This window comes from Chiroxiphia lanceolata, chromosome 15 (genome assembly GCF_009829145.1).
Source record: "Chiroxiphia lanceolata isolate bChiLan1 chromosome 15, bChiLan1.pri, whole genome shotgun sequence".
Taxonomy (NCBI): Eukaryota; Metazoa; Chordata; class Aves; order Passeriformes; family Pipridae; genus Chiroxiphia; species Chiroxiphia lanceolata.
In genome coordinates, this window is record NC_045651.1 from 1,915,935 (window position 1) to 2,035,473 (window position 119,539).

General features: G+C 49.0%; 2 protein-coding genes and 2 long non-coding RNA genes across 6 annotated transcripts; 2 read left to right on the top strand and 2 right to left on the bottom strand.

Moving 5' to 3' along the window:
• The first annotated feature begins 737 nt into the window (after positions 1-737).
• On the top strand, positions 738-11,281 carry PCDH12 (protocadherin 12). Its single transcript, XM_032702806.1, has 4 exons — positions 738-3,614; positions 4,092-4,186; positions 5,346-5,497; positions 10,436-11,281. Exons 1-4 carry the CDS (start codon positions 747-749, stop codon positions 10,798-10,800), a joined length of 3,480 nt encoding a protein of 1,159 aa, XP_032558697.1. The 5' UTR covers positions 738-746; the 3' UTR covers positions 10,801-11,281.
• DELE1 (DAP3 binding cell death enhancer 1) lies at positions 8,454-31,026 on the bottom strand. The gene is made up of 12 exons (XM_032702805.1): positions 30,847-31,026; positions 30,669-30,765; positions 30,405-30,525; positions 29,933-30,076; positions 23,224-23,279; positions 21,409-21,502; positions 20,572-20,714; positions 19,529-19,687; positions 18,473-18,565; positions 14,955-15,111; positions 14,285-14,546; positions 8,454-10,813 (listed from the first exon to the last, which is right to left on the bottom strand). The coding sequence occupies exons 1-11, from the start codon at positions 30,951-30,953 to the stop codon at positions 14,293-14,295; spliced, it is 1,425 nt and encodes a 474-aa protein (XP_032558696.1). The 5' UTR covers positions 30,954-31,026; the 3' UTR covers positions 8,454-10,813; positions 14,285-14,292.
• LOC116794259 lies at positions 29,899-71,954 on the top strand. The gene is made up of 4 exons (XR_004359737.1): positions 29,899-30,195; positions 44,096-44,210; positions 46,070-46,159; positions 71,672-71,954. It is a non-coding gene; the product is annotated as an uncharacterized LOC116794259 (long non-coding RNA).
• LOC116794260 lies at positions 35,914-54,572 on the bottom strand. 3 transcript variants are annotated; one of them, XR_004359739.1, is made up of 4 exons: positions 54,432-54,572; positions 40,798-40,893; positions 38,949-39,023; positions 35,914-38,090 (listed from the first exon to the last, which is right to left on the bottom strand). It is a non-coding gene; the product is annotated as an uncharacterized LOC116794260 (long non-coding RNA). The 3 variants fall into 3 exon arrangements; XR_004359740.1 differs by lacking the exon at positions 38,949-39,023; XR_004359738.1 differs by having other exon boundaries at positions 35,914-39,023.
• Positions 71,955-119,539: the final 47,585 nt, after the last annotated feature.

Genomic DNA, 119,539 nt, shown 5'->3' on the forward strand with positions numbered 1-119,539 from the left:
GGCCACACTCCCAGTGATTCATCAGCTCAATTTGGTGTGTCCAGCTGAAACTGAAGCTGTGACATCATCCAAAGCTGTGTGCTGGGAAAGGTGATGTGGGCCCTCAACAGGCAGAGCAAGGAGCAGGGATTGCACTCTGGATTTGGACAGAATGAGAGCAAATCCAAGTCAGAAATGTAACAGCGTGGGGAGCAAGGCTTTGGGGCAATGCAGGAGCCTTGTCCATCACAGCTGGTACTTGCAGACCTCTTCCCAAAGCACAGGAGGTTTGTGGGAGGTCAGGGACTGTCTGCAGGAGTCACACCTTCAGTGCAGTGCGTTTTGCAGGTGGCAGCAGGCAGGTGATGGTCCCTGCAGGTTGGGAATGGAGGGCACTTCCACACCCCTCTCCCAGCTGGGCCGTGTGCTGCCCCATGAGCCCCCACCCCGCCCCAGCATTGTACCAGCCCGGTCCTCCCTTTTCCTGTAGGAGTGGTTTCCATAGGAAGGTCGGCTGGTCCAGCTCCCGGCTCCCAGCCGGCCGGACGCTGCCGGTGGCGGTTCCTCCGCTCCGGGCTGAGCATTCCAGCCTGGGGAGCACCTTGGGTTGGGAGCACCCCACTGCCTGCTGGTGATGGCAGAGAGGGGGAAAACCACCAGACTGGCTTGTGATTTCTTCTCCTTTCCAACCACTGAGCGGTGCCCGTGGGACTTGGGGATGGGAGAGGATGCCGAGGGCTCGCGGTCGCCGTGAGGACTCCGTGGCCATGCGGCGGAGGGCGGGCAGGCCCCTGGCAGTGCCCCGGGGCAGGGGGACACTGGGCTTTGCCAGCAGCATCCTCCTGCTGGGCCGTTCTGCTCTGCAGCTCCCGGCACTCTGGTGGTACCTGTTCCTCTGCGCCGACGCCCAGGAGGTTGCCACGTTCACGGTGCAGTACCGGGTGTTCGAGGAGGTGCCACCGGGGACGGTCATTGGGACACTGGCTGAGCACTTCGAGGGGGGCGAGAGCGGCGACACAGCGGAGACCTTCCAGCTGATGGAGACCCCCGGGAGGTTCCCTCTGCGCGTGGGCAGCGGGGACGGGGCGCTCAGCACGGCTGGGCGGGTGGACAGGGAGCAGCTGTGCCGGCACAGTGATCCCTGCTGGGTCTCGTTCGACGTGCTGGCTGCCCAAAACCTGGCGCTGATCCACGTGGAGGTTCAAGTGCTGGATGTCAACGACAACGCGCCGCGGTTCCCCACGCCCGAGCTGGAGCTGGAGATTTCGGAGAGCGCGTCCCTGCAGACACGGATCCCGCTGGATCGAGCCCTGGATGCTGATGCTGGCCCCAATGCCCTCTGCTCCTATGCCCTCTCCCCCAGTGAGCACTTTGCTCTGGAGGTCATCTCCAGCTCCGATGGGACGAGGCACGCGGAGCTCGTCGTGGTTAAAGAAGTGGACCGGGAGCTGCACTCCTCCTTTGACCTCGAGCTGACGGCCACTGACCACGGGGAGCCACCAAAATCAGGTACTGCTTTAATTAAAGTCATTGTCCTCGACTCCAATGACAACAGCCCCATCTTTGCAGAGAGCTCCTTGACAGTGGAGGTTCGGGAGGATGCTCTGCCCGGGACCCTCCTTGTGACAGTCACGGCCACCGACCCCGACCAGGGTCCCAACGGGGAGATCGAGTACAGCCTGAGCAAACACGCGCCCCCCGAGGTGCTGAGCACCTTCAGCGTTGACGCCCGCACGGGCAGCATCATCCTGAAGCACCCTCTGGACTACGAGGAAACCCACACCTACGAGCTGGATGTGCAGGCCCGGGACCTGGGTGCCAACCCCATCCCAGCACACTGCAAGGTCCTGGTCAAAGTCCTGGATGTCAACGACAACGCTCCCGACGTCCACGTCACCTGGGCCGCGCGGGTGCCCGTGCTGTCTGAAGCCCTTCCCAAGGACAGCTTCGTGGCTCTGGTGACAGCCAGTGACCCTGACTCAGGAAGCAATGGGCAAGTGCTTTGCTCCCTCAGCCAAGGGGACGAGCACTTCAGGCTGAAGAGGACCAACAGCCACAGCTACGTGCTGATGACCAACGCTGCACTGGACAGGGAGCTGCGCGCCGAGTACAACCTGACGCTGGTGGTGCGGGACCTGGGGGACCTGTCCCTGGCCGTGCTCAAACACCTCACCATCTGCATCAGTGATGTCAACGACAACGCCCCGGCCTTTGACAAGGCCACCTATGAGGCTGCTGTTGCTGAGAACAGTGAAGCACCTGCTTTCCTGCTCACCGTCCGTGCCACTGACCCCGACCTGGGCTTCAACGGGAAAATCACCTACAGCATCCCGGACTCCTCTGCTTCGGGTTTGGTCTCAGTCGACCCCACCACTGGGGATGTTTTTGCCCTCCAGGCTTTTGATTACGAGCAGGTGAGGAGCCTGGAGTTCCTGGTGACTGCGGAGGACGGAGGTCACCCCAAGCTGGCATCCAACATCTCCATCAGGCTGGCCGTGCTCGACCGCAACGACAACGCGCCCGTCATCACCATGCCAGCGCTGGTGGGAGGTGCAGCCACGCTCTCTGTCCTGGTCAGTGTGGAGACAGGGTGCTTCTGGGTGGTCCCTGGGAACAGGAGCACCCAAGGGGCTGCAGCAGAGACCAACACAACACTCGCATCGTGTGCTGGCACTCCCTTCCTCTTCACCATCGTGGCCAGGGACGTGGACTCTGGCAGCAACGGGGCTCTCCGGTACGATCTGGTGGGGGGGGATGATGCTGGGCTCTTCATCCTGGACCCTCTCTCTGGGCAGGTCTTCCTCAATGCCAGCAATGCCAGCAGCCTGGCCGGCAGCGAGCGGGAGCTGCTGGTCCGGGTGAGCGATGAGGGAGACACCCCCCTGCACACCCTGGCCCAGCTCCGCTTGGTTTTCCGGCATCACGGGGCGTTCTCCAAAATCTCAGCCCAGGACCCCGGGTGGCTGAGCCTCCCCGTGGTGGTGGTTATCTGTCTTGCTGCTCTCCTGGGCGGGTGCCTTCTCCTCCTGGCTCTGACCCTGTCTCTGCGGAAGAAGGAGAAGAAGGATGGCATGGCCTACAACTGCAGGGAGGCAGAGGATGCCCGCAGGCAGCAGCAGCTCAAGAAGCCGCCCAGGCAGATCCAGAAGACTGACATCCACCTCATCCCGCTGCTCCGGGGCCGCCCCCGGGAGGTTGAGCCCCCCCAGCCCTGCCAGGAGGATCCACCCGGCACAGCCCCCCCTGTGCCAGGGGGCTACCCACAACCTCCCCTCCACCTCACCCCCACTCTCTACAGGACCCTGAGAAATCAGAGGACCCAAAAAGACTCAGAGGAGCAGCAGGAGACCTTCGAGCTGCCCATCCTGCAGCGCCGGCCCTGCCAGCCCCACAGACCCAAACATTTGGGGAAAGAGGCCGCGAGCCCCCCGGAAGCACCAAAGCACAGCAAGAGCCTGGTGAAGCCACCCATGGGACAGCCCCAGCTGCCACCCGAGCAGCCCGTGGGTGCTGGAGGGCCCGGGCAGCCCCAGCCCCACCAGCAGATCCTCCGGAGCCTGGTGCGGCTGTCGCTGGTGGCCCTGGCAGAGCAGAGCCCCACCGGGGAGTTCGCCATGGAGTCACCCCCAGTGCAGGTGAGAGCTGCCCTGGGCATTCCCAGAGCTGTGCACCCCTCCAGTCCTTCCTTTCATGAGCCTTGCCCACCCTGGGGTGGTGGGAATGTGCACCATGATGGCCGTTGGTTGGTCTCCTTCCCCGGCCCTGGGCAGAGGTGCTGGGTGGGATGAACATCCACCCCACCACGGGCAGGGTCTCCCCACGCTCACCAGAACACCCTGGGAGCTGGGAGGGAGGGTGTCTGTCCCAGGGAGAAGGGGACAGTCCCGTGCTCTCGTTCCCAGGGGAGTGTGTGGGCAGGGAAAGGCAGGCAGATGGCGCAGGGGGGCCAGGTGGGCTCCCGGCCGCTTGTTTTTCCCCCTGCCCGGGGCTGCCGAACCATCTGCAGGAGGAGGAAACGCTATAAAAAGGTCGGGGGGTCCGCGGGGACGTCCTGGCAGGAAGCAGCTTGAGTGGCGACCGCCGGGGCTCAACAGGCTTTTCCTGCCTTACAGCAAATCTCCCAGCTGCTCTCCCTGCTGCACCAGGGCCAGTTCCAGCCCAAAACAAACTACAGGGGAAACAAGTACACGGCCAAGAACGGCAGCAGGTAAGGCTGCATCCCGGCCCTTCCCTCTCCCACGCCCCCTTCCCTCGTGTCTCTGCTGCCTCTGCTTCAGCCTCACCAGCCCCAACAGCCTCCGAGGGCAGCACTGGGGCAGCAAAGCTTCACGCCCTGAGATTGGGCAGGTAGCTCCTCCCTGCAGGGGATGGCCGTGCTCCTGTTGGTATTCCACTGCCCTTGGCCTCCTTCCTGGGGCACCTTTGGCAGTTCCATCCTGTCCTTGCCAGGGGTTCCAGTGTAATGGGCAATGTAAGGGAACCAGTGGGTTCCAGTGTAATGGACAAGGACACTCAGGAGCACAGAGGGTCCCAGCTCTGGAGGCAGCAGCACAAGGATGAGTTTTCCCATGGTTTTGGGCACTTTCTTAGAGATGCTGCTGACTGTTGACATGAATTTGGGGCACCTCTCCCTGTGCCAGGAGACAAGAGAGGGAGACAATGCCAGTGGGTCTGGAAGAACTGAGATATGCCAGCTGTGTGCCAAAGATGTTCCCAGAGCCAAACTTCATGGTGTTCCCGTTAAATTATGCTGTTGACATCTCTGGGTGAACACTCCCGAAGATACCAGAAGTCCTCCCATCCACACCTGCCCAAGCCATGGGCAGACACAACTTTTTCCACCTTTCTCATCTGCATCTTCTGAGGATGGAGAGGGAGGGACAGTGGGTCTGGGGCTGCTGGGTCAGAGCTGTGATGTTCCTCACCTGGTCCTGCAGGTGGGAAGCTCCTCTGAATTTATAGGGAGGAGCCAGCTCCCTGTTTGCTGTGGCTATGCCCTGGAAGTGCTCATGACCAGGTTGGACAGGACTTGGAGCAACCTGGTCTAGTGGAAGGTGTCTCTGCCCACGGCAGAAGGTCACTATGATGAGCTATAAGGTTGGTTCCAACCCAAACCATTCTGTGATTCTGTGATCTCCTTGAAGAAGGACAAAACCCCATCTCGGGGAAGAAATGTATAGCAGCCCCTTGTGTAACCCAAACAACCCCCAAATGGATTTTTTAGTGGGGACTGAAATCACTGTGTCTTCGGTTCTGAGAGGGTGCCCACACCCCCTCCTTGGGTCATTTTGTGGGGGACTGACACAAACACCTTCAAGGGGCTGTGGTGGGAGCTGAAGTGACTCGGGTGCTGTGTCCCCTGGCAGGGCTGCAGGGCTGGACACTGACTGCCAGAGCACGAAGGACAGCGGGCACGGCGAGAGCGAGGCCGAGGACCGCGACTCCGACAGCGGCTTCGAGCTCTCGGTGCCACAGCTGGTGGGAGAGGAGCTGGAGACCCTCCTGGAGCCACAGGCAGGTGAGGTGGCCTCGCCACTGGGAGCACGCTGGGGCTGGTGGGGGTTACGGCACTGGGGTCTCCTCAGATAACACACTAACCCCATTCAGGAGGTCAAACTGGCTGGCCTGGGGACATCTCATCTCCTGGAGTGGCTCTGACAGTGGCAGATGCTTGGGACAGCATGGCTGGACCATCCCAGGCTTTCAGTACCAGGCAGTGCCCAGCAAAAAGGCACTTGCTGAGCTTCACGTTGGATTTGTTCCTGTGTTTATGGATGATCTCCTTTCCTGTGGATGTCTCTGCTGTTGTTTAGCTGGTGTGTGAGGCTGAGCTCTGTTGTTGTGTAGGGGTGAAGTCCAGTTTAACATTGCACTTGGTGATCTGCTTCCCACCCTGACCCGAGCCCCTCCTTTTCATGGTTTCCTAGTCCATGCAGAGTGAGAAAGGTGGAGAGTTGTCCTTGTCAAGCCCCATCAGGCTCCCCTTTCCTCTAATCCAGTCTCATCTCCGGTGACCAACCTGCTGCTAATTTTAGTGTCTCTTTACTGAGATGTGGTGACCAGAATTGTGTCCAGTGTTTAGGAGCCACTGGGGGTATAAGGAGGTTTTCTGGTTTGTTCTTCATTCCTGTACTGCCCAAGCTCCCCATGAGCTCTGTCACCAGGCTGTTGGGGTGACTCCCAAACCTCTCCTCTGCACGGTGGGAGAGTCATCAGTACATATGTTATTCCCTGGGACAACTGTCCAACAGTTGGTGACACAGAAATCCACCAGGCACGTGTTACTCACGGCTCTCAGCATTATTAGGTCCTTCACAACCCTCTGCTTTTGGGTGTTTCAGTAGAGTCAACACCAACACCGTCCCCTTCTCCACGTCATTTATCACTGTGATGAGCAGATACTCTGGGACTCTGCTAATGACCTCCCTTGGTGGGGAAGATTAATTATTCCCACCCTCACTTCCCAGCTTTAACACACATTAGTCCCTGGCTGTTGATTCAGGGACAGCTCAGGTCCCTGAGAGCCTGGCTGGTGCTTTTCCACCAGCTCAGGTGTCCTCTGTCATCATAGAATTGAATCATGGAATGGTTTGGGTTGGGAGATCATCTCATTCCAACCCCATGCCACGGGCAGGGACACCTCCCACCAGCCCAGGTTGCTCCAAGCCCTGTCCAACCTGGCCTTGGACACTTCCAGGGATCCAGGGGCAGCCACAGCTTCTCTGGGCAACCTGTGCCAGGGCCTCCCCACCCTCCCAGGGAAGAATTTCTTCCTAAAATCCAGTCTACCCCTGCCCTCTGGCAGTTTGAAGCCATTCCCCCTTGTCCTGTCACTCCATGCCCTTGTCCAAAGTCACCCAGGACTCTTCATCCAGCCCTTCCAAAGACTCCAACAAATTTGCAAAACACAATTCCCCGCCTTGACAGTGTCACGTTGGTTCCCTTTGGAACAGCACCTCCTTGTCCCTGTGCTGAGCCAGGCACAGGAGGATTTCTATGAATCTGCCTGCACCAGATTCACCTTCACACACTTAAAAACTCCTGTCACAATTTCTCCTTCCCTTCCTCTGATCCCTGTTCATTTGAAGCAGTAGTTAACCAACAGCAGCTAATAAACCAGGCAATTTCATATCTGAGTTCCTCTGGCTCTCTGGGGTGAATACCATCTGGGCCTGACATTTTCTACATGTTCCTTTTATTGATTTGTTCTAAAAATCTCCTCTACTGGCATTTCAATTTGAAAGAGTTGGGCTGACTCATGTCCTGTAGCAGAAATTTCATTGTGGAAGAAGAGGAACTCGTTGAGGTTTGCTGCTGGGGTGGTTTTAATTCCAGAGTTGGGCATTTTTGGTGCTCTTCCTTAGGGGGAGAACCTGCTGCTTCTCCCCATTTGCCTTCCTGCTGTTTTGTTCTGGTAAGGAGTAAATGAAGGAAAGGCTGGGTGAAATGAGAGCTGAAAGGTTTTTGGATTTAAAGGTCCTGCAGCCAAGGGCAGGGAGTGAACAGGAGCCCACGTGCATCTCATGGCGCACTGACAGGCACCAATCCCATTAAAGGGATCTCTGTCTGGATCCAGTCCTGCCCACAAGGAGCATCCTAGAAAATCCATGCTGTGGTGGGGCAGATCCATGAAATACCATCTCACATCACTCTTGGATCTGGTAGGAAAAAACCCTTTTGCCAAAGTACTGGAACTTCACAGAATCATTAAGGCTGGCAAAGCCCTCTCAGACCATTGAATCCATCAACCCAGCACTGCCAGGTCCACCACTAACCCCTGTCCCCAGGTGCCACATCCATATGTTTTTTGAACGCTTCCAGGGATGATGATTCCACCACTTCCCTGGGCAGTGCCCCACCACCCTCACAGGGAAGAATTTCTTCCCAATATCCCATCTAACCCTGCTGTCTGTCTGTGTGTTCTCCCTTGTTCTATCACTCCATGCCCTTGTCCAAAGTTATCCAGGACTCTCCATCCAGCCCTTCCAAAGACCCTGACAAGTTTGCAGAGCACGATTCCCCATCACGACAATGTCAAGTTGGTTCTTTTTGGGAAGGAACCGTGTTCCATTTCTCAGTGAATGCCAGCAGGGAATGCTGAGGCTGTGCCCATGTGGCGTCCTGCTGGCCATTCCCAAGGAGGCTGCCCTGTTCCAGTGGTGGAAAACCCTCACCATGAGCCCAGAGCTTCCCGAGAAGGCGACAGGGCACAGACACCAGAGCTGCCGGGCTCCTTCCTCCTCTCCCAAACACAAACAGAGAAGTGGACTTGCATCCTGAGAGGGAGGAAGGAAGCTTTGCTTGTGCTCAGGAGTATCCTAACAGCTGGCTGAGGCTGTCTGGGCCTTTGTGCTGTTCCCAGCAGGAGGAACTGTGGGATTAATCAGTCCCAGGCAGCTCTGGGGTTGTTTATGCTGCGGGATGAACTTGGCCCCCTCTGTTAACGCCGACCCCCACCAGCCAAGCACAGCCTCTCCCAGCAGCAGATGATAGAACTTTATTGATGATAAAAACAACCCCTGCTCTCAAAGCACCATTAAAACAAAGCAGTAAAGAGTTATTAGTCAAATTAAACAAACCTAATCAAAATCTTTCATGGCCACAGGACCATCAGCCCAAGGAGCTGTGGCTCTCCCGGCAGGGAGCAGACTGGTTGTGTCCTGCTCCAGAGCTGAGGCATCCAAATATTCAGGGAATGCAGTGGCTTCTTGCAGACTGGGAGGAGAAAACTGGGTGTTTTAGAGCAAAACCATGGGGCTGCAGCACTCTTGGGTGATGTGTTAAGGAACAGTCACTGTGACTGAAAGAATACTGAGATTGCAGAAAGAAATCCTGGAAGTGAAGCAACGCAAAAGAATTTTGGGGCTTCATCTGAAACAAAAACCTAAGTGAGGTACTTGCCCTTCTCTCCTTACCAGGTTTGAGTCCCAGCTCTCACCCCTATTCCACGCAAGGAAAGCAGTTTTTCAGAGAAAAAGGACTGGTTGGCTGAGGAAGGAGCCTTGTCTCAGTCACTGAGGGGGGACCCTGTGTCCCGGGCTGGGAGAGGATACTGATTATCCTCTGGAAGCAGCAAGATAACTGCATCAGAATGGAGACCCTCCTTCCAGAGGTCACTGTACAAGTCAGAGCCACACCATTATTAGTGACACCAGCTCTGGCCACCCTGGCATTGCTGTATTTTGTTACCAGACACCTGTGACTTGTTTTACTGCTCTCAAAGTGTTTCACAAACCAGGTGGTCGCTTCCAACCCCCAGGGGCTCTGGGATATGCTTTGGGAAGGAACAACGTGGGGCTGGAAGGCAGCTCTGTGCTCCTCAGCACGGACTCTTGTTTACCAACTACCTCAAAAAACAAGAACCCCCGTTTCCTTTCCTGCCGTCTGACGGGGAAGCTATTCCAGGCTCTCCCTGCTATGGGGTCCTTCCTTTCTTTTCCAGGAGATGTTTATTCATGGACAGTTGTAATCACTTCTTCTTTTGCCAGCACTATTTTAAGCCTAAAGATTTCCTTTGCCGGTGCTTGTCTCCTCAAAATAGTGGCAGGTTGCAGCAGGGCCCTGGGGAGCACTTGCTTCCTTAGGAGCAGTAACCCCCACTCTTGGAGTGTCCATCATGTCGTCCTGGCTCACTCCTGCTTTCATCCCCAGAGTTTTCCCTGCACTGGTGTCATTCCAGCTCCTCTCTCCTCTGGATGGATAATCAGATTTGTGTGTAATTCTCCTAATCATGTCTCGCCAGACCCGGTAACAATACCATGGATATGCCTTCATACCTTGACCAACACACTGGATGATTCCATTTCTGGGACAAAATCACATTACTGGTGCACTAAGGAGCCTGCCCCAACCCCCAGCCCAGGCTCCCACTGCTCCTCAGCTGTTTCCAATCGAGGAACAACCACTTTATAGCTCAATTGTTTGTTACTAGTGCTCAACCACCCAGCTGTGCATTTTATAATCCAGAATTTCATTCTGCTATTATTGTTTTCACAATAACCCATTTCTTCTCAGTCTCAATCTGCCTGCTTAGCAGCAAATTCCCCCCCTGGAGTGACCCTGAAGGGAAGTCCACTATCTTTGTGTCCAATACTTCCCCCTTGCAAGCTTTCCATTGTCAGCTCCCCTTTAGCCAGTCCTAAACCCTCCCTCTCTCTGGCTTTGCTAACAATTTAGTGAAGTGCCACTCCAGGCTGCAACAAATGAGGAAGCAAAGTGATTCTAATGGTTATTACAATAACACAAAACAAAAAAACCCCAGTAGTTTTAAACCAGTTCTATTTTGCTTGGTTTTACTAAGCTGCTGGGTTGTATGATTTGGTAGTTTCTCTCTAGACCTGTTTACAATTACTTCTCTCAGTGATTTCAGATCTTCTCATTAATCAATAATTTTATTTATTTGATTTTTTTCCCTCTCTTCTCTCCTGTGGTCTCCTCTGCTCCCTGTCTCCCTCAGAGCTGGCCCTCAAGAGGCTCACAGCTGCAGACCCAGCGTGGATGGCCCGGCTCTCCTTCCCCCTCACCAGCAGCTACAAGGACAACGTCTTCTCCCCCGACAACCCCCACTCCTCTCAGGAGGAGGAGGCTGCAAGGCAGGAGAAACCAAGGACCTTTGAGACCTTTGGCAAAGGTGCTGGGGCTGACTCCAGCGCTGCTGGGACGAGGCTGACCAGCACCTTCCTCTCGGAGATGAGCACCCTCTTTGAAATGATTCTGTCCCAGAAGGTCCAAGTGCACAGCGAGACGGGCGCGGGGCTCCTGCGGCAGCTGTCGGCACGTGGGAAGGGCCTGGGGCTGGAGGACAGTGCTGCTGTTCTGTAGGTTCTGCTGGTGCCTGTGAGAAGGAGATGGGAGTCAGACAGAGCTTTGGGTGCACACGTGGACTCCAGCAGGGTCACTGTATTGCCCGTGTCTAGACAATCACAACAGGCATGGTCCTTCCTTTGCCTCACCCCATCAACTTTCTCCATCACTGATTTCACCTTGTTTAGTTGCCCTCTACCTGCCTGTCCTTGCCTTCCTCCCCTTCCAGCCTCCCAGCACACTCAGGTCACCCCTTCCTCCCAGGACAGGCTATGAGGGGATGGGGGTTGTTGGAACAACAGCACAGCAAGAAACTTCCACATGATCAGACTGTGCACCACGGACGTTCAAACACCTGTCATGGACTCTGACATGTGCTGCAGAGTTGGGCTCCAGGATTTCAGTTATTTAAATAAAACTCTTTTTTTCTAACATTATCCTCTCTGGAACAAGGTGCAGTGTAGCTGAAAAATGTGCAGGAAGCTTGGAATGGCAGCTGGGAAAGGCGAGGATGTGCCTGTTGTCTCCCACTGATCCTTCCAGCTTTTGTGGTTCTACCGCTGTGAATTTGCATTTTGTTAAACACCCCAAAATCAGCACTGGCATCTCTCCTATGGCTGCACCAGGTGCCTACAAATTCCTTCTCCATAACAAATGGACATGGCACTCGGTGCTCTGGTCTGGTTGACAAGGTGGTGACAAAGGTTGGACTCAGTCTTGGAGGTCTTTTCCAACCTTAATGATTCTGTTCTATTCGATTCTCTTTGGAGGCCATTGGATTTTGGAGCATAGTCCTTATCCAGAAGCAGACAACAGATGGCTGGAGTCTGCCAAAGGTAACCTGGGAAAAGGGAAGCGTGAAAACACTGTTTTGAAATATTCAGTCTCTAGCTTCACCCTTATTATGGGTTTTCACTTTGATCTGTCTGTGTGTGAGCTGTAAGACAGTTTTGGGATAATTGCATGGGTGGGAAAACTAAGATATTGGTAACAAAGGAGGAAGCACACAGGTGTTTGTGCTTCCCCAGGGCGGATCTGCACTCACAGAGAATGGGAAGGCAGCTGCAGTACATCCACAGGCTCCCCAGCAGTGTGTGGATGGCAGGGAAGGGATTTTGGATCCTGCACACACGGGGGACTCTTCTCTGTACCAGAGTTTGGGCCTTCCAGCTATGGTATAAAACACCAGAAAAGATTTGGGGCATGCTGGAGAAGGGGCTGTGTAGGTGGGAGGGGGGTCAAAGATGGGAATGAGGGTGAGCATCACCTCCCTGCCAGCACTGCAGTGTCACTGGTGACACAGGGCACTGCTCTCACCACTTTGCCTGCTTCCCTTCACATCTTCACAGCAAAAACACTGCTCTGACTTCACCACAGACACCCCAGCTCACAATGTGTTCAGGGCCAAAGCAGATTTGCTCATTTGCTGTCACATCAGGGGTCTTTGGGTGATATTTCTGGCTTGCATTTTGCTGTTAAGTTGAAAAAGAACAGGCACCACAATCCTCGACCATCTCAACAGTGTCCAACCCGTGTTCTTCTCCCTGCACCTGGAGGTGACAGTTCCCAGCTTTAGGTGTATACATAACACCAGACAATCATACAGATCATTTAAAGCAGAGTAAATGAGAAATTATCCCTTTCTCTTGCTCTTGGAACCAAATGACAAGAGCAACAGAATAAGATTTCCCCCAGGTGGACTGTTTAACACCCAAAATATCCACTGTTGTGTTTGGAGCCTCCGAAATGCTTGCACAGATGAGCCCATCTCTGGCGTCTATACACGGATGGGTTCGTCCTGGGTTTGCTAACAGAAATCTCTTGCTGGTTTGTTTTACAAACAAAACAGGTTCCTGCACCAAAACAATGACAGGGAGCCAAATTCCAACTGAGCTGCAGCTGTGCAAACCACAAGGGAAGCATTCTGGGACTGAGGAGATGCAGCCCTGTGGGAGCATCTCAGGAGCACACGCAGAGGACAAACCTCACACCTTCCTCTGCAGAGTTGCTTCGATGTGCCTGTTAAAGGACAATCTTTACACCAAAATACCTTATAATAAGCAAATTAAAAAGGAGACAAATTCCTCCCTCTTGGCTCAATTTCCTGATCCTGCTTTCAACCCCCCAGCCCCTGCCCCGAGCTGCCCAGTGCGTAAGCACGCTGTGGGTTATCACAGCATAGGAAATCCACCCCAGGAACTTCCTGCTAATTGTATCCTGCTTGATAAAGGAAATGGTTGAAGAAAGCTTGGTCTGAGCAGAAAGAGAGACCAGACTAGAAGAACAATCAGATGTGCTGAGGGCTAGCTGTGCCCCTCCCTTGCTGAATGGAGACCACAGCAAGTTCAGGATGGGGCCATTGCCTTTGTTTTCCAGAGCCTCATCCATACAAAGCACCAAGCACCACGGCCACAGGAAGCTGGGCAGTTTGCACAGATGCCCTTGAACCAGTTTAAACTGGTGTGGACAAATGCCTTTTTCCGGATCCAGCTGCCCCAGTGGAAGGAATTATCCCAGCAGCTGCCTGCTGCTGCCTGCCAGTGGTGCCTTCCCGCTGGGAGCATCCCTTATCCACTGACTGGAAACGAGCTGGCGTGCTCAGCAAACAAGTCCAGTATAAATTTTGAAGCAAACCTTGCTCACTGTGACTCAGAGGGTGGTACCCATGGGAGCAGCTCACTGCCAGGGCTGAAGGAATGACAACTGGGGACTGAAGGTCACGGTGCAGGATGGCTGAGGGCAGCTGTCACTCTCACTGGTACAGGTCATATCCCAAAAAACCTGTGTCCTAATAATGAGAATTCACTCTCTTGCTTGCACAGGTTTGGAAGCAGATTAAACTGCCACAATGGCAATGTAGAGCTGAGCTCAGACTGTGCTGGTAGCAGAACCACTGTGGGAACTTGCCTTCAAGAGACAGCAAATTGCCTCAGAGAGTGTGAGCCAGACCCATCACAGGGTTAGTTGCCAACATCACCATATGGTGGCTTGTAAACCTCACTGGGGGACTGTGCAGGACATGCAGGGCTACTGGAATTATAACCCCAAATCACATCACAGTGAATGGTCACTGGCAGAGAATGGTTTGGGCTGGAGGAGATCTTAAAGCTCATCTCATTCACCCCCCTGCCATGGGCAGGGACACATCCCACTATCCCAGATTGCTCCAAGCCCTGTCCAGCCTGGCCTTGGACACTTCAGGGATGGGGCAGCCACAGCTTCTCTGGGCAACCTGTGCCATGAGTCTATACATTGCTCTATACAGAAATGTAGGTGCATAAAGCAACATCCTTGTATTGGAAGGTAAGAGGACCAGATGATATGGTGGTGTAGGAATATCACAAAGTTTATTCTCAAACCCCTGAGACTTAAAAATGGCTCCTGTTCATGAACAGGAAGCTTTCCCTTTCCAATCCCTGCCAGTCTGCTTCCTGCCCCACACAGACTAAGGGTTTCCAGCCCCACACAAAGGGTTGCCTTCTCCTGTGCTGGTGTCACTTACTGCCTGCTCTAGGAACAGCAGCCGTGGGGCTCCCAGAACTGCCTTTCCAGTGGCACTGTCCTGTGTCCGAAGGCACGGCTCCATCCTGCACTGCTCAGCAGCATCACATGGAGTCTGTCTGTGCTCCAAGAGTGGGGCAGGGTCAGGGCACATCCTGGCTGGGTGCTGTGGAGATCTGCAGACACAGGCTCCAGAGCCCAGAAACTGGGGCTCGAGGAAGAGGCTCGTATTCCTGAAGGGAATGGATGCTTTGCTGGCACATCTGAAAGGACAGAAAAATGAGATATTAATCACAGAATGGGTTGGGTTGGAAGGGTTCTTGGAGATCATCCCATTCCAACCCCACTGCCATGGGCACGGACACCTTCCATTACACCAGGTTGCTCAGGGCCCCATCCAACCTGTGAAAGGTTGGACTCAATGATCTCAGAGGTCTTTTCCACCCTAAATGATTCTGTGACACATCAGACTATGGGAATGGCTTCTCCACTTCAGCTGGACTGGAAAGAGCTGGTCAGAAGTGGAAATAACTGAAAAGTAGTCCCTTCCCTTCAGTCAAAAGAACTCCTTAGTGCCATAGCCCTATGTGACCCTTCCTCTGGCAATACAGGCCCCACTATTATGGGGTCAGTCCCCCTGCAGGCCCACACCCTCCACCACCCCGTGGTACCTTCCAGCTCCTCTTCCCACAGCTTCAGTCTCTCCTGGGCATGCCTGTTCCCAGCAGCAGCTGCCTCCCTGTAGTGTCTCAGTGCCTCTGCCAGGTTCTGCTGCACCCCAAGGCCCTGCTCGTAGCAAACACCCACGTGGTACCTGCTTTGGGCATCCTGGCACAGGAGAGAGCACAGGGAGAAGTGACAACAGCACAGGAAAGGAGAGCACAGAGTCTTTAACACTTTCTTTAAAGTTTACTGCTCTATCTTTGGTCACCCTCTTAAGTTTACCCCTCTATCCCTCAGTAATTTAGTATTTTAGTCCCTCCTCTGAGCACACAGCAAAGCAGAATTTCCCCCCAGCTATCTCTGGCTCTGCTCCTTCCCATCCCTTTCCAATTAATTTCACCGATTTCCCTTCAACACCCAGGTCTGTGTCAGGGGAACAAAGGAACAGCTGGGTCTGCAGAGCATCCTGATTGTCTCAGGGGTCAGAGCTGAGAGGATCTGGGCAGCCCTGGCTGCACCCACATCCTGATCCCACCCAGACTCTGAGCACGCCCCGGGACTGCCCTGCAACAGTACACTGCAATCTTGTAAAAACTAACAAATGCCACAGAGGTACTTGCTGCCAAGGGTTGGAAGATTCCCCCTGGCAGCCCTTAACACACCAGTGCTGCACTGTCCTGCTCAGCCCCACCTGATGCTACTGCAGAAGAAATCTCGAGCAGCAGAAATGAAATCAAGCAAGTAAACACTGAGAGAGAAAGCACCTGAACCACTCCGACATGGGTAAGTGCTGAGATGGAACTAGAAACTAAAGGGTGTCGCTGCAGATGGGTCAGTGAAGCCAAATCCAAACCTGTGCCATGTTTATGTGTTGACTGTGCACTTCATCTTTGAGATCCAATGGGAAGAAAAGGGTCTCAGGTGGCAGGAAATCAAGACATTAAAAAGATGATGACATTAAAAAGACTGCATGGGCTAGTGGTCACACAGACCTTTCCAGCCGCACAACCTGAAGAGTATGACTGCCAGGAACATGATCTAAACAAGGCTTTAAAAAAAAAAAAAAAAAAAAAAGAAAGAAAAGGAGAGGATAAGAAAAGAAGGGGAAAAATCAAGTAGCAAGTTTTTTAATAAAGCCACGAGAAAAGAACATATTGCAAGTGTTGCTGTCTGGGACGTAGCTGGTAGAGGCAAGTGAAGAACTCAGTGAGTGGGTGCTTTGCAAAATGTTGCAAGTCTCAGTTTATGACAGCAATAAACTCCTTTAGAGATGAGATAAACTTGTTGAAGGATTGGCACTTCAGCTGTGACAAGAGACAGGGTTCAATCAGAAGTGCTGCACCAACCACCTCTCCCCGGATGAGCACCTCAGACACAAGGCTGCCAGGAGAGGAGATCCCCAAATTAGCACGGCAGAAGAGACTGAGATATCCCTGGAAATGTGGAGGTCAGGCTCAGTTCTCCACAGCGCTCTTTACCACGGGTTTGATATTCTATGGCTGCATGTATGAAATAAGGGAGGATAAAAAGTGGGAACCAAAGTAGAAAAGAGCTCTCTGCAGAGCAGTGTTTGGAAGGACACTTGTCAGAATTCCCTGCTCGGCTGCAGCACCCAGGAACAACCAGGGACACACTGAATCCAGGACTTCCTGTGCCTTTCTCTGGAGTTGTACTAAACGGGGCTGTCCTTGTTTCACCCATACCCAGCATCCTTTTAACAAACTAAACACCAATTCATACTCCAGGGCAGTGGGAAAGGACCCTTCTCACAGGGGAACGTGTGGGGTTCCACCCCAGGGAGCCCAGGCCCTGAAAGCTGAGGCTCTGGGACATCCACAGCCAGCATCCACTGGGAACCAGAGATGGGGAGGGGTGGATGGGGTCTGAGAACTGCCATGGCTGTGACCAAAACATGCCAAACACTGATCTCCTGGGGGGTACCTGACAGATTTTGTGTTGCTAAGGGCTTACCAGTAAATGACAATCATCTGTTTAATAATTCAGTGTGATATTGTGCAGCACACACATCTGACTCCAGGCTGGAAGAAAGGAGCCAGTGATGCAGCTTCTGAGAGATCTTTGGCAGATTTAGAACTAAATACTGTGTACCAGGATGTCTGAGCTGCTGTGGTTGGTCAGGCCTAGTCCCACCAGTGATCTGACAGTGTCTGCACTCTGAAAAGAGGGTGAAAACCCAAGTGGCAAAGTTTGCAAGTGATGTAGTGTTGTTCAGAGTGGTCAAACTTACTATACAGAATTAACTAGAGAAGATCTCACAAGACTAAGAGTGGGCAACAGAGTCACAAAAGAAACAGTATTGCCAAATGCAAAGTAGTGCTTATAGAAAGAAATCTGTGATATCACACTGTGATAGTTCCCTGAGACCATCTAATCACTGCTCAGTGTCAGGCAAAAGGGCAAAGAGTATTAGGAATTATTAGAAGGGAATACAGAACAAAGCAGAGGATCTCATTATGTGAGATCCATGGCATACCTCCATCCTGAGTCCAATTTTAGTCCAAGCATCTTAAAATGGTCAAAGGAGAATTAGAAAAATAGAGAGAAGGCTGACAAGGAAAGTAAAATAGCATAACTGCATGGGGAGACAAACTAAACCAGAGCTGTGCAGCCTGCAAAAGAAATGACTCAGAGAGGACACACTAAAGGGCACCACAACCAGAACTATTAGCCAGCAGAACAGGGAATGGCTATTCATTATTTTCCATTGCACAAAAGCCATGGGAACTGAAGTTAAAATGAGCAAGTTCTTCAGAAAAAAACTTGCTCTCACAATGCAGCTGAAAACAAGGGGACAGTGTGGCAGTGCTGTAAAGAAACAGAACTGTGGGATGCAGAAACCTGGCTGCAAGACGTGGGATAGCACACTTGTGCTCCTCTGAGTGCTGCTGAGGGTTCAGGAGCAGCATTGTGCCCACACTGTGGCACTGCCCTTCAAAGAAAACAAGCCTGGGTCGCTTGGAGAAAGTGGAAGCAAGATAATTGTTGGAGATTTAGACAACATGACCTGTGAGGAGAAACTGCAATAATGGGAGAGGGTGAAAGGAGAGTCAAGTATTTAAGTATGTTAAAGGTCCCTGAAGAAAAAAATGAATCCAGAAATAGTCCTTTCATCCTCTCTACAGAAGGCAAGAAACAATGGGCCAATTTTGAAGAACAGATTTGAGACAAACACAACGAAGTTCTAAAAATGATGAAGTAATGAAAGATTTTGACTGAAGAGGGTGCAGATGCTCCATAATGGGAAACATGTCCCATTCTGCTGGATGGATACAAGCAGGTGCTTTAAGAACTCCAACAGGGCTGTCTTTACCTTCATGCTTTGTAGGGTCTGTGCCTGGGGCCTGTTTCCTCTCCAAGATGCACCAAGACTCCCCTCTGTCCTTTCACACTGTGCAGTAAAATCCTGACACTCGCTCCCATTTCCAAGAAGCCCTGGAATCTGCCACCTGTAACCTGAAACAATCCCAAACTGAGGACAATCAGAGTTTACAGAGGGATTACTTACACCACTGTTTGCTGCCAGCAGCAGGTACTTCAGACCCCTCTTTTCCTGGGGCTGCAGCCCCCTCATGTAGAACACTCCAAGATAAGCCTGTGCCTGCAACAAAACCACACAGGGTACAGATCAGCCAGCTTTTTTCCCCTTAATTACTCCAGTTCCGTTGCTGATTTTGCAAGTTGCTCAAATGCTGTGGCAAGACAAGTGTCCCAAGCACCCTGCTTGCTGCAGAGCCTGTTGGAAGAAGGGGGGCTGTCCTAGGAAAAATCAGTCACATGGTAAACGCACAAAGAAATCCCATTTATCTATCAAGTCCACCACACACACAGTTCTCATCACCATCCCAACACTGTAAAAACCAGAATATCCTTTCAAACTGCACTGTGGGAGGCAGAGCCAGGGAATGGCTCCGACTCGTGAGCTGTCCATGAGATCCAGCAGATGCACTTCCTGGAACAGGGTGGCACAGGAGGCACAGGCACTGCCAGCACGACTGGCACTCCCAGCAGAAGATGGCACATGGGCCTAAATGCATCTCCTGGAGAGAGGGAAAGGAGGGCAGGGTACACAGATCCACAGGGATGAGTCATTGCCAAAGTCACAGCTACAAAATGAGGATCTGTTCTCACTTCAAGCATTTCGTGGAAGTTCCTCCAGCAAAGCAACACTTGGAATTGAGAGGAGATGGAACACTGAGCTATGTTTTCAACTGTAGGTCAGTTCTCTTAAGCCAGGGCTCTGAGCTAAGAGCCACATTAAAAACAGACATTCAGTGTGCTGATACAGCTGATTCCCAGTTCCCATGTGCACGCAGGGCTGTCTCCCAGACACTGTCAGGAATACAAATATATAATCAGAGAATCACAGAATGGTTTGGGTTAGATGGGACCTTAAAGATCACCTAGTTCCAGCCCCCCTGCTGTGAGCAGGGATAAGCACGTTGGAAGAATTTTGCTTCTAGTCCCACAAACGATACTTTCTAGGATGTCCTGTGGCTCAAGCCCTTCAGTCAGGGTTCTCTGCTGGCTCTCTCCTGTGACCCCCCAGGCTGCAGACACTGACCTCTGTGATCCCAGCCGTTGCTGCTCCCTCCAGGAATGTCAGGGCCCTCTGGAGCCTGTCCCACTGCTGGCCAGGGCTGTGCTGCAGGAGGTACCTCCCATAGCGGTACTGGGCCATGGGGTGGCAGCTGCTGGCAGCGTGGCAGTAATAAAGAGCTGCCTGCAAAGAGAGAAACACACCCGTGGGAGCCAGGTAATACATGCCCTGCAACATGATGTGACCCCTCTCTGGGCAGGTCAAGCTTAACTCCTGTTTAGATCCATCATAAGCTGCACATGGTTCCCCCCCCACAGCTCTCCCACCCCTCCCTGCTGAGGAACGGCAGCTTGGTTAAACCAGACAGGGGGCTGTGACTGCCCCAGAGCCCTGGAACCACCCTGCCTGCTCTACTCAAACCTCCCCAACTTGAAGGGGGTGGCACTGGGCCAACAATTACTCAAAAGAAGCTGCTTCTGCAGCTCTTCCCAGCTCCAGCAGCTGCTGGCTGCAGCCAGCCTGCACTAGGTGGCAGGCTGTAGTTACCATTCCCAAACTGGAGATTTAGGAAGCCCTCGGATGTGCAGTGGTGTCTTAAATACAGTAACATGACAGGTTTCTCCTTGGTGCCCTCCTGGGTGCTGGTGGCACAGCCTGTGCACCTGGAGAAGCCCTCAGAAGCTGTGGGAAAGGGGATCTCAGAGCACATCCCTGAGGAGATCGATGGCACTGAAGTCAGTTCTGCAAACCCACAATTTATATTATTTCCAGCAGTTTCTACTAAGTCTTCAGAGCCTGGGCACTGGAACGGGCTCCCCAGAGTCATGGTCATGGCCCCAGGGCTGAGAGAGCTCAAGGAGTGTTTGGACAACGCTGTCAGGGACAGGGTGGGATTGTTGGGGTGTCCATGCAGGGCCAGGGGTTGGACTTGATCCTTGTGGGTTCCTTCCAGCTCAGGATATTCCATGACTGTCACACCCATTCAAAGGAAAAAGCTCCTGAGCACCCAACAGAGACCACTCTCCTGATCTGTGCCGCACACACACAACCCCACAAGCCATGGATACCTTTTCCAGGTCTTTCTCTGTGCCTCTGCCATGCTCATAGCACAGGCCCACGTTGAACTGGGCTTTGCTGTAGCCTCGATCAGCAGCCAGTTTGAAGCAGGTGAAGCCTGTCCTGCAGTGCCCTGCCCTCATGCTCTCGATCCCTGAGGAGAACACAACGTCACAACAGGGCAAACGCAACGGCCACAACTTAGCCCCGAAGGCAGCAACCTCCCCCTCAGCCACTGAGCCTTCCTTGGCTCGTGCCAAGGGCTCTGGGCCACTTCCAGCTGGCTCAAGAATCCTCACTCCACAATTTCCACAAGAAAAACAGCAACACTGCATTTTAGGGATTTTTCCAGCCTCGTTCCAAAGAGGGATCATGGGCTAACACAGCGTATGGCTCACACTGCTCTTCAGGGCTGCAACTAGTGCTGTATATAGGGACAGGGACTTAGATCACTGCATCTCCCCTCAGCCTTTCTTAAGAGTTGCAATTCTGCAATTGCTTTTCCAGCTTGCCAGAAAGACCATGAGCTCATACAATAAAAAAAGGATACGAGGATGTGACATCTTGTGTTGCAAAAAAGACAGAGATGGCTTAATTTCCCACTACAGATGTCAGGACAAGAGTGCAGGCTTCAACCAAGCCTGGATTGAAATATGCTGATATAAATCTGGTGGCAGGATGGGACATAGGGCAGTAAATCTCTTGGAGCACAGTTAAAATTGCTGAAAGGAGGCTTCAGCTTGGGTATATGCCATCTCTGCCTTCACACAAGACCTGCAACGCTTTGGAGGTCCTCCAAAATGAGAAACCTGTGGTTTAAGGGCAAAACAAACCCAAGTCCACATTACCGAGGATATTCAAGGCAATGGAAATATCAATCCGGAAAATCTGCTGCAATTGGAAAGCGGCTTCCTCTAAATGCCCTCGCTGAGCTGGGTCACCCTGAGGAGTCAAAGAAGAGAGCTGTTAAGGCACCAATATCATATCAACCCTACAGGAGATTCTTGCTTGGAAACAGAGCAGTGAGAGCTGTTTGTGCTGTATTACAGTTACCAGGGGGGTGATGTCATCTGGTGTCATGTGTCCACAAAAGACATCTCCCTGTCCTACACAGCCATCTACCTAGGGAAGCTGTATGGACACTGCTCACCTCCCCTCTGGCCAGGGAGCTTGGTGCAGCCTCACGGACATCATCAGATCTTTCAGAATTCAGCAAATACCTGATCCTACTCATTGCAGTCTGCAGCTTCCTCAGGAGGGGCAGCTCCGATCTCTGCTCTGTGTGAGCAGGGACAGGATGGAGGGAACGGCTGGAGCTGTGTCAGGGCAGGATTAGGTTGGATCTCAGCAAAAGGTTTTTCCCCCAGAGGCTGGTTGGGCACTGACCAGGCTCCCCAGGGCAGCCCCAAGGCTGCCAGAGGTCCAGGAGCATTTGGACGCTCTCAGGGACAGGGTGGGATTGTTGGGGTGTCTGTGCAGGGCCAGGTTTTGGACTCCATGATCCTTGTGGATCCCTTCCAACTCAGGACATTTGTTCTGTGATAACTTCCCCCTCCAAAATTAACCTTACCCCTTGTTCCCTCTCCCACATCATGCCCACAGCACAGTCCCTGCCAACACACGCTCACAATACCTGTCCGTGCTTTCCCCAGTTCCAGCCGAGCCCAGCCCTCCTGAACACTGCACAGGGATGCAACCCTGCTCGGCAGAGACAATGAACAGCGTGTTTCCCTCCAGCACGGCCCCGGGAGGTGGGAGGAGGCTCAGCCGGGCCCGCAGCTCGCACACCCCGAGTGCCATCGAGTGGCAGCAGCGCTCACTGCACAGGAACTGCCCCTCAGCACCACAGCCCCTCTGCTGAGCCAGCACTCGGGGCTCCCCTCCCTGCTCCAGGCCCTTCCTGCAGCCCTGCACCACTGGCACCTCCCAGCACGGGCACATCCACCCTCACCCCCTCAGCAGATCAAGGAAAAGCCTTTTTGGTGCCTTTTTCAGGAACCTACTCTGCTAAATGCTAAATTTACCTCTGCTCTGCTCCCAGTGTCCTTGAGCAATTGTTCAGCTGACTGATTAAAACAGGGAATTATCTGCATCTAAGACTGTGAATTGCAAGGAATTAGCAGGTTTAATCACAAGAACAATAACATAATCTATGGCCTTGTGATCTCAAGATGATGCACACTCTTCAAGCCCCTCTACAACAGACAAGAGCCGGCCCTGATTTGCAGTGTTTGGAATGACACCACCTTCTCCAGTCCTGGGTTGTCTGGTAAAAACCAAAATAGGAACAGCACAGGAACACCTAGTGAAAGATTGCATCAAAATGCAAATACACGAGCACAGACTGGTGCTGCTGAATTAGTTTTTTTTGGGGGTGTTTTTTTTTTTATTTGTTTGTTTGTTTGTTTGGTGGTTTTCTCCAATTTCCTTCAGTGGTTCACCACCAGCAGCCCTTTTACACAGATACTTGAAAGGATGGGGATGCCAGAGTGCAGTTCCTGGAACTTTGCTCTGGCTGAAGCAGAGGGCAGCATATCACATCTCCCTTTCTTTTTCCAGAAAACAGTCATGTTTGTGAGTGTATTGCTCAGGCTGTGCTTGGGGTGGCCTTGGGATTTTTTCCTGCAGGAAGGGTGCAGAGGGTGTGAACAATGAAACAATACCTTTGCACTGTGGAGTAGCGGCCCCACACTGGAGCTTGCAGGGATTTGGAACTCCCCTACATAAAAAAAACAAATACAGGATAAAAAAAGCAAGGTTAAGCAGTGCTGCATCTTTGCCTCTTCTCATCCTCTCTATTCCATAGGTCTTTCCTGAAGAACTGATCTCCCATCAGTCAGGGACATTAAAAAAGAGAGAACACCAACCGATCTGACCTTTGGAGCAAAGCAACCACGTGCCACAGGAATCCAGCCCTGTGGCTGCAGCTGGTTACAGAGCTCCTCCAGAAAGGCCCTGGCTTTGGTCTGAAGACACCAAAAGGTTGAGGATCTCCCCTTTCTTCTAAAAGTGTGTTCCACTAACTTCCAATTGCTGCTTCAAACCTCTGTGCTTCCTTTCAAATTAAAATACAACTGGTTTCTGCTCCCAGGCACTGGCTCTTCTAGGTTTTTTTCTCCTCTTTACTAAAAAGCCAATTCCTCCTTTTGAAAGCCCTGACACGACTAATCAACCCCTCTTGATTCCTGTCTGTGATTCTAAACAGTCTGTGCAGTTCATGTCTTTTAACTGCAGTACTTTTCTGCCAGAGTTGATTAATTTTATGACTTTCTGCCGCTATTCCTGAATTTTGAGCATTGTTACTGAAGTACAGACCCTCTCACTAGTGTCACAGGGGGACATGCAAATTCCTAGCTGCCTGGTTTGCACGGATCAGAACTGTGCTCCAATCCCCACTGGAACCCCATTGTGATGCCCAGGGCATCTCAGCTGAGGTTCCTGCCTCCTTACCTCCTTTCCCAGGTAATTTCTTCCCAGGGGATGCAGGGGGATGATCAGACACATTATCTGGCTGCATCAGATGCAGGCTCTGGTTATCACCCCCCTATCCCCCCCCAGCTCAGGGCTCTATCAGTTCAGATACACTGGTACAACCACGTGTCCAGCCACTGTCTGCCCAGTTTCAATCAGAATTATCTAACAGAGGCATCTCCAGCACAAGCTAAGCCACCTTGTTGGGCACAGAATTGTGCTGGCAGTGATTACACAGGCATTTACTCCAGCTCCTCTCAGAGGACAGTGACCTCCACACAGAGCACGGGCAAGGCCAAGTATTTTTAACCTGAATCCCCAACCCCCCTGGATCCCACTGGACATTTAACACCAGGTGCTGGACCCTGGATCACTCTGAGCCAGAGCTGCTCACACGAGCTGTGCCCTCCCCACACCCTCCTGTCCCCTCTCAAACTGTGCAGCTGCAGAGCAGGGAGCCAACACAAGCAAAAAAAATGTCCTTTTAGGGCCTGATTCCTTAATTCCTGGCACTATTTGGCTACTCAAGCACTTGTGCCAGCACAGCAGCAGGAATGAGGGGTGCAACAGGCAGGACTGCTCCCTGCAGTGCCTGGACCATGTCACAATGTGCAGGAAGCTGTGGCCTCTGTGCCAGCTGCAGCCTCATTATTCTCAGACAAACAATTCCCCTCTGGCTGTATTAAAATGTATTTTATCTGAACAAGCCCCACTCACCCAACAGGCAACATCGCTCTGGCAAACACGATTTCTATGCATCATTCCACCAAAAGTAGCATAATCTGTGAATTTATTAGTTGTGCTTTCCATTTATTTTCAGATCAGGCACCAAATTATCTGATCTTCCTCACTGCAAGGCTCTATCTCTTGTGCAGGTATCTCCCTCGTGATGTAATTTGGGTTTTTGCCACATATACAACTGCAAATCCCATGAAAAAAAATCTGTCTGTTTAAGAATTCTCCCAGTACTTGTTTAAACAACATTAGTACCTCCATGCTTTTAGGAAACCTTACATTTTGCACAGATATCTACTCCTAAATCAGAGGAAAGCATGCTGTAATTTGGACAAACCATTAAACCATGAAAAATAAACAGCCACTAATTCTGAATTCTGTCAGCTTGCAGAACCACCTTGTTCCCCTCTCCCACTGGAAACCACTCCTCACTCAAACCCCAGTGATCTCCCCAGAGCAGGGTCACCCCTCCCAGAGAGCATTTGGAAGAAAACACAGGAACCAACTGATCCTGACACCCAGCCCCATCTCCTGAAGGATCCCAGACTGGTTTGGGTTGGAAGGGACTTGAAATATCATCTCGTTCCACCCCCTGCCATGGGCAGGGACACCTTCCACTAGCCCAGATGGCTCCAAGCCCCGTCCAACCTGGCCTTGGACACTTCCAGGGATGGGGCAGCCACAGCTTCTCTGGGCAACCTGTGCCTGAATTCCCTCAGGACTCACCTCTGAGGCTGGGCAAGCCTCAAATCAAAACTCTTCAAGAACACCCCCAGCAGCAAAGAATCCCTTCAGCAGAATGAGACAACCAGCTGAATTAAACTTCAACCTGGCAATAGTTAATACAAGTTCACCCAACTGTTTCTTATTTCTCAAGCTTCCAGCAGAACTTCCCAGCCTTTGAACAAACCCACTGCTATACTGTTCACACAGGACCACGCTAAATTATTCTTCAGGTTGGAGGTGCAAAAGCTGGGAATTCAACAGCTGGAATTTTCTGTGCAACTTGATTTCTACTTCTACAAACATATGCTATGATGTAACACATCCTGTTTTTAGTGTTCTGGATGCCCAACGCTCACACATTCAACAGTTAATAAATATTTTTGTCTTTCCCCACTGTTCATCCTGGACTAATGAAATGTTGCTCACATCTAGCTCCAAATGAGGAATTAATAATCTTCTCAGAGACAGTTCTAGATTGCTCATCCCAAAACATCCAAAGGCTTCATGAGAATGAAGTCACAACAAGAGCTGGACAAAATCCAGCATTTCTGCCTCATGGAAAATTTCAGTGTTTCCAATTGGTTTCATTGTGCTTTGAAATGAAAACACACTTTTGCAATGTCTGTAATCTCGGAATTGAAATAACGAATTTTACAGTTCTGCCAGGGGTAAAATACAACTCCCCAGGGCAGCATTCAGCTGCTCTAACACTGAGACTGGCTGTAATCACCTGCTTGCTCACTCTGTGCCTTTAACTTCCAGCAAAAAGGCTTCAAGTGAGGCAGGAATTGCATGAAAAAAAAAAAGGATGTAAACATACAGCTGAGGACTTGCTGATAGCAATAGCCAGACTGTTATTTAAAGCAACTTTTAAGTTAATTTCCCAAAGTTTTCTTTTAAAACACACTGAAGCAATAAATTCTATGGCACTTTGTTACATTAAAACTGGAATGGCTCATCTGCAAGGCTGGAATGTTGGGATCCAACCCCAGATCTTTGCTCCTGGAGGTAGTGACAGCAACAGCAGATTGTCTCTGCACATGGAGAGCAGCACCAGCAGGTCTGGAAATGAACTGAAACCCTGAGAGAAAGGGGAAGGACATGGAATTCTCTGCAGAAGATCCTTTGCCATTGCTGGCAACAGCAAACTGGGGCAAGGAAGGTACATTCTGCTCCACTGAGAGTTCTGAGGTCTGTTCTCTCATGGCAAGGCTCTGCCACCAGATTCCTCTGCGTCATCTGCCAGGCGTCTGTCCTTCCCCTCCTTCTGCTCTCCCCAGCTTCCTGCCACACTCTGGCTTTGCCAGCCTCATCCTTTTCAGGAGCTAAACACCAGGAAAAAAAAAATCCTATACCTTGGTTACATTTTCCTGTAGAAAGCAAAACATATTCTGAGAGAAAGGGATCGCTTTGCATGGAAAGACTCACAGGACTTCTCACATGACAAAACTATGCAATTTTTCAGGCTCTTCAGTGCAAATTACAAAATCTCTTCACCCTGACTTCTCTCAATAAATTCCCACAAAATGGGTGCACAGCATAATGTGCAATGGAACCTGAGGACTTATGTATTGAGCAAAATCAAATTATTTCTGACATATATTATCTCTGACAACTGACAGTTGGAGCTGCTTGGGCAGAAAGGGTAAGGAACAGGGATTATAAAGTCACGCTCTCCCTGGCAGAACTTTCCAGCAATCAGCTGTTCTGTGATCTGAGCAGGAGGTTTGGCTGGACCAATTAAGTCTAATTTGAAGGTGCAATTTTACCTAATCACTTCTTGGAACCCACTTGTATTTTGGCCTGTAGCAATGACTTCCACAATTTACCTGTGCACTGGCCTTTTGCTTTTTTCCAACTTGCTAGCTGTCCACTTCTGTGCTGCTATTACTGTGTGGATTATGAAAAATATTGTTCCCATTCACTTTCTCTCAATGCTTTTAGTTTCACAGAGCACCAGCAAACACACCCTTTGCCACTTCTTTTTTTTAAGCTGAAGAGTCAGTCTCTATTTGGATGTAATTGTCTCCTTGTCACTCTTTTCTCTGCCAATTTTGTCCCTGTTTTTCAGTGTCTTTTCTTTAAGTGTTCAAGACGTGGCTGTATCACACAAACCCACGACACTGCCTTGTCCTCAGCTCCTTCCTTTACCATAATTAACATTTAATTGGCCTCACTGCTGCCGAGCACTGACTTAACCTTATCAAAAGCACATCTTCAAATGTTCCCTCTGCAACACAATTATTAATTTGACACTCCTCATTCTGCACGTGTATTTACAGCACACTCCCCTGTGTACACTCATTTAATCTCCCTTGGGATTACCCTGGGTTTAGTTCTAGTGCAGTCTTTTGCTGTGACTTTCACATTTGACTGTGCTGAATAATTCTGTACCAGTTGCTGCTTCTGTCGCCTCACTTGTCACCTCCTTTTTCCAAATCACTGCTGACTGTGCTGAACAGAACAGGTTTCAACAAAGGACTGTGGGGAATCCACCAGGAACAGCTCTGCATGGTGAAAACTATTCCTTGTGCTTTTAGGAGTTACAAGCTCAAGAGCAGCCCCTCTGTGTTCCCATACATCAGCTTGAATTCTCCAGGTAGTTTTGGTTTAGGTCCTGTCTGAAACATTTTCAGAAAGCTAAAAGCTGGATAATCTTGCTCCACATGCCTGTTGACTTCTCCAAAGAACTCTTAATAGATTTACAACTCTCTTAAGTCTCTGCAGTGAAACAAGTTGGCCTGAGAAATGGCTTCCTAAATCCTTCCAAAATCTTTGATTCAGCACATCATAGGTATCTATCTCATCCTGGTATCTGACACCTCTACTCCCTATCAGATTTTCCATCAAATTAGAATTACCTTTTCTGCAGTTCTGTGGCTCAAACAAACACACACCCACCTCTTTTTAAAAGCCCGAGTCCAATCTGTCAGTGCTCATTCCTCTGCTCATGGAGCAGATTTGAGCACAGGATTACAGATCATCATTGGAGGCTCAGCCATTTCACAGCTTCTGAAGAACATCTGAACAAAGACCACGTGGCCTTAGTGACTTGTCACTGTTCAATTTATCAGTTTGCCTAAAAGCTCTTCCTATTGACTCTCAGCAGGAAACTGTTTGTCAGACACACATTCACTCTGGAATGTTCAGCTGTGCCAAGCGAGGGCATTGCTGTCTCCACTTCTTCCCACCACTCCTCCCAGAGGTCCGTGTCCAGTCACCTGGCAGTGTCTGAGTGCTTCTTAATCTGCTCCAGGCAAAAGCAGATGGGTTAAACAGCCTAATTGGCAGTTTAGGTAAATTAACCTGGCTGTTTTCCTGGAGTTAATTAGGAGACATGGAAACAAAATGCTCCATTTGCCAACTGATGGGAATGGTAACCTCTGGCAGGTGAAAGGTTTGATAAGCAGAGATGGGCAAGAGCTTAAATGAGCACAGAAGAAAGCCAAAATTATGAAAGAAAACAAAAAAATGGGGAACACCTCTGACCTTTTCTGCAGCACCTTCATTATTTAAATTCCTCCTTCTGAGGGTGGGGAGGCCCTGGCACAGGTTGCCCAGAGAAGCCCTGGATCCCTGGAAGTGTCCAAGGCCAGGCTGGATGGGGCTTGGAGCAACCTGGGCTAGTGGGAGGTGTCCCTGCCCATGGCAGGGGGATGGAATGAGATGGTCTTTCAGGTCCCTTCCAACCCAAACCCTTCTGTGATTCTACGATTTAGCCAACATTCCTGGCTGGTTTTCTTATGTGCCTCTTCTACACCATGATCATGTGTTGTCCCCGTTTTTACCTGCTCCAGCAGCCTTCCTGCTTCTAACAACTTTCCTGAGGCCATCATTAGTATTTATATATCTAGTGAGTAGCCCTACTGTAGGTCTCATCTGATCTCCCTTGGTGTGACTTTGAATTTCCTATGTAGGACACACTTCAATTTTGTTGGGAGTATATCTTTCTATTTTTATAAAACTCATTTTAATAATGTCTTTGATACCGCCTTCCACTGTCTTATCTACAGCATAAGCACTCAGAGATACATCCTCATCTTGCAGGAAGGAAATAATTCCTTTAGTTTCACACCATGTACACAAGTCTCCCAGATCAGTGGTGCAGTATCCTCCTGAATCCTTCTGGCTGCAGACATCTGTCCACAATAATAAGTGGACAGAACTGGAGCTAAAATCAGGCCACTAAGGCAGAGCAGTGTAGGTAAAGCCGTTGTCACCTGCAGCTACAGCACAGGCTTGTCACTGCCTTCAGGAGAACTTTTTCTTCCTGTCTCTGGACTCCTGAATCATCTCTCTGAAATTCTGTGTTCCCACTCTCACCTATCTCCTCAAGGGTCAATAAGTGGCTACACACTCCTTTGGCTTCGAGCTTTGCCTTGGGGAAACTCCAAAATCCTCCTGCCACAAGTACCCTGCCCTGCAGCACATTGCACATACCTACTTCTGCCCACGGCTGGCTCTCTCCTTGCCCTGAGGGGATGCCTGAGGATGAATTCTCTGCTGTGGCCTCTGGAACTGCTTTCTGCAGGAACTGGGACCCCGACTGCTCACTGGGACAGCTGGTTGAGGCTTCAGTCACCACTGTAACACAGAGCACAAAACCTGTCCGTTTTAGGCGACAACACCGATCTACTTAGTGTCCTTCTCACAGCCAAGCAGGAGGAGAGTTCATGGAGAGGAATTCAGGGCGGAAAACAAAGGTAAGGGATTAACAAAAGGATAAACAAAGTGGGATTGCATCAAATCGTTAAGAAGCAGAGGTTCCCCCGGCAGATACCAGCCCTCACTCCTCCCAGAGAGCCTGAAATCTGTCAGCCTCTCCCGGCTCCCTCCGAGCCTTAGTTAACACACCACGAGGCACAAGCCCTACCCCACCCTGCCTCCCACGACCCCCCGGGCCGGAGCTGACCTGTGTGCTGGGGGGGCAGCGGGGACAGCCAGGGACACCTCCGCTCCCTCCGGGTGTCCGGCAGCGACCTCAGCCACGCCACCTGCCTGACGAGCTGCAGGAGCAGCGCGCCCAGCGCTCCCTGCACAGAACCACACACAGAATCACGGAAAACAGCCCCGATCCCTCTTCCCGGCCCGCTTCCACCCAGCCCCTCGTTCCCGGCTCTGTTTCGGGGCTCCCACCCCCGGGGTGTCCCCGGCAGGGACAGGGCGCGCTCCTCACCCAGGTGACAGCCTCCAGCACGGAGTAGCGGGGCACCAGGCGGGGCAGCGGCTGCCGCCTCTCTCCTCGCTCCGGGCCATCCTCACACGCGGGCGCCCTGGAACAACCACAAACACGGGCCCCGTGAGGCCGGGCTGCGGCGCGGGGCCCCCCAGCCGCGGGCAGGGCGCGCACTCACCGCTCGGGGCTGTGCCCGCGGCCCTGGCCCAGCCCGGGGGCGCAGGCGGGCCGGGCGGGGGTCGGCCCGCAGCGGCCCCAGCTTCGGCCCAGCAGCAGCCGCCACATCGCGCCCGCCGCCCCGCCGAGGGCATAGAGACCGGGGAGCGGCCGGGGGGACGGCGCGGGGGGCTACAGGGAGCGCGGGGGCCGCGCGGGGCCGGCGCCGAGCGGCGGGTGAGGGCGGCGGGGCCGCGGCGGGGCCATGGGCGGCGGGCGGGCACAGAGCGGGGCCAGAGCGGCCCCGCCGCCATGGCGGGCACACAGCGCCCCCCGCCCCCGGGAGGCCCGCGCTGAGGGGCCGTGAGGGCGCGGCCGGAGCGGGCCCCGAGGGCGGCTGTCGTGGTCTTGCAAAATGCGGACTATTAAAAAGAAATTCTTAAGAAATTGTGTTCTTTCGTGTTTGGTCTTTGTTTGCTTTCAAGCCTGCTGAGCAAGAAGGGAGATTTAACCCGTGAAACGGCAGCCAGCAAGCTCTAAGAGATGCCCAGGTGTTCGAAAAACAAATTACTTGTTGGTAGAGTTGCCTTGTGAACAGTGCTGGCATCTCAAAAGTCAGAAATAGTTAACAATTTGCCCAGAGTGTTACAGGGGGTCAGAAAGGGGTTTGTGAAACAGGGTCTTGCCATATTGTTGCAAAATGTGGAATGTTAAAAAATTTTCTTAAGAAGGGCTGGGCTGTTCTTTGGTGTTTGATCTTGGTGTACTTTCAAGCCTTATCAAGAAGGGACATTTAGTCTGCGAAACACAGAGCAGCTCACAAGCTCGAAGTGATGTCCAAGTGTTAGAAGTACAAATTACTTGATGGTGGAATTGCCCTGTGAAGGTTTGGGGTTTGACACGTTTCAATGGTCTCAGGCCTAAGGGAGGTTAACAAAGCCTGGGAAGAAGGATGTACCACTGAGAGTGGACACAGAGGATGCAGAATTTGCAGGCTACAAGGACATCCGTCAGAACCTCCAAGATAAGGAAGAAATTAATAGAGACAACTCAGTGATTGTGCTGAATCAGCTCTGACTGCGTTAGAGGTAATTCTGGGGGGGAGATTGTGACCACCATCTCATGGCCACCAACCCCAAGAAACCCACCCAAACAAAAGAAAAGGAAGACTGAGCATGTGGACTAATTACAATGAGAAGTGAGAGAATTATTAACCAATAAAAAATAGAACACTTAATTAATAAGAGAACTACACAACTTGCAGCCAATAAACACGAATGCCTGTGTTTGCTAAAATATATAAATAGTGAAAAGTTTTGGTAGGGGTGCTGCTGACTTTGTGGATTTGCCACTCAGCCCCTCTTTGCTTTGCAGAATTGTAAATAAATCAAATACCTCCACTCTGTGTGTGGATCAGCCTCTTGCACACTGAGGGAAAGAGGCTGTTTTGGGACAACAGCAGGGAAGGTCCCTGGTGACCTCCTGTAGCTCAGGGTGGGGGGATAACACCCCATGGAAAGCACAAGCAGGGGGACACAGCCCTTCCAGCCAGCTGGACCCAGGTTGTACCTGCAGCTTTGGGGTGTCTCTGAAGACAATCTGAGCCCAGAGATGAGCCCTGCCTTAAATATAGGGACCACATTAGTAGTGTGAAGTGCTGAAGGATTTCTGAACCTGTGATTATAAACCGAATAAACTGTGCCTTTTCCTACAAAGTTGATCGAGGGACTGGAGCAGCTCTGGGAGCAGCAAAGGCTGAGGGAGCTGGGGCTGTTCAGCCTCCAGAGCAGAGCCTGAGAGGGGCCCTCCCCAGGCTGTGTCAGGGGCTGCAGGGAGGGGGCAGAGGCTGGAGCAGGCTCTGCTCGGGGGGCCCAGCAATGGCCCAAGAGGAACGGGCAGGAACTGATGCCCAGGAAGTTGCAGCTGGACAGGAGGAAGAACTTCTTTGCTGGGCAGTGACCCAGCCCTGGAGAGAGAGCAGAGAGGGTGTGGAGTCTCCTCACTGAGGATATTTGAGACCTGTCTGGACATAATCCTGTGCCGTGTGCTCTGGGATGGCCCTGCTGGAGCAGGGAGGTGGGACCAGATGAGCCACTGTGGTCCCTTCCACCCTGACCCAGTCTGTGACTCCTCACCCACTGTGCACCTGCAGAGCAGGGGGGTGTTTGGGTGCTCCACCTGAGTTGGACAAGGGGAGATTGCAACACAAGAAAGTCATTTCAGGTGTGATCAGAACTCCATCAGTTGCTCATCCTGTAATCAGTGACATGATTAATTATATTTGGGACATGGGTATAAATGCAAAACATTTGTTTCAGTTGTGAATGGAAAAGTGCAATAAATGCATTAAGGTGTGGGTATGGTTTGGGTTGTGTGTGGATCTCCCCCCACTTCTGGTCCCATTCAGCCTGGCTTTGTGGCTGATGGTGCTCACAGGGGCTCCCTTGATTTATATTTGCTGTGTTTGTTCCAGCAGTGTTGCAACAGGAGATGGCAGAGTTCCCAACGGAGACCGTGCCATGGCAGCGGGAGGAAAAATCAGCTTTATGTCCTCCTTCCCTGGTGGTTTCCTTCAGCAGTAGGAATATTGCCGTGCTCATTCCAGCTGAACACTCCACTTTCTTGTTTATTTCTTTGTTCCAGAGGCACAGAAATTCTTGGTCTTTCTCTTTTCAAACCATCTGTGCTGGTAATTCCTGTTATGAACTCAGGGTTCTTGTTTAGTTTTATCTGTGGTTTATGCTTCAATAGCTGCAAGTTTAGCTTCAAGTGTGGCTTTCCCAGAGATTCATAATCACTTTCCTTCATCAGCCTAAACACCTGCTTTAGACTACCAAGTTTCTCTAGGTTTTCCACAGCTTTTAATTTTTTTTGGTAATGTTATATGGGACACAAATCCTTTATCCTTTTCACCCCAGATTTGGCTTAATAGTGTAATTACAAAGTAATTTAGTTGCCTGTTTTACTAAATGTGTCTGTAATTGTCTCATGTTAGTAGGCCAGTGTTTGCTAAGCTACTACAGTTTGTTTGGGGATGAAAATTACATGCAAAATAGAAATATCAGCATCTCCACTATATAATCTTGCCTTAATTTTCTCGCTCATCAGGTTGATACCATTAATTAATGCTCCAAAATCTGAACCTGCATTTGTTGGTATTGGTTCTTCCAAGGTCTTCTCAGCTAATCACTGTATTTTTAAGGCTGTTAGTCCTAGTTTCCTTTCAAGTCCCCAGCCAGTTGATGAGTGATGCTCTCTATCTTTTCTGCAACTGGCGAGGCAACAACAGAGCTGATCTGCTTGGATTTACATTGTGAGGATTCCACAGGAGCTGCACAGTGTCTGTGGTGCAGTGGTGTGTTTGTGTCTGACACTGCAGAAGGGAAAATCTTTAGATGAAGATGATATGGGGATGCTGAGGGATGAGGAAGCAGCTCTGCAGAGAAGGACTTGTGGGTCCTGGGGGCCAAGGAGGCCAATGGGATCCTGGAGGCATCAGGAAGAGCCTTGGAGCAGGGCAGGGAGGGGATCCTGCCCCTCTGCCCAGCCCTGGGCAGGCACATCTGCAGGGCTGGCCCAGCTCGGGCTCCTCAGCACAGCAGGGCCAGGGAGCTCCTGCAGCGGGGCCAGCGCAGGCTGCGGAGATGCCCAAGGGATGGAGCAGCTCTGGGAGCAGCAAAGGCTGAGGGAGCTGGGGCTGTTCAGCCTCCAGAGCAGAGCCTGAGAGGGGCCCTCCCCAGGCTGTGTCAGGGGCTGCAGGGAGGGGGCAGAGGCTGGAGCAGGCTCTGCTCGGGGGGCCCAGCAATGGCCCAGGAGGAACGGGCAGGAACTGATGCCCAGGAAGTTGCAGCTGGACAGGAGGAAGAACTTCTTTGCTGTGACGTGACTGAGCCCTGAAGAGAGAGCAGAGAGGGTGTGGAGTCTCCTCACTGGGGATATTCGAGACCTGTCTGGACACAATCCTGTGCTGTGTGCTCTGGGACTGAGCAGGGAGGTGGGACCAGATGAGCCACTGTGGGCCCTTCCAGCTTGAGCCATTCTAGAATCCTGTGATTCTGTGAAGGGAACTGTCACAGCAAGACAAAGCTGAGATGGCAAAGCCCAGAGGTATCAGCTGCTGTGGAGTAACGTGGATAAAGGAGTAAATGTTGAAGAGAGAGTGGCTAAAGCAAGGGGATGGTCAGCGAGGGCTGCTGTGGGGTCTGACCAGCTCAGCTGGTTTGTGTCCTTGCAGAGTGGGAAGGACACTGAGAAGGAAGAGGTGACAAGCCATGAGGAATTGCTGCAGGTGCAGAGTGTGTCAGTGCAGCTTTTCTGGGTGCTGATGGTGGGATTTTGTTCCATGCACCCAAGGGTGCTGGAGGAAGTGGCTGATGCCACAATAATCGGGAGAGGATTCTGCTGACTGAAAGAGGGCAAACACCAGACACTTATTCAAGAATTCTTCCCTGTGAGGGTGGTGAGGCCCTGGCACAGGTTGCCCAGAGAAGCTGTGGTTGTCCTATTGCTGGAAGTGTCCAAGGCCAGGTTGGAGCTACCTGGGCTAGTGGAAGATGTCCCTGCCCATGGCAGGGGGATGGGACTGGATGATCTTTAAGGTCCCTTCCAACCCAAACCATTCTGGGATTCTATAAGAAGGGTAAGAAGAAAGATTGGGCAACTCTATGCCACTTGATTTAGCCTGGCTCTTTGGAAGGTGATGGTGCATCTTCTCCTGGAAACTATTTCAAGCAAGAGGTAATTTGGAACAGCCACAATGGATTCGACAAGGACAATCTGCCTAAACAACCTGATGATGGGACTGGCTCAGAGAACAAGGGGAGACATGTGAATGGTGCTTACCTTGAATCTACCAAGACTTTGACATGGGCACTCATAGTGTCATCTTACCAACCTGGTGGGTGAGGTATGGATTGGGTAAATGGGCTATAAATTGGATGGAAAATGGCCTGGATTGTTGGACTCAGATGGTGGTGATCCATGGCTGAGCACAGTGAGTGTACCAGAGGAGGCTGAGAAAACTCTATTTGTTACCACGGTAATCTTAGGGAAATAAATACTTTGCTCCTTAGGGAAATAAGTACTGTGCTCCTTAAGAAATATGTTTATTTTGGTTGGAAGAGGAAACCAGGCTTGTAGAAAGCAAGTTAAAAATAGACATTAAGGTTCTAGAAGGTTGTATACCTTCTATGGTCTTCTAAAAACCTTGCAATTGAAAGCACTCTTTCAGTCACTGGTTTAAACACTCATTAAGGCCCATTCCCCCTTAAAGGTCAGACAAAATGAACATATCTCCAAGTCCTTCATTGTTTCTTCCAGACACATTTGCCACTGGAACTTTATTCTCTGGGTGCTGGTTCCTCTGATCTCATAGAGGTCTTCTGCTAACTTAGGTTTTCATCAACATTTTTATTTTTCTGCATCTTGAGCAAAGCAGTTTTGTGCAACATGTAACCCTTGATAAACAATAGTTGTTCTTTAATCTCAAACCAGAAATATACGGCCAAAAATCTCACCATACCCCTTTGACCAAGTATGCTTCAAACATTGTAATTACAGGGATCTTGTTTCACAGCTCACAAACAAAGCAAATGTGTTTGTTTTACTTTATTAGATTTCTTATAATACGTTCATACAAACCCAAATGTGCATATACACACTCTGTCAATATTGCCTACTGCAATTTATTAAGTTTTATAAATTTTTTCCACTAGGTCACTGTGTTGTTAAACAGAGAGTGAAGGCAGGATCAATGCTAAAGATGGGAAGGCTAAATTTCTAAGTAAACAATCTCAGCTTTCCCTTAATAAGTTTATAAGGGATGGTGTTGAGGAAGCTTAATTAATCATTAGCCTGAAACCTCTCTTAAAGCAGTTGTATTTTTCTAACAAGAGAATAAGAAAACAAAGGTATTTGGGCATGAGCTGCAGCTCGTGCTGCTGTTTCACTCTTCCCTGAGTGCTGCAAAGCCCCTCAGTCAGTCACTGTAATCCAGAGCTGGAACTGGGAGCGCATTTTAGGGATAGATCTTGTTGCTTTGTGATGAACTCAGAGGCCCTGGGAGAATCTCTTGGTGTTGACAGCCCCTGACAGTAAATGTCGCATGGACTGGGAGGGAGCTCAGAGCCTTCTGGTGACTGCGATGAGAAGAGACACGGTGACAGAGGCCCTGATTGATGAGCCGTGCCACGAGGAGAGGGAGCTGGGTGTGAGTGTCTGTAATTGAACGGCCACGGAAGGTATTCCTGGCTTTCCTAGGACGGTGACACACACTGCAGAAGAGTTTTCACAGGGGAGGCCTGTAAACCTGAGCCCTGGTGCTCGGCAGCTCCCTGTTAACGCAGCGTTAAAACTTAACAGGCTGGTTCAGCTTCATGCCCAGAGTGATAATGAAGCAAACGACAAGAGGAGATGGTCAGTCCCGCAATTACCTTCAAGAACGTTCCTTTGTCGGCTTTTGCCTCCTCCTTTTAGTGCTCTCTCCCTGTGGCTCTGTGATCTGACACCGTGGAGACGTTGATTACCGAGGTTCCCTGGCTCTGACACTGCGCTGCTGTGACACGGGCTTGTCACAGCCATGTTGAGGACAGGGCTGATGCTCCTGGCGTTAACCAGGGCTGTGAGACCTCGTAGCCCACTCACCCAGCAAAGCATCTGCTCGCACTGACCAATTAAATTGGCTTCTCTCTCATTAAAACCCTTGTGCAGGCTCTGGTGTGTCACAGATCTTTAAAATCTCCATTATGAATTCCATTTTTTTTCTGGGTATTTTTAGCTTATACTTGAAGAAATGATTATTGTCTCTTGCACTTAAACATATCAATTTCGGCTCCACAGACGTCTCCTCTGGGCCATATTCAAAGACCTGATCTGACTTGAACTGCTGAGTCCGTAGGGAGGATTTCAACACTGCTCCAAGCACTCGGACATTGGAGCTGTGCAGGGAGGAAGAGGGAGAGAAATTCAAGCCCTCCCCCATTTCCTTTGGTAAGCCAGGAGCACATCCCTTCCAGATTTACTTGGTTGTGCCAATTTAATGTGATTTCTTCTGAGGGCCTGGAACCACTCAAGGGAGGCTGACAGGTTTTATCAACAGAATGGAAACTGAAGTGATAAGGTGAGAGTTGTTGACATGATAACTAACAAACAGAAAACTTCAGTGTCCCTCCAGCTAAATATTGCACTCTGCAGGTAAGGAAACGATGGCAACAGCTGTGGTCTTGTCACTGAGCAAGAGTGTTTTAGTGCAGAGGAGCAGGAGGTGAACTGTGAAAACAAACACATTCAGTTTGCTACAGACTATTTCCCTCTATTACTTTTAATGAGAGCTAAACTCCAAAATGCACAATGGGACAATAATATTGTGGATAGAAGGAAGTCTGTGCACAGCTCCTAAATTCCAGACACCCGGTTGCAATTAAAATGATTGCTCTGTATTATTAATGGCTCGCCAGGAGTTTAAGGCTGTGATCAGGGCTGGGACCAATTGGTACAAGTCACTGCACAAGTGACTGAAAGGTAGAGCTGTCCCTGAAGGTGCTGAGTTAACAGCCTGAACCCCCTGTGCTCAAAGGAGGTGGGAAAGAAGTGTAGAAAGGTGAGAGGAGGATGTTAAAATACATCACTGTAGAGGCTGGTGAACAACAGCTGGGTCACTACAGGCAGATGTTAATAAATGCTGCCTAATTGTGGTTTTTTAATTATTATTATTTTTTTAATTTTAATTCAGAAAATGTGGTAGGAGGAGGGCAGATGGGAAAAGAAGTAGAGACCTCTAGTGAATGATGAATTAGAATTAACGGGCACAGAAACTACTGCAAGTACAGCAATTGTTTATTCCTCCTTTCCCCCCTTATATTCTTTTTCCTGAAAACATGCAGGGATTATGTATGGAGTGTAGCTGTCACAGCTCTCCCACAGCCCTTGAAATCGTTGTCTGACAGCATAGAAGGCTTCAGCAGCTGAACAAAGAGGCACGAGACAGAGCTCTTGTTCGGTGTCCGTCCCCCTCCCTGGCACCTGGCCTGCTCGGCACGACTGGCAACGACAAACGCCAAGTGATCCCTTCCCATTCAACTTCTCCTGCTAACTTTGTTTTTCACATGAAAGAGGTTTTGTACTTACCATGTTTGTCATTCTGCCACGTAGCTTTTCTTTTGCCTGTTACAGTTTGTCTCAGGTGAAGGTACCAGAAGCGTGCTTTGTTTTGGAGAAGCAGAGACACCATAAATTGTACAGGGGCAAGGTTGTGCTTTTCTCTCCAAACTGTGCTAAACTTTGGAATTTTTTTTTGCCTGCTATTCAGCAATGGGGTCATATATTCATAGAACAAGCTGTTACGATGTTGAGATGCATTTCCTAAATTGTGCAAACTAGCTCAGGGCCCGTCACTCCCCGTGTAAAGTTAGTGTTGCTTTTTGTGGATAGCCAGATTATGGTTGTCAGGGCTGAAATTTATCTTCCACTTTGTCATGAGGCTTGCTCAGTGTTGTAAGATCTTGAAGTTTTTTGTAGTAAATATTATCCTAATTAATTTAGTTTTTATCAGAAATCTTCACTGTTCCACCAACTTTCCAAATCATTCCTGAGCACATTGAGCACCATGGACCATAATCCCCGTGGGACTCCCCTGATGATCATCTTCTACTGTGAAAACTCATCCTTTAGTATAATCTTCTTTTTCCAGTACTAAATTCTTATTTAACTCTGTGAGGTCCTTACCTGCAGTCCCTGGCTGTTTAGTTTGTTTAAGAGCCTTTGATGGGACCTTCTATGCATGAGGTTTCTGGAAGCTTGGGGTGAGTTGGAAACGCAGGGAAAATTTCTCAGCTGGAGCTCTGCTATTTACATGCTTTTGAGTCCTTCAGAGAATTCCAGCAGATTTAGGAGGCTCAGATTCCTTTTACAAAAGTCATGTTTACTTTTCCTTAACATGTTACTTTTATTCATGTGCTTGCTGATTCTGTTCTTTGCCAGAGCTTCAGCCAATATGACCCACATGGACATTAAACTTAGTGATCTGTGGTTTCTTGAATCGCCACTGGATTTATTTAAAAAACCTGATTTCTTACTTGTTACCTTCCAGCCCTTTGAAAATCACAGCAATTTCCAGCAAAAGGTTACATACATACTGAGGGTGTTAGGTCAGATGATTCATATTTAACATTCAATAAAAACCTTGCCTGAATTCCGGCCGTGCCCAGCGATACGTTGTTATTCATTTTATCTGGTCTGTAATCTCCTCTTAACACCCTGAAATTAAGACAAGCCTTCTCTGAAGGCCTTACAAACAAGGTGCTGGTTCGAGAGTTTTCAAGGTTCTCCAGGTGAACAGAGATTTGGGGGAAAAAAAAAAAAGGAGCTTGGGATTTTTTTGTGATGGCATCATCTTTTCTGAGTCTTCTTCCTCACACTGACTTTTCCAAGGCTTCTTGTTCTTGATGTGTTCAGGAAGGATTTATAGCATACTTTTCTATTTCTTTAGCAAACTGCTTCTAAACTCTTTCTACGTTATTGTGCTTTTACATTTAGTCTGCCAGAATTTATGTTCTTTTTAGTTTTCCTTTTTCAGACACAACTTCAGCTTTTTGCAGGATACCTTTTAACTTCCAAGAGCCTTCCTGATCCTGCTGTTTTATGATGCCAGCTTTTTGTTTTCCTCTCAAGTCTTTTTTTTTTGACAGGTTATATGCATTTGCTTTGAGCCTCCAATATAGAATCCTAAAATAGTCTACCTGCCATCTGAAAACATTTTACCTTTCTGGCTGCCACTCTGAGCGTTTTCTTTAACAAATTTCCTCATTTTTGAATTCCCTTTCTCTGGAATCAAGCACAATCACTGCATTTGCCAGCACTTCTTCATTTCAGAGGACGCAGTCATGAATCAGCTAAAAGGATTAAGGGGTTTGGCCCAGCCCAGTCTCTGGGAAGCCTACAAATATCAGCCATTAACATTTCACTAACGTTAATTTACCTGCTTTCATTAACTGAGAAACAGGGAAGGAAGCAGCTTGCCAAGGCTGGTGATGGTGGGAATTCCTGCCCTGGAACAGCAGCTTCTCTCTCCAGCCTACAACAGACAAAATGACAGGTAACTGGGGGGGAAAAAAAGTCAATTTGAGCTGATTTCTCACCACGTCACTGAAGTTTGGTACTAACTAGCATGAGTGATTTGGGGCAGAGTGAGCAGCAGAGTCAGGATGACAATGTCCAGTTGTCACAGCAGCAAACACAGGAATGATCCAGATGGGATAGACAGTGTGTGAGTGCCAGTGGTTCTGCACTGTGATAGCACTGGAGAGTCATGGAATCACAGAAGGGTTTGGGTTGGAAGGGACCTTGAAGACCATCCAGTCCCACCCCCTGCCACGGGCAGGGACACCTCCCACTAGCCCAGGTTGCTCCAAGCCCCGTCCAACCTGGCCTTGGACACTTCCAGGGATCCAGGGGCAGCCACAGCTTCTCTGGGCAACCTGTGCCAGGGCCTCACCACCCTCACAGGGAAGAATTTCTTCCCAATATCCCATCTAACCCTGCCCTCTGGCAGTCTGAAGCCATTCCCCCTTGTCCTGTCACTGCAGGCCCTTGTCAATAGTCTCTCTCCATCTTTCCTGTCGGCTCCTTCAGGCACTGGAAGGCCACAATTAGGTCACACTGGAGCCTTCTGTTCTCCAGGCTGAACAATCCCAGCTCTCCAGCCTTTCCTCCCAGCAGAGCTGCTCCATCCCTCTGACCATCCTGTTGTGGGGGACCACGTGAAAAGCTTTACAGAAGTCCAGATAATGGAGAGCTTAGAAGGCTTCATGGCTTCAGTTCACATCTAACAAAATCTTGGGTATGGTCTGACTGAAAAAAGGCCTAAGACTGAATTGGCAGAGGCTGGTTTAGGATGCAGTTCTTTTTGTGTCTCTCCAATGACAAACTACTCCTTGCAGTGAGCAGGAGCTGCTTCCAAGCAGCTCCAAAGCTGTTTGGGATAAGGAGCTTTGCCAAGCAAAGGTGACTTGCTCAGGTGAAAAACTCCTCTGAGGGTGAAAGGCAGCTCCACTCAGGTGCCACAAAGCACCTTTAATGCAGGATGAGCCACCCCACCCCATTGCAGTGCCACTGCTGAGTGGCATTGACTGCTTAGCAACGGGGAGAGTGATGGGGATGCAGATGAATTGACTGTTTTCTGAGCAAGCTGGGTAGGAACAGAAGTAATTAGCTGCTAGCTGATGAAAAGGCATGCTTAATTATTAGTATAATTATAGATATAATAGCCTAGGAATTATTCAGTAAAAGTAAGAAGGCCAATATGTTACGAAGAAGGTAATGGGAATGGAGGAGAAAATGACAGCAGTGTGAATTCTTGAGAGGAAATGTAAAGGATTAAGATGATAAATCAGGAATCTTTTGGGTTTCTACTCTCTGACATATCAACTCAATTTAACAGGGTACACAGAGCTAACGAGGTCTGTGGCGTGCATGATTTCTTTTATATAAGAAACCTTATATATGAAGTTTTATATAATGTTGATGTAACTGAATGTATGCCAGTGAAATCAAGCTGTGCTTCCATAAATCTCAGAGCCTGCACATTTTCACAAGGATCTTTGCTGTCCTTCCAGCAGTTTCCAGCCATTTAGTTCGATGGATCCTGCAGGAAGCTGGGCTATAGCTGGTTCTGATCAATATTGGTCATTGATTATAATGATTGGATAAGGCAGCACAGCTTTCCCCTGGCACCCTGAGAAGTCATGGTGACTAAGAAAGTGTCATATTTATCAGCTGCCCTGCCTGGCCACTGCAGCTTAAACTGCTTTCCATGGGAAAATGGCTGGAGATAACAGGCTGAACTGCACTAACAGGGACATCAGTTGTTAATACAGGATGTAGAATCACTGAAATGGGTAGTTTGGGAAGATTTCAAGTATTTTAAGACTTTTTCTGATGTCAGAATGGACACAGGTAGGGCTACACCTGCCTTTGTGCCAGGGATTGGACTGGATACTAATGACCCCAGCAGTGTCTTCTGTAAGAATCTGCAGCTGAGAGGCCTAAGATGTCCACATTTTCTTTTCTAAAATTGTAGTAGTTTCTAAAATTATGTCATTGGAAAGGGAGACTGGCACCAGCAGCTCTAATCTGGGTTCTGTGAGTCTGAAAGTAATGGTGCCAAAGGATTACAAACCATTTTGCCCATTGTGCTGGGTGGGAAGGAAAATCAAGATATGAAGATTTTATTGAATTAGGATTTGAGGACTAATTATTAAAATGGCTTTTGATGAATGAGTTGTGAGTCAGGCTGGTTTGGCAAATAGCATTTTGATAAGGTATTTGTAAGACAGATAGTCTTAGGATGGTAGGATGAACGTAAAACACTAACCTTAATGAAGACATTAATTCAAAAATGATGCAAATGTGCATGAGCAATTGCTGTGTGAAGGCACTGGGGGACATCAGGGCAAATTGGGTACAGACAAACTCTAATTGTCTTCAGCTGGGCACAGAATCATTGAAAAGTGAAGCTGGAAGAAATCTCAGCTGATCACTTATTCCAACTCCTCCTTCCACACACAATCAGATCTGCTGATGATATTCTTGGCGTGTGCAGAGCGGTTGTTTCTCTTCCATTTTGTAGCAGACTTTGATCTGCTCCAGGACTGTTACTGCACTGATCCTGCTCTGTCAGGGCTGTTACTGCATCTTTCCATGGTGTTCTCTCTTTTGAGCATGTTCTGTTCTCAGTCTCCTGATTCAGGTCATGTTTTCCAGCCCTCTAACCCTTCGTGTTGCTGCTTACCCTGTCAGAGGAGCAGCACCCAAAGCTGGATGTGCCTCTGCACTGAGGTGTCACTGAGAACACCAAAAGGACCTGCAAGATGTCTTGTAGGTAATTCTTCTGCTAATATGCCTGAGGAGTGTTTTCTCTCTGCTCAGACAATAACCCCTGTTCAGCTTGTTATCAGAACCTTTAGATTGGTTTTCTTTCCAGACTGCTCTCTGCCCAGCTGATGTCTGTCCTGTATTTGTGCACTTTACTCCTGCCTAAAGTGAAACCACAATGCTTTTTACCATTGAGATGGCTCCTGTATTTATAGAGTTGTCCAAGTTGTCAAAAGTTTCTAATACCACTCTCCCCCATATATTTGCAGCCACTCTTTGCAGATTTAATCTTGGCAGATTTAATAAACACACAGTCCATTCCCTCATCCAGGCTATCAATAAAATATTGAGTGAATCTTATGAACAGCTGAGTAACCATTCAATTTGTCCTTTGCATTTCACAGTGAACCATTGGAAACTGCTTTCAGACTGCAGATTCCAACCAGATTTGTGTCATGACTTCAGCCAGGGCATTCTTCACCCACGTGGGACAATGTCAGGAGCCTCAGTGACATTGAGGTGTGTGGAATCTGCTGCTTCTTCTTTACCCACAAAGTCTCATGCATTGGAGAGCAAAATTAGACTGAATCAGCTTGTTTTGTTCCTGAGGGATTCATGTTGACAAGTGCTCATCTCCTTATTAGTTTCTATGTACTTAGAAATCATTCTGATTATTCTGGTGATTTTCTTTTCCTGGGTGTTAAATCTTTTGGTATCTTGCTTATTCTGTTTGACTTGTAGATGACTGTGAGTGGTTCCAGTTGCTTGAAAGTGTATAAGAACGTTGTGGACAGTTGTGAAGGCAACAGGTACAAACCTTTCACCAGGAGAAGCCCTGTGCCAAATGTGAAACTCCTGTGATAAAGCACAGAGACACAAGTGGTTCTCAAGGGAGTGGTGGAAGGAATGTTTTGGCAAAAAGAAATTATTTTATTTCAGTCTGAGAAATGATGATGCAAATCAGTGTGATTTTAAAAAGAGATTTCAGGGTAGCTTGGGAGAATTCTGAGCAGTTTAAACTACAAGTCTGAACAGTCTTGTAGAAGTTGTCTTGTAGATTAGATATTAGGAAGAAATCCTTCCCTGTGAGGGTGGGGAGGCCCTGGCACAGGTTGCCCAGAGAAGCTGTGGCTGCCCCCAGATCCCTGGAAGTGTCCAAGGCCAGGTTGGACGGGGCTTGGAGCAACTTGGGCTGGTGGAAGGGGGTGGCAGGAGAGTGGAATCTTTAAGGTCCCTTCCAACCCAAACCCTTCTGTGATTCTGTGATAAATATGGTCAGGGTCACGTAAAAGAAGTTGGGAAACCTAGTTTTGGGTTGCACTGACTTCTTTGCTTGTAATAGATTGATAGTGAACGTCTAAGAAAACAGAAATAGAGATTAGACTAAATTTCATAACCTTTTAACCCAGAGAGCCTGGATCTCCTCTGCAAAGTGTCTTCTGCACTCTCATAAACTCACAGTGTTGACATGAGCTTATTCACAGCACAGGGTGACCTTTGCACAGCTCAGCCAGCAGTGCCTGTGTGCTGAGCTTTAGTATCTCCTCTCAGTGCACACACGTGACTGCAGGGTTGATCTTCCTAAACCAACCTGTTATGCTGGGCCCTGTAGCACTTCTGGGGTGTTTGATACTGTGTGGATGGGAAGTGGATGTATATTTATGTGAGCACTCCTGTGTATGAGTCAAGGGAGAAAAGATCACCATTGCAATGGGTATGAATGATTTGCTGTTATTCAGAAACATTGATTTTGCCTGAATTCAATATCTAAAAAGGGTCAAAAAAATACCACCCAACAAACTCTTACCTGTGTTGTGCATTAACAAGGCTTTGGGTCAGTACCTTTCCTGCTGTGCTGTTATGTAGAATTATCATCATGGTCATGCCTTGGGTTGTTTGCAAGAATCACAGAATGCTTTGGGTTGGAAGGGACCTTAGACATTCCACCCCCTGCCATGGGCAGGGAGTCATCCCACTATCCCAGGTTGCTCCAAGCCCCCTCCAGCCTGGCCTTGGACACTTCCAGGGATCCAGGGGCAGCCACAGCTTCTCTGGGCAACCTGTGCCAGGGCCTCCCCACCCTCACAGGGAAGATGGAACTGCCTGGCAGAGGAGGGAAATCAACAGTGTCATCACACTCCCAAAATAGAGGCAGCTGTATTCCATGTTGGCTGCAGGAATATTGAAATGTAGCAAGGACCCTGTTACAACTCTTCCTCCTCTCCCTCCTTTATTCCTGATCTTTTGCAACACAGATCCCCTTCTGCTTCCTGGTCCTTTGAGCTTAAGGAGCTGTAGAAATATTTCAGATGTCATTTGTGTGGGGAAAGATTCCTTGCTCACTGGTATCCTTTGCTTTTTTCATGTGCCCTCCACAGGCAGGGTCGGGAATGTTCTTGGTGATAAGCAGACACATGAGAATGCTCTGAGGAGAGGGGTGCAAGGCAGTGCAGATTTACAACACTGAGGTGAGTCAGTTCTTAACAGTGAGGGCTTTGGAGTATTAACTCCCAGTGACTTCCACTACAAGGCAGCTGTTAACATATTACTATGAATTGGCTTGGAAAAAGAAAAAAAGATTAAAATTGCATAAGTAGATAAATTTTAAAGAGACGGAAATAATAATGACATGAAAATTGGCTGAAAGGGCTGAGTGACAGTAACAATGGAACATTTTAAAAATAAATGGGTAGCTGGGAAAGGGTGCAGGGAGACATTGCTGCCTGGAGATCACAGAGCCACCTAAGCCTGACAGTTTCTATGACTGCATGAAACAGAGAGACACAGCCAAGCCCCCGCTCTCTCCCAGCACATTATCCTGCACAGCAATCAGGTTCAGTAACAGGCTGCTGAGGAAAAGCCTCCCACTATTTAGTATTCATTAGAGATGGCATTTTTCAGATTGCAGCACAGGGTGTAAACAAGCCACGCTGGAGGAAGAGGGGAGCACAGCATTTCTCCGAGCTCGGAGTTATTTCTTATTGATAGTCACCAACTCCACAAACCTATGGCAGCACCAGTTTTAAGCAGGGAAAGTAACTCTCGAGCCAGCACCATTTCCCAGCGTTCTTGCAGGAAGCAACACGACAGGAGGCAAACCACAATTCCTACAGTAGGACGAGCGTGTGGCTCCCTTGTGGGGCTGGAACATCTGGCAGATTTGTTTCTGTGAGTCATCATGGCTCTGCAGCCTGCCTGGGATGTGCCAGCTGCCTGCTTGATATTCCATTTCCATTGCATTTTGTAAAGCTTGTCTGTGGGAGGAGGGAGCCTGTCCCCATGGGCAGGGTCCTGCAGGGCTGGGACACCTGCAGCTGGGAGCAAAAGGCTGCCTGGACACACCACTATCCCAAGTACTCCAAATGTGACCAACTGCTGCCACATATGAGTCAGCAGTGCCCTGGCAGCCAGGAGGGCCAACCCTGTCCTGGGGCATCAGGGAGGGGATTGTCCCGCTCTGCTCTGCCCTGGAGTGGCCTCACCTCAATATTGGGGCAGTTTGGGGGGACACAATGGAAGGAAGGGATTGAGCCATTGGAGAGTGTCCAAAGCAGGGACAGGGAGATGGGGAAGGGGCTTGATTTGAAGCTGTGTGAGGACACTGAGGGCACTTGGTGTGTTCAGCTGGAGCAGAGGAGACTGAGGGGAGACCTCACTGCAGTTCCAACTGCCTGGGCAGGGGCAGAGGAGGGGCAGGGACTGAGCTCTGCTCTGGAGGGACCAGGGACAGCAGCCAGGGAATGGCTGGAGCTGTGTCAGGGCAGGCTCAGGTTGGATCTCAGCAAAAGGTTCTTCCCCCAGAGGCTGGTTGGGCACTGCCCAGGCTCCCCAGGGCAGTGGGCACAGCCCCAAGGCTGCCAGAGCTCCAGGAGGGTTTGGCTGATCCTCTGGGGCACAGGGGGTGACTCTTGGGGCTGGGCCTGTGCAGGGCCAGGGGTTGGACTGGATGATCCTGGTGGGTCCCTCCCAACTTGGCATACTCTGTGACCCACATGTGGGATGACACCAGCCAGTGACAGCCTGGAGAGCTGTCCTGCCCTGCAGAAGAGGTGCATGGCCCTCGCTGCATCCCGTGCTGGCCCTTCTTTTTTTGGTGGAAGGTTGTTTTTTCCAAGGAACTGGATGCCAGCCACCCCAAAAAGATACCCGTGTGCTTTTCCATCATCCCTGAGTCACTGGTTCCCACAAGCCCGAAGGTGCTGAGCACTGCAGGGCTGGCAGCTGTGGTGTGGGGAAATGCTCCTGGGCTCTCACCCCAAACTCCCCACGGCCTCCCCAGAGTCTGCCTACAAAATCCAGTCCTGGAATGCTGAGGAGAGGTCACATGTGACAGCTCTGCTCCAGACACTGCCTGGGTGAGTGGAGGGAGCCCGCAGTTACAGAAGGTCTTTCCAACTCCCCTCTCTGAGCAAGTGAGTTCCCATCATTCTGCTAACACAGGTGCATTCCTGCCTTTGAAGATGAATTTTCCTTTGGGATTTCTGCATTCCCTCCCTGTCTTTTACCTGGCCCTAGACAGCCTCCTGCCAGGCCCTTTTGTAGCTTGGTGCTAGAGGTTCCTCTGCCCACCTCTCCCAGCATCCAAGTCCCTGCTCCCTGCAGAGCCCTCCCCATCCTTCCCCTTCCAGCTGGAGGTGCTACACATCCACAGCTTCCCTTCTTTGGAAAAACCTTGATGGATACCTCTCATTTTTCCCAGAGGGATTCATGAGAATATCTTAGGAGTATTTGATTTCCCCCCAACCACCTCACTGTAATACCTCACTTAAAAATGGGACCTATTCAAAAGCAGGGGAACTTCTTAAAAGGAAATTAAAAGCAGCTGCTTTAAGGATGAAGAAGATGAGAAACTAGATAAAACCACCCTATCTGAAGCTCAGAGCAATATATCAGTAACTGAAATAATTCTACAAGGGACCAAAAGGCAATATTCTATCAGCAGAGTAGAGGAGAGTGTTCGAAATCAGGGATTTCTGAGCAAATAAAGAAACTATTGGAAAAAAATTTAAAAAAGCATTAACTGTGAAGCTAAACCTGTAGGGCAGGCAAGGGGAAATTTTAAGGTGCAAACTCACTAACGGAATAATAAAAATACTAGTAAAAATATCTTCAAAATTGCCAGAATCCTATATTTGCAGAGGTTTGGTATAACAGATGACCAGTCTCTGAAAGGATTTACAGTTAAAGAGAAAACTGGTGCTTTAAAGTAAACTCAGCTCTGTGTTGGTGCTCACTGTAGTTGAGGCAGGTTCTTCTCCCATGAGAGCCAAACTTATGGGGACAAGTGTAAGGAACCGTCTCAAATTAAATGACAATAAAATTCATTTTAGGACTAATTGATAAGATGAAGAGTCAGAAATTACCAAGACCATCTGGTAATCACTCAAGAGCTCAGAAGGAAAACAAATACGCAATTATGGAGCTACAATAGTGTGTAACATGTCACTTAAATCAGTGTCCCTGCAGGAGGGATGGGAGATGGGAAATGTGACAACAATCCCTGAGAAAGTCCCCAGGAACCAAGTGGAGAACTGCAGACAGTCACACTGGAGTCCGTGCTGAGCAATGAGGAGAAATTGTAAGGGAAAAAAAGCAGAAATGGCTAAACATATTAGGGAAAGTTTTTCTAGTGAGAAACCACAATTCAAAAATTTGTTAGAGCTCGTGGAAGGGTCCTGACGGGGCACTACGACACCTTAGTCATAAATACATAAGAAATGATCTGGTGGGTCAGACCATGGTCTCTGTATCTGATCACCTTTCCAGGCTGTGACCATAAAAATCACAGAATCACAGAATAATTAACACTGGAAAAGCCCTCCAGGATCACAGAGTCCCTCCTGTGCCTGTGCCCCATCCCCACCTTGTCCCCAGCCCAGAGCACTCAGTGCCATGGCCAGGCCTTCCTTGGGCACCTCCAGGGATGGGGACTCCAACACCTCCCTGGGCAGGCCCTGCCAATGTTTAACCTCCCTTTTCATGGAGAAATTCCTCCTGATGTCCAACCTGACCCTCCCCTGGCACAGCTGGAGGCCGTTCCCTCTCCTCCTGTCCCTTGTTCCCTGGGAGTAGAGCCCGACCCCCCCCGGCTCCCCCCTCCTGTCAGGGGGTTGCAGAGCCAGAAGGTCCCCCCTGAGCCTCCTTTTCTCCAGGCTGAGCCCCCCCAGCTCCCTCAGCTGCTCCTGCTGCTCCAGCCCCTTCCCCAGCTCCATTCCCAGCTCTGGACTGTCTCCAGCTCCTCCATGTCTCTCTTCCATGAGGGCCCAGAACTGGACACAGGACATCAGATGCAACCTCATCATGGCCTCACCATAATTTTGTAAGTCTCACTCATCCCCCTTGCTGCCTTCTCTCCAAACTGAGAAGCCCCTTTAGTGTCTCTTCCAAAGCAACAGCAAGAAATCAGTATAATGTGGTTGATGGTTCTTGACAAAACTTGTAATTGAGCTGTAAAATCCCTTGCCATGGGATATTATGGATGCTCCAAGTTTACTTGTGCTCTGGGGGTAACAGAAGAAGTTAATGGAGAGGAGTTAAAGCATAACCTGTTAAACAGTAAAACCAGGCATTGTGACTCAAAAAGTCCCAAGACACATATTGTTGGAAAACAGCAACATTCCAAGAAAGCACCGCTGCAGGCCTGGTGTGTTCCTGAACTCCTTCCCCTGGCATCTGAATTGAAAAACAGCTGCTGGAGCAGAGGAACCTTCACTCTGACCCAGCACAGCCTTTGTTATGTTCTGTCAAAAGAAAATGAAACCCATCTGTGGATGTAAACACTTGTGATGGTAGCGGTGAGCACAGTGAGCACGAGCAGGGAAGGCTGAACTGCTCTACCCACTCCATCAGCAAACAATGCATTTTGATTTGAATGCTAATGAAGATCTCACCACGATGCTGCAGAGTCTCATCCAGCAATATAAAGAGAAAAGCTGCATGGTAGAAATAAAGAGAGGGGCTTTAGAAAGGGATGAATGTGTGCTGTAAAGATTGATGTCGTTAACCACTCCTGGGTCAAAATATACTTGAAGCTACTGATGCAATTTGAAGTGGGTAAACCAGGCTTAGGAAGAAAGTTTTCTTACAATTGCTGCATCTGTTATGATCTGAAAAGGAGAAGTTTGTATTTCTTGCATCCCTTTAACTCCAAATGATCTGGGCTTTGTAGTCAAAAACCAGCTCCTTCCACAGGCATCTAATCGAGATCTCTTTTGCTTTTTGGATCAGAGCTGAGACAAGCTTCTTTTACAAATTTGTGCTGCAGTCTACTAAAAGAGCTGTTCCTTGCCAGGAGAATATTACATACAGTTCTGAGAGAAATGAACAGAGTCAGCTTGTTTGAGAGCTAACTGATGCTTACTCACAACTCTGATAAGCCTGACATTTACTGAGAAGTGCCACAATTCTCAGTCCACTAAAAATTCCCAAGAGGATTTTTTTTTTTTTGCAGTGATGCTTCACATTCTATTGATTCAGGATAAGCTGGAGACTTCTAAAGTGTTTTTTAGTCAAAAAAATAAAGCAATGTGGAGCCCAGCTCCTCCGCCTGCCTTCCATACAGATGTACCAGCCTGCCTTGGCACATTTGTTAATGGCTGTGGTATGTTTAATGATGCTCTACAAGTTGTCAGCGCCTTCTGTGTCATATTTCATTCCTGTAGTGTATTAAAAGCACTTCTGCAGGAGTTCTTGGGGCCTTGATTGAAATTACAGAAATTAGACTTGGAATGATGCCACTGAGCACCTCCCCAGAACAGCCCAAGCTTGCAGGGAAATACCTGTTTGGGACACCAGGCAGGGGACTGGGCTGTGCCTTGGCTTTCTGGGGCATCCCCAATATCCATGCAGGATTCTTCTGGAACAGGCCCTGCCTGAAAAACGCTATGGGGAGGCTCTTGAGTGTTCAAGTAGATTATGTCAAGCAGTTCCCTTTTGATCATTATTATAAAGATATGTTCAAATAATTCTGAAATACTAGTGATGCAAAATTTCCATTAGAGACACTGTGATAATTAACTCCTACCATATCATACTCCTTATCTAGGAATTCCATTATTCTGCTTCTATTATCATTTTGACCAACTTTCAACGTACAAAGCTCTTTCTCTGTCTCATCTTTTATCTTTTTTAAGTAGACAAGAAACCCGAATAGTGGCTAGGAATTTTCTGACAAAATTGTTTTTCAGGGGAGAAAAAATTCTTATTTATCAAAACTTGAACTTTTCACAGGAACATATGTTCCAGATGTCAAGAGTTGCAAAATCCATCACTTCAGGTGGTAGTTTGTTCCCAAATTTAATCATCACTGCTGTTAAAAAATGTGTGTTTCATTTCTGGTTTGAATCACTTTCATTTTTCAGCCCTTAGTCTTTCTTCTGTCTCTGTGAGATTAAAAAGCGTTGGTTGATATTTCCCCCTTGTGAAGGTGTTTATCGAGTGGCCCCTCAATTGAGCTGTTTAAGTTTCCCAGTTACATGTTCTTCTCTCTTCATATTCTTTTTATGGCTCTTTTCTGCCCTCAGTCTAATCTTTCAACAGCATTAAATGGGAACACCAGAATTAGATCCACTGGTGCTTTCAGTGCTGCTGTGCTGGGGGAGTGGATTCCTTATTTCTGAGCACTCCTCCCGTCTCATCGCGCTTTCCCTGAGCATTTGTGGGGAGCTCTGTGCCCACTGAGACCTCTCGAGTCATAACCATTGCACTCCAAGATGGAGTTTTGTGTTCCATATTCTCTGCTGGTTCATTGACTGCCTCTTCTTGAACTCCCTCCTCTTGTACCTTGCATGAGATTAAGCAGAGCAGCCTCTCCGTGGCTGCTCAGGCTCCGAGAGCTCTGCAGAGCAGCCCGCCTCTGTTTCTATAAATTGGTTCTCTAACCTTTTTTTTCCCTTTGTGCCATTATATCGATTTATTTTATGAATAATAGAGGTGCCCATGTTTAGTATTTCACCTCTCAGCATTAAGCACTCAGTCTTCTTTCTCTGGTGACTGATGGGATAACTCGCCTCATATATTTACATTCTTACTGCCAGACACTTTCAGTGTATAGCCTTTTCCAGTAAGAATTTTAGCCTGACTAGATTCCTTAAAACATTCTCTTTGATATAAAAAAAGAACCTTTCCCTTTTATGACTTATACTCTCTTTTCTGTAGTTTATGGCCATATACTGTAGTATATTGTTAGTTTTGTCGCTGGGATTTACTATTTGCTGCTGATTTTATTACCTGTGTTTTACTTCGTTTGGTTTTGTGTGGTTTTTTTTTTTTTTAATTTAACCCCCCCACACACCTCAGTTTTTTAGATTTATAGTTCTTAATTTGGGGGGCAGCTTTGTTTAGCTTCTTAGTCCATTTTGATACAATAAATTTCACCTGGGAGCTCTTCCACCCCTGTACTAAGCTCTTTCTCTGAACTACAGGGCAAAGAGTGTTTGTGTTGTACCAACCCTTAGCAATCTGTTTACCCTTAACTCATGACAGATTTCCCCCAGCTCCCACTTAATTAAACTCATCATGCATGTTTTCCTTGCGAAAAGCCTGATTTCACTGCAGAGTTTTGATGGAGCCCATCACCCCCGGTAGCGGCTCCTTCCCCGGTGCCTAATTGGAGCTGCGTGTTGAAGTGGAAGGATTTCAGAGGAACTGTCAACAGCACCCTGGGGCTAAATCTTCCAGCCAGCAGCCTGACTTTGCCTTCCAGGATCCTTCACTCGCATTTTCCTTGCAAATGTGTGACATGCAGCGGGACCTCGTGCTCCTCCCCGGCACTTCCCGGGTGTCTGGTGAGAGGCCCCGGCGTCGTCTCCCTGTAAGTCAGCAAATCTGTCAGCACGTGTGCAGCTGCCACTGTGCTCCTGGTATTTAAACCCCCAGCAGCACAGGGGAGCGAAGATTCTCAGCTGAAAATGTGTTTTCAGGTAGAGCCTTCCTGGAGTTGGCAGCTTGATTTTCCTCGGCTGGAAGGCATTGTCCTGCTGTGTTAATGCAGTGTCCTGATGTGCTGCCCTGTCCCTGGAACGGCTCCAGGCCAGGTTGGACAGGGCTTGGAGCTACCTGGTGTAGTGGAAGTTATCCCTGCCCGTGGCAGAGATGATCTTTAAGCTCCCTCCCAACCCAACCCATTCCATGATTCTGTACTAAACCATCAATTGTGAGAGCAGAGCAAACACTCTGAGCTGGGTCTTATCCCTCATGTCCTTTTACACTGGTTTTGTGCTTTATATTTGTTCTCTCCTTGTCTCTCCAGATTAGCAGCTCTGGCCTCAGACTGCTCTGGGAATGTGCTGTGAGAGCCATGTGGGCAGTGCAGGCAAGAGCTGAAGCAATTACTGGAGCATTAGTGACTGCCCTGCCTCGTGGAAGGCAGGTGAGATCACTGAGCGCTGTCGAGAGGCAAACACAGTGTAACTCTTGAAAAAAAAAGAGAAACCAGAGAATGAGAGACCACTCTTCCCAGAAATAAGTCTGAAAAAATATTACATGATCAATTTAAAGCAAATAGAAGATAAAAGGGGAAAAAAAAGGACATAGATTTACCGAGAATTAATCGTGCGATCTTACTGTAATTTCCTTCTTTGAGAAAATAATGTCTAGTAGATGAAGATGAGGCAGCAGATGGGACATATTTTGCTTTAGGAAAGCTTTTGAAACTGTTCCACATGATTCTCTCAGAAGCAGACTAAAGAAATATGGTCTGTATCAGTGTGCCCAGTATTTCTGGCTGGGTGAGACACTTACCTTGTTTCTGGAGAAGGGAGAGCCCATCTGTTGCAGCCCTTCCTCTAATGGATGGTTGCATTGTGCAAGCAGAGAAAAGCCAGAGTGTCCTGGGGCAAGGAGATTTATTGCAGTTGTGTGGGCAGATTCACAGTGCCATGATCAGAGGCACTGAGTGAGCTCCCAGCAACAGTGCTCTGCACTGTGCTCAAAATAGCCCGTCCAGCAGCAGCCCCCCTGCTGGATCCAGGGGGGGGATCCAGGAATGAGGGAGAAACCACAGCCAAATTCCTTGTCCAGGCTTGCCCTGTGCAGCTCAGAGCTTGCACTCCATCATTTAGAAAGTGTGTGATTTTACCAGAATCCTGGAATATGCTGAGTTGGAAGGGACCCACAAGGATCATCCAGTCCAACCCTCAGACCTGCACAGACCCATCCCCAAGAGTCACATCCTGTGCCCCTGAGGATCATCCAAATCCTCCTGGAGCTCTGGCAGCCTTGGGGCCATTCCCTGGCTGCTGTCCCTGGTCCCCCCAGAGCAGAGCTCAGTCCCTGCCCCTCCTCTGCCCCTGCCCAGGAAGTTGGAACTGCACTGAGGTCTCCCCTCAGTCTCCTCCTCTCCAGCTGAACACACCAAGTGCCCTCAGTGTCCTCACACACCTTCAAATCAAGGCCCTTCCCCATCTCCCTGTCCCTCCTTTGGACACTCTCCAATGGCTCAATCCCTTCCTTCCATTGTGTCCCCCCAAACTGCCCCAGTGTTGAGGTGAGGCCGCCCCAGGGCAGAGCAGAGCTGGACAATCCCCTCCCTGATGCCCCAGGACAGGGTTGGCCCTCCTGGCTGCCAGGGCACTGCTGACTCAGGGACAACTGGCACCACCAGGACCCCCAGGGCCCTTTCCCAGCACTGCTTTCCAGCCTCTCATTCCCAGTCTGTACAAACACCCAGGGTTGCCCCATCCCAGACAGAATCCAGCACTTCCCCTTGTTGACCTTCCCATGGTTGGTGATCACGTGGGTGGCAACGTGTCCCTGTGACTGGGAGGCTGTTTTACTGCAGCCCTGCCTGTGTGTGTCCTGTCCCCAGTTCTATGCAATTTTTAAATTAATGACCTCTATGTTTTAAGTCATAAAATTTTTGGAGAAACTGGGGTGCACTTTGAAGGTCAAGATCAGATTTCTAATGAGCTTGAGAAACCAGAGACAGTGATGCAGAAATCAACAAACGGATAGAAACAAGTGCTCTGTGGCACACTTATGAAAGAGGAAACATCTACCAAAATATATTAAAAAAAGGTACAACTGTCTGCCTGAAGCGTGCCAGGAACAGATATGGGAATTAGAGAAAATAAAAAATTAAACATGAGTGAGCAATCACAGAAGTCTCATACTGGGAGGTGTTAATGGAATGTATTATAAAACACGGGAGAAAATCTCATTTTCTACAGTGCTGTTGAGGGCTCTGCTGGACTTTTGTGTCCACACTTGGTGCTAGAGGGAGCTGGTGGTGAGAGTGATGTGGGTACTGAGGAGAGGAGTGAATAGGAAAGACACTTGAAAGTGGAATCACTGTTATAAATTTTCACGGTACCAGACGAGCAGATTCTGAGTCGTTGGTGAGGTGGCTTTTACAAGAGAGATAAGCTACATAAATCAACATGGACTAGATTGCAAACTAGGCTTTAACATTCAAAAGCAATGAGGTATTTTTATAGTTGACAGTTGTGGAAACTCACCAAATAAACAACTGCACATGGCTCCAGATCCAAGTGCTCTTCCAGAGAAATGAGGAAATTCGTGTAATGTAGAAAAATGGAAGAACTGAAATCAATAGCATACAGGAAGGAAATAGCAAAGAATGGTCTTGGCAATTAAAGCCCCAGCTAAGCAGGTCCCTTGAAAAATGGGCAATTAGATCAATAAAAAATGTAAAAGTATATCTATACAAGGGCTGTAACTCTGAAGCCCAAAAGAGGTGAACTAGACTGATTTCAAAGGAAATTATTGACATAATAAATGCCTCAGAAACTTGGCAGAAGGGTAGGAAACTGTAATAATAGGGAACAAATTACAGAGGAAGGCTGGAAAGGGGTGCATTAGTGGTGAAGCCGTGGAGAGCATGAGGAATTGTCCCTAAATGAAGTTCCAGCAGAGGACATTCTGGAACAAATCAATAAAATGAGCAGTCAGAAAGCACCAAGATAAGATGATACTCAATCAAGAGTTCTGAAAGACCTCAAACACTAGATTAAGAGAAAGCTAAATGTAGCATGAAAAGTGTCATTTAAGTTGACCACACTGCAAGAAGGATGGAAAGTGGCAAATGTGTCTTCAGCCTTGAGAAAAAGGTCTCCAGGACAAATGTGGAAAAGCAGAGATCAGTAAATCTCACTTCCAAACTGAATAAGTGGGTAAAAACTACAATAATAAAGAAGAGAACCAGCAGGCAATTTCATAAGTGTGATTTATTTAGAAAAAGTCATTACAGTTCTTGCAGAAGGAGCCTGTGTCTCATAAATCTATTTGAACTCTTTGAAGATGTCAACAAGCTTGTAGGTAAGGCTGATCTCGTTGATAAAGTGCTCATGGACTCCCAAACAAATGTCAATAAGTCTTTCCTCAAAGACTCTTAAAGTAGTTAAGCTGGGATAATAAGATGTCCTCTTGTAAGTAAATAAGATGGAGACAAAATGGGACAAAAAGTGGGAGAAAAGATGGGTTTTCCTGGTGAAAGGAACTCTGCAGCTTAGTCATGCAACTCTTTGATTTAGGATTCGGAAAGGGGGGTGAATATTGCAGTGATAAAGTTTGTGGATGACAAGAAATGAGCTGAGACAGCCCAGGCTGACCCTGGGAAGAGAAGCAGATGGTTCTCGTGGCAGTGAGGGACCGTGTCAGGAGAGAATGGGAAAGTCAACGCTAATAAATGCAAAGTAGTTTGTCTGGGAATATACATACTCAATCCTATATTGTATTCCCTCAATTATGGATTGAACAGAACGTTGTTATCACCCAGAAATGGAGCTGCTGTAGGAAAACTCCATGAAAACATTGGTACAACGGCCACAGCAATAAAACATTCCAGCTGAATGAGAGACATTTTTAGAAAAGGGAAAAAGGAACAGGAAAACACCATTATGTGATTATGTCACTGTATAAATGTTTGGCAAACCCACCTATTGATTAATATCCGCAGTTCTGTTCATCCTGTCTTCACACAGAACAAAATAGAACGAAAAAGGGTGGGTGGGAGTTATTTAGCTCAGAGATTTAGACACCTAAATTTAGGTTTCTACCTGTAGGTGTCAATCTATGAGGTAGATACCTAAACTCCAGCACTAAATCAATTTTTTTTAATCTGAATTCCACCCACAGAAAGTAGATGAGGACAGAATGGGTTTTGTATCAGGACAGAAAACAGTCAGCCATGGGACAGAGACCATGAGTTAGGAAACAGTAAGAGGAGGTGGCTACTTTTTTTAAGAATAGGAGAAGTTAAGGATAACCCATAAAATTATAGGGCATCAGGTCTAAATCAGAAAGTCATACATTCTCATATAACTGATTATTAAATTGCAGAACTTATTGCCTGAGGCTGTTGTGGAGGTCAAAAGTATAAATGAATTAAGAGTTGCTGGGAGGCTGCTGGGAAGTCACTGTCCTGCCAAACGGAATTAGGGAGGCTCCTTCAGCTGTCAAAAGCCAGGTGGAGGTACCTGGGAAGGACTTCCAGGCAGGTAAGGAGGACAATAAAGGCAATTTCTAGGCCAGAACAGAGACTGTGAGCCTGAAACTGGTGTGCACCCAACCACCATCTGTCCTTGTGTCAGTGGGGCACCACGAGGAGAGAACCACGACTGGGATCTCAGGAGCAGAAGTGTGGGATGCTCCAACATGGACTTGGAAGAAGGAGAAGGAAAGGGAGGGAGAGAAATCCTGTGCAGAAATTTTAAAAAAGAGGGAAGACTGCTGATAGCCATAAACCGATGTTCACTAGCCCAGGTAATGTCCAGAGCAGGGAACAGCTTTTGCAGCTCATGATCTCCAGCACCTCAGAGCTCCCTGAAGGAAAGGAGTCCTGGAGGCCACGAGCAGTCCAGCTGCTCCCAGGGCTCCTGCCTGGATACACTCCTGCCTGGGGCTTGAAATGGAGGTCCTGGAATCCCCTGCTGACTCCAGTCTTTGCCAGAGCAATGCTCTGGTGGGTTTTGAAGGCTGGAATTGCTAAAACCCCTGTTCAGCTGGGTCAGCTCCCTCTGTCCAAACTCTCTGGGTTTCTCTGGTGTTTCAGTCATTGAACCCCAGAATCATTAAGGGCAGAAAAGACCTCCAAGGCCATCAAGTCCAACCTTTGATTGAACAGCTCCAGAATTGCCATCCCATGCCCACTAAACCATGTCACAAAGCACCACGTCTGCTCGTTCTTTGAACACCTCGGGGGTGGTGACTCCACCACTGCCCTGGGAAGCCTGTCCTGAAGTTCCTGTTACTGAGGGGATCCTGAATGCCATCAGAAATGACCCAAACAGGGAGAGTTTGGATGAACTGGCTCTCAGGAGTGGCTGACAAGATATGCAGTGCTGTGGAGAGGCAGCTCTTTGATATGGGGGACAACTGAGTTATGAATGTGGCTGCCCCTGTAGCTCAGTTTAGTTTGGTATAAAACTGTGTGTAGTGGTGCCAAACTTTCCTCTTTCAATCCTGCTTTCATTTTCCAGTTTGTTCAGATATATTTTCCTCCTTCATTTCATGCTTTAGAGAAACACTTGTTTCTGTTTTGAGTTACTCTGCTGACTCTCCCCAGGGTATTTCCACCTGGCTCTTAAATGCTTGCAGGTATTTTCTGTGTGCTTAGGCAGCCGTGAATTTGGCTCACAGTGCTCAGGACATGGAGTGCTCTGGAAAGCAGCATTGCTCATCTGCAGGGTGCAAACTCAGGGAATGATGATTTAATTAGATTGGGAGCACTACTTAAAAGCAAAATTGGAACCTAATGCATCTGTCTTCAAAATACACTTCAGCATTACATAAGAAGCCCATAATAACGTCAGAAGTGGAAAACCTTTAAGTGAGGGAAAATTTGATGGCAACTTTTATATCCTTTATTGTAAAGTAGGTCGAGTTGCAACATGGTGAAACCATAAAATCATGGAATATGCTGAGTTGGGAGGGACCCACAAGGATCATCCAGTCCAACCCCTGGCCCTGCACAGGCCCAGCCCCAAGAGTCACCCCCTGTGCCCCAGAGGATCAGCCAAACCCTCCTGGAGCTCTGGCAGCCTTGGGGCTGTGCCCACTGCCCTGGGGAGCCTGGGCAGTGCCCAACCAGCCTCTGGGGGAAGAACCTTTTGCTGAGATCCAACCTGAGCCTGCCCTGACACAGCTCCAGCCATTCCCTGGCTGCTGTCCCTGGTCACAGAGAGCACTGCAACTTCCCTCTCCTACAGGAAATTCTGCTTTATTAAGCACCTCAATCACAGACCACCATTATAGGTCCATTTCTTCCACTGCCAGGGTGAGAATCCAGCAGTTTTCACCCTTTTCTGTCCCCAGTCCCTTTGGATCACGATCATGCCCAGGAACCTGGGACAGGAGGAGCTGCCTAAAAAATACTCTTCCCAAAACATATTCTTCCCTGGGATCCACTCTGATCCACTTCTGTCTGTAGCCCCAACACAGTTGTACTGTCACAGGAGCTTCTTAGACAGGCACAGCCTCTGAAAGGAAAAGATTTGTAATTGCAGGCGAAAAAGAGAGTGCTGGGAGTAATCTGGGAGCTTTGCTATGCATATGGATGTGCTTCAGTCTCTGGGTAGGGATGATCTGCTTTACATGAGTACTTGTCACCAAAGCAGGACTCCGAGCTTACTGCCTGATGCTCAGTGTGAATTCTGGGACTGCAGGACTGTTCCTGCCATTTCTTGCCTTTTCTGACCTAGAAAATATTTACTTTTTTTTTTTTTTTTTTTTTTTTAATAAATCCAAACTGCCATCCCTAGAAAAATTTAATAAGGTATTTTGGTGCCTGTCAGGGAGTTGCCAATGGAAATCAGGGTCAAAACGGTAGCATGGTTCTGGACTTAATTAGATAGGCTGCTTTTTTGGGCAGAAGTTATTTTAAAGAGTTGGGCACCGGGGAATTTTCTGCATCAAGTTAAGAAGAAAACAGCTTTAAAATGTGTTTCTCCGTTTCCTAGAAAATGAGTTTTCTACACGGTTTCGGATTGTTCAGCCAAATGTCTCTGTTTTTTCATGATATGTTTCACAACATATTTGTTACGTCCAGACATAGAATGTTGGAATTAATCAAAACTGAAATATTTATGGAGAAAGCCATTTCACGTCCATCTCTGTCATGAGACTGGCTGCTCTGATAGGGATTAGAGGTTGTTACACTAATGACTTAGCCTTTTGTCTCATTGCCAGAGCAGTTTCCCAATTTAGAACCTTTTCTTCTGATTAATATTTGTATTCCTCCCACAATTCCTCTTCTTATAGGAACCCGTATTGGGAATTATTCCAGACCTACATAATGTCTCTGAAATCTTTTTATCCCTCTGTTTGCTGATCAGTGGAAAGGATTTTAATGCCAGGTTAGGTAATCGAGATAAATCCAAACTTGATCTAACTTTATCCCTTGACCATGTCTTGGATATTCCAGAAACATTTTTTGTGATCCATAAATAAATTCACTTAGGATTTTGATTAATCTTTTTTTTTTTTTCTGCTCTTCTGTTTCCAGTGAGGCCTCATTACATTAATGGGAGATCCAACAGAGTATTACAACTTCCACTATGAGCAAGCTTGTTTAGCACAATGCTCTTTGGGAGGGGTTGAAAACATCACTGTGTTCCAAAGACAAAGTTTTGTTCTTTTGTGATGTCTTTGGTGCTCCCCTGAAGCAAGAAGAGAATCTGGTACTAATAAGGCTTCCTAGCCCCATTTAGACCTGTGAGTAACTCACACAGTGGTGTAAAGTATACACTGATTTAATTCACTTCCCTTCTAATTCTGCTTACTAGAAAGAAGAGGGAGTTAAGCTTGTTTAATGTAAATCTCCTGCTGGCACTTGAAGCCAACAGAGGTGTGGATCCCTGTGTGTTTGGGACAGGGAGTGCTCCTGGCTTGGAGAGCCACATCTCAGCACTCCTGGGTTTCTGTGTGTCCTTTTGGGACATTTTATGGCCATAATCCAGCTCTTCTCGTGCCCAGTCACACCTCAGGAAAAGCTTCACAAAAACTATATCCTGGTGAGAAAACTGGCATGTGGGCAGTGATGTAGCAGGGCTTGAGCCAAGATCCCTTTTTTGTTTGATCTTCTTGCCTCCAGTGGGTTTCAGTCCAGCCCAGAAGTCAAAGTTGTCTTTTGGAGAAAAAAAATTTGGTCTGAGTGACACCTCTGTACCTCAGAGCTGTCAGGTTAAACAAACCTGGGAGAGACGGTGGCTCTGGTTTGTTAGGAAATATTCCCATGTGGACACAGTCCTGTGCCATGTGCTCTGGGATGGCCCTGCTGGAGCAGGGAGGTGGCTCCAGATGACCCACTGTGGTCCTTTCAGCCTCACCCAGCCTGTGATTCTCTGTGACTCCAAGTTACACTAATGACAGATAGGATGAAAAAAATCCCTTCCCTTGCTCTGACCCAGAGCTGCTCTTTCCTCTGACGGTTCATTGATTCCCTTTGGGTTTAATAGATTTTGATAAGTTGGGCATTTACAGATCTGCTGCAATTAACATTCACCATCAGCAGCCCCAGAGCTCCTCTGCCAACAGTGCTGGGGCTCCTGAGCCTGCTGATTTAAAAATGTTCATTGCTGACGGGTTCCAACATCTCTCTCGGTTACTAATAGACTGGAAAGTATTTCATCATCTTCAAGCAATGAAAGCAAATCATCCTTCTTTCCAAATACCGACTAAAAGTCTGTTTGAACACTTCTGCATTTTCTGCATAATCCTCCCCAATTCTCCTGCCTGCACCGAGCAGTGACCCTGTACTGTTGCTAGGATTTCTTCTGCAAACATAACTTTCTTGTGCTAAGCTCTGTCAGCCATGGATTTTAGGCTGAGGTTCCTTTGTTTCCTGCTCCTGTTCATATAGGTCAGGAGTTTTCCTGGTGATTGATTTACTCCCAGTTCTGTGTCATTCTGCTGTTTGACATTTCAGGCTTTGTTTTCCTTTGCTGATGTCACTACAAAACTTTGACTAAATCAGTCAATTTTTTTAAGGTTTCATGTTGAGTGTTTGACTCTGTGATATTTTTCATATTTTTTTAGAGTGTCAGGTAAAATGGCAAGAGGATTAGGAGAAAGATACCATTTTCCCAATGTTTTAAATACATACATATCTCTTTGTATTATAAGTTATTATATGTCATTCATCAGGAACTGTAGTTATAGGGCAAGGAGTAATGGGTTCAAACTGGAGGAAGGGACATTTAGGTCAGATATACAGGAAAAATTCTTCCCTGTGAGAGTGGGGAGGCCCTGGCACAGGTTGCCCAGAGAAGCTGTGGCTGCCCCTGGATCCCTGGAAGTGTCCAAGGCCAGGTTGGATGGGGCTTGGAGCAACCTGGGCTAGTGGAAGGTGTCCCTGCCCATGGCAGGGGGTGGAACTGGATGATCTTTCAGGTCCCTTCCAACCCAAACCTGTGATTCTGTGTTTAATGTTGAATATGTATATAAATAAACCCCCCAACAGCAATGCCATATAATCCACTTTTGACAAATCAGAGTCTTAGTATTTGAATTAAGGGCTTGAAATTTAAGAAGGGAATAACCCCAGTGAAAAAATATGCATTTCTTTCTTTTCCTTTGAAATCTGCTGTGTCCTGAGTCTCCCTCTGTGTCAGTATGTTCAGCTCTGTACCTACAGAGACCTTGTCCAACAACGGGCACCACTCCTGGTGCAGGTTTTACCTGCAGTGCTGAGCAGAGGAGCCAGACTTGGTGCTGCCAGAGCTCAGAACCAAGGCAGGTGGGAGGACTTGGAAGGCAAACAGATGCAAGGTAGGAAGAGAAGCAGAAACAGCTGAACAGGCACAGGTGGGACCAGGGAAAATAGAGCTGGAGAGATTGGTGCTTGTTCAAGAGTGATGCCTGTTAAGAGGGTGGAATGGAGCCCAGCACCAGCCAAGGCTGGCAGTAAATACATGAGACCCCCAGCACAGCCTGTGTGCTCAGACTGAGTGTATTTAAGGTCTTTATAAAGGATGAAAATATCATACTGTTACCATGAACCTCATTATTTGTAGATCCCAGGCCACAGAAGGGGATGAGGATCCTGGAATGCTGTTCTCTTCCCCAGCAGCAGGTGGGGAAAGCTCTGTCCAGGCAGGGCTGCCTGTGCTCCCCCACCCAGAGAGACACCCTGGGACAACACCAGCAGGCTGGAGGGAAGGCAAGCAGGACAGGGACTGTGATCACTGAAATTCAGGTGGCCCATCTGCCCTCTCTTTCCAAAGCCATTCCTGCTCTCCAGGCCCTCCTGTGCCTGGGGCCTCCTCACGACATGGCAGGGGCCTCATTCCTTGATCAGAGCTGTGACCTCTTGTTCCCACCTGACACCACTGCCAGACAATCACAGAACCACAGAATGGTTGGGGTTGGAGGGACCCTAAAGCTCATCTTGTTCCAAGTTCATGCCATGGGCAGGGACACCTCCCACTAGCCCAGGTTGCTCCAAGCCCTGTCCAACCTGGCCTTGGACACTTCCAGGGATATATTTTTCTCCTCTGCTTTAAGGTTTTCCCATAGCAGCCACTACAGGTGTGAGCAAAGAGAGTCCAAGGCCCTTTGGTTTGTTTGAGTAGGATGATTTTTGTGTTCTTTATACCCTAAAGCCCCATGGCTTTCTTTCCTTATAACTTCCAAGCTGCAGGGCTTTTCCTTAGTGAACCTTTCCCTTGTTCTCACACCAGTGTATCTCTTCATTTTCATTATTAGCAGATGGAATGTGAGTCCCAGTTCCTTCCTTCCATCCCTTCTGCCAAGAGGTCTCTGGTTCCCAGACGTATTTTGTGGATACTTAATCTTGCACCGCTTTCCTTCCAGTGATTTTGATTAATTTTTTTCAGGCACATAAAATTATTTTGTGAGTGACACTTGCCATTAAAAAAAACCAAAATCGTGGGGAGTTAGGTGTACCAACCTTATTCCAGGGAGAACATTTCGTGCATCCTTCTCTTCAAATTTCAACTTCATTATTATTTTTCTGTAATCCACTTCTAATTGTAAGTACCCAGCACTCTGCTGGTACCAAGGTTGCTCCAGAGTGCTCCAGTGAGTGTCTGCTGGGGACTATTGAGACTCCATGGAAACATGAGAACCATTAAGTGAAACAGCCTCTTCAGGCAAACCATATGGGGTGACACATTCCGCGCTGCTCCGATGGTCCGACCGAGGCACGTTCCCTGGGAAGAGCAGCAGCAGCAGCTCAGGATCCTTGGCTGGGCTGTGCAGCAGTAATGAGCCATTGCAGCAGCCAGCAGGGCCCCACTGTATTTGCTGCATATTCATGGGGCTCCCTTCTCGTTGTTTCAAAATTCTTTCCAGTAGATTAAATCGAGAATCTCAGTTATCCTGTGGAGTGCTGCGGTGCCGGAGGGAGGGACCATCCCGGCCTTTCCAGCCTTGGCTGAAGAGTGTTTGGAAAAGAGCTGGTGCACCAGGAATGCTGCCCTGGCTGGGCTTTCCTCTGGAGCACTTCTCCTGTGTATCCAGGCTGGGAAAGCTGGGGGGGTTCACCTGGAGAAGAGAAGGCTCTGGGGAGAACTTAGAGCCCTAAAGGAGCTCCAAGAGAGCTGGAGAGGGACTGGGGACAAGGGATGGAGGGACAGGACAAGGGGAATAGTCTTAAGCTGAAGGAGAACAGGGTTAGATGGAATATTGGGAGAAATTGTTCCTTGTGAGGGTGGGGAGGCCCTGGCACAGGTTCCCCAAAGAAGCTGTGGCTGCCCCTGGATCCCTGGAAGTGTCCAAGGCCAGGTTGGACGGGGCTTGGAGCAACCTGGGCTAGTGGAAGGTGGCTTTGGAGCTGGATGAGCTTTAAAGTCCCTTCCAACCCAAACCATTCCATGATTCTCTGAAATTGTAATTCTTTCCTATCTCATTTTGCTCATCCCTCAGATTATGCTGCCTCATGATCTCACTAAAGGCTTCCAACTTGGTGTCTATTTGCTAAGACAGCCCTTTAATTAAGGGGTTGCAACTAGATGGTCTTTAAGGTCCCTTCCAACCTAAACCATTCCAGGATTCTCTGGTACCTTGATTTTCCATGGGGCATAAAAATATTCAGACACAAGTTTTGAAACCCATAATGGACACAGAAGCCTTGGAGGGGTAGACACTGAGACAGAGGGCTCTGCTTTGTGCTCAGAGCCACAGAGAAGGCTTGGGGGTCACCAAAATCACTTGAAATGAAGAAAATACTTTGAATTCCTCCCTTTTCTCTTTGCAAACATTCAAACCCAAAGTCCCTCCTTAATCTCAGTGTCCAGTTCTGACCACTACATGGAGCTTAACCTGGGCAGTGACTTCAAAAAACTATAAATAGATTGGAGTAAAGTTACTTACAGACCTTGGTATGGAAAAACACACACACAAATCTGGAACTGAGCACTTCCAAGGGAAGGGAACTCACATCTTGGAACAGAACCACAGGGGGAATTGAAAGAGAGAAGGTTTCCAGCACTAGAACTGGCGGGGGTGCTGGTGGACATGGAGGGAGAAAAAGAAGGAGTTTAATTGCAGCTCTTTTCTTAGTGCTACCTCAGTTTTACTGAAAGAGAATAGAATGTGACCGTGTGATTTTTGCAGCAGGAGCTGCTGTGGTTGAGGAGAGGCCAAGGGCAGCACTGAGGGCTGGAGGCAGCAGCCACATCCTCCAGTGGGGTTTGTTGCTCTGGTTGTGCAGAGCTGCTGGTGGGAGAGATGGAGGTGAGGGGGCTTTTCCTTCTTTTCCAGAAACAACTGCTGAAGGGAAAGAGCCCCGATGTTTGTAAGTCTGTCCTGTGCCCTTTCAAGTCCTTGTATTTCTCTTTATATGTTGTTGAAAGCAAGTTTGATTTTATTGCCTTTCCCTCCTCTGTGAAAAATTAACCAATTAATTGTCTCACCTCCAAGGCCTTGCTGGCTGGCTCCTTTCTCCCCTCCATCCATGCCCTCTCTAGGTTCCCACTGCCCCTCTGGAGCAGCTACAGCATCAGGGCTCTGTGCTTGTCCTTTTCTTTCTGTCTCTGGAAAATGCAATAATTTTAATTATCTCACCTTGGACCTGGAGCAGCTTCTCCATTCCCAGGGTCAGACATCCCTCTGTCTTGGCACAGGCTCTTCCCATTTTTCACCCAATGCTGTAGTTTGAGGCTCTCCCTCCCTGCCTGAGGCTCTTTAGCCCCTCACATTTTTATCTAGGGATTTTCTCTGGGGCTGTGAAGGTGCCTGGACTCTACAGCACAATTAAAATGTGCTGGCACACGGTGTGGAGGATGTAGGGTGAGGGTCTGGGGGGCTGCAAAGAGATTGCTGGTGTATTACTCTTCCCAACTTGTCTTGGGACATGGGGAGCTGAACTCCTCTGTGTGTGATGCTTGGTGCTCTCTTAGGGTCTGTGGCACTTTTGGGTTGCAGGGATAAGTGGCAGAGAGGAGGGTGGATGAGCCCAGGAGTGACTGCACCAGGAGCATCATCCTCTTCTCCAAAAGGTGGGAATGGAGCTGCCATGGGCAGCTTTGCACTGTAGTGGGAGAGCTCCTTCCATCTGGGGAAGCTGCTGGGATTTTAGGCTCTTCCTCACCTGCAGTCCCATTCCCAAAAAGCACTTTTTAGTTTGGAGTTTGCATGGCAGGAGGCTAACCTGGGCCTTGGGGTGTGGGAGAGACCTGTGTTGCTCTGATGTGCCCTCATTTACTGGTGAAGAGCTTTTCTTCCAGCACAAATGATGCTTTTTGCTGCCACGAAGCTTCAGAAATCCCTGGTGGGAGCAGAGCTCTGGCAATGTGGGCAGCAAGGGAGGATCTGGGCAGGGGAAACGTCATGTCAGTGTCCTGAAGTGGTGAGTGACCAAAACTAAACATCAACAAGGCTTTGGGGGCCTCTGTACCCCATTTTTGGGGAGTCAGCTGTGCCCAGAAGGTCCAGGGGAGGGGACCTGGAGGGGATCCCTTGCTGGTGCCAGAGGCAGGGGGATCCCAGCTGCGTCTGCAGGGCCCCCCACAACTGAGGTGGTGGCAGTGGGGTTGTTTCCAGGTCTCTGCAGTGAAATCACAGAGTCCTGCCCTGCAGTTGTGGGAGCTGGACTGTGCTGTCCCCATGGGAAAAGCTGGTGTGGGTTAAACAAGCAGGAGCAGAGTTAAATCTGAGCTGAAGAGTTCCTTTCCCAGTCTCTGTTTGGGGGTAACTGAACTGGGGCTGCTGAACTGGGGCTGTTTGGAGCTGCCTTCTGGACTGGGACCATCTCCTGGACTGGGGGTACCTGTGGGAATGTCCTGGGCTGGCTCTGACCAAAGGTGGCACTGGCTCAGCTTCCCTTGTCAGATGCTACTCGTTGTAGGTGAAAGCTTTTCCTGACCACTCCAGTTTCCAAGGCTGGCAAGGGGTTTATAAATGGCTTTATAAATGGCCAAGGCTGCCCCTGTGGGTCAGGTTACTTTGGGAATTCTCCCTCATCCATGTGCTGCCCCAGGAGGGGGTTGGCAAACCATCTTCCTTTCCCAGTTGTGCTGGCAAGAACAGTCACCTCTGTGCTTGAGCTACAGCCCATTCAGTGTGGCACCTGAGTGCCCATGGCTGCCCTGGGCTTCTGGCTGAGCTTTGGGAGAGGTTTTGCCTTGCCCAGCTGTGACTGGAGCTCTGTCTCCTCTGTGTGTGCAGAAGGGAAACCCTGGGCTTGGCTGGGGGGTGCTGGAGGAAGGGGGCACAAATCCAGTGGGCACAAATCCAGTGGGCACATCTGCTCCTGCTTGGGTGAAAACAGGGCTTTGAGTCCTATGGTTTGTAGAGGAAAAGTGCCTGGAGTTCCTTTCCTGCTGTTTCTCTGCTTTCCTAAGTGTTTCTTACTAAGAATAGCTGCTGTTTCACCTCATGCCTGCCCTCCACCAGCTGCTTGGGGCAGCATTTCAGACTTCAGCTTGAGCTGCACAGAGTGAGTGACCTTGTTTTCCAGAGACCTTTTTTGAAGGGGCAGGAACTGGGTTTTGCCTTCATTTACCCCTTAAGGAGCTGCCACAGGAGGAAAGGTCTGTGAAACCTGTTTCCTGCAGCCCTTGCAGGGGGGTCACACCACAGGAAGTGCTGAGCAGGAATCAAGTGTGCTGGCATCACACTGGGATGGTTTTCTTCTTGGAAATCAGAAGTGGAGCAAGCCACAACTGAGATGACTTTTAGTTTATTCAGGGCATTGTTTACTTGATCTCTGGAGAGATCAAGACTTGCCCTGCTCCTCGTCCTCAGCTTGTTCCACAGCTCTTGCATCAGTTTTGCTGCTAAAAAATAGGTGAAGCAAAGAAGTCAAAAGCTGTGGTGGAGATTTGGGAGAGCCTTCTCCTTTTCCTTTGTTCTTACACACAAACAGGAGCTGCCTTGGGTCCTGCCCTTCCCTCCCTGTTGAGGGATGAGACCAACAGTCCTGAGGGCCCACGGAGCACATGGAAAGCTCCTGAGAACACCAAAGCAAGGATTTCCAGGGGTGGGGGGCACCAGAATCAGATTGAAAGCTCTGAGACCCCCTGAAAGTCACATCAAACAAGAGAACTGGAAAAGAAACAGAAAGGCTCCAGGGGTGCCCAAACCCACCCGAGGGGCATTGTTGGAGCTGGACCAACAGAGCAGGGCTGGTTTCCCTCTTGCCTCTCCAGCTCAGCTGGGAACACAAAAGCAAACCAAGAGCTTGAGGGGACCAGAGGGAAGACAGAGGGATTCAGAGTGCTGAAAAGTAGATGGAGGGATTAGAGGGGCCCTGGTGCCACCAAATTCCATATGGAGGGAGGTGGGGCCTCACCATAAAAGAACAGAAGCCTCTGGGGGCAAGGGAGGGGCACCCAAACCAAATTAATTGCACATGGAAGAGACCTGGTGGGTTTTTTTCAGCAGGATTCCTGTATCTCTTCTTTCAACTCCATGTGCTGGCACCCAGGTTTCAGCTGGATTTCATGGTGCATAAACATCCCGGGAGAATTTCCTTCTTGTTCCTGCTACGCAAGAGAAACCTTCCCCTTTCCACTCGGATCTTACAATGGCTTGTCAGTGACAAAACATTCCCAAATCCTCTCATTTATCAAATGGCCAATCCTGTTAACAGCTTAAGAAACATAATTACCTGCAATCTCTTCTGCTATTCATTCTGTGCCTACACTCCCCTCTCCCTGGCAGCTTCCCAGCAGGCAAAAGGCAGGAGCTGGATCCAGGAAGAGCAATTCCCTCTGATCACCTGCACGAGGCTCACAGGGGTTCTGCCTCCCTGCTTGAAGCAGCAAGAGGCAGGTGAGGGAGGAAGGCACAGAAGCAAACACCCCTCAGTTGTGTGGAGCTTTCCAGGTGTGGCTGTGCCTTAAGTGCTGATCCATCAGTGTGGTGGGAACATTGAGCAGGGTCTGCTTTTAGGGCAGAAGGAATCACAGCCAGATTGCATGGAATTACAGAATGGTTGGTTTGGAATGGATGCTAATGATCATCTTGTTCCACCCCCTGACATGGGCAGAGGCACCTTCCTCTAGACCAGGTTGCACCAAGCCCCTGGCCTTGGACACTTCCATGGATCCAGGGGCAGCCACAGCTTCTATGGGAATTTCAGCCCAGCCCCTCACCAAGCTCAGAGGGAAGAATTTCTTCCCAATATCCCATCTAACCCTGCTCTCTGGCAGTGGGAAGCCATTCCCCCTTGTCCAAAGTCCCTCTCCAGCCTTCCTGGAAGCCCCCCTTTAGGACTGAAATGCTGCTACAGAGTCTCCACAAATCCTTCCCTTCTCCAGGCTGAGAGAATTTACTTGCCTTGGGGTCCTTCTGTGCAGGTGAGCTCTGAGAGAAGCAGCAGCAGAGGCTGGTGCAGGTTTGGGGGCTGGAAGGAGCTGTGAGAGCATCATCATCAGAAAAGCAGGGCCTGAACCCTCAGGGAAAGGGTGAACTAAGGGGGAAACGGGGATCAGCTGGAGACAGTATGAGCTCCTGATTATTGCACTGCTGAAAGAAGCTGATTTTATGATTTTCTTTTATTTCTCTTATTTCTCTGCATTTACAACTCCTGAGAGACTTCACAATGGCTCATTTGGATCAATTCTGAGGGAGGATTTAGCAGAGCAACATTTGCAGGCTGGAGATCTGCTGCCTTCCTAAATGTTGGTTCTGTATGGAACAGCTTGATCCAAAGAGAACCCCCTTGGACCACCAGAGCTTCTCCTAGAACTGGAAAATTCCCAGCTCTGTCCTTCCCATATTGGCCTTTTGTGCCTTAAAATCTTATACTATCGTGACATTATCCTATCATGACATGTGTACACCCTCTGTTTAGACCTGTCTTCAGCTTGGAAGGGTTTTTCTTATTCCTGCTGTGCTCCTCTTTCAGCTATTTTGGGTCCTTAGTGTTTTGGATAAATGATACACATTTCTTCTGACACATTCGTATGTTATTTTTAAGCAGTTTTTTATGCTGCTTGCCAACATTTTCTCCTTACAGTTCTTTGAATTTTGTATTAAAACCTCCCCATGAGCAAACTGTACACAAACCACAAGATCTTTTTTTTTTTTTTAAAGTCAGGCATCATCCTAAGGGATTTGGGGCTTTTTGATCCTAAGATACTGAATTTGATTATATTTTGGTCACTGTTATAGAACAACCTTTTCTTAATAACAGTTTGAACCTCAAATGCTGAATTTGGCCATAACTGCCTAAAAACCTGCTTTTCTCACTGAAAATAATTTAATTTATGTCTCAAAATACAGACAATTGCAGAGACTGATTTTCAGTATGGCCCAAAACATCATCTTGATCCAGGTACTGAAGAGTTTGGGTGGCTCTGGATCACTTGTCCAGAGCCATGTGCTGCTTGGGGACAGCAAGGAGTTGGATAAGGAACTACCTGAGCCTTGAGGAAAGGCTGGTTTCTTGTGTCTAACAAGATATTATATATATACAGGGAAATGAAGGACTGCAAATGAATAAACTGTACCTAAAGAAAGGGAAAACTGCCCCAATAATAAAAAAAAGTAGGGCAGCAGTGCTTTTATACCAGAACTCGCTGTTTCTTTTATGACATTTATTTCATATCATGCAGACCCTTCAGAGCAGCACTAATGCCCAGTGGAGTTCTCTAGCCTAAATGTCTCGTTGTCAGTGGAAGAAACAAAGGTAATGTAATTTGAATGCTGGATGCAACAGCGTAGGCTGCTCTCCAGGCTGATTCTCCCTGCTCCAAATGGGAATGATGGCTCCAAACAGACTCACCAGCACAGACTGAAGAGCAGACATCTGATTTGGGAGGAAATGGCCAATATCTCAGCTTTTTTCCCCACGATTTGTTTCTTCCTGGAAAGGAAAAAAAAAAAAGCCACAAAACAGTTGCACGAAGGCGCCGCTGTTTCAAAGCAAAATTTTAAAACGTCTCTGATTTGCAAATGGCATTTCAGCATTTTCATGAGAATAAAATGCTACTGTGATGCTGGGTTTAAATATTTCATTCCAGCTCCCTGAACCAACTTAAAATCTTATTATAAGTCATTTTGACATGAAAGTGTGTTTCTCTGTGGTGCCCGTGGCTGAGACATCTCCAGCTCGGAGTGCAGCTGCAGGAGCCCTCCCTGCTCAGGGCTGATCAAAGGCAAACCACCCGTGAGCCACTGCTCGGCCCCACCACCCAGCCCAGGGAAAAAACGGGATCCTGAACATCCCAAGGGCTGATGCCATCGATGGAAAACACATATTCCTGTCATAACCCTGCTGGGAGAAGGTTGGGTGAGTTTAGCAAACAAAACCTCAGCGGCTTAAAACATGGAATTGCAACAGTGCCACAGAGACAAGCTTGAGAAATTCGTTAAGAAGGGTATTAGGAATAAATCCCTGTGTTACTCCTTCCAGCATCAGGGTTAGTTCATGACTCTTTAATGTGAGCTCTCCCTCTTTTATGTCATGTAGTCTGGAGGGAGGAAAGTGGCACTGACCCAAAATGAATCCTTCCTGTCCTGGGCTCCTCCCACTCTTCCTTGCTCTGTGAAAAAGTCCTTGTCCCCTGTGAGTGGTTTTTCTGAAAATAAAACCAGGCAAGGCAGGGACGACCACACTTTTTTCCTCTTCCTTTCTCTTTAAGATCCATGGGTTATCATTTTATTATGTATTTTCCTATCTGTGATCTTGGTTGTGCTCCAAAGTGCCTTGCCAGGACCTTGTGCATCAATTAGAAAAGGTGTGAGGAGGGACTGAGGGCACTTGGTGTGTTCAGCTGGAGCAGAGGAGACTGAGGGGAGACCTCAGTGCTGTTCCAACTGCCTGGGCAGGGGCAGAGGAGGGGCAGGGACTGAGCTCTGCTCTGGGGGGACCAGGGACAGCAGCCAGGGAATGGCTGGAGCTGTGTCAGGGCAGGCTCAGGTTGGATCTCAGCAAAAGGTTCTTCCCCCAGAGGCTGGTTGGGCACTGCCCAGGCTCCCCAGGGCAGTAGGCACAGCCCCAAGGCTGCCAGAGCTCCAGGAGGGTTTGGCTGATCCTCTGGGGCACAGGGGGTGACTCCTGGGGCTGGGCCTGTGCAGGGCCAGGGGTTGGACTGGATGATCTTTGTGGGTCCCTTTCAACTCAGCACATTCTGTGATCTGTGAAATTGTGCTGAAACAAAACCTCAGCCAGTTCTGGCTGCTCAATTAAACAGTTTGTTGTGCAGCCTTGAAAGAGGAAAATGCTGAAAAAAGGATTTCGGGGAACATTTGTGTTGTGGGAAGAAAACATTTCATGAGAGATTTTCCAAAGCTCCTGCAGTTCCCATGCACAGCCTTGTGTGTTACCCTCAGATTTGGAGGATGGCTGGTGGCTGTGGGTGGCTGTGCTGTGACAATGACAAGGATGTATTTGGGGTCACAGGGTGGGATATGTTTTAGGTAATGCCGCTGTAGTCCTGATGTGGGAGCAAGGAGCTGTTTTTCCCTTCCTAGAGGCTTGGAGCACATCTCTTATATGCTCTCCTCTTCCTCAGTGTGGGCATTTAACACCACGACTGCTGCTCTGTTGATGGGAGGAGTGCTGCTTTACTGTGCCATGGGAACTGGTCCATCATGTCCCGCTGTTGGGGCTGGAATGGTGATGTTGGCCATACACCAGGACTCCCAATAGTTTATTCCATTGCTCCTCATGGTTTTGTGTTACACTGGTTTTGCTGGGGCTGAGATCCACAATGCCACCATACTGGCAACTCTGCCAGGGTCTCTGAGGACTGTTTTGGGACTCTGAACATCCTGACTCCATTGCCCATCCCTCTGCTCAATGAGACACTTAGATATTCCTTTTGTGGTGTCTCTGCCCTTGGCAATGTCCTGGTCCCTGGGGTGGGTTCAGGGCTCAGTCTGCAGAGACTGAAGTCGTGGCTGTGGGTGTCCCAGAGCAGGACATGCCACAGGACACATTATGGGAGAGGACAGGGTTATTTTGCTGGGTCCTGCAGCTGGGCCACAAAAAACTCCATGGATCTCTCCAGGCTGGGACAGAGGGACTGGGAAGTGCCTGTTGGGAAAGGCCCTGGGGGTGTCGGTGCCAGGGGCTGGACATGAGCCCAGGTGAGCCCAGGGGGCAAGAGGCCAATGGCCCCTGGGCTGTGCCAGCCATGGTGTGGCAGCAGGACCAGGGCAGGGACTGTCCCTGTGCTGGCCCTGCTGAGGCCCCTCCAGGGCTGTGTCCAGTTCTGGGCCCTCATGGAAGAGAGACATGGAGGGGCTGGAGCATGTGCAGGGAAGGGAACGGAGCTGGGGAAGGGGCTGGAGCAGCAGGAGCAGCTGAGGGAGCTGAGGGGGCTCAGCCTGGAGAAAAGGAGGCTCGGGGGGACCTTCTGGCTCTGCAACCCCCTGACAGGAGGGGGGAGCCGGGGGGGGTCGGGCTCTGCTACCAGGGAACAAGGGACAGGAGGAGAGGGAACGGCCTCCAGCTGTGCCGGGGGAGGGTCAGGTTGGACATCAGGAGGAATTTCTCCCTGGAAAGGGTGGTCAGGCTCTGGAATGGGCTGCCCAGGGAGGTTTGGAGTCCCCAGCCCTGGAGGTGTCCAAGGAAGGCCTGGCCATGGCACTGAGTGCTCTGGGCTGGGGACAAGGTGGGGATGGGGCACAGGGTGGACTTGGTGACCTTGGAGGGCTTTTCCAACCTCAGCGATTCTGTGATCCCACAATTTCCCTCTCCCCCTGTGGCTCCACCCAGCCACCACCCAGCCTTGCAGAGGCTCTATAAGCACCACTGTGTTGCTGAGTAGCTTAAAGAGCTCTCGACGTGTGTGAGTGAGGCCCCATCCAGCACAGGGAGGGTACAAGCAAGTGGAAATCAGGGCTTATGTTTGCCACTGATAAATGTATTAGTCTTTAGAGCGGAATTTAAACTACAACCCTTTTCCAGGCACCTCAGCGCTCCGTTATTTTGCAGGCCTTGTAAGGGAATGTGATTTTGCCTTTTTAACTGGAGTGTATCTTATGCTAAGCAGCGAGATTAAGCGTAGGCATCCAAAAGAAGTTGCTGAATGGCAGAATTGCCTTTATAAATAACATTAATAATTTATCCGATCCAGGGGTTTTTTGGGTAAATGAAATACCTGCCTCTGTATAAAGCCCGCTGAATAGGAACACATCTCCGCTTTTATGAGGCCGGGATTAAAGAAGGGAAATGCTAAGGGGCTTATCTTCGCTTCAATTTGCAGCCCTTCCGGCGAGTGGCAAACCCATTTAAGGAGCTCCTGTGTTTGTGCCAGCTCGGCTTTTGTTCTGGGTGCCGGGGCTTGGCTGCATTTCTCACCACGGCACTGGAGAGGAAGCAGTTTGTTTTCTTGACCTCAGATTACCAGACAAAAGCGAGCAGGAATGATTTCCCTCGGAGTCCTCCCCATTATGGGTTGCTTAAAGCGTCTCTTGGGCGGCCGGGGAGCCGCCGCCGGGCCGGGGACCCCACGTGTGAGAGAGGCCAGGGCTGGTGGCTGAGAAGGGAGGAGAGCAAAGAGCATCTGTCGTCTTGCTGCTGGGATGGCTGAGTCCTCCTGCAAACAGCCCTGAAATGGCAAAACTCATCCTCCCCAAAGCCCACGAGCTGTCACTTCGCAGCTTTTCTTTCGCGCCAGTAAAAATCAATTGCTTCGAAGTTCACCGAAGGTGAAGGCAACGTTTGCTTTCCATTCAGAGCTAAGCGGGCCCTGCTCAAGAGCAAAGGCTCTCGAAAGGCAGAAGAGCAAAAATCAGCAGAAAAATTCTCTGAATAATTTGGACTAGGCAAGGAAAAAGCAATTTGCTCCCAGTTATTCTGCAGACAAAAGTATGAATAAAAAAAATCATGAGCTATTTACCCTGCCTGGACTGTTTGCACGAGTTTTGTGCTATCCCAGTTTTGCTTCACTGACCCCCAAAGACCTTTATCACCAGATCCTCGAGTCATTTCAAGAAATCATGGGGTTTGGGGGATTATTTTTTCTTTTTTGTTGCATGCTGGATCAGCAGGGACCAAAAGCAGAGAAAACAATCGGGTCCTAAATCTTGAACCACGCTGCTGCTTGTGTGTGCACTGACCTGGATCGGGGACTCGGGCTCTGGCCAGCCAACTCCACCAGCACAGAAATTTTATCCCAAATACTATTACAGGCTCTGGTGCTTTGCATTCAGATGATGAGGCTGTGGCAAAGGCACAATGAGAATTTACAATCTGCTGTGTGTTTTAAAGGCAGTTTATGTCACACCTGCTGCACGTGGTGGCACTGCCCAGGACACCCAGAACTATGCTGCTGATGAGGAGAGGAAAAGAAAGGAGGATGAAGACCTCATAAGCTTTATCAAAACCCACCAAAAAAGTCAGGAGATTTGGGGATTACGCCGTGTAATTACATTACCTGAAGAAAAAAGTTGCCTGAGAATTCCCTGTCTTGTGCTGCCAGCGCTTTTCAGCCATTAGTAACACACAACTTCACATTGTCTTCTCCCGAGGCACAGATGGGCTAATTTTCAGCTACCTGATAATTACACATTGTTTGAAACTACATCAAAAGCTTTCCTTCCTGCAATCCTCCAGCAGCCATTCCTACAGCTCCCAAAGTCCCTTGGTTGAGGCTTGCAAGAGTCCCCATCCCTGAGTCCATCGGTCCATCCAGAGGGCCAGGAGTGGGGTGGCAAAGCCTCCAGGTTCACACTCAGGTTTCACAGGCTCTTTGTAGAGATTTGTACCATTTCCAAACCAGGTGGAGTGACTGAAGCTCCACCAAAAGCATCTTCTCTGGGCTAAGTATCTGAGATTAATACATGATAATGCTGTGTCAGGGTGGTTCTAGTTAAATACACAGAGGGGTGTTGATGCCATGGAGAAATTAAGGGCAAACTGATGCTGGATGTTGGAAATCAGCATAACTGAGGTTTAATCTCAGTTTTCCTTGGGCAAGGAGCTGTCCTTGGGCAAAGCTGTGGACTGCCAAACTGGAGAAAGGCGATTTATTGGAAGAGGGGAAGGTTGACATCCCCTCCTCTCAAGCCATGGTGGAGGCTGCAGAAACCTCCCTCTCCCTTGGTCCCTCCTCTTTGAGAGTGGTTTCTGTGCCAGTTGAGCTGTGACTGGTTTTAGAGGGTGTCCCTCTTTTCCCTGTCTCTCTTTTCCCTGTCCCTCTTTTCCCTTTCCAGTGGGAAAATGAAAAAGACTTCCCCACTCCTGTTTTCTCCTTCCCTATCATCGAGTGTCCCTGTTGCCTTGTCAAAGAAGGAAATTAAATTAGGTTGACACAACTGGCTCTTGACCAACTCATGTCCTTTGATTTTATTCATCCTTCTACAAGTTGCTCATTTAAGACTTTCTTCCAGCCTCTTTTAGGGAATTGATATTAGATGATTATTCAGGATTTTTTAACTCCAAGTATCCTCTTCAAAGGGAGGTACTTTCTCTCATCTCAAGGGACCTTCATCAGTTTGGAAGATAACGACCAAGGGTTCAGTGTTCTTGAGTGAATTTCATCAGATCCTCTCATTTTGAATATATTTGACATATCCAAATGGCTTTAAACTCCTTTCCTTACACTGGCCTTCTCCTTCAAAGTCTGCTTCATTAAGCTTCACCCACAATTAACAATTTTAGAAAGACTGGAGCAACAGAGAATGGAGCAGCAGAGATTCCTGCTCTGACTGCTCAGTCCGCTCTCTGTGCACCCCTCCACATCTTGCTGTTCTCCTTCTGCAGCCAATGTATCTGCAGACCCTCCCAAACCTTGTGTGCCCATCTCAGCTGCTTTCACGCTGTGAATCTGGATTATCCCTCTCTTGTCCCCCCCAGGTATGTGCCAGTTTCCACTCTCCATACAGTTGCTTTCCAGCTTCCAGGTCCTGCTGCTGTAATGCCACCTAATTATGCTTCTTATCTGCTTTCCCAGGGAAGCAGTTTGCTGTTGTGCACCATCTTTGGTCTCTTCTGGGAACTGCCAGTTCTCAGATGTTTCCTTATTGCATATTTCCATCCAGGAGAGCTCCTCCACCGTGCCCCTGATCGCTGTCAGATGCTCATTATTTTGTTATTTCTGTTCTTCCCCCTTACTCTGCTGGTGGGAAGAGACACTCAGGTCTCAGAGCTTCTCCTATTCCCAAATCTCTGGGGATTCAAGTTAAGGACTAGTCTGATATCAGCACAAAACTAAAGGGTCTGAAAACTCCTGGAATCCTCCTGGGTGGGACTGACTGGGCATCTCTCTGGAGAGGTGTTCCTGGGGGAAAGAGATCCAGAATTGGATCCAGTCAGGTGTCAAGAGGACAAGGAATAATGGCCATAAACCAAAACACAAGAAATTCCACCTCAACATGAGGAAGAACTTTCCATTAAGGACGGCAGAGTATTGGAACAGCTGCCCAGGGAGGACGTGGAGTCTCCAACTTGAAGACATTCCAAGCCCACCTGGACATGTTCTTGTGTCACCTGCTTTGGGTGACCCTGCCTGGGAAGGGGGTTGGACTGGGTGATCTCCAGAGGTCCCTTCCAACCCTGACAAATCTGTGATTCTGTGAACTGACCACTTGGACTGTGTAGGACTATGTCTGGGAAGTGGGGATCTGCAGCAGGACTGCCCCTGGCATCTCCTGCAGTTGTTTCTGATGTTCTCCATGCACATGGAGATGGGATGAGAAACAAGCTCTGCTCGTGCCTTGGCTTTTCATGTTACATTTGTATCCTCAGCTCAGGAGGACCAAGGTGTTCCCAACCTCCGTATCCATGTTTTTGGGGGGGCCTGGCTGGACCGTCCCTGCGGTGTCACCGCTCACACACCCGACATTACCAGGCTGGCCCAAATATCTTCTCACGTCTCCTGTCACTACTTGCAGTCAGGAGACACTGGAAAGGCAGCTCCCACAGGGAGGAATTCCAGGCACCCTCGGGGGCGTTCCGCTCTGGGATCCCAAACATTTCCGAGTGCAATCTCCTTTCAGGTTTTACAAATGCTCTTCGCTCGCCCGCCCGCCTCGAGTAATGAAGCAGCGAGATAAAAGACAGGGCCACAGAAGGTTGTTAAAAAATTACTTGCAAATTAATGTGAGGACAAAGTGTACGAGTTAATATCGTATAAAGACCCTTGAAATCGGCATCCACGCGTTGCACCCTCCGAGCACTGACATTCCCAGGCACAACTACACTGGTAAACCGAGCCCAAGGGGCTTGATTAACAGGAAATTTTCAGAATAGCAATTAGAGCAAAGTTTACCGAACAAATTGTTTGCACTTGTACCCTAGAACCATCATGAATTTTAATTCGGCTTGGATTTATGTGGCTGAAACAATAATTAAAGATACATGAACGCCTCACGTTCAGGAGACACCCCCAGGGCTACACTGGAGTTTTGGATGGGGAAGGGGGTGAAGAGCCTGTTTGGGCAGGGTCTGTTCTCACCTGGGGGAATATGGGGTGCAGGAAGCTGTTCCCTGTGGAAATCAGCAGTTTCCTGTGTACTGCACTCACAGACTTGTGCAGTGTTTAATCTTTGATTCCTTTCTTCTCTTTTTTTTCCTTCTTCGTTTATGTAACCTGACAAAGAATGATGCATGAGATGTTTTCTCAGTGGCTTTTCTTTTCCTGCCTTCCACTTTTGGAGGCTGTGAAATGTTAAATCATCTCCTTGGTCCCCCAGGATTGGAGCCTGCAGCCCAGGATGGGACATGAGGACCCTTCTCCTTATCCCTGCTCCTGCTCAGCCAGTCCCAGGTTTGGATGTGGTGGAAAGGCCTTGGATGCCACCACAACACAGGGAGCAGCTTTGCTGGAGGACAAGGTGATGCTACCACACAACATCAGTGAGAAGTCACAACCAAGCAGAGTGATGTATATGTATGTCTTCATCTGAATTCCTCTCCCCCTCTCCTTGTGCTGGTAAATAAGTTACACGTATTTTTAGAGGAACTTATTTCCTGTCACTGCACTCTTAAATGTCAAGCTCCTGGAGAGGAGTCTTCAAGCAAGTTTAAGGTCAGTCAGGCTTCAAGGAAGAAAAATGCAGGTGGGGAAGAGCAATGGCAGACCAGCCTAAACCCTGGCTGTGATCCAGCCTAAGCCCTGGCTGTGGTCTAAATGATGGGCAAGCAGGAGCATCCCATATGGAAGTGGCACCTGGGGGCACTGCTCTGCTTCTACCTCAGTTATGGAGAAACTAAAGACCTTGACCAAAAAAAAAGGTGGATGAAAATTCCGTGTTGCGTTAGCTGAGGAACACTGATGAATAATGCATCCACCCAAAGGTCAGTTTACAAATGATTAATTAACCTTAAGAGACGTTCTCCTCATTGGCAACATCCGTTGTCCTAAACAGCTTCATCATGTCTGCAGGGGGTATTTAAAGCACAATTATTTGGAAAAAGTATTGAGGAATCATGGAGAAAGCACCGTGAGAGACCACAACGGGTGCCCAGGCTTTGCTGGGCCTCTGTGGTGTGAGACAGGCTCAGGCATTGCTCGACCTGGGAGCAGAAGGGTTTGAATGTTGGGCTCACAGCTGACAGATCCGAGGGCTGGGAATCACCAACGGGGAGTTCAAGAAGGGGAAGTGCTGGATTCTGCCCCTGGGATGGGGGAACCCTGGATGGATGGACAGACTGGGAATGAGAGGTTGGAAAGTAGTGCCAGGAAAGGGCCTTGGGGGTCCCAGTCAGTGGCCAGTTGTCCCTGAGTCAGCAGTGCCCTGGCAGCCAGGAGGGCCAACCCTGTCCTGGGGCATCAGGGAGGGGATTGTCCCGCTCTGCTCTGCCCTGGAGTGGCCTCACCTCAACATTGGGGCAGTTTGGGGGGACTCAATGGAAGGAAGAGATTGAGCCATTGGAGAGTGTCCAAAGGAGGGACAGGGAGATGGGGAAGGGGCTTGATTTGAAGGTGTGTGAGGACACTGAGGGCACTTGGTGTGTTCAGCTGGAGCAGAGGAGACTGAGGGGAGACCTCACTGCAGTTCCAGCTGCCTGGGCAGGGGCAGAGGAGGGGCAGGGACTGAGCTCTGCTCTGGGGGGACCAGGGACAGCAGCCAGGGAATGGCTGGAGCTGTGTCAGGGCAGGCACAGGTTGGATCTCAGCAAAAGGTTCTTCCCCCAGAGGCTGGTTGGGCACTGCCCAGGCTCCCCAGGGCAGTGGGCACAGCCCCAAGGCTGCCAGAGCTCCAGGAGGGTTTGGCTGATCCTCTGGGGCACAGGGGGTGACTCTTGGGGATGGGCCAGGGTTTGGACTGGATGATCCTGGTGGGTCCCTTCCAGCTCAGCATATTCTGTGACTCTGTAAGATATGGCTGGGAAGGTGCTGAAACTGCACCTTTGCTGTGGTAAACGAAGAGCTCAGCATTGTTTTCCTGCTCGGATGTGGGAGTGCAGGAGGAGCTGCCCCCGGCACCTCCCGCTGCACTGAACGGCTGCGGTTCTCCATGGGGATATTGCCTGGGCAAACAGGCCTTTAGTCCCAGGGCTTTCTGCATTTATTATCAGCTATTTCTCATGTGCATCTCTTAATGAAATGCTCTTTAAAAGCACTGCTGCTGTCTGGAGTCGTTTGTGGTGGATACCTGGATGCCTCCAGCCAGCAGCATCTCTGCTAAAGCTCATCCCCAGCAGGGTCCAGAGAAACTGTGGATGATGGGGAGCTGGGGTGATCCCTCACTTAACCCCTCTGCCCCTCAATTCAGGCTTCAAGAGAGCCCCCAGGCTCACTTATGATGCTTATATTTCATCTTTGAAATCAAGGGGTTTGTTTTCTTTTGGCAGAGGCAATGACTGAAAGCTGGGTCCCCTCATTACTTCTCTCAGGACAAGTGTCAGTGTGTGGAAACCTTGTCTAGATCAAAAGTTGCTGTTCCTCCAGCTCTTTCTTCTTCCTACCCACTCCTTCCCCTCCAAAAATAAGCAGGACACAGAGCTCACCATGTTCTTCTCACACACAGTTTGCCCCTCTCCCCTGACACAGCTCCTACGTCTCATGAAGCCAATTTCTTCTTTTTAAATCCATAAAGTGACAAAAGCAGCACATTCACACCTGAGAGTCCCATGTCCTGAAGTGTGTGAGGTGTCTCAAGTGTCTCAGCTCAGCCTCACTGTTTCCAAGAGCAGAAGGATCAATCCCAGCAGAGAAATAGAGAATCTGGAGAGAAATAAATACACAAATACACATTGGAATGAGTTGGAATTTGCTTTCTTTTGAAGCCCAGAAGGGCCCGAGGGGTGTCTGAAGTACCTGGGGTGGGGTGTGGGGCCTGAACCGAGTGCAGTGACCCAGACTGGTCATTTGGGGTTCAAACTGAAAGAGGGAAATCTAAGTGAGATTTAGGAAGAAATTCCTCCCTGTGAGGGTGGGGAGGCCCTAGCACAGGTTGCCCAGAGAAGCTGTGGCTGCCCCTGGAAGTGTCCAAGGCCAGGCTGGACGGGGCTTGGAGCAACCTGGGCTAGTGGGAGGAGTCCTGCCCATGGAATGAGATGAGCTTTCAAGTCCCCTCCACCCCAAACATTCTGTGAGTCCCAGGGATTGTGCACAGACAGCTGTGGGCCTGGATGCTGATGGTCTTCATGGATGCTCTTCATGGATGTTGATGGTCTTCATGGATGCTCTCCATGGATGCTGATGGGCTTCAACCCAGCCCCTGCAAAGCCTGATGTCACCACCAAGCCGGTGGACCACCAAGTTTTTCCGCCTGCCTGCTCACATCCCACATTTCTTGGCTTCCAAATCCATGCAAAATCCCTCCTGACCTGCTGGAGTTGGGAGCAGAGAGGTGATGGAGACCATCCAAGAGGAAACAGCACCCGCTGTGTCTGCTCTGCCTGGTGCTTCTGCAGCTCAGGCATCTCCTGGGGCTACAGCTTTAATACAACATATTTATGCATTTTTATGAGTTTTTTTAGAAGCGTGAAAATGATTTACAACATTTCATATTGCGTTTTTTTTAATCCTTTAAAATTAAAACAAATCTTTTCCCCGCTCTGCCCAATTTTCAGGCCTCTCTTTTGTTCAGCTTTTGCAGAAAAATATGGATGGAAGAAACTCCTAAAATCCCCAACCACTGGAAAGAAAATTGGTATTTTTCCTAGTTAAGTACTATAACAGAGCGAACATACATGTTTAATTTGAAAATGTTGATTCCAAATGGATTTTTGTTTAAAAAAAGCTTTCCTCAAGCAAGTCAATATTTGTAATCAAATTGAAATTTCCTCTGGGAATTATTTATTTTCATGAGGTCTAATTTTTTTGCAAGGAAAAATTCTACACAGGAAGGTTTTTTAAGTCTCTTTAAACCAGCTTTAGGAATCTGGGCAATGGGAGGGGGCTGGGAAATCCCACTCAGGCTCCAGCCCATTTGCCTTTGATGAGGGTGAGCTGATGAAAGAGTTTAAAGCGACTCTTCCTTCTTTGAAGAGGGAAAAAGGGTGAGCAGAAAGGAGTGGGAGAAATCGGAAAGGAGGAAGGATTCATGACCAATTCCCCTCTGCTCCTCCTCAGATATTTCTGGAGAACACGGCAGCGTGGGCTGGGATTCACCTTGGCAAGGTTGGACATCAAATCAGGGGTCTGAGTTTGGGGTTCCTGCAGGGCCAGAGGGGACATGCAGCTTTTTGGGGCGGGATGTGGCTCACCTGTCCTCACCTGACACCTCCTGCAGGGTGAGCTGGGTGGGTTCATCTGCCCCGAATAGACAAGATAAGGGTGGCAGGTCCATGGCCACCACAGCCTGAGGGACACTGCCTGCACTCCCTGAGCTGCTGCTGATGTACTGGCACAGCAGGAACACGCCTGGGGGTCCTGCAGCCCCTCCGTGGCATCACAGAGCTGCCCCCGAGGAGGAGCAGGCACCTCATCCTGCTGTGAGCGCATTAACAGGGCTCCAAACCTCCAGAGAAGAGGGCACAGGACTCCTCCAGCTCTGAAAGAAAACCCTTCAGAGAAAATCGTCACAGCACAGCCTAAAGATGGTTTTCCTGCCGAATTTGTGTCCATTTTAGAGCAACAGTTGGGGTTAACGATGTGGATAATTTACATTATTATGCCTTTTATTTTTGTATTATGATGAATTGCCTACCTTCATGTTTCTTTTTATTGTGATGCTCTGGGAACACACCAGAGTGGTAGGAAAACAACAACAGAACACTGTCAGTGTGGAGAGCAGAGCCAGCACACCCAGGTACAGACACTCATGGGAGCACGGCACCGTGGCAGATTATCAGCTCCAAGGCATCTGGGAACCTGCAGCTTTATTGGAAAGGAAAACAATGTAATTCAAGAGTTATTTTCTCTCTAAACCAGGAGACTACACCCAGATAGCCCCTAAAACACCCCCCAGGCACTTACAGCTCCTCAGCCTGCACCCATGGGCTGGGAGGTCTGAGTGACCTCTTCCAAAGGAGGAGGATTTTCCTCCTTGTCCTTACACTGTGGCCTAAGGGGAGGGATGGAGATCCACTGACTCTGCTCTCACTGTGGCTGGAGGTTGGAATAAAGAGGCTCCTCGCTGTGGTGGCTCCAGGCAGAGCTCCTGGGGCATCAGAGGTGGCTCCTAATGCCACCCCCTCGAAGCTTCAGAGACATACCCTGATTATTTTCCAGCTCAAAGTATTCATTATTTTCAGGGTATTGATGATTTAGGGTGAACTGATCATCAAAACTTTTTATTCATAGTTATCTTCCATGATTTTTGTTGCTCTGCCCAAACACATCCGTGCCTGGACTCTGATACATCCAGGGAAAGGCCCTGCTGAGAACACCTGGGGACTGGGAGGGAAATTATCAGAGTAATTGGAGTGATTAATTTAGAGTTGTTGAAGACCTCTTTATAAGATGCCCTAAATGTGTTCCAAAAAGCCACACTGATTGCAAAAACAACGAGGAAACGCACCTTGATGAGCTGAGAGGTGGAAGAAGCCATAAAACCAAATAAAACAACCCATAGAACAAATGGGATAAGAGCAGCTAACAGCAACAACCATCAGTCAGAAATCAAGGGATGCAAAGCGGCCCTGACAATAACCTGTGTCATGAAAAGAGCCCTGATGGAGATGGAGAGGTGGTTCCCAATGCAGTGGTTGGGATTTCAGGAAGTCCTGTGAGGAGGGAACACAGCAGGGCTGCTCCAGAGTGGTCTGTGCTGGTTATTTGAAATGGAGAATTCCTGTCGTGTTTTGGGCAATACTGAATTTATGGAATATACCTGCCCTCTCTCAGATAAGGATTTTTTAAATAAATCTGAAAGCCAACGCTTGGAAACCATCCTCTTCAGGTGGAGAGGCAGAAACACTTCTGTTCTTGGCTTCTGATCGATCTATTTTAGCTCTTCTATCACTCTTAAGGACATGGAAAGAAGATCTTGTAGGGTTTTCCTGGCTTCCAGAGGACTGACTTCTCTGGCAGGACCCAAAGCTGATGAGTTCAGCACACTCAGGTTGGAACTATTGCCCACAGACAGTTGGCTTGGAAAAACTCCAGCATTTCCCGGGACAGGAAACACGCTGGGCACCTCCAAGACCATTGTGGGTGCTGGAAGGCACCTTCACAGCTGCTGAAAATTCCTAATCCCAATCCCTCCTCCAGGTGCCTGGAAGCTTTGGCTGCATGTCCGTGGCAAGCCAGGTCCCTCAGATGGCTGTGGTGGCACAGATTCCTGCTGGGAGCTGAGGGCTCTGGCCACAAAATTGAGTTTTCCTGCTGCTTTCAAAGAGTTTTGCTCCATCTGAGGGTTGGATTCAGGTACTCCAGCCTGGAAGCCAGTGGTGCTGGGAAAGGATCTGACACAGAATTGGGGGTCAGATCTCCTGTTTGACACCCTTGGGGGTAAAGATCCCCTTCCACCCACCCAAGGGAAGCCTTTGGCTGCTGCTGGCGTTGGCACAGAAATTGAGGAGACATTTACTTCCAGGAGGAGATGCAAACACAGGGAACTACCAACTGGCCAAAATCCAATAAAACCTGACCCCTGATGAACTGCAGCCTTAATACTTTCAAACAACCCTGCTTTCAATATTGGCAATGCTTCAGTTTACCTTTGGGACAGGAGGGCTGAAGGAGCAATGAAACCTGAAGCTCCTGGAGATGTTTCATTCCCATAATTTTGTGATTGATTCCCAGCAGCAAACCCCCCTGGGTCCCTGAGCCTGGACCTTTCCCCGAGGGAAAGCACAAAATCCCAGAGCTGGGGGTTATTTGAGCACCTGAACCTCCTCAGTTACAGAAAACACAGAATGAGACAGAAGAGAATATTCTCCCCTGGCAGGAAGGTCCTTTCTCTCAGGTTGGTTTTCAATCCTGCAACCCCTCTGGGTGCCCACACAGCCCTGCTGGCTCCCAGAAAAAGCCCCTTTCTTGCCTTTGGAGCAAAAACCCTGGATCAGAAATAACAGGAAACCTTTGGGGAAAAAATAACCTGAGTTTCCTTATAACCACAAAGCAAGAAATGGAAGCTTATCCGCAGTTCTCACTGCTTCCAAATCCAGTGAATATCCTGGCCATAGTCCTGTCCAGCAGTAAAAATATCTCAGCAACTTATTACCTTGTTTGTTGCCTTACTTCAAGCTTTTTGGAATCAGTCTAAAGAACAGGTAAATCCATTAAAAAAAATTCTTGTATTTCTCTATACCTGTCTCTAACTTTAGTCCCTTCTCTGTTAAACTCTGACTACAGTAAATTCACCCTTTGCCTTATTTCCCCCAGCAAGGTGTTTCCTATATTTTTAGGATTTATCCCTCTTATTGCCCTTGAGCCTCCTGGAGTCACTGGGAACTGCAGCTCCTGGGAACGGGCCTGTAAAGCTCTTTCTGCCTCTACCCCAGGACAAAACAGGCAATTCCAGATACCCCTGCACCCCAAACCCACGGTCTGGGGGATTTGCTGGAGGTTGCACTGCACCAAAGCTCCTTCTGCCAAAATCTGAACCTCTGGGGAGGGCTCCTCTTGCCGTGAGGTTTCTCCAGAGCTGCTGCAGTTCCCCACCCTGCTTCCATAGCCTGGAATCTGCCTCATCTGGGGACTTCCAATCCACCATGGCCACGCAAATGGGAAGCACAGCTGGGCGTGGTTTGGGCTGTATTGTGCACTCTTCTCTTCCCAAACATTTGAAATCAGGGGGACCAGCAGCCTACAACAATCCCCACTGGCAAACACCCCAAAAACCTTCCAGCAACTCACTTTTCAAGCTGTTTAGACATTTGTAACCTGCTCTTAAGAGGAACAGGGACACTGAATGAGGTTGGACATGACAGTAGCACAAAGGGAGCCATATTTTAGCCCTGCTGTCACATCTAGGGACACAGAAAAATCATGGAAGGTTTTCATGTCTTCCAGAGGACTGAAGTCACCGGGAGGACCCAAAACCTGCTGTGTTCAGCACACTCAGGTTGGACAGACAGAGGTTGGCAGAGGAGCTGACCCTGCCCAGCGTCAGGAGTGGGGTCATGGCCAAGGCTGCCACAGAGTTTGGTGGAAGGAGGTGAAATTCAGTTTTATTCCAGTGATATGGGAGGAGCAGTCTTCTCCTTATCCCATGGGAAAAAATCCCTTTGCACTCTTCAGCAGCAGCACTGGGCAGTGGGGAGGGAATTGTTCCCTGTGAGGGTGGGAAGGCCCTGGCCAGGTTGCCCAGAGAAGCTGTGGCTGCCCCTGGATCCCTGGAAGTGTCCAAGGCCAGGTTGGACGGGGCTTGGAGCAACCTGGGCTAGTGGAAGGTGTCCCTGCCCATGGCAGGAGGTGGCACTGGGTGGGCTTTAAGGTCCCTGCCAACCTAAACCATTCTATGAGGACTCTGTGGCTGGTACACAGGGCACCTGCCCCCAGGCACCCAAACTGCCACAATACCCCTAAAACACAGTCAGGACCAGGTGAAAACACATATCCTGGGTATGATTTGACCCCTTGACTGCTATAAAACCTTTTGATGACCCAGAATCCTATTCTGCATGGTTTGTCAGTCAGTACAGCTGTCAAACAGGCAGGGCCAGGGGTTGCTTTAGGAGGCAGCAGCCCTGTAGATTTTGGACACACCCTTCCCCCCCTCCCCTGCTTCCCTGGCAACACATCTGTGCCTGCAGGTCTGCCCTGGGACTGCCTCACTGGCACGGCTGGAGTCAGTGGTGAGTGCTGGGAGCAGCAGGAATGATTGTGTTCATATATGTGCACATACAAAACAAGTATTTTTAAACCCAGGGAATTCTCTCTGCATCCCCGGGGTTCAGCTCCACAGCTGGGCTGGGTGGGATGCAGAGCAAGGAGAGGGGCTGGGAGAGCAGCAACAGTGGAGCTCATGGACAAGCAAACACTCTCTGCCACATCCAGTGATCCAGTGGGATGAGTCTTTGTCGTTGTTGGGGTCCTTGTGTCATATCCAGTCACCCCTCAGTCATTCCAGGGGGGATCAAACCCATCTGCATGGGGCTGGTTGTTGTCACCATGAGGGTCAGCCCAGGGGTCTCACTCCAGGGCCCCCCACATTCACTCAGCACCACAAAAGCCCTGCCCAGGAGCCAAGGGCTGTGTCCCAAAAGGATTCCTGCATTCAGAGGGCAGTAAGAGAGATAGATCCCAAACCTGTAGGAAACACCTTGCTGGGGAAAAGAAAGGCAAAAGGTGAATTTACTTGCAGTCAACATTTAACAGAGAAGGGACTAAAGTTAGAGACAGGTGTAGAGATACAAAAGAAATCAATTTTTAATGGATTTGCATGTGCTTTAGGCTGGTTCCAGGAATCCCCCTGACTAGAGGTGCCCTTTCTCCTGGACCTGGGGCATTGCACACCTCCTTGCTTGCTTTTCTCATACTGCTTTTAGCTGAGGAAGCCAAAAGAGCTGAAAGGAGCAGAAAGGAGCTGGCCAGGAGCCCCCAACAGCACCACAGGACTTGGAATGCCCCAGAGCAGGAGGGGTCTGTGTGCTGCACCCACCTCCTCCCACTCACCACAGTGTTCCCAGTGAGCTGAGCACCTCTGCAGTGCCTGGAGAAGGGAAAGGGCTGAATCATCTGCCCCTGTGGGTGCCCAGCACCACTGGCTGGGGCAGCACAGCTCTTCCAGCTCCTCTTGCCAACAGGTCCCAGCTCCTGCAGCTCCCTCAAATCCAGATGTGTGGAAAAACCTGTGAGATGACAGAGAGCTCTATTATTCCTGCTGTAATTAGTCCCTTCGGAATTCAATTAACAATATCCCTGCTGCATCTATCAGGGCATCACCAGTTGGGCAAACAGGCCAATGAGCCAGGCCAGGTCCTTGTGAGCACAAAATAAACATTTCAGCACGTCCAGGGGGAGCATGTCCTTCCACACCTGCCCCAACTTACTTCAAAGTGCCCCACTGGTGGGAATTAAAGGGCTCTGCTGAGCACCAGTGCCCCCTGCTCACCCTTCCCAGCTGGAGACCCCTACCCTGCCCAGGCAGTGCCAGGGAAAAGCAATGTCCCTGGCATGACCCTGGTGTGGCACCTTGCAGGGTGTGAGCCCTCTGCCAGCTCTGCTCTCCCTGGTGCTGCGTGTGGGCACTGCTGGAGTGTGACCTGAGCAGGGGCCTCTGGGCTGAGGTATCCACTGGGGATGGGGAGGAACAGCCCTTGCTGCAGGGGCTGCGTAACTTCTGATTTTTATTGCCATTTTTATGGCTTTTATGGTTTGCTGGTTTTTTTCCAGGAGCTTGGCCAGGCTGGAAGTGCAGAAGCTGATGGGTTCTGAGCTCTTCTCCTGGGCTTCTGGAAGTGGGGACATGAGAGTCCAAGCCAGTCCACTTTTCAAATACCAGTGGGGTAGGGGTTGAAATAGGGTTTTACTGTGGGGAAGACTTAGTGCAGATCTCCCCCCAGGGGCAGGTTTGGGGACAAAGAATTGGGATTCTCCATACCTGGAAGGACTCTGGACACAGCCTTGCCTGTGTCTTCTAGAAAAGCACTGGGATGTGACACTAGAGGTGGCTGGGGACAGGGGTCTTGCACAAAGGTCCGCAAACCAAAAACCAGTCCATCTGCACCACGAAATGTCCCTCTCTGCCTTCAGAGTCTGGAGAGTGCTGCGAGTTGCAAGGAGAAGCTGCAATAATGACAAATAGCTCTTTTATAGACACTGAGGATCATCCTGGGAAATCAATTTGCTCCTTGGGGACCAGCTGAAGCACACAGGCTGTGCAGTTCCTTATCAAATATTCATCCAGTGGCATCTCCATGACTCCCTTGGCCAGGACTGCTGATCCTTCCCCTCCAGCACTGGGGACCCCAGAGCTCTGCCCACCACACACAAACACCCCCACTCTGCCACAGTTGGAGTTCCAGGCATCAGCCCAGGGTGCAGGTGCTGAAATCACTTCAAAAAAGACACTGAGGGGCTGGAGAGAGTCCAGGGAAGGGAACGGAGCTGGGAAGGGGCTGGAGCAGCAGGAGCAGCTGAGGGAGCTGGGGGGGCTCAACCTGGAGAAAAGGAGGCTCAGGGGGGACCTTCTGGCTCTGCAACCCCCTGACAGGAGGGGGGAGCCGGGGGGGGTCGGGCTCTGCTCCCAGGGAACAAGGGACAGGAGGAGAGGGAACGGCCTCCAGCTATGCCAGGGGAGGGTCAGGTTGGACATCAGGAGGAATTTCTGCCTGGAAAGGGTGGTCAGGCATTGGCAGGGGCTGCCCAGGGAGGTGTTGGAGTCCCCATCCCTGGAGGTGTCCAAGGAAGGCCTGGCCATGGCACTGAGTGCTCTGGGCTGGGGACAAGGTGGGGATGGGGCACAGGGTGAACTGAATGATCTGGGAGGGCTTTTCCAACCTCTGGGTTTCTGGGATTTTGGGGTTCTGTGAAATGTACCTTCCCCTCCTCTCCTGCCTTCTGCACACTAAAACATCTCTGCCTGCTAGGAATGATATTTTGACTCAGCAAATTCTATTCCAAATGAAACCCATTATGTTGAAGGAAGGAAAAAACTCTCTAATGTTTGTGCTGCACCCAAGTGAAGGATGTCACGTGCCCGGGCTGCCTTGGGAAGCTCACATTTGCCAAAAGAAGGTGAATGTCTTCAGCATAAACTTAGAGCGACCAGCAGGAAGCTGCTAAAACCCAGAGAAACTTTCCAGCTAATGATGGTCTTGGTGCATTTTCCTTTGATTTAAAGGTGCTGGGGACCTGAGCACGGCACTGGTGGCCACTTGGGATCGATGTGTGGGCCTTGTTGTCCCGTCTGTGCTTCGGGCAGGTCTGGCCTCCCAGTGCGTGCTGAAGTTTTGGTGTCAGCATGTGCATCCTTGTTTTGATCTCTCCAGGACTCACCTGGATGGACTTGCAGCTGGGCCCGGGCTCAGGTTTATCTGAAACCTCAGGGCAGGTGTGGCAAAGACCCTGCTGGGTCTGCACTGCCCGAGTCACGGAATATCACCAGGTCCTGAGGGCTCCGTGTTCCCAGCTTAAAGCTCCCTGTGGTGCCCTCCCCCAGCCCTGGCTTTGCCCTGGGAATGTTTGATGTCCCTCCAGGTGTCACATGGTGCTCCTAGGCAGGACCTGCTGTGCAAAGCCTAGCTGAGATACAGGACAGGCAATGCCAAGAGCCTCCTGTGCCAGGTACGGATGCCAGCGGGGGTTAATTCCTTCTGCAGCAGTGCAGGGACCCTTCCAGAACAGTTCACTGCCCAATTAGGCTGAGATTAGGCAAATCTTAAATAACATGCTCCTTCTGGGAGCTGGATTCCAGCTGGGCACACTGGAGTGGTCACAGGACAGTCCAGGCTCGCCCGGGCAAAAACAAAGCAGCAACAAAATGTTCCTTCTCACCCAAATAACTGCCCTGGCAAAGCAAAGTCCTGCCAGGGGTTTGTCATCCCTCTCCTACAGCAAAACCTCCCCAGCCAGGCCAACAAGAGAAGTGCTGTGCTGGAAGGAAGGACATGCTCGAGGAAGAGACCCCCCCCTGCAGAGCTGCCTCCAGCTCTGGGATCCAACAGCACGAGGATGTGGAGCTGCTGGAGAGGGGCCAGAGGAGGCCACGGAGCTGCTCCAAGGGCTGGAGCCCCTCTACTCTGGAGCCAGGTTGGGAGAGCTGGGGGGGTTCACCTGGAAAGGAGAAGGCCCCAGGGAGAGCTGAGAGCCCCTTGCAGGGCCTAAAGGGGCTCCAGGAGAGCTGGAGAGGGACTGGGGACAAGGGATGCAGGGACAGGACAATGGGGAATGGCTTCACACTGCCAGAGGGGAATTTTAGGTTAGATATTAGGAAGAAATTCTTGGCTGTGAGGGTGGGGAGGCCCTGGCACAGGTTGCCCAGAGAAACTGTGGCTGCCCCTGGATCCCTGGAAGTGTCCAAGGCCAGGTTGGACGGGGCTTGGAGCATCCTGGGCTAGTTGGAGGTGTCCCTACCCATGGCAGGGGGTGGAACCAGATGAGTTTTAAGGTCCCTTCCAACCCAACCATTCTGTGTTTCTGTGAAGGCTCGAGGGAGTTATTCCTTAAAAATGGTATTTTTGAATCCAAATCACTTGGTTTTCACTTTGTTTACTCGTGTTTCACAGTCAGGGGCAGAACTCATCATCTCCTTGTTTAAACATCAGTTCACTGGGGAGGCTTCAGGGTTATTAATAAAATTAGGGGCACAGTGACTCTGCAACTATTTTGCTGATATTCTTCTGGAGTTGTGGTGATTTAACTGAGAGCAGCCCCCAGAATGTCCAGAATAACCTCAAAATCTCACAAATCCTGAATCAAACCTTCTGCATCATCCTTTACACACTGTGAGCCAACAAACTGAACCAGCTCAAAACTTCTCCTGGAATAACAAGGACAATAAACTTCTGCATCAAAGAGAAACCCCAGGAACACAAGATGCTTTTGGAAACACTTTTTTTTTTTTCACAGCTTATAAAAAAATATGTTTGATGCCAAGGGGAAAACAAAGAAAGGGAGTTTATAACATAGACCCAGCCTAAGGAGGCAGGGGAGTAGGAGGAGGGGGAGAAACCTTAGGGGGACAGTGACACCCAAGCTGGCTGATGACACACCAGAGCCCCATTTTTCACTGTCTCAACACTACCACGACACCAGCTTTATTCTTTTAAAATATTTAGTGATTTTTCTCCAGAAATTCAGCAACAACTTGGCTGATCTTGCAGGTGAAAACTAGTTTAAAAATTAATCACAAGCTTTTAAAATTTAATAATTATTTCGGTTAATTAAGCTTGCAGCTTAACATTTTTTAAAGCATTAACAATTTGGGAGCTGCTGCACTGGGATAGAAAATGATGGGGGATGAGAGCTGGAAATCTGTTCTCTTCATTGTTTCACAGAGCAGGTTTTTGGCCTCCTCTGCATCATCTGCATCATTATTGATGGTATTACTGCACCTATCAAAAGATAGATCTATAACATCGTCATTTTGCTAAAATTTCTTTTGTTCCAGCTAATGCAAAGTATTTTCTTGTTGTCCATAATACATTTAGATATGGATTTTTTTTTCTTTAATGGATACTTTTGCTTCTCATATCCATTGTTCTTTACTTCATAGTGTCTAATTTTTAATCACAGCCATTTTCTTCCTCCCTTTCCTGATTTGTTACTTATTATCTGGAGGTCGGCTCGCTCCTCTTGCCTTTTTTTTTTTTTGGCTCTGTTGTGATCTTTTCTTTGTGATCATCATAAATATGCCTGTCAAGGAGGAGGCGAAACAAAAGGCATTTATTTCAGGGAGAATTTGAGAAATTTCTGCTTTCCAATGAATCAGTGGAGAGAGCCATAAAAAAGTGCTGCCTGTGTGAGATTTGGGCAGATTTTACCATGGGCTTCTCCCTAATTCCTGCATCCAAACGGGATGGTTAATCCAGGGGGGGCTCTCTTGCACCCTGGCCTGGGCTCAGCACCAAAAATCACCCTCATTTCCTCAGTCATGATCTCGAGTGGTTATAAATTCATAGATCTGGATGGGTGTTACCCTGCAGAGTGGGTGCAAAACAAGACTTTACACCTTTAATGGCTTTAAACTGAAAGAGGAGAGATTTGGGTGGGATATTGGGAAGAAATTGTTCCCTGTGAGGGTGAGGAGGCCCTGGCATACATTGCCCAGAGAAGCTGTGGCTGCCCCTGGATCCCTGGGAGTGTCCAAGGCCAGGTTGGAGTAACCTGGAATAGTGGGAGGTGTCCCTGCCCATGGCAGGGATTGGGACTGGATGGGCTTTAAGGTCCCTTCCAACTCAAGATTTTCTATAATTCTCTGAAATTCCTGTCCAGAGTATACCATGAAATGCTCTGGGAAGTTCAGAAAAGTGGGTAAAATAAGAATATGTGTTTTTTGACATCCACAGGCCAGAAGGACAGAGCCAAACCTTTGCCCCGGTGTCCTCCGTGTCCCCCCGGCTGCCTCAGCTCTGCCCGTGCTGCTGCTCCTCGTGCTGCAGGGTTGCTCTCATCTGCCATTCCATTTGTTTACGTTGATTTGAGAATAATGACATTTCCTGAAATGAATTTCCACTGAGAAAAGAAATTCTTTTCTCCTGTGGGCTCCAGGCAGGAGCTGCTCCGGGCCCCAATTCCCCAGCACAGCACGTCACCGGCGGGGCTCGGGATCCGGGGGCGTTTCCATTCAAATTTGAACTGCTCACAACTTTATGGATTTCACTTTTCATGCAGAAAATCTGCCTATTTCTACTCAGCACAAGAGGAACTTTTGTTGGGTTGTTTCACCTTGAACAAATGAGGGTTTAACCATTTTCAGGACAGTCGGGTGACAAATGGCAGTGCTGCCTTCATGCCCCAGTGCTCTGTGGCCGAGGGTTCCAACCTGAACGTGGCAGAACTGCAGGCTGAGAGCAAAATAGAGTTATTTCCTCCCCCTCCAGTGCTGCAGTGGGAATGTGCTTTGAGTTCTTCTTGGCTTTAGAAATGGGCTTTGAAGCTGTGACCTGTTTTCTTTTTCCTGCCCTCAGCTGGCACCAAGCACAGCCCCACAGAGGATCCCATGGAAACCTCATCCCAGAGGTGGAAGGATCATCCCAGAGATGCCACCTCCCTCCGTGGGTGCAGCAACACTGATGCTCATCTGGAGCTTCCCTGGAGCGTGAGATGAATTTTAAATCTGTTCAGGGATATAAACCATCATCTTCATTCTGTGCTTTACCATAGTGGAAGGTGAGCATGATGTACAGTGCAGAATCCTCTTGAAAAAGCAGCTGGGTGTCCCCTACAATCAGGAAAATCCTGTATTTCAACCTTAAATCCCACTGTCCTGCATGAAAGGCAGGATGAGTTTCCAGGCTGGACTAGGTATGCAGAAAAACGTGCATGGAGACCCTCCCCCATCCTCCTCTGACCTCGAATTAGAGCTTGGCCCGGGTCACCCGTTTCAGGATTTTCCCGAAGAATTCCTACGTGGAGTTTCAAACCCAGAAATACAATTCAGGAAAGCAAAACACCCCCCTGGGGAGGTGTTGGGAGGCCAGTGGGGCCCAAAGCACCTCTCTGTGTCCCCCAGGAGATGCTCCCCCTCGAGCTGTCAGTGGTCCTGCAGCCCACCCCAACCCCTCCATAGCCGGGGAGGGGGTTTAGTGACACAAAATATGAACAAAGACATTTCTTCTCGCCCCTTTCAAGGCCAGGTTGGAGGGGGTTTAGAGCAACCTGGGCTAGTGGAAGGTGTCCCTGCCCTCGGCAGGGGGTGGAATGGGATGGTCTTTAAGTCCCCTTTCCACCCAGACCATTCTGTGATCCCGTGAATGTCCTGATCCAGTGGGTGATACCCCCAGTTTTTGTGCTGCAGGGAACTGTGAGTCATCTCTCCTGTGCCAGTCCTTGCCCATCACTCACACTTCCCTCAGGATGAAGAATTTCAATCCATGCAATCTCTCCACCTGCAGGACTGTTCCTCAACCCTTATCTTTCCCACTTCTCTCTTCATCTTTTCTAGTTTCTATTTTTTTTCCTTTTTTTTTTTCCTCTCCTCCAGTAAAGGGAACAGATCTGCAAACAGTAGTTAAGTAGCAGGTGAAATATTGATCTGTGCAATGACAAATTGATCTCTTCTGTTTTGTTTAACACTTTTTCCCTTAAAAATTTCCACACTCAATTTACTTTTTAGGCCATCACAGATCACTGAGGCAACGTTTTCTTAACACCACCTGCAATGTGGGGTTGCAAGGAAAATGTAGCCTTTCCTGAGCAGTAAGAGCTTGTTTGGGGCTAATTTTTTCCTAATTTGTGTTTCACACTCTTACACAGTTATTAAACAGAGGAAGACTTTCTCCTTTACACCACAGAGGTTTAACACCTTTAAGAACCTCTGATGAAGACGCTTTTCCAAAGTTTTTACTGGATGCACCTCCTGCTCTGGAAGCTCATCAGCTCCAAGAACTCACAGTGCAGGACTTTCTTCTGCAAAACCTGCAGTGACTCCTCCCCACTCTTTCATATTTATTCTTGTGCTTATTGATGTTTTTGTGATATTTTTCTGAGTGTTTGCCCAGCACAGAGATGGGCTTGGCCATCCCCCAGATTCCTTGGAATCATCAATCCGTTTCCCATCTCCAGCTCCTCTGGTTACACGTTATTTTTAACTTTATTTTTTTAGTTCTCACCACCACTAAACAGCTGCTTCACATGAGACATCCTCTGGGCTCTGGGGTGAATTCCATCCTCTCCTTGTGATACTTTGAATTTTCCCAGGTTGCTCCTCGACCCTCTGATTTTGGGATGAGTCCTCTACAGTGGGAAGAGCCACAGCTGCTGAGGGGGTTGACAAAAAGGGTCTACTATTAGATTTTTACACCTTAGAAAGCTTCTCATCAAAAGAGGGTTTGTCTCCTCTGTCATAGCTTTACGCCTAATTTGTCATCTCACATTCCTTTCCTCCTTTGCCTCATTTGAACACTACTTCTGCTATTTGAAGGATGCTATTTTACCTCTGACAGGCTCTTTTGGTTGGTCCTTTAATGAGAACAGCTAATTTTTTGCCCTTTTAAAGTCTCTTTTGATAATTGTATAGATTTGGTCTCATCATCTAATAGAAGATCTTTAAACAATGTCTGTGTCCCCTGGAAAAATGTCACCCTTTTGGTGGCTGCTTTTAATTTCTTTTTAACAAGTCTCTCCCCTTTTATGTGGAGAACCTTTTTGAAATGAAGCTGCAATGAACTTTTGCAGTTTTATTTTTAAATTCCTACAATGTTACTGAGTTTAAGCCCATACTTTTACAGAGGGGCTCTTCAGTAACAGCATTTTAAATTAGCCCTGTGGCCTGCTCAGGATTAATTCTGGCATTGCTTCTCCTCACTGTCCCAAGGAGGAGTGTTGTCTCCAGACATCCATCTATTTTTCCATGGAAGTATTTCAAATCCCCTCAGTGTTGGGCAGGTTTCCATTCCCTTGTCCCTACCATCATCCTGATGGTTATTATGGTTAAGATTCATCTGGCTGGGTGGGTGATGGTGTAACATCAACCTTCTGCTTTGCCTTTGAATTTAAATCCACAAGGGCATCTATTATTTCCTAATATTAATTGCTCATTGTCTTGTTCTGCACTAATTAATTCCCAGCCCTCTCCTGCACTTGCCCCCCTGGTTCATGTGCTTTCTGTCCTGGCTTTCCAAAGCTTTGGGGTCTGTGGGCACCATGGTGGTCACCCCATCCCTCTGATTTCCACAGAAAACCCGAAGGCTGGGATAAAACCTCACTAGGATCCCACACTAACCTTCTTAACTGGCTGAAAGGCACATCCAGGATACCCCTTTCCCAAAATAATGCTCTGAGACAGTTACCCACTTCAGCTGGGACTGTTGTTCCTAATCATGGACATGTCCATGACCCTCCAGCTTTGCCTGGATTCATGTGTGGTGCCAAATAAATCTGTATGGGAAAACAATACAAAATAATATATTTTTGTCTGGCAATGGAAAGCTCAGACTGATAAAAGAGACCTTTCATCCTCCCTCACCCTCCCAAAACCTCACAGCTCTTGCTAAAGGAGAATATTTGCCACAGAGGAGCCAGGAGTGTGTGATCACAGCAGGGAAAGTCCTGAAAATCCAAGCACTTTTGCCTCTCCCGTGTTTTAGGCTGAAAGCAGGATTATTTCCAAGTCTCATCATTTCCTCTGAGCTTTTCATCACAGCTCCAAAGTGCCAGGAACACTCAGCAAGGAGGGAGAGGAGGAAAGGGAAACCTGCCGTCTACCCCGGCCAGCTCTGCCTGCAAACATTTGTAAAGCAAGTCTGCTCTCCTTTAAGACAGTGGGAAAAGCCTTGTTGCTGCCAAAAACATTTGTCCCAGCAAGGTCTGAAGGAGACAGACTGAGCTTTGAAGGGGCAGTGCTGGTGGGATCAGCTTTGCTCATATCACGGGGGCAGCACAGGCTGCACTGGCTTGTTATGTTTTCGGCTTGTTCTGTATGATCTGTTTGCAAACACCTCTAAAAAAACCCTGCAAATCCTCAATGTCACCCCTAAATAAGGGGTGAGGTTGCCCAGAGAAGCTGTGGCTGCCCCTGGATCCCTGGAAGTGCCCAAGGCCAGGTTGGACGGGGCTTGGAGCAACCTGGGCTAGTGGAAGGTGTCCCTGCCCATGGCAGGGGGTGGCACTGGATGATCTTTCAGGTCCCTTCCAACCCAAACCATCCTGTGATTCTGTGATAAATCCAGGCTTACAAACCCCAGCAAAGTCCCCTCCCAGTGAGTGCAGACAACATTTCCCAGGCATCTCAATCTTCCCTTTTAAAACACCCAGCCTCTTTATCCATTCACAGCTGTCAGAGTTCCATTTCCTCCCGTTCATGCCTCGAGCATCTCTTCCCTCCCGTGGCTGTTGCTGTGCAGTGATGTGCTGGAATCCTTGGACAGCTCCAGCCAGTCTTCCCTGGAATCTGTGCAATCTCCTCCTGGAGGCTCTGGAGGATTCTGTTTGCTCTGCACAGGCTCAGACCCTGGGCTTTAGGGATAAGCCATATTTTCTCCTGATTAAAGACTTCTGAAAGATTAAAGATACACAGCCAGGGCCCAAGCCAAAGCTGCAAAGCAAAGATCATTCCACAACTTTTCACTAGGCAATTTGATAATTTATTTTTTTTTAAATCTGTTCTCCTACATTTATAAATACATAAATTAGAAAAGACAATCAGCTACCACAGAGCAACCCAGTTGCAGAGCTGAACATGGAGAGCCAGTCTGGTCAGAACTATTCCTGGTGTTTTGGCACAGCTCTGCTGGATAGCCTCCCACTCCTACACAGCCTCGGGCTCCTGCTTCAGTCTGGCTTTGTCCTGATCTGCTCCACCTTCCCTTTTCCTTCCATTCCCAGCACTTGTCTCTGTCCAACACATACAGTCCCTCTCCATCCTCCTCCATGCCCTTTCCTCAGCCTGGATGACAGCAAAGATCCCTCCATCTCCCCCAGAAGAATTTTTCCCCAATCCCACAGGCAGAACCTGCTCTTCTCATGCACCAGAAGCAGGAGCACAGAGGGGCTGGTTGGACAAACAGGCAGGAACTCCTGGTGGCTTTATGGGTCCATGAATTATCCTGCCCTGCTGCCACCAAGCTCATCAGCTGTTCCCAAGAAAAACCTGCCCCGTTTCCTCTGTGTCAGGAGCATTCCCAAAAGGCTCTTAGAGCAAAAAGGGCCAGTTTTGTTTGACTCTATGCTAGGTTATTTCCTTTTCTTCTGAAACAAAGATAGCTCAAAGCAACAGTCAAACAGAGGGGAAATAAAGAGAGTTATGAGTGGAAATAAAAAAGGGTTTATGAACAGTTTCACCACTACCACGTCCTTGCTGGCTGGGCCTTCCTCCCAGACCTGCTTCCAGCTGACAATAACTCAGAGCTGCAGCAGCCACAGCATCAGCCCCACAGAGCCTTGAGCTGTCTGTCCTTCCATCACCTTCTGCTTCCCTCCTGTCTGTCCTTCCAACACCTCTTATTTCCCTCCTGTCTGTCCTTCCATCATTGCCTGCTCCTCTCCTGTCCATCCTTCTACCCCCCCTTCTCCCCTCCCGTCTGTCCTTCCATCACCTCTTGTTCCCCTCTGCCTGTCCTTGCATCCCCCTCTTCTCCCCTTTTGTCTGTCCTTCCACCATCACCCCCTGCTCTCCTCCTGTCTGTCCTTCCACCATCACCCCCTGCTCTCCTCCTGTCTGTCCTTCCACCATCACCCCCTGCTCTCCTCCTGTCCGTCCTTCCACCATCACCCCCTGCTCTCCTCCTGTCTGTCCTTCCATCCTGCCCTTCTTCCCTCCTGTCCACCCTTTTCTACTCCCCTCCTGTCTGTCCTTCCATCCCTCCCTGCTCTCCTCCAGTCCATCTTTCCATCCTTCACTCCTCCTCTCCTCTCTCTCCTCCTTCCATCCCCCCTGCTCTCCCCTCACAGCCCCCGTGCACAGGCTGCAGACTCCCAGCTCTGCCTGGCTTTTCCTCACCTCCTCCTGCATCCAGGAGGCTGATCCCTGTTCTCCCAAGGGAAGGAGCAAGGTGTTCTGGCTCCCTTCAGAGGCATCTGCCTGACTCCACACTTTTATTAGAGAACCTGCCACACACACACGCCGAGAGCGCCCGCAGATCAAACAGATGCTGTCTGTCACAGAGCTTAAAGCCTAATTACAGAAGATTACAGAAACTATTTATAAATATTTATAGCCATTTAAATATATTTATAAACGTATCAGGATTGGATAAAAGTGTATATTGTTATTTTAGCTTAAGACACAACCAAGTATCTTTTATACAATGCTCATACAATAATCATATATTTGTATTAACCTGCTTTTTGATGAACATGGAAAGCAGCTGTTAACATTTGAGTCACTGTTAATACAAAGTAGGTTGGCACCAGAGCTGAGGAGGATGGGTGTGGAGATGCTGAGGAGGATGGAGCCAACAGAGCAGGGGTGCTACAGAGGAAGAAACTTGCCCTTTGGAGGCAGGACCCCTCCTGCTTCACCCAGAAGGATGCTAGAAATGTATAAGCAGATCGTTAAACTGCTGATCTCCTGTGGTAGTGCAGTGCCTGCCTTCCCCCATCCCTCCCTTGGGGCAGCAGCTCCCACAGCACACTCCCTGGAGCTCCCTGTGAGCAGCACTGGACAGGGGTAACACCTAAAGCACAATTTGGTGTCACCCAGACATTGTCCAGGCTCCCAAATCATCCCTTTCGTGGCTCACTTTGCACACAAGGAGCAGCACCATCTCTGGGCACCTCCAAGGTGCTGCTTCTTGCTGGGCAGCAGCTTTGGTTCCTTGGTGCTCAGGAAAGGCTTCAGCAAAGACATTTGGGAAGTCACCACCTGTGATTTATTTCTTTTATTTATTTTGGCTTCCTAAAGGAAGGCACTGTGAGCACAGCTGAGAGGGGCAGCAGTCCTGCATCCGCACGTGTCCAGAGGCCATGGGAAGGTCAGAAGTTGAACCTTTATGCGTGTTCTTGTTAAAAACACAGTGGGAAAGACTCAGGCCTTGCCTGTGGTGTTCAGCAGCAGCTCAATATCCAGGAGAGTGTGAGCTGGTGGGTCACCAACCTGGCTGGACATCTGGACTGGCCCACCTCATCTCTAGATTAATGTGGGCATCTGGAGGACATGGATGGAGGTGGGGTAGTGGAGAGTCGTGGCAGACAAGTTAAATTTGGGAAGCACTGGAGAAAAGGCAGCTTGGAGCAGCAGCAGGGAGTCCTGCAAGGTGCTCTTTGTGAGAGCTGCACCTCGGTGTTCCCACAGCCAGAGGAGGGTCCATGTGGGCTGTGCCAGGCACTGAGCAGAGCAGATGCTGCTCTCCATCACAGGGATGCTGCCGTGGGATGGACAAGCCAGCCCAGCCCTTCCCTGCCTCCTCCAAACACCTTTTCCTCCTTCTCAGGAGAGGAAAAAGCAGGAAACTCTCTTTGTGGTCCCAGCAGGGTGGTTTTGAGCAGGACAATCCCTTGGTCAGGCATCAAATAGCAGCATGTGAGCCATCTGCTTCTTTCACTGAAACACCCAGAGAAAAGCTGCTGGATTGGGAAAAGGATATTAATCTGCAAAGCGTACAACAAAGCAACTGCAGGGTGTTCCCCCCCGAGCCAGAGTGAGCGAGGGAAAGCTGATTACCGTGACACACAGGAGCCCTGATCTAATATTCCACTTCAAGATTTGCAAATAATGTGCCCATTAACATTCATTAGCTCTTTAAATAATACCTGCCAGACCTTCCAGGCAAGGAGGAAAGGCCCCTGCGCCCAGAAATCAATCACATAACAGCCTCTAATTTTTGCATTTTTCACATCTACGCAAAGTTTCAATAAAAACAAGGCAGGACAAAAGCAAAGCTGGAGCTGTCAGAGCTGGAGCAGAGCTGCTCAGAGCCACCCTTCCCGCTCCTGGTTGCACACGAGGAGCTGGGCTAATTAGCGGCTTCTTTCCGACAGTTCCAGGGGTGCTGGGGGAGGCTCTCTGCAGGAATGTGTCAAGGCAGCCTTTCACCACCCAAAATAGTTCCTGTCCTCCAGCTTGTCAGGGCAACCTGCAGGGGGAAGTGCCAGGGAAAGAAAAAGGCTGGTGTCGTGCTCGTGGTGCCCGACGTGCTCCAGGAGGTGAGACTTCGGGAATCCCACGTTGATACCTGCACATGGAGAGCTCTGAGGGGCCTCCTGCAGCCCCTGCTGAAGGAACACCCCGGGAGAGGTGGAAAACTAAAGGTTTGATGTCAAGGCATGGCCACGGAGCTGTGATTGTACCTACAAACTTCACTGCTCTCCATTTATCATGTGGGCTTTCTGCCCTCCCACCCCCTTCACGAAGGGACGATCCTCTGCCAAAGGCAAAGGGGGATCTGGGAAAAGGGACCACACAATATGACTCTTTGGTCATATTGTTCCTGGAAACCCAAAGCAGCACCTTTAAATACCCTTGATAATCAAGTTTCCCAGCCGTTAATTACAAAACTTCTGCACTGAAAACCGACCTGGCCAAGAGTCTCCATGGTCAGACTCTGCAGGGACACCTTGTCCTGTCACCACTGTGACCATACCCCGGGCAGAGCAGAGGGGTGAGACTTAGAAGGTCCACCAGCATGAACACAGAGGTCATGGGCACTGGTAAAACCACTTTTATTTTTGGGGTGTACCTGTGTTGTGCACACAACTGCCAACCCTAAAGCGTGGGGACGTGTCCTTGCAGAATTATGGGAATTATGGTCTTGGGACCATAAGGCAGGTCAACCAAGGCTTGCCAGTGGAAGGCAGCTTTCTGTGGGGGCTGTAGGTGTGGAGGAGCAATGCCCATGCCACCTTCTCTGCAGCAGATTTATGCTGGTGGACACAGGACGTTGGGTCACCCACCCAACCACAGCACGACCCAGCTCCAGGACCCAGCTTTGCTTTGAGCTGTTTGGATACACAAAACCTAAAAAAAAAAACCCACAAAAAATCAACCTACCAAAGAGCAAATACCTTCTCAGTAAGATCAAAGGCTGGCCTGACTCTCATGAGCAGTTCCTACCACAGCAGTGAGCAGATCACTGATGGCTTTCTAGGTTAGTCATCCTCACCCAGTCCAGCCCTGAGTCACCCTGCCAGCACTCAGCAGGGACTGTAGGCACTCTAAACCTCCAGTCATCTGCCCATGACAGCACTCTGCATCTTCTCTGGTGTATTTTAGTGCTTTTTAAAGAAGCTACACCACCACAGAAGTAGGTCCCTGTGCTCAAGGCCATGAGCAAGCCCGGAGGCATCGAGGGGTCTGGAGCACATCTTGGTGTTCCTTAGGAAATGGCTCTGCTTGTCACAGATGTTACAGTCAAAGGCAAAACAGTTTGGGAAAGGCAGACTTTCCTTGAGAAAAACTGTGCAGCTCTTTAGAGCTGTTTAATCAGCCCTAAACGAGTTTGAGCAGTTAATAGACAACCTAGAGTGACTTGTCTGCTCTGCCCAGCCAGGTCAAGGAGGGGCAGCCAGAGAAGAATAGGTACAGAAAAGAGGTCGGCACCTCTTCAGGATTAGCAAGAACTCTTCCCAAAACAAGAATATTCTTGAGCAAAGAGAGGACTGAAGAAATTCCTTCAAAGTGTGAAGGTGAAATACAAAGAGAAACGGGGGACAAACACTTTTTTAATGTGCAAATGATAACAGTGCAATGGAGAAGTGCACAGGAAAAAAGAAATAGTTTTGCCTAAGTGCCTCTCTCTGTAGATATTGCAAAGAAATGCAAGAACAAAATGAGTTTATGAGTGTACTTAAAGGGTAGTGATCTGATGAGGAGGAGAAATACAGAATTAATGTTCTTGCCTGGATTTCTTCACAGATTTACCAAGCAAGATTTTGCTGAATTGCTCCACATCACTGGAGAAAAAGTAAAGAAAAGGGAATTTCCAGGTGCAGAGTGGAACAGTGGATGTTACCACCACACTGATATGCAAAACAGATGGTGGCCAGCACTGCTCATGTAGAAAAGAGATTATCTCTAGGCTAATCCTTCCCCAACCTTAGTGTCAGGTGTGCTCTCCCCAACTTACTGGGTGACAGTTCCCACCTCAGACCTGCTCTGCATTATTGCTGAGTTCCCACTAATCCTCCCTGCTATCTCTCACCAGCTCCCATCTCATTTGTCCCACCAGCTTCCACAACCCTCTTTAATCTAAAACTCCTGTAAAGTAAAAAGTAAAAATCTGGGGTCTTTTTGCTACGTACTTTCCATTCCCTCCTCCAACACCTGTGTGAACATGGATAAAATCACTATTTAATAGTGCTGGTCAAGCCTGGCTGCTTGTTCAGAAACCTTCCTGCCAGGCTGTTTGGATCAGCTATTAAAAGTTTGTAGGAAACTTGTGAACGTGTTGCTGTGGGAGGAGAGGGAAGGCTGGAAGTGCCTGGCAGACAGGAACAAGCCAAGGGCAGCCTTGTTCCTGGGGACTGAGTGACCTGTGGGAAAAAACAGGGAGGTGGGGATCCACCCAGCAAGGTTTTGGGGTCTCCATCCCAGGGGTCTCCCACATTCATGGTGGAGACAAAGCATGAATGTCTTTACCTGTAGACCCACCCCTTACGATTTGATGACCCTGGTGGATCCCTTCCAACTCCAAATATCCTGTGATTTCTAAGAGACCTTTCTTTCTGAGAGGGGCTGGGGGGGGGGGTCCCTGTGTGCACCCACCTCTTTCAGCTGCCAAGGAGACAAGGAAAAGTCACCACAAATTGAGCTGCTGCCCAACATGCTTGTTTATCCACCTGGTCCAGGTGGGAGCAGGGCAGGATAAGTCACAGGGAACAGACACTGGCTTAAGACAGCCCTGTGGTGTCTCTCTAGAGGTGGGAAAAGCTCAGCCTGGATCCATTTCAGGAAGATTAAATTTTTCCTAGAACAAGCATTGGAGCAGTTTTCAGCTCTTTTTCCCCACAGGTTTGGTTTTTTCCCTACTCCTCCTGCAGTACCTTGAATCACCAGCTTCTAATTATTGCCTGCAGTTATAAACATGCACTTCTCCTTGGAAAAAGTCCATTATTTTTTCCCTACAATGAAGGGCAGTTAGCAGATGCTTGGGTAGTGTGAGCACTTGCAATATGTTATTAAAACAAGCTCTCACCCCTCTGCTCTGAAATAGCTACAAACAGGTCTTTCTGTCCCACTTCTCGTGCTTTTTTGGAAGTTTTTGTGATCCCGAGCAGAGGAGCTCCAGACTATGTAATTTTCCAGCACTAAAATCAGGGAGCTGATGACAATTCTGGTGCAGAGCCACAGCTAATCCCTCTTGCAGCCTTTAGAGCAGGAGGGGAAGAGCAGAGACATAAGGGAGCCCTTTCAGATTTCACAATTATCTTGTATCGCTCGAACTGGGTCCCCGTGGAGCATCAAGTAACGCTGCAAACTCAAGGCCCAAAGGCTGGAGAACTTCAGACAAAAGGCAATTCCCATCATGTCTTTGCACCTTTAAAACATCAGCACTTGTCACATTTAAAAGCCGAAATGTGGATGGATTATACCATCTGCAACAAATCATTTCAATACAATTTCGGTATAAAAAATATCTTTGTGTTATTGTTGGCCATGAATAAAAAGTTATTGTAGAAAAGGTTATTTTGGAACCCCAAAGTCATCATTGTGGTTTTCCTTGATTAAATCTTCACAGCATTTAAAGCGCCCTACTCCAGTTTAAAGCTTCATTTTTAGCAAAACAGCGTTTTGATAGGAAAAATATCTTCTAAAGACTAGCTGGCTCCAATGGTTGAGAACTCATAAAAGGGCAGGAAAATAAAGTGCTTATTTTAATATATAACCTATTAAATATGAGCAATAAAATGTTAAGCAGAACAAAAATATTATATTATTATTAGCATAAGGACCAATATCTAAAGCAGCATTGGATATTCATGGCACAGTAAAAGGGCTGGTTTACTGCAATGAGCTTTCCAATAAAAAAATGTCACTAGTGCTTTTGCTACAGAAATGGCCAAATGCAGGCTTTTCCAACATGTTTTTTGCTATCCAGGGCCTGGGAATGTCTGGGAATGTCTGGGACATGCTGAGCTCAGCTTGGTCCATGAGCTGGTTTGGGCCGCAGTCACCACTGATCCGTGGATGTTGCCTGACTGGTTTCAGCTTAACTCTTGCAAATCCCAGAATCAGACTGGTTTGGATTGGAAGGGACCCTAAAACTGTCTCATTCCACCCCCTGCCATGGGCAGGGACACCTTCCACCATCCTAGGTTGATCCAAGCCCCATCCAACCTGGCCTTGCCAAATCAAATGCTACCAGAGGGTCCATCAAACCTCTGTGGTAATTCCAAACCAACCAACAAATACAGTAATTTAACCTCAGGGGGCTTTTGTGTGAAGGTGACTCCAAGAACCTCAGGGAAGGGGCTCTTGCAGCCACCTTGAGCTCATCCTGGTGATGTTCCTGAGCTGCCATCCCCCCATTTGACACCCAGACTCATTTTCTGCTCTAGGAGCACCGGTGCCACCAGGCTTGGGAACAGCAGAAGGGTCATCATAACCTGAGATAGATACCAGGGGTTTTATGGCTACATTATTAACAATATTTTCCATATTAATTCCAAGTGCTGGTATTGTTGTAACTGGATAATAACTGTTTGTTATATTTTGATTAGGCTGTTAAGGCTGTAATCAGACTAACGGCAAATCTGTAGCTCCACAGAAGAGATGTTCCTGTTCTACCCCTAATAACAATTTGGGTCTAACAGGTAGGTGAAGGGGCAGCAGGGCAGACTCAGCTCCAGGATCCCTGCAAACTGGGAGACAATAATCAGGGGACCTTGTTATGGCTTTGAAATGGAGATCCTGGGCCTGTCCCCGTGTCTGAAGGATGTCCCAGGTCATCGAGGCTGCACCTTGCACAGATCATTATTGGTCAGTGCCTCAATTAACAGCCACTCCAGGATAACTTGGAGCTGTACAGTTAACTAGAGGTCAGAGATGGCTGGAGCTGTCTTGCCCAGATGGTAGGATGTATCTCCTTTCACATTCCCAGAAACACAGAGCAGCCAAAATGCAGCACGTGCTTTATTCCCTTCCTGGGAAGGACCAAGAGAGGATGGATCCCAGGTGGGCATTTCCTCATTTTAACCCCTCGGATCACTCTCTGATTAACAAGTGTCAGGAATAACAGGCATTGCCCAGGAGAGGCTGACAAAAGCCCTTGCTCTTTGCTGTCCCTGGAGCACAAAACATCCCAGTGAAATCTGGGGGAGCAGCGAGGGGGAGAAACCATCAATCCACCTGGTAATGCCTTAAACCCCATCCAGGACGAGCATCCCCACAACTTCCTCTGAAATCCTATTTAGGGAACTGCCTCGTGAGATGTGGAGCAACAACAATGTGACTTTCATATCACTTTGAAAGAAAATACTTGAATGCACTCTTGGTTTATCTGGAGAAACCAGTCACTGTGACTGCGAGCCGGAGAGGAGAACTCACTTTCATGCTGGTTCCAATTGATAAGCCCCAAACTGAGCCTGATAGTTGTGTCTTGTTTACCCAAGTGACAAGACGACTCTTTGTGTCCAAATACTTCTCTGAAAGCACACACCTTAGTTAAAGCCTTGCGAGGGACTTCAGGTTTTAACGCTGCCCTTGATTTACAAGGAGAGGAGCTGCTGCTGGGAGGGAGCAATTCTGATGTGGAGAAGGACCTGCAAACCTGGAGAGATCACATCCTCAGTTTGCCTGCTTTTATCTCTTCACAGTTGTTGCCTGCTCAGTGTACGTGTTCAGAGAATGCTGGTGGATGAGGCTGCATCCAGCTGGGATTTGGTCACCAGTGGTGTCCCCAGGGATCAGTGTTGGGCCCAGTTCTGTTTAATATCTTTATTGATGATTTAGATGAGGGGATTGAGTCCACCATCAGCAAATTTGCAGATGACACCAAGCTGGGGGGTGTGTTGATGTGCTGGAAGGCAGGAGGGCTCTGCAGAGGGACCTGGCCAAGCTGGATCCATGGGCTGATTGCAAGGGGATGAGGTTCAACCAGGCCAAGGGCCGGGTCCTGCACTTTGGCCACAACAACCCCTGGCAGACCCCTGGGCTGGGGACAGAGTGGCTGAAGAGCAGCCAGGCTGGAAGGGAGATGGGAGTGTGGATTGACAGAAAGCTGAACAGGAGCCAGAGTGTGCCCAGGGGGACAAGAAGGCCAATGGATCCTGGCCTGGATCAGGAACAGTGTGGCAGCAGGACCAGGGAAGTGATTCTTGCCCTGGACTCAGCGCTGGTGAGGCCACCCCTGGAGTGCTGTGTCCAGTTCTGGGCCCTCAGCTCAGGAAGGACATTGAGGGGCTGGAGCAGGTGCAGAGAAGAGCAACGAGGCTGGGGAAGGGACTGGAGCACAAGTGCTGTGAGGAGAGGCTGAGGGAGCTGGGGGTGTTGGGGCTGGAGAAGAGGAGGCTCAGGGGAGACCTCCTCACTCTGCAACTCCCTGACAGGAGGGGGGGAGCCAGGGGGGGGTTGGGCTCTGCTCCCAGGAACCAGCAGTAGGACAAGAGGGCTGGGTCTTCAGCTGTGCCAGGGGAGGTTTAGGTTGGATATTGGGAAGAAATTCTTTACAGAGAGAGCGATCAGCCATTGGAATGGGCTGCCCAGGGAGGGAGTGGATTCACCATCCCTGGAGGTGTTTAAGGACAGACTGGATGTGGCATCAGTGCCATGGGCTGGGAACCACGGCGGGGTTGGATCAAGGGCTGGACTTGATGATCTCGGAGGTTTTTTCCAACTCAGTTGATTCCATGGTTCTATGATTCTCAGTGTCAAAAACCTGCTTTTACAAGAAGTCACAGCCTGGGGACACAGTGGTTGTGCTGTGAACGTGCTGAACCCTGAGTGTGTGGCCAAGAGGTCCTGGCTGCTGGTGGGTTATCCCACAAGAACCCCAAGCCAGGAGGAAAGCCCTGGAGAGAGGCAGATCTTCAGTCTGTTGCCCACCCTGGTGCTAGGTGCTTTATTAAACACTGCTTGTGAGCTTGCTGCTAAATAGCTCATCCTGGGAATAACAAACTGCCCAGAGGCACAGAATGTGTTTGTGCCCTCAGGCAAGGATGGGGTTTGCCCTGTGCCCCCCTGAGTGCTCTGAGAACAGGATTATTTCGGGAAGTGTGGAGTGAAGAGATGGGCGATTCTCCAGCCATGGTTTGGGAGCACACAGAGGATGCTGGGTCTGGTATGGAGTTAGAGAATCCCAGAATATGCTGAGCTGGAAGAGACCCACAAGGGTCATCCAGTCCAACCCCTGGCCCTGCACAGGCCCATCCCCAAGAGTCACCCCCTGTGCCCCAGAGGATCAGCCAAACCCTCCTGGAGCTCTGGCAGCCTTGGGGCTGTGCCCACTGCCCTGGGGAGCCTGGGCAGTGCCCAACCAGCCTCTGGGGGAAGAACCTTTTGCTGAGATCCAACCTGAGCCTGCCCTGACACAGCTCCAGCCATTCCCTGGCTGCTGTCCCTGGTCCCCCCAGAGCAGAGCTCAGTCCCTGCCCCTCCTCTGCCCCTGCCCAGGCAGCTGGAACTGCAGTGAGGTCTCCCCTCAGTCTCCTCTGCTCCAGCTGAACACACCAAGTGCCCTCAGTGTCCTCCCACACCTTCAAATCAAGGCCCTTCCCCATCTCTCTGTCCCTCCTTTGGGCACTCTCCAATGGCTCAATCCCTTCCTTCCATTGTGTCCCCCCAAACTGCCCCAATGTTGAGGTGAGGCCGCCCCAGGGCAGAGCAGAGCGGGACAATCCCCTCCCTGATGCCCCAGGACAGGGTTGGCCCTCCTGGTTGCTTTTATTACATTTGCAGGACCTGCAGATTAGGTCCCTCTGTGGGAGGAACCATGGCTTTAGGGGCACTTGGATACAAATTGGTGGCACAGCTTTGAATCCCCTCAGTCCTGGTCCCACTTTCAGTGCCAGGCTGAGGTGGGACAGCGTGTGCAGGCACAGAGGGTCTCCTGGGGACAGCAATGAGCCCACACAGTGCTGGGGAGGGCTCTGCATCTCTCCAAAAGTCCCTGTCCTACCAGCAGATTGTAGGTACAGCTCACCCTGGCTATGCAGCTGATTTAATTCCTTAGAACTGATTTAATTCCTTCTATCCATCTGTTCTAACCAGAGTTACACTTGTCATTTTACATGTTGCAATCATGGTCGGGTGGTCCGTGTTTTGTACACTGTAACTTCTTATTTTCTTTGTTAATGCTATTTTGTCTAATAAAGTGCTTTAATTTACTCTAATTTCCATACTGTACTGTAGCTAAAGAACAGAGATAAAGAGAGCTACAAGAAACTTTGAATAGATAATTGGTTAATTAAAACAACTTAACTGGTATGTGGTTTATAACATATTGTTCTCACAGAAGCAACAATATGGTGAAATGCTCTGGAAAGGTAATTCCAACTTCCAGCTGCCTTTTATGAGTGTGTACTATAAAAGGGCTGGTAATTATCAAATTCAGATAACTAGGCTCCCTATCTCAAACAGATTTGAGCTGCTTTGTATTAAATCCTTATCCAGTCTTGTCTCCTTATCCACTAAAGGTAATTTATAGTTGTCATGGGAATTTACCCACTGCACACCCACCACCCTCTGCTACTGTAGGACCTGTGTGAAGCATTTTGTGTGGAAAAGTCACATTCACAGCTGTCTCTCCTCCCTGAGAGGAGTTTGGGTCAGGGGGGATACAGTGGAGAGAGGGCAAATCCCTGCTCCAGGCAGAAGGTGCTGGGGAGGACAGGGTGGGATCAGGGTTGGGCTGCAAGGCTGGGGACCTGCAAACCCAGTCAGTGTCAGAGAGCCCACAGGGACAGGGATCAAGGAGCCAGACCTGGCAAAAAGTGGGAAGGGAAGATCTGGGATGAGAAGGGGCTGTGCAGAGTTTGCTGCAACCCCGATATCCATGAATCATCTGCCTAAACCAAGTGTGGAAGCAAGAATCTGCCTCAAAGACATCCTGAGCAGGGGAAGAGCTGTTCATAAGCCTCTTAAACATTCTCTTCTGCCTGATCTGCTTCCTTTCAATCACTTTGTGTGTTTTCTACCTAATGTTTAGGTCAGGCCTTCTTTTCAACAAGGGGAAGGTCTGGGCAGATCCACCTCAAAGCTCTGGGCAGCTCAGGATCTGTGTCCCAGCAGCCTGGAGTGGGCAGGGATGCTGTTGTGGGTTGTGCCTTTGGGTCACTTTACTGAGCCTCTGGCTCTGACCTCCCCAAAAAATTGATCTGGCAGGTTTTGAGAACATCCCCCTCACTTTCCACAGGAGAAATACAGCCCATACACAAAAGATGTGTTTGAGCTGGAGATTATGGGCTGAAATTTATCTTTCTGATGTGTCTGTGTGCCCTGTGGACCTTACTGTGGTCATTTCAGCAGCAGTTCAGACACTTAGATACCTTCGCTAATGCCCTAAATTTAAACTGAAGGCCACCTGCAATGGAAGAGTGGGTGGGAAGAGTGACTTGGCATCAGGCAAGTGCTCTGTGGAGGAATCAAAACAGGACCTAAAGCTCTGCTCAAAACAAACAGAATAAAAAAAGAAATAACAGGGAGCTCTGGTTTATTTCTCAGTTCCAGGTGATTTAAGTAATTGAAAAATCATAGTTGTGAAACAACCCTTTTCAGAGCATCATAATCAGCCTCACAGCTCAGCAGGGCCTAAGTGCAGCAGAGTGGTTTTAAAGACCCCCTGAGCAATGTGCTTTTCTGGGGGAGATGTGGCATTTGGACACGGCATCTCTGGGAACAGCAGCTCCTCCAGGAGAATCTGAAGTCTGCAGGACCAGAAGGATGCAGGGAATCAGGGAATGGCTCAGGGATTTTAGCCAGCTTGCTGACAGACCCCATCACACCGAGGTCCTGCCGCTGCAGGAAAGCAAACTGCAAATTATGTGTGACATTTTCATGGTGCAAAGAAAACTGTGAGCACGTGGAATATCATCTCCCCCCCCGCTCTGGCAGGTTTAGGAAGGCACTGTGGGCTCAGAGAAGGGAGGTGGCTGCTCATACAGCTGAAGCCAAGCCAGGCTCCAGTGACACCTCCAGAAGGGCCGTGTCTCCCCGAGTGATGTATTCGGATCACACAAACTCCCCTCCACGTTATTAATTTTGACTCAGTGCTTCGAATTCTGCTCTGAGCAATCCATAATCTTCAACCAAATAATCATAAAGGCCCTGCTGGCCTTAAAACATATGTCTCTGACAAGAGCAATAAACCTATTTATTACTACTGTGGCCACTGAGAAAGAGCCCACGCGATGTGAGCATCACATCAGCCAGATTCCCCTGTAAAGGGAGCCAGGCCCAGCATTTACAGCTTGGATGAGAGGAAAATATTGCTCTTAAGATCTACTGATCATGTGTGTGGGCATTTAAATATCAGAGACAGTTCCTGCTATGAAGACTGGGTGAGGAAAAAAAGACATAAAATGAGATTAAGACAGAAGGATATAAGGTACTACCATAAAAGTAACTCAATAAATGAGACACTGAGCTCGAGTCTGTGCATCCTCGAGCATCCCACAACTATAAAACCAGGGATATATTAGGATAAGGTCAAAAAAGCTCAAGGAAGGGGAAAATGTTTCTTCAGCAGACCCAGGTTTTGCCAAAATGCCCCCAGACAGGGCACCTACAAAAGCTTTAGGACTAACAAGAGTCTATCTCTGGTGCTCGCTGGAGCAGAGCAGCCACTGCCCCAGAGGTTCTGAAGCAGTAAATGTATTGGCAGAGTAATGATAACATGTTTGCAGGAGAAAATTGCCCCTATTCAGGCAGTGTCATGCTATAACTCCCCAACAATAACAGGCAGTCTCAGAAATGAGCAAAGAAGCAGATCTGGGGAGATTTTCCGCTTTTAAAGAAAATTAAACAAAATGGAAATCAGCAGCAATGCACAAACTAAAATAGAGCTGCACCAAAATAGAGGAGCAGGATGGGCTGCACTGGGGTGCCTTTACATATTTAAGAACACAAATGTGGACAGGACCAAACAAGCTTTACAGCCTCAGGTTCCCTCCACTGATACATAAAAATCGAGAGAGCTGTAGAAGTGGAGTTAATTCACCATTGCATATGCAGAGACAATGGCTGTAATAAAAAAGAATGTGCTCCTTGGTCACTATTTATTCTTCAAATGTTCCCACTAAAATCCTGGGTACAAAAGCAGCAGAAGTGCAAGAGGACACTTCAGGCTTTTATGGAGGGGAAGAAAGTAAATCATAAGAGAGGGAGAGCAGAAGAAATGAAAAGGATGGCATTCCTCTGTGTAAAAAAATATATGATCAATGCCAGAGCAGGAAAGCTTTGCTGGTGTTACAGATTATAACTCCAGTTTTAGGATCTTTTCCCCTTCCACCCAGACAATCATTGGAGCTCGTAATGTCTGTAGCTGAATAGGCTCCTGTGGATGCTCTCAGAGGAGGGGATGTCAGGGAATATTGGTCAGCTGGGAGTACTCAAATCCCTTTTTCCATCTCAACCCACTGTCCCTCAGTTCACAGTGAGGATAAACAACTGACATACAAAAATATTTTGAAGCTTAAAGTCAGGGATAGTTCTGACAAACAGAATAACACACCACACTCTGCCCTTAAAAATATCTATTTATTGGCCAGCAAACAGCCTTTACTACCTACATATAATTTCATTTGCTCGTTTCCTTCCATGAAAAGTTTATTCTGCCTAAAATATTTCCTGTGAGCTTATCAAGGGTAATGATATTGATGTGATATGATATGAGTGGGTCCAAAATGCTTCAGGCCCTACCTATTGCCAGCTGAGGTTTCCAAAGGAAGGGATGGGAGCCTCTGGCACCAGCAAAAATGAAGCACAGAAGGGAGGGTACAGCATATTTGGGATGTTAAGAGTGACTCTTCAGCATCAAAGCTGTCCTACTTCCAGAGTCTTATCATATTTGCCAAAGCACAATTCAGGGAAAAGGACTTCAGCACAAATCACACTCCACTGGAAGACTTAGTAATAAATAAATTACATCCCTCTTCTAGAAACAATTTCCCATGATCAATAATGAATAAAAAAAAGAGTCAGGTCCAAAGAAGTGTTGTGACAGCGTGGCACAGAAGTGGCAGCAAGGATTTTGCTGCAGCAGCAAAATCAGTGCCTGATAAAACATCACATTTCCCCAGGACTCGAAAGGTAGTGGAAAAGAGGAGGAAAAACTCATCCCCCCGAAACAAGAGCCTTTTCCTGGGCTCAGAGCTGCTGCTTTGCACAGGCACAGCACTGGCACGTGGGTGCAAGGATGGGTGCAGTAAACTGGGTGTGCCAAGGACCAGGGCAGCTCCATCTGTGCTCAAAGGGTGTTGGGAGAAGGGTGCAAGCTCATGGAGATGCTCCATGGAAATCCCAGCCTCAGCAGAATGTGGGACTTCCTGATCACCACCCCTGGGGGTGAGACCAGAGGTGGGATGTGCTCCTACCCAGCTCCTTCACCATCTGAACCACCTTGTGACGTGCAGCCCGTCCTCCTCTCTGCCTTTTGGGGCCGTGCCAAGACTTAATTGTCACTTGCTAAAGGCATTTTTGACTCACAGCTCATGCACATCTGAATTTCAACTCCTCCACCTGTCTTGAGAGGTCCCAGCTCAGCAACCAATCATACTTATTGCCTGAAAGAGCCAAGGAGAGGAGATGTGAGAGGAAATTGTGGTCCAAAAGGCTTCTGTGGAGCACACACAGTGGTGGGAAAGTTTGTATATAAAGAGTTTGAAGGTCCAAAAAGGTCACAGAATGGTTTGGGTTGGAAGGGACCATGAAAAACATCCAGTTCCACCCCTTGCCATGAGCAGGGACACCTTCCACTAGCCCAGGTTGCTCCAAGCCCTGTCCAACCTGGCCTTGGACACTTCTAGGGATCCAGGGGCAGCCACAGCTTCTCTGGGCAACCTGTGCCAGGGCCTCCCCACCCTCACAGCCAGGAATTTCTTCCCAATATCCCATCTAACCCTGCCCTCTGGCAGTGTGAAGCCATTCCCCTTGTCCTGGCACTCCAATTCCTTGTCAATAGTCTCTCTCCATCTTTCCTGTCAGTTCCTTCAAGTCCTATAAGGCCACAGTGGGGTCACCCCAAAGCTTCCCTTCTCCAGGCTGAGCAATCCCAGCTCTCCCAGCCTTTCCTCTCAGCAGAGCTGCTCCAGATCCCTGTGGCTCTCTGGACCCATCAGGCAGAGCTGTCTCCAGGGACTGACCTGTTCCTTCTCTAGAACAGCCCTTTGATTTTCTGAGGACAACCTTAGCTCTTGCTGAGACATAACCAAACCCAATTCTGTCCAAACATTGAGCCCAATTGCTGGACCAGCCACATCCACGAGCCCAGACCTTGCTGTCCTGCTCATCTCTGAGCTCTCAGGCTGCCAGGGCTTCAGTAATCACAGAAATCATCATTATTATGAGCTGTCACTTAGTGTAAAGAGTATCATCTCTAATTCTAAAGCAGGCATCATCTTCACAGATAAAAACAGAACCACAGAAGCACGTTTTTGGTGACCACAGTTTACAGTTTCAGTGACTCAGCCACAAGCAGAAGAATAAAATGCAAATCCATCCAGATGAGGATTTACTTCAAAGCCTTCTAAGAATCCATTGTACAAAGCTGAGAACATTTGTGCCCCAACTATCTGAGAAAAACAAATTTAAAAAAAGGAAGAAAAGGGCTAGAATTGGGAACTGATGCCAAAACCCCACAACCCCATGACTTTAAAAGGAGCTGTGCTGCTTTGGCAGCACCTCTGATGGCTCTCAGGCCTGGAGCAGAGCTGGCCCAGCGTGTGAAGGACCAGCTCACACCCTCAGCTTGCACCCACAGGCCAGCTTTGGTTTCTAGCCCTCCTCAAACAGAGTCCCACTCAAAATGTGACAATTACAGAGCTGGAGTTCACAAGCAGCTCCTCTCCCCTGCTCAGGGTGGTGAGTCAGCTCTGAGAGCAGCACTGAGCTGGAGACCAAGGAGGAGAAAACCTGGGGTGATGAACAGGCAGTGACCAGCTCCTCCTCTGCCAGCACAGAGCAATGAGCTTTTGAATTCCCTCTCTCTGATTTCGTGGTAAGACCAACCCTGACAGCAGGTGAGGCACCCACCTCCCTCCGAGGGTGCTGTGGCCACACACCAGGGCTGTCACACACCAGCTCAGCTCCCAGCAGTGAGATCTGCTCAGCCCCCAACCCATCCACCCAGACACCTCAGTACATCCCACACCAGCCCTTCTCCTCCTCCAGACACGAAATGATGACAAACTGCGAGGGGAGGTTTTATTGGGCAAATCCCCTCTTACTGCAGGAGCCCCCAGCAGTGACACACCCCAGGCTCTCCTGCTTTCTACCTCTGACTCACTGGGCTTTGTAGAATTTGGTATTTTCATCCTGGAGTTCAGCATCTTAAAGTATCTGTGGCTTGTGGAGCTCCAGGGTGTTCCTCTGAACCCCTGGATTGATCCTGAGGGGTTGAGTGGCCACCTCCTGGGTATATCAAACAGGGGACACAGGGGATGGATTTAATATTCCACACTGGGCTATATATGATCCTGAGGTCTCAGGAATCAGGAAGAATTATTATTTCTTCCCCTTGGGATTTGGGTTTGTTTTTTTCTTCTGTAACATCAGCAAGAAGCCACAGGCAAGGGTAGATTTGGCATGGAAAGATGCACCTTGCTCCTGTGCCCAGGATTAACCTGTCTAGGATCAAGAAGGAGTTTTTGCTTAAATCAAGGAATCCCTTTTTTTGACACATTCACAGCCTCTCCAGCTTTCTTCCTCTGCTGGGTTTTGCAGCATTTGGTATTTCAGATCTGGAGTTAAGTGCATTAAAGCACCTTGGAAGATTATCTGTGGCTTGTGAAGCTCCAGGATGTTCCCCTTGAACCTCTGGATTCATTGTGAGGGGTTGAGTGGACACTTTGGTGTATCTAACAGGGGATGCAAGGAGGTGTATTTAGTATTCCACACTAGGCTATGTATGATCCTGAGGTCTCAGGGATCAGGAAGATTTATTATTTCTGCCCCTTGTTGTGTAACTTGGGGTTTGGGTTTGGTTTTTTCTTCTATAACATCAGCAAGCAGCCACGGGTGGGTCTGGCATGGGAAGATGCATCTGGCTCTAATGTCCAGGATTCACCTGATCACCAGGTTTGGGATCAAGAAGGAGCTTTTCCTTAAAGCAAGTGTCATAGGGATGCCTTTCCATTTTCCACCTTCTTCTGTAAGATAGAATTCCACTATCAAAGGGCACCTGCCTGTTTTTATTGGGCAAACACCCTCTTGTTGCAGGACCCCAAACAGTGACACATTCAGAGCCTCTCCAGCTTTCTACCTCTGAGTCATTGGGTTTTGCAGCATTTGGTATTTTAGACCTGGAGTTAAGTGCATTAAAGCATCTTGGAAGATTATCTGTGGCTTGTGAAGCTCGGGGATGTTCCTCTGAACCCCTGGATTTAATTTCTATTTCAGAGCTGCCTGAGCTTGGAGGCCCCTTGCAGTCACCCATCCTCCTGTTCCTCCAGCCTCACGACACATCAGATGACTGAGAGAGGTACCCGAGAAAGCCACTGCCAGAGTTATCCTCCCTGATTTACAAGACCTCTCCAGGAACACTCAGAAAAACCTGCTGAGTGGCCCTAATACACTGTTCTAATAATGTTCTCAATTAATTATTACCTGTATTTTTACCAGCTGTCCTGCTATTTTATGTAGGAACAGCAAAATAACTTCAGCAATTTCATTCTGTTCCTTGTTCTGCCCAGAGATCCCTTCTCCCCATCCTCTGTAGCTTTCTCAGTATTCCACATTATCACAGTACTTATTATTAAGTCACAAGTTCCCCAGGAGTTTCTCCAAAACATTTGTAAGCCCCTTGCACAGCATCTCTAATTTAAATGCATTTGACTCAATAATACAATTTAATAACTACCGTAGTTACAGTTTAGAATGAAAAATACCTCATTAGCTCTGTAAACTTGCAATATACTGTCCTTTTGGCTTTTTTTAATTACTAAGCAGAAATATTTTTGGAACATATTTAACTTTTCAGCAACACTACCATCAATTTTATCATTCCCATTTAGCTGTGGGCCTTACACCAGCATTAGATCCCTTTTAATTCCTATTATCAGATTGCTTTTAGTCCTAACACTTTGCTATCTTCCTCTTTTGTTCTTTGCTTCCCTAACCACATACTTTCAAACAACACAATGGCTCAGATTAAGAGCTAAAGCCCAGATAATTGGTGCTATATTAATTATTTTCTCTTCCCTCCTTTCCGTAGGTGTGTCTGCACTAACAGCCACTGCCTGTCACCTGCACTTAAAGGGACGTCTTTACCTATAAAAACGTTATAAATGCACAGAGATCCTTCATGTGCATTTAGTGTCAAGGCACTGGCAGCCACCCAGCTGCCAACCTTATCCATAGGAACAGGGAAACCAGAGAGGGAACAGTGGTTTCAGTGTGGATGTCGACTCACAGACCCAGTTATTCCTTTTTGGCAGGATTTGGGTTGGCAGGACAGGTTCCAACACGCCAAATGATTTGTATTTATATATTTTACACAGCAGAATCGTGGCCTTTGGTGTCTAACTGAACACGCCAGAAAAACCTCTCTGGGAACAAACAAGTTTTCCTTCACTCCACTTTGGTTCAGCACTAGTGAGGAAGCAAAAGAGCATCTCCCCACCCTGGTGCTCCTCTGCCCCCTTGGGCTGTGCTCCAGCAAAAATCAGGGGAACCTTTTGCATCCTCTCTGAGAATGTTGGGTCTGGATCACCCCCAGGTGGGACCCACCCATCCCATACCCCCCATCAGCCTTCTGCTGGTACCACCCTGGCACATCCCTCCCCACTGTGCCCCCAGGGTGTCCCCAGCTGACCAGGACAGGACACACTGTGGCCAGGAGTTGTCTCCCCACTGGAGACACAGGGAGGGGATGCTTCTGAAACCAACAGTCTTTAAGGGCAAGGACAAATTTTAAAGGCTGCAGATGTGTCATAGCTGAGGCCACTGAAATGATGAGCTTTTCCAGCTCCTTTCCAGGTCCTTCCTGGCACTTGGGCTCCACCAACAGCCCCCTGGTGTATCTCAGCACCTGCTGGTCCTGCTGTGGGCAGATCCTT

Excerpts from the sequence above, each read along its gene's own strand:
- PCDH12 (XM_032702806.1), top strand. The coding sequence starts at position 747 with ATGCGGCGGAGGGCGGGCAGGCCCCTGGCAGTGCCCCGGGGCAGGGGG. Across the intron at positions 3,615-4,091 it reads TGGAGTCACCCCCAGTGCAG|CAAATCTCCCAGCTGCTCTC; the intron begins GTGAGAGCTGCC and ends CCTGCCTTACAG. Across the intron at positions 5,498-10,435 it reads CCTCCTGGAGCCACAGGCAG|AGCTGGCCCTCAAGAGGCTC; the intron begins GTGAGGTGGCCT and ends TGTCTCCCTCAG.
- DELE1 (XM_032702805.1), bottom strand. The coding sequence starts at position 30,953 with ATGTGGCGGCTGCTGCTGGGCCGAAGCTGGGGCCGCTGCGGGCCGACC. Across the intron at positions 30,766-30,846 it reads CGCGGGCACAGCCCCGAGCG|GGCGCCCGCGTGTGAGGATG; the intron begins GTGAGTGCGCGC and ends TGGTTGTTCCAG. Across the intron at positions 30,077-30,404 it reads GCTGCCCCCCCAGCACACAG|TGGTGACTGAAGCCTCAACC; the intron begins GTCAGCTCCGGC and ends TCTGTGTTACAG.